Source organism: Carassius carassius, chromosome 18, assembly GCF_963082965.1.
Source record: "Carassius carassius chromosome 18, fCarCar2.1, whole genome shotgun sequence".
NCBI lineage: Eukaryota > Metazoa > Chordata > Actinopteri > Cypriniformes > Cyprinidae > Carassius > Carassius carassius.
The window spans coordinates 27,977,776-28,094,253 of NC_081772.1; the positions used below are offsets into that span (position 1 = coordinate 27,977,776).

Consider the following 116,478-nt stretch of genomic DNA (forward strand, 5'->3'; position numbering starts at 1 on the left):
CAGAAGACGTCAAAAAAAGACGTCATAAAAACTTTTATTCTGGCTCCTCAGTGGATGTCTTTTCAACGTCAGCAAAGACATAAAAAAGACGTCCACTGGACGTAACTTTGCCCAGTGGGACGGAACCAGATGAGCCCTCGACACAATCTAACTTTGCTGCAGCATGGATCAACCTCAACCTTCGTCTGGTCAGAGAAGGAATGGCCCCCCGACTGAGCCTTGTTTCTCTCAAGGTTTTTTTCTCTATTCTGTCACCAATGGTGTTTTGGATCCTTGCCACTGCCACCTCTCACTCGCTTAGTTGGGGACACTTCATTTAAAGTGCTATCGTTGACTTGGTCTTTAATCTAGATTTAAACTGACAGAGTGTGTCTGCCTCCTGAGCAGTGTTAGGTAGATTATTCCAGAGTTTGGGCGCTAAACAGGAAAAGGATCTGCCACCTGCAGTTGATTTTGTATCTGGCGCTCTAGCTGTCCTGGTCTCTGCTGTCTTTCAGGGCTGTAGAGGTCGTCTCTAGGTGCTGATCCATCATCTGAGCTGGATACGGACTGGATCTGGTTGCTATGGTAAATCTGGGAATAAGAAAGAAACAGACTAATATTAGAGTAGATGCCATTCTTCTTATGATGTAACAAGTACATTGTGTGTTATTGGAAGTGTTCCCAGTTCCGGTTTACCTATTGACTGCAGCCTAACAATCATTTAACGGATTTGAGTGACAGAAATGTGTAAGTATGTTATGTGTAAGCCATCTTTAAAAGATTGTTCTTCGATCTAGATTTAAAATGAAAGAGTGTGTCTGCCTCCTGAACAGTGTTAGATTATTCCAGAGTTTGGGCGCTAAATAGGAAAAGGATCTGCCTCCCGCAGTTGATTTTGATATTCTAGGTATTATCAAATTGCCAGAGTTTTGAGAGTGCAGCGGACATGGAGGACTATAATACGATAAGAGTTTGCTCATGTAGTGCTAAACCATTCAGAGCATTATAAGTAATCAGTAGGATTTTAAAATTTATAGTGTTTAATACAGAGCCAGTACTGTGTTGACAAAACCAGGCTGATATGATCATAAATCCTGGTTCTAGTGAAAACTCTTGTTGCTCTATTTTGGACCAACTGGACTTTGTTTATTACTCCAAAACCAAATCACATCAACACCACTCAGATCATACTTCTTACATACTTCTAAGCAAAATAAACACTCATCAATGACAGAACTTGTGATCAAAATCACAGTTCCAGTCTCATTAGGCTCTCAAAAAGGAGCATTAGAGCTTTTCATCATGAGTTGAAAGACAATCACTTTCAAAACACAGTTCCAAGTAAATAACTATAGAAATGATCTCTGAATCTATAGTCTTAATGTTATAACTCAATTCAAAGAGAATTCGATTCTGAAGCACCGCCTCCTCTCCGATGGTTTGCGCAGTTGATTTCTATGGGTTTTAACATTATTGTGATGCTTTTTTTGCACACACTTCAGAGCTAAAAGCATGTTTAAGTTGCCACATCTTCTCTGGCCAGACGACCCAGCAGGTTGATCCATGCTGCAGAAAAGTTAGATTGTGCCAAGGGCTCACCCACCTAGAAATTATTAATGTTCTAGGAACGTTTTCAGCGGCTAGATTTATTTTAGTTCCCAGAATGTTCTGCTAAAAGTTAGGATAACATTCTCTAAAAACATTCTAAAAATGTCTATTAATAAAATTGTTACAACATTATCCTCTAACATTCTGAGTTAGCTTTCCATCACACTAGATGTGGACTGACAGTGCTCAAAAGTCAAATGTTGGTTGAAAGTGAAAGCCCAACCTCTGTTTGGTGTCAAACTCTAGCATAAATAACTCAGAAAACAGTATTTATTTCTGTCATAAGTGTAAAAAAGTTCTTATTGAGATTAACAGTGGTGTTGATGGTTTATTGAAAATAATAGTTTAGTTTGACATTACCATTATGGTAATCAGTACTTAGGCAGTATGACTCTTTTCAGCCTTACTGTTCATTTAACTGTTGTTACTATATTTGTTACAGCGAAAACAGTGAGAGAAAAATATAATGGTTACTTGCTGATATTAAAACTTTTGTCATGTAATAATCTGATCAACTGGTTTTATCTAGAGTTGAATCTATGCTATTAATTTAATATAAGTGATTACAGCAGATGCAATGCGTAAGATCCTACAGGTTTATCATATCTTACCATATTTTGTCTGTTCTTTTTAAATAACATTGTTAATGAACCAGAGTATGTTTAGATACACAGAGACCTCAAGAATTACTTTATGAATCACAACAATGGTGAGACGCTTCATGCCGCAATGCATTCTGGGTGCCATGGATGAGTTTTGTATGATGTACCTAGAATACATTGCAGCTGAAGCTTGTCACCATTGTTGAGATTTATACACTGAATCTTGATGTTTGTGTGACAAAGAAAATCCTTGAAATAATCTGCTTTAAGTTCAGAGTCTCAGGCTGTTGAGCCATTAAATTGCTTTAATAATTAATATGTAACTAACTCCATACATTCGATTGGGAGAAAATAGGTAACCAGACCACATATGTGATGATGTATTAATCATTAGCAAGCAACCAGTGTCGTTTAACCACATGTTTTTTTTTGCCGTTTTTGCTATGATAAAGATTACAGCAGCTAAAAAAACAGCACTGACAAGTCAAGTGTCAAATTGCACAAGTAAAACAACACTTACCACCATATGGTGACATCAAACCAAACTATGACTTTTAAACAGACATCAACATCCACATCTAAACATCTGCTTAAATCTTAATTAGAATGTTAGAGGATAATGTTCTAATAATGTTATTAATAAACATTTTTAGAATGTTTTTAGAGAAAGTGATCCTATCTTTTGAGAGAACGTTCTGGGAACAAAAATAAAACTACCCGCTAAAAACATTGTTAGAACAATCCATGGTAATGTTATTAGAACATTTTTAAAACAAAAAAAATTCTAGCTGGGTCATCTAGTTCCGTGGTCTTGTCCCAATGGCCATCTAGGAGACAAGGTCTTCACTGTGGATCTGTCTCTGGGGCTCATCTTGTTGTCCTGGTCCCCCCTGAAATTCAGGGCTGTAGAGGTCGTCTCTAGGTTCTGATCCACCATCTGAGCTGGATACAGACTGGATCTGGTGGCTACGCTAACCTGGGAATAAGAAAAAAAACAGACTAAAATTAGCATAGATGCCATTCTTCTTATTATGTAACAAGTACATTGTGTGTTATTGGAAGTGTTCCCAGTTTTGGTCTACCTATTTACTGCAGCCTAACAATCCGGGGTTTCTGAAGGCACTGCAGGAAGTTTGTCAGTTTAATGAAAAGCTAGCAATTAATTAAATCATAAAAATTTAAAATTAAAATAAATTATTTTAAAATAACACAAATAAAATACTCCCTTAAAAATACATTATGTTTACTCCTGTCTCATGTGACCAAGAGAACCGTTAACATGCAAATGTGATACTAAATTATTATTTTTTATTTATTTTTAAATCTCAAGGGAACTTAAAGTAAATATATAAGGTGAAAGAAAGTTTATTTTGCCGAATTACATGTAACTTCCATTACATAAAAATAAAGTGAATTTGTGCAGTTTAATGTGTTTAATTACAAAAGCCTTTCAAAGACTTAATGCATGGTTAAATAACCCACTGAGCGATAATTCAAGTTAATATTAAAGTAGCTGATGCTGATTAGGAGTATTTTAAAATTTAATTTAATCTAATTGCAAGTACTTTTGTAATCTGATTATGTAGTATCAGTTACTACCCAGCTCTGCATATATATGTATATATTTATACACACACGAACGAACACACACACACACACACACACACACACACACACACACACACACACACACACATTATAACAAGCACACGTCGCTTTTTTATAATACAATCTGTATCTGGATGTACGTTGGTATTTTCAATGGGAAAACACCAGAGTGCGCTGTTTTCTATTTATTCTAACAAAAAAAGGCATTAAAGATCAAAAGTATTACACATAATTTCAGATAATCAGAAAATCCATTGTGTTTCATGAAGCAATAGCATTTTGTTCCGCGTAATTACCGGATGAAGCCAACACCGCGACCCTACCAAGCGTGACGTCACAATGGAGCGTGGACTTCATCCCGGGAGCCGAGGCTGATCAACATCCGGGCCACCGGGACTGAGTTCCTATGAATGCCTACACACTTTACTGACTGCACGGGCGGAGAGCTACGGAGGTGAGTCTCATTTGTGCCGTTACTTGGGCTTCGCTCTCTGTTTTAAGTTGAACGCGAGGGTTTTTGTCTCATTTGAACCAAGCGGGAATCGGATACTTGTTAGTTTTGACAAAGAAAAAGTGTCCAGTTAGTATTGCGAAGCAAAACACAGGAAATCATCCCAGCAGGAGTGCGTCCTGGCTCTGTGCTGTGTGCTTATGATGTGCATGTATGCGCGTGCTGTTCTGATTCTATGACTGATGCACGTAACGTTACTGTCAATCTCTGTGGTCAGCTGATGGTCAAGGCTGCTTTATATCACCGCAAGGTGTCTATGCATCTATCTTTAGTCTGTTTAGATGTGTACGACCATCCATTAGGCCTTTACTTTAGAAATACATCAGATTTCCTGGTCACTCAGAGCTCATTTACCTTGAAAATGTTGGTGCTGTGCCTCTGTAAGGAATTCAAGCTAACTTTAATTTCTAGAAATTGTATTGTATTGTGTAGTATTTATTCTCCTGAATGATCATAAAAGCCCGAATGCATCCATGGATGTTGTTAAGTAGGTTTTTTTAACTAAATTTCTTTACATGTTACTCGTCCTGTAGGTTTTACAGTCACACAACTCTCAGTGTGTATGGAATAGGACATTTGGGAACAGTTGAAAACAAGCACACGTTGTTATGCTCTGGCTGTCCAGTATAATAAAAGAAATGTGAGAGGAACACAAACATTGTATGTGTGTGTGTGTGTGAGAAACGGTCTGACCACAAAGACACACCTTCAGGTGCAGCTGTCTGGGAGTCACTTGCACTTTAAAGATATTTCTGTCATTTGTACCATACTTGAATCTGCAGGCCTTTAATTATTAATATGAACTGTTATGTTGGTTCTATATATTTGATTGGCTAATAGTTTTTTGGTACAATGAAATCTTGCATTCTGGTCCACATTTATCCAATCAATCACAGGTTGACTGAACCAAGTCCTGCTGTACTTCTTTGTACTTTTCACTTGGAAGTACGTCACATTTTTGGTGTTGATTTGGTGTTGTTATTTCTCACACAGAGCTATCATAATTATATATGTTTTTTTGTAATTTATGAAAAAAAAAACATTTCTTATTCCTTCACTGTCATTAATACTTTAATACTTTTTGTTATGACAAGGCAAGGTTAGTTCAGGTTAAAGAATGTATATGTATACCATAATTCATGATATTTTGTAAAATTGTAAAATTTTGTATATTGTAAAATACCTTTTACCTTTTTAGATCTGGACACTTACATGTAGTCAAGGTGTAAGGGAAATATGATATTACTTTAAAATTAAATTAGTAAATTAAATTCAGGCTTTTCTTGAAAATTCACTTTTTTTTTCAAAAGTATTAATACAAAGAGTATGATTCTATGAAATTGGCACAAGAGTTTCCCTTCCTTTTTATTTATTTATTTTCATCATGGACACTCATAACACATCTTTGACCTACAAGTATACAACTAGCACAAGGACGCTGGGACCTATGCTACTGTGGTATTACTTTCTTTTCTGTACTATTGACATTCATTACTTATCATTGACAGCATTCAAATATATCTTCCCTAAATAGAAGATAACCATAGCAACTCCACATTGGTGGCTGCTGTCCTACAGAGTGTTGGCAAATTTTTCTACACCATTGTTTACACCTTAACTGACGCTTCAGGGTTAGTACAAAATTAGATTTTTTTTATTTTTGTGGATGTGTTCCAAAACTTGTTGGCTGCCTACATACAGTAGGCAGTATTATCATAGACATGTTTTGTGCCTTGGAAATGCACTGAACTTTATTTGGGGTACAGATGTAAATTTACTTTCCCTAACAAGATTCACATACATTGTATGGACAAAAGTATTGGGACAGCTGATCATTTCACCAACAGGGACTTTAATGACATTGCATTCAAAATACATTGACATTGATATGGAGTTGGTCCCCATTTTGCAGCTATAACTGCTTCCTCTCTTCTGGGGAGGCTTTCTTCAAGATTTTGGAGTGTTTCTGTGGGAATTTTTGCCCATTCGTCCTGTAGATTTGTGAGGTCAGTCTCTGATGTTGGATGAGAAAGCCTGACTCAAAATGTTTTTTCCAATATCAAAGTGTTGAAGTCAGGGCTCTGTGTGTCAAGTTCTTCCACACCAAACTCATCCAACCATATCTTGATGGACCTTGCTTTGTGCACTGGGGCTTAGTCATGCTGGAATAGAAAAGGGCCTTCCACTTTCCAATAATACAATAATCTCTTGCCTGACTCATACTGGAACAATGCTTTACATTTCCTGTCTCTGGTGTTTCATATCGATCATAAGTCCAGTATGGAGTACCTCAAGGCTCAGTACTAGGGCCGTTACTTTTCATGCTTTACATGTTACCCTTGGGAGATATCATCAGGAAACATGGTGTTAGCTTTCACCGTTATGCTGATGATACTCAGCTCTATTTTTCTTTGTGGCCCGGCAAAATATACCAATTTGTAAATCTAATGAAATACTTGATATAAAAACCTTGGTGAGGAGTAATTTCTTGCTGCTAAATTCTAAAAAAACTGAGTTGTTAATTATAGGACCTAAAAACTTTGCATGTAATAAAGTCAAATTAACGTATTTTCCAAGCCGATAATATAACATTAAACCATTTTTTATATTATTTTAAGTGAGTGGAAAGATGACATGAAGCGGCCCATGGTTAACTGCTCTGAGAACACATGAGCACACATGTCCTACATGCAGCTTCCGATCGGGCCGAAATTTGCAGGATTTTTTCATGATGATGATGAGTTACATTCATTTAACACATTTTTATTATTTTACACACTTTGTTTTAACTTAAGCGCTGCAAGCCATGCTCATTTTCTTTTGTCGTTATTTATACGAGGAGTGCACTGCCGGACACGGACAGATTTCCTGGTGGCAAAGCAACTACTTTAGAAGAATTTCTTAAGTTTATTGCTGTTACTGTGGCAGCCAACAACAGTGAAGTGAGGTATCGAGTGGCCAAGTATGGTCTCCCATACTTGGAATTTGTGCTTTGCATTTAACCCATCCACGTGCACACACACAGTATTGAACACACACCGGCGCCCGGGGAGCTGTTGGAGGTTTAGTTCTTGTTCAAGGGTCTCACCTCAGTCATGGGTGTTGAAGGTGGAAGAGAGCATAGGTCATTCACTCCACCCCACCTTCAATCTGAGACTTGAACCTGCAACCTTTGGGTTTCAAGTCTGACTCTCTAACAATTAGGCCACAACTGCCCCAGTAACAGCACAGCTGTGCACATTTTAATATTCAGTTATATTGAAAAAGTTTCAGTTGAATTGATTCAAAAGTGACAGCAGTGTTTGTTTAGGTCTTGTCAGGCTTTTGTGTGTGGATGAACAGACCGGTTACATTGTGTGACCTTTCTGCATGAAAACAGGTTGAGGCACAAACTCTTGATGATTAGAAGAACTTCATGTAAAGAAATAAAATCATTAACCGTTCTTTGTCAAAAAGATAGCACAATATATATTTTTTTGCGAATTGCTTGTCTTTCATGCGTGTATTTTATGATGTAGAAACTGATTAACTTTTTCCCAGTGCTGTCATACCATGGTCAGGTCTTTTACATTAATCTGAGAGTTTGACCTGTGATCGCAGGAAATAGTCAATCTTTAAGCCAGCTTGAAAATCAGTGAATACTTCAGCTCTGAGATTAAACTAATAAAGAAGCTGCTAGAAAGGTTTGTGTTGATCTCCACCTGTTCTGGACCAGCCTTCATAATGTGACACCCTACAGGCCTTTGTGTTGAGTCTGGCTCATCACTGCATGTCTGATAATCAAGTACTGCAGCTGTTCAGATGTTAATAGAGTTACTGAAAAATATAATGTAATCAAAGAACTCTACTTCTAAGATTTATAGTTTGTTTGGTGAAATATATTTTAGGCACAATAATGTGTAGCACTATTATGCAGATATTGGACAAATGCTGGCAGCTGGAATTCCATTCAGCCAATAAAGCACCAACTAATTGTACTGTAGTAAATTTAGTCAGAAGTAGTTCTTTGTATTCACTTGATGGGATGAGAATAAACATTAGCTGGACTTCTTTATTGCTGGTGTTGTTGTGCAGTCGACACAGAGTCCTCTGACTATCTCGTGCACTTGTCTCAGGAGAGAGTGATGGCATTATTTTAAAAGCAAGCTTCGATTGAATAACCATGGTTGAATTTGTTGGTGACACTTTTTCTGATTAATTAACTATTTTCACTTAAGTTGTATTCATAATTCCTTTAATATAAATGAGCTTGCATTCAATTGTTTCATCAGATGTTTAATCAGCATTAGTACACAGTAAATCTGGGTTAGTGCACTGGAATGACCTTTACAGGAACCACACACTAGTATGCTGGGGCAATAAATGATCGAATCAGTTATGATTTACTGTACAAACACGAAGCAATATCACAACATATACGTAACTGGGTGAGTTGTGATTTAAGTGTTACACAGTACAAGTGTTTACAAACAATCACGACACAGTATCGTTTTAGTAGTAATAATAAAAGAATAAAGGGGATACATGTAACGTAATTCAATCCTGATAGTGTTAGCCCATTTTAGAGACATAAATGTTGGCAAAAACAAATTGTTTCCGTTTTTGATGCGTTGATACACAATATTGCTGATGCGCACATCTTAAAATATGATCATATGTAAACCAACTCATTGTCATGCATTATTTTCTAACAGATGAATTACTGATGTGCTTGATGTTGCTTTTTTGCATATGTGACCCTGAGGCGATGTAAAGTAATATAAACCAGCAAGATAACATCATTTTCAGCTTGTGATATTTGGATTATTTGGATTAGGTTAGTGAGCACTTTTTTTTATTAGTTAATTTTTATTTATTTTTTTACAGTTATTTCATTGAGTTTTTGATAATGGGTTTAATGACATGTAATGCAATCAGAGAACATGGTGCCTTGTGGTTTGAGTTCTGTAACAGACACAAACAGCCAAATGCTGATCCCTAGTTCCCTTCCGAGGGATCCTGCATCCTCTTGGACCTCAAGTCCAAGATTTTTGTCAGATTCTTCACGTTTAAATAAACTTTTATTTTAACAGTTTGCCGTGAGGACCTTGAAACTGCTGTGAATGTGATATGTTGGTTGTTTTGTCAAATTAAACAATTCGTGAAAATCATGTATTCATAGTGAGACGACAGAAAACACTGTGAGCGTCGTCCATGCTTGTGTAGACAAAACCATTCATTCATTCATTGCGTAAAAATGATGGCGCCTTTACGTAGGGTTGGGTTTCGAGAATCGAGTATCGAGTGGAACCGGGACTAGCTTTGCGATTTTCCCGGTATCGTTCAAAAGTTTTAATTTTGATTCCTAGTTTCGATTCCTAAAGCTTAAAAGAAAGAGAAAAAAAAGTTTCGATTCACAGTCCGCCCGGCGCTGACCGGAAGAAGAAACCGCTGAACACCAACGAAGAAGCGTCCACTGGAAGTTTTGGTATAACGAGCGATCGAACATGGAGAGCGTGCGTCGGCGGTCCAAAGTGTGGCTTCACTTTTTGAAACAAAACGAAATCTCGGCAAAATGCAACATTTGCAGCAAGATTGTTTCGTGCATAGGAGGGTGCACGTCAAACATGATAAAGCACCTCCGATGTCATGGAGTGCAAGTAAATGTGTGTCCTGTATTTGACGCGCTGCGCCGACCGTCCTCCGCTGCCTCTTCCTCTGGCTCCGACCCCAAGCCTGGCACCGCAGTGACTACACTGCAGTCCGAATCCGGTAAGTAAAACAATACATACAAAAAATAATATGTCTTGCGCCAACATTGAGGCAGCTAATAAATTAGCCCACGTATTTTTTCATAGACAATTTACAACCTGAGATTGCTACAGTTAGCCAGGCTGATGACTGTACCTGCTGCTAATCTGGACTGAGTTTTAAAAGTTGTCTCTAATAGTTTATTTTCTATTCTGCACCAGGTTAGCCCATCAGTGGGAGCAAGGTAATGTTTAAGTACCTGCAGTATCATACACTGTCATGTGTAAATGTTTGTGAGGTTTTCAAAAATAAAGCTCTCTTGAGGAAAGTGTACCCCTGTGAAAATATATTCATAATGAATAATATTTATATAATATTCAAGTTCATAGATTTGATATTTATATTGTAGTTGAAAACAGCCCTGTGAGAAATTCATAGTAAAGTTAATAAAAAGATTATAGAATTCAAATTGATGGAGAAGGTCAGACTATTTTCTTCAGAAAGACAGTTGGTTAGCTAAGCTCATTTAAAATATCTTAAACTTTTTTGACCCTGCCTCTTAAAAGAATCGGAATCGAGAATCGTTGGGAACCGGAATCGAAACAAGGAATCGGAATCGGACTCGGAATCATTCAAATTTAAACGATACCCAACCCTACCTTTACGCGTGATGTCAAATGCTTCAACGGATTTGTAGCAATGGAAATCATGCTTTGTTCTTGGTTCTTGTCAACAGTATATCCGTCATGATGAGCACTGAATGAGTGACAGGCTTTCTGTTGTGACATTGCGCAAGGTATTTAAGAGGGTGACATCTAGTGGAGAAGACACATTAATCAGATCTTCTTTTAAATGTTTGCTGAAATAAATATCGGAAAAGATCGATTCACGACTTTTGAGAATTGATATCAAATGGACGTAATTTGAAAAGAACGATTAATCGAAAAATCTTTTTTTTTTTTTTTTGCCCAGCCCTACGTCCACCCAACTCACAAGACGTTATACAAAAACACAAGACAATTACTAAAGTGAAATTTTTTAATCAAACTATTAACAAAAACTATAATAGTATGTCAGAGATAATAAAATAAAACTAGTATATGATCATATATATACAGTACAGACCAAAAGTTTGGACACACCTTCTCATTCAAAGAGTTTTCTTTATTTTCATGACTATGAAAATTGTAGAGTCACACTGAAGGCATCAAAACTATGAATAAACACATGTGGAATTACATATGGAATTATATACATAACAAAAAAGTGTGAAACAACTGAAAATATGTCATATTCTAGGTTCTTCAAAGTAGCCACCTTTTGCTTTGATTACTTCTTTGCACACTCTTGGCATTCTCTTGATGAGCTTCAAGAGGTAGTCACCTGAAATGGTCTTCCAACAGTCTTGAAGGAGTTCCCCGAGAGATGCTTAGCACTTGTTGGCCCTTTTGCCTTCTGTCTGCGGTCCAGCTCACCCCTAAACCATCTCGATTGGGTTCAGGTCCGGTGACTGTGGAGGCCAGGTCATCTGGCGCAGCACCCCATCACTCTCCTTCTTGGTCAAATAGCCCTTGATGCCTTCAGTATGACTCTACAATTTTCATAGTCATGAAAATAAAGAAAACTCTTTGAATGAGAAGGTGTGTCCAAACTTTTGGTCTGTACTATATATTTATATATAATTTGTTTTTATTTATAAAAAAATGTTGTAATTGTTTTCTTGATGGTTACACCACAAGATAACTTTTATTGAAAATGGTAGAAAGGTTTTGCCAGACCATATGAAATGAACACGAGCACAGAGTACATTCTGAAGAGACTGGCACACATGGTTAAACTAGATTTTTCCACTATCTTTATCATGGCCGTTTTATAAGTCATTGACCCATAAATGGAAATGACTATACAGCAACACGAGAACAGGAAGAAATGATGGGTTCAGTTTGCACAGATCCAGTTGTACTCAATACATTTTACAACATTGACAATAAGTTACTTTGTGAACTTTGGCCTTCATTTTTGGGCTTTTTTCTGGCCTTGACCTTGAAGAAAAGAGTTGTTGTGGCAACATTTCAAAGAGCGTGTTTGATAGTATATATACATATTATTATTGAAATGACCCAGAGAGTGGATGCTATTAAAGTGTACTGTGGGACAGGCAGAAGTGGTAAGTAACGAATTACATTTACTCGCGTTACTGTAATTGAGTAGCTTTTTTGTGTACTAATACTTTTTACTTTTTTTGTTTGAAGTATTGTACTTCGCTACATTTTAAAACACATTAATTACTGAGTAAAAAAAATAAAAATAAAAAAAATAAATCGCTCCCTGGAAGCTATGTCAGTAAATAATGGGGAGGGCAAACTGGCGCTAAAATCACAAGAAAGATGCAGACGGACAAAACAGGCGTTAGTGGTGCAGACACCGCTGAAAACGAAACCCCCGTCATATTCTGTAGTTGAACTCGAAGGAAATGAAGTGAACCCTGGCCATATGTATGCTCTATTATGCAGTGTAAGCTGTACTTGCCTAGGAAGACCAAACTAGCAGCTTATAAAATCTCGACAAGACATCAACCCTTCGCAAGAATGTAGAGGTAAGCTAAATAATTGCATCGTTGCATTGGTGGTTAAAATGAAGCTTTGACATTTTAGCAAGAGGCTTTGCACAAATTAGCTAAAAAGACCGTGGTGAGGAGTGTGCTATTTTTGTTTTAATGATGTGTGCGCGCATCTATAGTGCGTTCTTTCACTGTGTGATTCAGTCTCCTAAAATGCATTTAGAATGATCACAAAATTGAAGATATAGGGGCAGAAAATTCACATATTTATATAATTTCATATATTAAATCAAAATCACACAAAGAATGCCATAGTTTCCTCCAAAAATCATCATGAATATATACATACATATATATATATAACAGTTCAGTAAACAAGTTATATAAGAGACTTGCATTTTAGACACCATATTGCCTTTTTAGCTCTATTTCTACAACAGAAAATAATTCCAAACACAGCCACCAAAGCACAGTTTTGCGTCTCTGAGCAACGTGACAGTGTTTCGTTCCTGAATGAATCAACCGTTTAAATGATTCGGTTCAATCGCAATGACTCACTTATTAACAGTGACTTGCTGACACATACTGGCCATTTTAATTTCACATTTAAAGTATCTTTTGATTTTTTTAAATAATTAATTTCTTATCATTTCAAATGAGTATTCAACATTTTATGTCTTGTATATCAAAACATTATTCATGCATTTGTAACTGCAGGTTAAATGCATTCTTGTCCTGCACTAAACAGTGTAATACATCTAAATGCCACTTCCAATGAATCTTCTGCATTTCCTCTGCATTAAAAGATGAGTTTGTTGATACTGATTTGCCTGGTAACAGCCCAAATGTTTTATTATTCTAAATAACTGATTCCTTTAATTAAAAACAACTAGTTTGAGATTAATAGACCTATCCCAGCGGTGTCAAACTCAGTTCCTGGAGGGCCATAGCCCTGCAGAGTTTAGTTCTAACCCTGCTCCAGCACACATATCATGTAGTTTTCAAATAAACCTAAATGATTAGATTAGCTGGATCAGGTGTGTTTAATTAGGGTTAAATCTAAACTGTGCAGGACTGTGGCCCGCCAGGAACTGAGTTTGACACCCTTGGCCTGTCCCATTTTTGACTCCCTCCCACTGTTAAAATGTAACTAAGTAATTTTTACTCTGAGTAAATTTTAAATGAGCTACTTTTTTACTTTTACTTGAGTTGATTTTTAGACTGGTACTTTTACTTGTACTTAAGTAAAATTTCATTAATGTAATGGTACTTTTACTTGAGTAGAATATTTTTGTACTCTTTCCACCTCTGGGGACAGGTGAGTCCACAGGTCCAGTTGGCGGGTAGTTTTGTAGTGATCTTGCTCTGATTCCTCTTTGCGCTACCAAAATACGGTTTTCGGGAGAATGGATGGAGGGCTTGCACAGAAGGCACAATAAACATCAGGTGTCTGCTCAGTTTGGCATCAATGATGCATTTTCAGGTCCTTTGTTTTTAACCTGAATGTGGGCCAATACTCTGGAAATGTGACCTAGCTGTCCAGGATGACCTTCTAGTATCTGTAGTAGTTAAACTTGGCTGAAGAATTTTCTCCTTTACTGTTAACTGTGAGAACACAGGATGTTTATTGACCTTGTCAGGAAGGACACACCTAACACACATAAATCTGAGCCAGCTCTGCCACACTGCCATTGCTCAGATGCAATAACTGCAGTGATGTCTTTTACTTGTCGAGATGTAGTAAGCTTTATGAGACCTTATGACTTCAGGCCAGAAAACAGATCCAGAGTAATAGATCACTTTGCTTGAACTGACAGAAGGTGGAAAATCAGACATAAAATTGAAATCTGTGTTTTGTGGCTTTTATTCCATGTCTGTTAGTTTGCGTGTTTCTTGTTACATGTCCAAACCAGTTGCAGTATGATGATTCATAAGCTATTTGTCTAAAGAGAAAAGTCTATAGACTAATAACTGCCAATCAGAAGGTGTCTTACTCTGCTAATGCTATTGCATATCATAGAAATAAAATCCCACGCCACGGCACTTGTTGCATATTACTGTTAGAGCTGATTAGAAAAAAAAGAAAGGCAAATACACCTTTTTATTTATCAAGAGTCGCATCATGTTGTGCCTGGTTAGGATGTAGTGTTGTTTAGCAAACTTTTTTGTTGACAAAATTAAACTTTAGCATAAATATGTATAAGTCTGTCATCATTTACATGGATCACATGTTTGTTCGTTTGTTTAGTTTTTTTTAAAGGATCTTTTCTTAAAGGAAATCAAAGTTAAATTTTAATAAATGGACTACTTGCACTGAGCCTCATAAGTCGTGACACACTTTGCTTTACTTTACTTTGCTTTATACTTTGTCCCATTTGTAAGGTCTGTGCACTCTGTCTAAGGAATATCTCCAGTGCTGGCTGACGGTTTCTCGCGTGATCGCTCTCAATAACCAGCGGTTATGACCAGTACTATGACTAGCCCCCCGTAGTTAATGCAACTGATTACAACTTAACTAAAGTCAAATAGTTAGTCAGAAATCTAGAATCTCACCTGAGATATAGTATGCACCTAACCCTGGACACAGATTTATCTACTTGAGAAAATTATTTCAGAGTAATTCAGAATAAACCAAATGTAACAATTTGTTATAAGTCAGGTAAATATGTATTATGCCAATTACATAGCCAATTCAGAAATATCAAATCAATACAAGACATCAAATTCTCAAAGATGAATCTAAGAGTAAAAGATGCATACCTGACTTTTAGTGAAATATACTGTAGTGTAAACACACTTCATACCACAGGCTCATTCCAGCTACAGAAGGCCCTGATCCTCTTGCAACATTTCCTTAAGTATCTCAGACCAAGACAAACATCCCCCGAGATGGAGACAGGAACTAACAATAGGGCTTGGGCGTCGTGTTTGTGACGTCATTACTTGGCGTGGCCGCCATGTTGATGGCCTCCTTTACTGCTACTCGGACTACTGCGCAGTGTTTAGCCGTACTCCCTCTCAGGCCGGTGACACACTGGCTGCGTGGCGTGAGCGTCGCGTGTCTGAAGCGTCCCAGAAGCATGGCGGATTCTGTGTCTTTACACACCAGAAGCGTGCCTGGCACGGTGCTGGCGCGCTGCTGTTGTAGAGGGAGACAGTTGACAGACCAGGCTCTTGTCTTCATGACAACAAAATCAACTTTTTTTTACACACCTACACCTACTGATAAAGGACACCGTCAAAAGTATTGACGGCTAAATAGATTATGTTTGACAGGTGCAATATTTGAAAATCGATAATTATTTATTTATTTTTTAAATTACATTTATATCTGAATTTATTTCAACCTATAGACTTTCAAATATCAAAATATCATGAATTCATATGTATTTGTGTACAAAATGACATAAAAACACATTTTCCTATTATATTTTGCCTGGAAACGCTTCCAACACGCGCGCATGTCGTGGTAAAAATAGGCGTCGGTTCTATTTCTAGCATGCAGGTGTTTTCCGCGCGGCTCGAGCTGCGCCTGAGACGCGCGACTCACGCAGGCAGTCTGCAAGCTCTAACCTGTTAACATGGGAGCCGAATTAAAAACCGACACACCACGCGGCTGAGACGCTTGCGCCACGCATCCAGTGTGTTGCCGGCCTCAGCCGTGTGTCTTAATTTGATTGAATAAAAATCTATTTCAACCATGGTAAACCAATGCTCTATTGTGGGGTGTAATAGCGCAACACATAATTGCCATGGGGAATGCAACGCGGCGCCCAAGCCCTATTGGAATTTGCATTGATCATGTTATCACCTCTTGAGACAAAAGGCATTTTTCATAAAAGACACTGGGGAATGGCACACCCTCTGCAGTGAGCAAAATATCTCTTAACTCTTAGGATCTTTATAACCTTTTAGTCTACTTGTTAAATTGAGACCATTGTACCAGTCGCCCTGAAACAATTCATATGACACCAAACATGACTGTAAAAATTACTTGCATTAATGTAGAACATTATACTATTGGCCATTCTGAGTGAACCAAGTGGAGGGAGGATGGGTAAGGAAGGGGATGAGAAGGAACTGATAACACGTGAGAGAGGTGTTTCCTGCACTTCCACTCTGTGGGGTGTCTCGAAGATGCTTGTGTATGTTTGTATTGTCTGTTTCTCAGGAGATCAAAGTATCTTAGGCTCTTTCATCCTTACACTTTGTTTGTCCCTTTAGGAGAAATTTATTTTGGGCAATACAGGTGAAGCTGAATAATGAGATCCACACATCAATGACAACAGTCACACAGTCATGTCCTTTAAGTTGAACAGCCTTAAAGCCAAAGGAACAAGATCATTTTTATAATGATTATATCTAGACCTTGGAGTACATAAATGTCGTCCAGATGGAATTGTTCGAATTCTGGATAAAGGTCATGCGAATTTCCTTTTCATCTTCCTTGCCTGTTTAAAAATTATTTTGCTAAATATAGAAGATTGGAGTAAATCCCCAGACAAACCACTTTCATTGCCCTACACACCAGACAGTTCAGCTGAGAGCTAAGAGTAGCTGTCAAATTATCGAACCAGGCCGCTATATCATACAAAACAGCAACATGGACCTCTGAGCAACTCCAAAAAGTCTAAGCCTTTTTTTGTTGCACCTTTCAACACAGATTATCCACGTCATGCACCTCCCATGAAATTTTATTATTGATAAGCAAGCCTAAGTATTTGTATGAAGTAACCTGTCTAATGGGCTCATTGTTAATCATGATAGGTGAGTGGTTGCCTACTAATTTGGGATCAAAATTAATTTCCTCTGTTTTTCTAACATTAATTACAAGACTTTGTTCTTTAATCCATGTAACAAAGTTGGCAATCTCTTTAGTGTAATATTGTAAAGAATTTTACAATATTCCCTGGATGGTGAACCCTATATTCATTGGTGTACAGTGTAAATAAGAGTGGTGAGCATACAGACCCCTGGTGGACACCAATACTAATGGACCTATACTCAGAAAGAGTCTGATTGATTTCGACTTGTTGAGTCCTACCAGTAAGTAAAATATGGAACCATCTGGTGTTATATGGATAAACAGCAATACTATTTGGTTTGGAGAGCATCTTAAAAGCATTTGAGGTTTAGATACAGAATGATCAATTCTAAAAAACCCTGGTACATCACTACAGTCATAAGAATTAACATAAAAAATTCACAGTAAAAATCATAAAGCTTATCACTATCATATTAGTTATACACCTTACCAGTTACCCAAAACAACTTTTTTTGATTTTTATTCTGATCAATATCAGTTAAATCTCTGTAATTCTTTTTATAATAATAATAATATAATATAATATAATATAATTTTTCTGTGCCAGTTTTAAAAGTTCAGGGTCCTGTTGTTTAAAACCCAAAAGTTTAAGCCATAAGATATACACACTTTAACCTCCTTGGCGATGTAAGACCCATTTGAAAAATGTTTAAAGTACCCCTATTATAGGTAATGAAAGGTTCATATTTTGGTTTTGGGTGTCCCCAACAACAGGTTGAAATGCATGCAAGGTCAAAAAACACTTTCATTGTCTTAAAATATGCATTTATTTTTTCCTTTTTTGCTCCATGACTCCCAAACGATTAATTTAACAATTAATTCTTCCAAACCCCTCCTTTGCGTGAAGTTTGTGTGCATTGGGAATCACATTTTTCAAATAAAGCCAGGGTAACACTCATTTTACATACAGCACACAGAGAAAATGACATGAATATGACAGTGGGCAAATGCATAAAGCACAGCATAATTTGAAATCACAAGTTTAAAGTTTAAAGCATTTAATTCACACGGACAGAGCGTCACACCGAAAACACATGATCATGCTGGATAAAAACACACACTTCACAAGATCTTACAGCTAAGACTACAGTATAATGCACATATGCACATTTAAGACTACAGTTTACTTTCATGCACATTATTTTGCGTTTGTGGCGGGGGAGGCGTGGTTTAGCGAAATCTGCAACGGGAGAGCGAGTGAAGAGACGAGCGGCGGTAAGTGGTTCAGGTGAGAAACAAGTAACAGCTGGATCTCGTTGCAGTGATTGGCTTGGGGAACCAGCATTTAAGGAGCGCGACAGCTGGCGAAGGAGAGAGAGACGGGGACTCGTGAGAGCTAGAAGCTGGAGAGTGGCTCACCAAGGACTGCAGTAGTGACTCCAGAGCGAGTGTGTGAAGTGCGCGCACCTGCCATGTTTGTTTTGTGTTTTTGGAAATTCTGTTAAATAAAATATCTCACGAGCCCCGTACGCCGACCCTGGTCTCCTTCCTCTACCTCAGCCGAACCTTCATTACACTGGTGCCGAAACCCGGGAGGAAGGAGAGCATTTGCCATGCAGACTCCGTCAGCTACATCATCCTCGCCGTTTGCGGACATCATTTCATTGCTCTCGGGCCTGCATCAAGAACACCACCAGGCCCTGCTGGTACTGCGGACCGACCAGGACCACCGGTTCCAGACTATGATGCGGGTCCAGCAGGAGGACCGCGAGCTGTTCCAGAGCTTGCTGGACCGGGAGGGACGGATTGGGGATGGCCTCCCCCAGCGCCCCGCCCGCCCACATGCCGCTCACCAAGATGGGACCTGCCGACGATCCGGAGGCTTTCCTTGACCTGTTTGAGCGGACGCCGGAGGCATGTGGGTGGCCGATGGACAGCTGGCCCGCCCGGGTGATCCCTCTGCTGTCGGGGGAGGCCCAGAAGGCGGCCCAACAACTACACGTCCCGAACCTCCTGGTCTACGCCGACCTCAGACGAGCCATCCTCCAGAGGGTCGCCTCAGCCCAGAACAACATTGCCAGCGCTTCCGGTTGCTAAAGCTGGCCGAGGCGGGCCGACCCTTTGTTTTGGCGCAGCAGCTCCGGGACTCGTGCCGCAAATGGCTGCTGGCCGGGGACGGCGACGCCGAGTCCATCATCAACGCTGTGGTGCTGGAGCAGTTCATCTCCCGCCTCCCAAAGAGGACCGCCCAGTGGGTCCAGTGCCACCGCCCGGCGTCGCTGGATCTGACCATCCAGCTGGCGGAGGATCAGCTGGTGGCGTGCTCCGGGGTCGGCGAGCCCCTCCCTGCTGTCTCTCTCTTCCCGTGTCTCCCCTTTCCCCCCCGCTCCGAAATCTCTCCCTCTCCCTAGGTCCCATTGGGTGGGGCCACCGAGGGCTGCACCCCGCTGGAGGGTGGCGATGGAGCCTGCGGCCGGGGCACGAGGTCCCGCACGAGGGATGGCCGCACCCCCGCGACAGGGGAGTGAAGACCCTCCGGCTGCTTCCCCACGTCAATTCCCTGAGCCACTTCCCGCCACTGGGGCCACGAGGAGACCGGGCCAGCCTGCTGGCTTTGCCACTTTGTGGACAGGTGCCCGATGATGGAGGTGGGGACTCTGGTCCGGATCCCGGACGACCCGCAGGCTGCCCCCGATCAAGCCGGGCTGTATCAAATACCTGTGAGTATTAAGGGGGGTACCTATCAGGCTCTGGTGGATTCAGGTTGTAACCAGACCTCCATCCATCAAAGCCTGATACAATCCGGGGCATTGGATATGGGCCACATGGTTAAGGTGAGGTGCGCCCTTACGGAAAATAACCATAGTTTTATTATAGTAAAACTGTAGTAACCCATGGTTTTTTGGCGTGTTGATTACCATTTGTATAACCACAGATTTACTACAAATACCATGGTTAAACAATGGTTAATTTAGGAAAACCATGGTTAATTTGTGGTTACCATGGATTACCTATAGTAACCATGGTTTTTTGGTTTTATTTGTAGTAAAACCATGGTTAATTTTCGTAAGGGAGTGCTAGGGGATATAAGGGAATACCCATTAAAAGCCATAGGCATTAAATTTCGGGGCCAAAAGCATAGTGTGGAGGTGGCCGTTAGTCCGCGACGACGAATTGGGGACGAATTGGCCTGCGTTTCAACATTTACTGGGGTGTTTGACAGCGGGTGCCGTCGGGGAAAGAACCGTCCGGGGGGCGGGGCGAGCGCTCAGGTGGGAGAATCTATCCCAGGACCTAGCGGGGCGGTCCCAGGGGAACCGAGCGGCGTGGCGAGGCTAAACCTTGCCGGCCGCGATGATTTTCCCCTGGAACAATCCCGGGACGAGACGCTTAAGCATGCCTTCGAGCAGGTTCGCTCGATTGATGGGCGGGTCCTTCACCCTGAGCGTCCGCTATCCCACCCGTATTTTGCCGTTATTAAAGACAGGTTGTATCGAGTGACCCACGACGCTCAGACAAAGGAAGATACAACCCAGCTGTTAGTACCGCGGAGCCGTCGGGAAATGCTTTTCCAGACGGCGCATTGTAATCCTATGGCAGGGCACTTAGGAGTAGCAGCAACACTAAATAGTCTAACGACCCGATTCTTTTGGCCAGGCATTCACGAGAACGTGCGCAGGTGGTGCGCATCTTGTCGGGAATGTCAGTTGGTAAACCCACCGGCTGTTCCAAAAGCGCCTTTGCACCCTATTCCTCTAGTGCAGGTCCCCTTCGAGTGAATTGGTATGGACCTGATCGGGCCGTTAGAGCGATCCGCACGGGGACACCGTTTCGCGTTGGTCTTAGTGGATTATGCGACACGGAATCCTGAAGCAGTGGCGCTCCGCAACATCTCGGCAAAGAGTGTGGCGGATGCCTTGTTTCGTTTAATCTCCCGCGTGGGAATCCCAAAGGAGATTCTCACGGACCAGGGCACCGCGCTTATGTCACGCACGTTAAGCGAATTGTACGGATTGTTGGGCATTAAAGCGGTGCGTACCAGCGTCTTATCACCCACAAACGGACGGTCTGGTCGAACGGTTTAATCGCACATTAAAAACCATGATCCGGAATTTCGTACAAGAAGATGCGAAAAATTGGGACTGTTGGCTAGAACCACTCTTATTTGCTGTGCGCGAGGTCCCCCAAGCCTCCACTGGGTTTTCCCCCTTCGAGGTTTTCTATGGACGTCAGCCCCGGGAGGTGCTAGACGTCCTGAGAGAGACTTGGGAGGACGGACACTTGGATAGCAAAAATGAAATTCAATATGTCCTGGACCTGCGCGCAAAACTCCATACACTGGGGCGGCTCTCTATGGAGAATTTGCTCCAGGCCCAGGGCAGACAAAGCCAGCTATATAACCGGGGAGCTAAGCTGCGAGAATTTACACTGGGAGATAAAGTGCTCGTATTACTGCCAACCTCTAGCTCCAAATTGTTAGCCAAGTGGCAAGGACCCTTTGAGGTCACACGGCGGATAGATCTCAATTATGAGGTAGTACGGACAGATAGGGGCGACTCACGGCAAATCTACCACCTCAACCTCCTTAAAAATTGGAGCAGGGAGGAGTCAGTGTTGCTAGCGACGGTAGTGAGTGGGGAGGAGGATCTCGGGCCAGAAGCGATTATTAAAGGAAAACCCCTTGCACTGGCCCTAGGAGGGGACCACCTCTCGCCCTCGCAGCTCACTGACATCGCGCGGTTGCAGGTAGAATTTGCGGACGTGTTTTCTCCCCTACCCGGTCGTACGGACCTGATTCAGCACCACATTGAGACAGAGCCGGGTGTCGTAATTCGCAGCCGGCCGTACAGATTGCCTGAACACAAAAAAAAAGGCAGTTCAGACTGAATTAGAGGCCATGCTGGGGTTGGGGGTAATCGAGGAGTCACACTGCGATTGGGCGAGCCCGATAGTTTTGGTGCCCAAAACGGACGGCTCGGTACGGTTCTGTGTAGACTATCGCAGGGTGAATGCAGTTTCCAAATTTGATGCTTATCCAATGCCGCAAATTGACGAGTTGCTCGGGGGCGGGTCCCATCTTGGTTGGGGGCTGCAGGCCGGATGGCTTATAATGTTTGCCTTTCCATTACTAATAATATATGAGCAATCGTTATAATACTTTCTGTGTTCATTCCTTTGTTTAACCATTCTATAGGATTATTAGATGGACTTCTATCTGTATTAGACAGAACTGTTAACAATTACAGTAAACAAGGGGGAGAATGTGAGCACTGTGTGCTCAGGAGTTTCCATTCTCAGCGCCATCAAAATAAGACTCGAACACATTGGCCAAGCAGAAAAACTTTTTTTTAAAAAGCATTTTTTTAAATATCGGCATCGGCCGATACATTTTTCTGCTTGGCAGAGGCGATATATTGGTTGTCCACTAGTTATGATTGGTCTACTTCATGGCAGCACATGTCATTAACAAAACGGTCATCCCCATAACTTAGCCCACAGCTCGGTGGCCAAACAGCCATGTTATATGTGTTAGCCCAATGCAGAAAATTATTGATAAAGCACTGTACACTAACATATTGCTCTATTCTTTATCAGAACTACAAGTAATAACAACGACAAACATTCACTATTCATCCATACATTTCTAGACAATTCCAAGTGAACAGATAATGCTGTTAGACAGAGACCTACAAGCTGCTTGGAGTGAACACAAAACCCACAACTAAATACATATTTTGCATGCTACAGTAGGCTACAAAGTACATGACGGCAACAGTTTTTAAAAGAATTACTCCACTTTCAGAATTAAAATATCCTGATAATTTACTCACCCCCACGACATCCAAGATGTTCATGTCTCCCATTCTTCAGTCACAAAGAATTTATTGCAACTTATGTAATGAAACGATCTGTCATTTTCAAAAAAAAAAAAAAAAAAAAAAAAATTATACTCTTTTCGCTCGTCTTGTCTAGCTCTGCGAGACGCATGCATACTCTGTGTACAACGGCTCAAGACAGGGTATGTTTAAAAATTCCCAACAGATTTCTCCTCCAACTTCAAATCATTGTTTACTTTTTTTTTTTAAAGGGTGTTTGACCCTCCTTTCATGTTCCCATTTTAATTCAATTCAATTCAAGATTATTTGTATAGCGCTTTTTACGATACAAATCATTACAAAGCAACTTTACAGAAAATTACGTTTCTACAATATTTAGTAGTAGCTTATAAGTGGTGACTGTCAGTTTGTGCGCATATGACAGGATTTTTCAGAGAAATTAAAACAAAACGTAGTCAGCCAGACGATGAACATTATTAACAGCAATTATTATATGATGCAATCACACTTGTAGAAATATTTGTTAGTTCTGTTTGTTGATTCAGGGTCAGCATCATCTGGGGTACTCTGGGGTGTTCTGGATCCAGACTGGAGCTTGTGTATATCCTAGTTACATCCCGTGGCGAAACAAATAGAGACTTCATTAGCATAGCTGCTGTACCAACTAAGTAAAATTAATTAGTTTACACTGGGTTGATGCTTCTGCAGTAATGTTGGAGGAGAAAATGAGTTGCGAATTTTTCGACATACCCTAACAGATTTCCCCTCACAGTGCAGAGCACAGCATCTTCTCCACAGTGTTTTAGGGAGGGGAGGTGAAAGTTTTCCAGGTCTGTGCGCAGGGTATAAATATGCTAATGTTTAAATTTGACGTCACCTTGAAATAACTAAAGATTTGTTATAAAACAACCCGTTTTCATGACTCTGAGTCGACTCTTTCTTTTGAAAGACAATAACTTTATACATGGTGCACTTTTAGATTTAAAACTTTGCAGGATGTTTTCATTCACTTAGAGCTGTGTTATGCCACTTTCTAGGCAACCCGTAACCCGTGTTTTTCCAACCTTAATCCCGTGAAAGTGCACTGGAATGGCAGTCAAACCCGTGACTTCCCAACCGTGAACTCGTACTAGATCGATGTACTCCGAGTTCTGAGTTCTGACGTCACACAGCACGCGAAACGACGATGGCAGCCCCTACGAATAATACTGCCTACGGATGCAGTGTTTATGCAAGTGGTACACGTTGAAAAACAGATTTTAGGACAATGTAACGTTGCAATAAAATTAATAATCTAGCTACAATTCCTTGCGCTCAGGAAGTTTGGTGTTACTTGCCTGGAACGGTACAAAGTTGTTAGTCGTGGTTTGAAATCTTGATTTTCAAAAATCCATAAAAGGGGCACTTTAACCTGACTGGAATCACAGAATCTACACAGAATTTGTCATATGCAGACGTGATTTCATTATGCCTGTCAATATCTGGATCATTAAGCACCTCCAAGTCAGTACTGAGAAAACAGTTAAAACCTTCGCATTTTATTTGTGGATTTAACATTAATAGATGCTGTTGCTGTTGCTGCTGCACGTGGTAGTGATCGCACACTGGATGGGTCTGTGGCGAGTGGGGCGGGGCCGAGGGACGTGGGAACAAGGAGTGAGGCCAGCAATGATTGGGCAAATCAGTGACACCTGCGACCCACCGCCGGACTCGAGACCCAAAATTCCCAAAAATGTTCCCAAAATTCAAACCAAGAAACCAACTATTAACTACAACTTTTGCCTCAATAATCGCCTTATTTACTGTTTATTGATAGTTAGTAAGATAGTTAAGTTTAGGTTTGGTGATTAACAGACCTAAAATATAGTCATGCATGATAAGGCATTAACAGGCACTTTATAAGTACTAATATGCTAGTAATATGCATGCTAATAAGCAACTAGTTAATAGTGAGAACTGGTCCCTAAACTAAAGTGTTACTGCTTTGAGTATGCAGATGTACGTAGTAAAACACTATATGAATGCCTAATTTATTCAGTTAGAGCAGCAGCGGTGCAAACAACATAAAAGCATGCTTTGGTATAACATAACCAGCCTGAAGAATGTCTGAAAGTTTAACTGTCTCTTCATAAATGACGATCAAATTGGTGTTAACAGAGACGGAACCGCCCACACAAGCACCTGCCAAACACAGCGACAGACACGCGGCTACGTTTGTAACAACATTTTCACCGGAGGAAGAGATAAACACTTAGAAACGCCCATATAGCTAGCATGATGCCTTCTATTTCTAGATGACAAAGACACAGTTTACCAGTACTACGACACTATGACAAAGGTTACCGGTACTTATCTGAACTAAAGTCACAATCACTGCCACTAGATATAAAGAAAACGTTGATTTTTCATTCGGTGCTATTCAATGACAGTAAAAAATATATGTGTGGTTATTGTGCACTGCTGCTCGTAGACTAGCTCCAGTGCTCATTGCTGCGATGCTAAATGATAGCAACTCACCAGGACACTTCACCAACTCTCCACTCATTCTCCTCGGACCATGCATTTAATTGGCTTTGATGGCCATCAGTTCTTGGCAATTCCTCATTTGCCCTCTCACGTCTGGCAGGTTTGAAATTATACGGCTGCGGGCCATCATACATGTTGGCTCTTGCCATCTCTTCCTCATCCCAGTCAGTCGCCATAGTTCTACTAGGCTGAGGCTACATTTCCTCCACTTCTCCCCAACGTGACATCATCACCGCATCGTGTAAAAAAAAAAAGGTTAATACCAAAAACGTAAAAAACTGGTCTTTAAGACCATTTTTGAGACATTTTACAAATGATATACATATCTTGAGTGATTTATGTAACCATTAATCGACAGTGGTGATTAACCTGCAAGATGGGCTTTAAAATTATGAACTATTATGACTCCAAAAAAAAAAAGGTTGCATCGGTCCAATGCAGAACTGATGCAAAAATGCATAGGGTGACAAGATGTTTTTAAAATGTGTTCAGATGCATTCAGAGGTGGAGGCTTGGAGACTTGCACCACAGTCACTCCATTGTTGTATCGGCTGTACTTTGGCTTGTTGTCCTGCAGACAGATTTGTGTTCATTCTGGAGTCTGGGTTATGTGATCTGGATAAAGCACCTCTCTGTGTGTTGCTCCATTTATCTTTCCCTCAGTAGTCGTTAGTCTTTCTAATGAAACCTACCTCAATATGTCTAGCTCCTAAGTTATTGAATTTCATTAAAAAAAATGTACAATTACACAATACACAGTGGACTATATGTGATTGTTGTAAAGTTTGTGGCCATACTAATGATAATTTTCATTCTACAGGAAATGAAATAAATTTGCTGAGAAACACCCCTTTGAGATTTGAAATTAGTGGTGCTAGGTTTTGCCGTTGTATTCGCCATATGAATTTTAAAGTGAATGGTTATAAGCTTTGTTTGGAAAATTACCAGACATTCAGTTTTGCTGAGTTACTGTGAGACGTCAGCAGACAAACATGACCATAAACCAGGATAAATTGTAATTAATATTATTAATTAATATAAATGATAATTTTGTATTATATAATTTTACATCAGTTACCGAAAGCTCTGATTATTTTTTATTTTAATTAATTAATTAATTTTATTTTAATTAATTAATTATTATTATTTTTTTTTTAATGAGGCAGTCAATTGTATGACTACAAACACTACAAAATTGTTGAATGTAATTGTTATATTTGCAAAAAATAAAAATAAAATAATAATATATATATAAATATATATATTAGGGGTGCACGTTAAATATCGGCCAATAATTAATGCACATCTGGTCAGTAAAGTGAAAGTGACGTGACATTCAGCCAAGTATGGTGACCCATACTCAGAATTCGTGCTCTGCATTTAACCCATCCGACGTGCACACACACAGAGCAGTGAAAACACACACACACACCCGGAGCAGTGGGCAGCCATTTATGCTGCGGCGCCCGGGGAGCAGTTGGGGGGTTCGATATATATATATATTAGTGGTGGGACGTTATCAGCATTAACGTTAGACTCTTATCGGGCGATTAAAAAAAATATCGCCGTTAATCTATTCTCAAAGTTGGGTTGGGAGTTGGGTCTATACTAAGCAAGATGACTTTCACCTTGATATTTTATATAACCGACTGGCTGAGGCCAACCTAAAAAGATGCTCAGGATAGTTGACGGGCCACTGCTGCTCATCGTCACGAAAGCTTATCTTTTTCACGTCTTTTTAAGCCTTACCGCTTGTCGATTTAAACATTAAAGCATCCAAACACAAGACGCGGAAAAACTGAACAGAGCTGGTTACTCGGGCTTTGTGTTCGGTGTGCACGAGAGAGAGAGACACTGAACCGAGCTCTCTTCTGCGAAGTTTTCCTCGAAGTCCCTCCTGCACCTGAACGAACAAATACAAATCGCAATTTGAACAAACAAAAAGATGTTAAAGAGCCCATTTCAGTACTCGCGGTGTTCAGGTGTTCAGGGCTCACCCAGAGAGAGGCGTCTCAAAACACTTGAACATCGAATTTGCTTATTTTTGCTCTTGTGCCGACAAATACATACAAAATATGTACAAATATCCACCTTGGAAATTATGCTCGAAAAAACTGTCAGTTATTTCTTAAGTGAAAGTAAACAGTTGAGGAAAAAAATGGGATGTGTTTTATATTGGATGCGTTCATCGTCTCTTAAAGTGACCGCGCCTAATTTAGCTACTGTCTGCTGTAATGTTAATCCAAGAAAATGAAAGAAAATCACTCACTGCTCTTGACTGAATTACTTTGTAGTTTTAACAGTCAAACCAAAAATTATTCAGACACCAGATATAATTTTTGATATGCAAACAGAAAGATTTTGGAAACAGGAGATGAGCCCCTTTTCTAATGCACCACCTAGCTTGATAAACCCCTTTTCAAAGATTTACTGTTTGTCAATTTTATTTGGGTAACACACATATTCTGAATGCCTTCGGCAGAATTCGAATGAGCCATTTTAATCTAGATTAATCTAGATTAATTTCAAGATCACAGTGAGATTAATCTAGATTAAAAAAATTAATCTATGCTCACCGATAATATATATATGTGTGTGTGTGTGTGTGTGTTATAATTTCACCACAAAAATTTACGTTTCAATGTGTAAGTGTATATATACTATTTTTTCTGATATGTGACCCTGGAGCACAAAAACAGTCTTAAGTCTCTGGGGTATATTTGTAGCAATAGCCAAAAATACAATACCATATTTTTCCGATTATAAGTCGCACCTGAGTATAAGTCGCACCAGTCCAAAAATATGTAATGACGAGGAAAAAAACATATATAAGTCGCACTGGACCATAAGTTGCATTTATTTAGAACCAAGAGGAAACATTACAGCCGCGAGAGGGCGCTCTATGTGTTCAGTGTAGGCTACAGGAGCACTGAGCAACATAGAGCGCCCTCTGGCGGCTGTAATGTTTTCTCTTGGTTCACTTCTCTTGGTTCATGTCAAATTAATTTTGATAAATAAGTCGCACCTGACTATTAAGTCGCAGGACCAGCCAAACTATGAAAAAAAGTGTGACTTATAGTCCGGAAAATACGGTATATGGTTCAAACTGATAGATTTTTCTTTTATGCCAGAAATCATTAGGATATTATTTAAAGATCATGTTCCATGAAGATATTTTGTAAATTTCCTACTGTAAATATATCAAAACTTAGTTTTTGATTAGTAATATGCATTAATAAGAACTTCATTTGGACTACTTTAAAGGCGATTTTCTAAGTATTTAGATTTTTTCGCACCCTCAGATTACAGATTTTCAAATAGTTGTATCTCGGCCAAATATTGTCTGATCCTAATAAACCATACATCAATGGAAAGCTTATTTATTCAGATTTCAGATGATAAATCTCAAAATTTACACTTAAGACTGGTTTTGTGTGGTCCAGGGTGAGATATATTCTCATTAAACATTGATATTTCTAACTATTTCTAGCAATAAAAAAATACATCAAGCATATGAGCACATCTCCATATCCATCAATGTTTCAAGCTGACATTTCAGTGATTGACAGTACTGTAGAGCCCAGTCATCCTTTGTTCTTCATCTATTGGCATTTCAATCATTCTCCTATATGTTTCTTCCTCAGCGGTGAAATGGATGATGGAAAGCCGGTGTGGGCGCACCACCCTACGGATGGGTTCCAGCTGGGCAGAATCATTGACATCAGTGCCGATAGTCTGACCATCGAGCCTCTCAAACAGAGAGGGAAGGTGAGGAGGAGCTTCTGCAAATATAGACACATATAAGGCTGGAAGATTATAAGTTACACAAGTTACACAATCTGTTTTTATAAATTTTTTGCAGTTAATATGTGTCAGAATGCCATTCATAATGCAATGGACAAGGGTCTCTACATGAATGTCCTTCTATGCTCAGTTTTCTTTTATAGGACAGGTACTGTTACGGCAGATCAACAATTTGATCTTGTTGAGCAAGTTTAAGTTGGTTAAACTGTCATCATGTTTATAGCCAGTGTAATAACGCATCTGGTTTAAGTTATTGTTCACCCAAATATGGGGTTAAAAAAATGTAATCGTTTACTCACCCTAGTTTCATCCCAAAAAATGTAAGGTTTTTCTTCTGCTGATCACAAAAGAAGATAATTTCTGTATTTTTGAATGCTGGTATCTGTTTGTAACTCCCATCGAATGTACAAAAAACAAAAAAAACAAACACTGAGACATTTCTTGAAATGTCTTCTGATATGTTCCACAGAAGAAAGTAAGTCAGAGTTTTTGAACAACATGAGTAAATAAAGACCGGATTACATTTTTTTTTTTCTTTTTTTGGTGAACAATCCCTTTTAAACTACTAAAAGTAATTCTGTTGCACTGTTATTACTGCATTAATGCAAAAAAAAAATGTTTTAGCTGATCATTTTGACCCTCATTGTTTTTTTTTTTTTGATGGCCTTACAAGCTGTAAAATCATTATTCTGACATCAGAGGGTTTAAAACTGTAGGAGAGGGTTTGTTGAAAGATATTCATGAAACAGTGAATGGTAGTCATATAAAAATGTTTATTCCTTAGTTTTAATCTAGTGCAGTTTATCTCCACTGGTTTTGTTTCATATTTCAGTGGGAAAAAAATCACAGTGAGTTATGAAGATATGACAATTGGTTTCACCTCCTTCAATGGATAATAAAGAATATACTGTGTTGATGTTTCTAAAATTAAAGGCACGATATGTATGATTTTCGTAACAAAATATCCAAAAACCACTTGCACAGAATTTCATGCAGTTGTGCACTTACGTTATCCCAAGAGTTCCCAAATATTTGTAAATCCAGAGAAATTTTTTAATAATGGCACACCCTGTTTAGACGTAATATCCGCACTATCGGTTTCCGCTTTTAAAAACTATGGCAACACACGAGGACAAAAATGCTGCTGTGTAGTACTAAATCCATTACGGCTGTTGCAAATAAAATGAAAATGAAATTAAAAGTAATGATTCTTCTTACGTGTTTTTACAGTGTTGCGATTATAATCACATACGAGTCTGTTGAGTTTATGAACACAGCGGCCAATCAGAGGTGTTCAGATGAGTCATTGCTGAAACGCCAGGCATTTGTTGTTCAGTGCGCATGCTCACTGACTGAATTCTGCTCTCTTGTGAATTCTCTCATCATAAACAACAAAGTGCAGATGTATATATGATGTAAGTAGGAAATTCATTCATCAAACAGAGTAAAGACTACTTTACTGATTATAAGGGTTGTTTTTTGAGAGTGCTTAAATTCGTGTTAGACTGAAGTCACAATGTTCCTTGACATTGTAAATGTTCTTTGCTCGCTTTATCTGTATAATTTATTCGCTGTTTGGATAACTTTGGAAGATACAGGTAATTTTTTTTTTTTACATTCTGTGAACATGATTCGGACGTTTCTTAATGGTGAAACGACATCTCCCATCATTCCACTCTCCTTCATAGCATCATCAAGCTTCACCTTTGTAATTTGTTTTGAAAATTCGACCTCTAGCGGTGAAAAGTTACATATTGTGCCTTTAAAAAAGCTTTTGACACAATTGATTATGGCTGATTAATGATTCAACTGGAGAGATATGGTATAAGAGGAAAAGATTTATCTTGGTTAAAAAGTTACCTTGATGACAGATATCAATTTGTACAAATAAATTATTTACTAATTACTAATTAAATCAGATCTAATGAAAATCACTTGTGGTGTTCCACAAGGCCTGGTGCTAGGCCCCAAATCGTTTGTACTGTATGTAAATTATATACATTATATTTTTTTATTTGTTGACTGTGAGGACCTAAAAAAATGTATTTGTTGAACTGAACAATTGAACAAACAACCAGTCAGATAGTAATGATTAAACGTTTGTTTGATTTATGTTTCATGAACCTTAAAGAGATACCCCAACCCAAAATAGAAATTTTGTCATTAATCACTTACGTCCATGTCGTTCCAAACCTGTAAATGCTTAGTTCATCTTCGGAACACAATATCAGATATTTTGGATGAAAACCTGGAGGCTTGTGACTGTCCCATAGACTTCAAAAAAGGTAAGATACAGTCAAAGTCGAGAATAAAACAAAAATAACAACTTTATTAAACAAGTCGTCTCCTCTGTCTCTCCCCACATCATCATAGTGCCGTTTTGAAAAACACCTGCGTACGCTCTTCTGTGTCAGCCACGCCACAAGGATGCACAGAAGAGCGTATGCAGTTTGCATTCAGCAGGTGTAAGGAGAGACAGAGGAGACGACTTGTTGAATAAATTTGTTGTTTTTGTTTTATTCTCGTACAAACAATATTCTCGTTGCTTCATAAAGTTACGGTTGAACCACTGATGGCCTATTCTGATGCTTGGCAGATTATGGGACAGTCACAAGCCTCCTGGTTTTCATCCAAAATATGTTAAATGGGTTTTTCGAAGACGAACAAAGCTTTAACAGGTTTGGAACGAAATGGGGGTGATTAATGACAAAATTTTCATTTTGGGTTGGAGTATCCCTTTAAGTACACAAAACTTAATTTCAAGATGGTCATTGTTAAAAGTAATGGGGAAGAGTGTAGACAAACATGACCTATACTTCAGACTGGAAATACTGATTGTCAAGGAACACCAATGGAAATCTTAATTAAAAACTGCATTCCCACGTTACAGTTCGGATGATTTAATAGCTTTTAGTGCTTTGCTTTAAGAACAAGGAACTGCTAATATGATCTAATAATGAAAGTAGTCACATTACATGTCCTGCTCTGTTTCTGTCAAAAACATGTTTTGCACTTCACAGATTCTTTGCAAAATGATTTAAACTCTTCGGATGAATGCTTCTGTTTTCAGAGCCACTGCAAACACATCCTGTTGCCCATATGGAGTCTGGCCTTCTCTGGAGCTTGACAAAGATTACAGTAGCAATAACTATGTGTGTGTGTGTGTGTGTGTCAACTACAAGAGAGAGTGTTGTGTGCAGCATTACATCTAGCTCATGTGATTTATGTGCATTGTGATGTCGCTGAGATGTAAAAGCACAATGAGCTGTCTGTTCACACGCTACAAATGTCTGTGTGTGTGTGTGTGTGTGTGTGTGTATGGAGTACACTACTGTCTGATATTAGAACAGAAGCATGGAATAAATAGTGCAGGAGTTGCATTTAATTTCACTCTTGCATTTGATGTGTTTGCTGTGGGAAGCATCAATACTGCTATTGAGCAATCCAATCTCTAATCCCACGTATCAATGGGTCAGTTCACCCCAAAAATTACAAATTTTACTCACCCTCATGTTGTTCCTAACCCCGTAAGGCTTTTTTGGTATTTTTAATGAAACCTGAGAGATTTCTGTCTCTATGTTGACAGGCCATGCAACCAAAACTTTGATTCATCAAAAAGTGCATAAAGAGGACATAAACGCTAACTAAATGAATCAAGCAGTTTAATCAAATTCTTCTGAAGAGACAAATTTGCTTTATATGATGAGCATATTTAATTCAGGCATTTATTTACATATAAACATTGATCAACACACATGCGTAAAGGGCATGAAATTAAGACGGTCATGTCTTTAACATTGGGGATCCTGTTTTTTTGTGGGGCCTATAATGATGTTAGCATGTGTCTTTAATCAAAAATGGAGAAATTTAACAACAACAAAAAATTAGTAGTTTGGAGTACTGCATATTTGTGTCATTTAACACTGCTGTCATAAAACAGTTGTCAAATATTACCACTCAGTTAAGCTACTTGCATCTTTCACTGTTAAAACTGAAGCAGTGCACTTTCAGTGGAGCGACAAGTCGCTCATGTTTTATTACAAATCTTCATTTGTGTTTTGAAGATGATCAAGAGTTTGAGAAGACATGAGGATGAATAAATGATGACAGAATTTGAATTTGTTGGTGAAGTCTCCCTTAAAGCTTAAGCACGTAACTAACACCAGTTATCATGCTTTTAGTGTTATGTGTGGTTAACATTAAAGTCATTGTGTTTCAGAACTTTCAAGCTTCTGTCAATCAAGTCTTCCCTGCTGAAGATGATGTCAACAAACATGTGGAGGACAACTGTAAGTGTTATTGTGTTTGAGTGTTCATGTCAGTTATGAGTTTTATATAATGAAATGACAGCACTGACTAATGATTTCATGTGTGTGTGTGTGTGTGTGTGTGTTGCAGGCTCATTGATGTACTTGAATGAAGCCACGCTACTAAATAATGTCCGTGTGCGCTACAGTAAAGATAAGATTTATGTGAGTATATTCTCTGTCGCTCTGTTGTGATGAAGGCACTCTTAAACCCAAAGCCATGTCTCAAACCCAAGGAGTATTTCGCTTCTTCACAGAGATGGTGCATGTGTGAGAAGTCTGCTGATGTCTGTGCTCTGCCTGATTTTTCAGTTTTTCATATGGATTTGTACATAAACAGCAGTGCATGTGCAAGTAATTGATCATTCACATGGGAGAGTTCACTTTGTAGTGCACATACTCCTTCTAGACTTGTGGTCAATAGAGTGTACTTTGAAAATGTGTTATAAGAAGCAGAATGCAGAAAACTAAAAACCCAGTCCAAAGCATGCCCAGGTCTTTGTTGTCACCAGAAGACCACTTCAGCTTTGCTTTATAGTGAAATAAATAATTGTATTAAAAATGGTACATTTACCTAAATGGGCAGATGTATGCAATGTTATTTATTTGTTTATTTATTTATTTTACATTGTTTATTAAAAAGTACACTACTGTTCATAAAAGTTTTGGTAACACTTTACAATAAGGTTCCATTTGTTAACTATATTTAATGCATTAACTAACAAAGAGCAATGCATTTTTTACAGTATTTATTAATCTTGCAATAATGCAACAGTTCATTGCTCGTCCTTGTTAGCTCAGGTCTATTAAATAACATATACTTATCAACATTCACTAAGATTAATAAATGCTAGAAGTATTTTTCATTGTTAGTTTGTTGTGAACAAATGGAACCTTATTGTAAAGTGTTAACAGTATTTATTTATTTTTTTCTTATGCTATTTGATATAGGGATAAATCAAATAGATCACAAGTCACAAATACACTGTAAAAAAATGATTCAATTAATTTACTCAATACAATTTTCAAATTTTACATCCAATACTAATAATTAAAGTTAACACATTAGAATTAATTAGAAATAATTAAATTAAATGCTTACAAGCAACCATTCAAAATGAGTAGAATAACATGAAAAAATTAACTCAAATTTACACAAAAATATTGATTTAATTGAAAACAAACAAACAAAATACTATGCTAAAGAATACTGTTATACATGCCAGGCCAGTGGTTGGCGATCATGACCTGCGAAAACATTAAATGCATGCACTGAATTATAACAGCTAGACATGCTAAAAGAAAAGATGTTCAGGTGGTGTTGGTTATGAAATTACATAATCATAGTTTGACCTGAATGTCTGAACTCATTTAGAGCCTGTTCTCTGAGTTAAAATAGCATTCATTATAGCAGCCCCTGTCATTCAATGATAGTAGAAGACCTGAAATTTTCAGTAAAATCCTGAGTTTAAAAATTCTGATTAAGAAAAAAATTGAAGCAGGGAAGGGAGCCTTCTTTTAGGCTCACAGTGACATCATGAACCAGTGTATGAATCTCAAGAATGGTGACAAACAGCATATTCAGATAAACAGATGAACTGTAAGCATCACAAAACAAGCTACTAAAAAATTAAAATAAAATAAAATAGTAAAAATAAATATAAGATAATTCAGCTCATAATTTAATCATGCCGCAAAGCATAATGGGAGCCATAAATGAGTTTTGATTGGTGGCACCCAGAATGCAGTGCAACATGCTTTTTGATGGTCACCATTGTTGAGGTTCTCAAGCTGATTCTTGATGTCTGTGTGCCTAAATGCAAGATTTTTCTTTCAAAATGTTTTGATTTAGATTATTCTCCTTCAGTAATTCTGTTTGTTAACATCAGGTGTCTTCAATAACTCTGTTTTGGGGGCTTGAAAACATAAGCTTTTGATCACGATGCCTGTATCATCTCCATGTAATCAACAAAAACATGAATTTGTGAATTACATTTTTGCGCTGTGTTTCTTAGTCGCCAACTACTGGCCTGGTATGCATAACATAGTTTTCATTAGCATAGTGTTTTGTTTTTCTTTCTCAAAGAAATGTTTTTGTTGTTGTTTTGTTTAAACTTTACTTATTTTTTGTGCTATTTGACTCATTTTGAATGGTTAATTTCTAAGCATCTCATTTGATTAATTCGAATGAATTCTTATGTGTTAAATTTAATTAATAATATGCTTGTAATCGGTTGCCACAATTTAATTAAGTAAATATAGTGTATTATTTTTAACAGTGTACACCAACTACACACACATTTCCTTTCATGTATGCCTATGAAAGACGATCGAACCAATCAGAGTAGGTATAGAGCGGGTTGACATGTGAAACCCCATCTCTATCTGCAGGCTGCAGCCGGGTGCTTCTCGTTTTGTCCAACAAAACCAATATTTTATATACATTTTACTTATTTTTTTCATGTTATTTTGCTCATTTTAAATGATTGCTTGTATGTATCTTATTTGATTAATTCTAATTAATTCTAATGTGTTAAATTGAATTAATAATATTGCTTGTAATCTGTTGACATAATTTTATTGAGTTAATATAGAGTATCACTTTTAAAAAAAACTTTTTTTTACATTGTAACAAAAAAAATTTTCTAATAAATGATGTACTTTTAAACAGTCTGTGCATCAAAGAATCCTAAAAAAAAAAAAAAAATTCCACCAAAAATACTAAGCAGTACAACTGTTTTCACAGCTTGATAATAATAATCAGAAATGTTTCTCGAGTAGCAAATTAGACGGATTTCTGAAGATCACGCGACACTGAAGACTGGAGTAATGATGCGGAAAATACAGCTGCACATCACAGAAATAAAATATATTCAAATACAAAATGGTAAAAATAATAATATTGTGAAATGTTATTGCAAGATTTTTGATCAAATTAATGCAGATTTTGTGAGCATAAGAGATTTCCTTCAAAAACATAAAAAAATTATTTTCATGCGCTCAGTGCCTTCTCTTATATGATGAAATATTTTTAGTTAAAATGGCAAGATGATGCAGCAGTCCTGGAATCAAAATGAAGACGAAAGCCTTATTAAATAAATGGAAGTAAAAAAAAAAATCATGTTACTTTGTGTTGCAGACATTTGTTGCCAACATCCTGATTGCTGTCAATCCATATTTTGAGATCCCCAAGCTGTATTCTCCTGAGACCATTAAACAGTACCAGGGCCGATCGCTGGGCACGCTGCCTCCTCACGTCTATGCAATTGGTAAGCAAGGCTGTGAGGACCGGCATGGGCCATGTTATCTGTGGCTGGGCCTACGTATATAAGCTAAATTGAATGCAGAGAGAGTGAAATGAAGGCTTCTCATTGATGTAATAAAAAAATATATACCATTAGCTTGTGTAAATGTTAATATTCTTTATTTGTTGTTTTCAGCGGATAAAGCTTATCGTGACATGAAGGTGCTGAAGATGAGTCAGTCCATCATTGTGTCGGGAGAGTCAGGAGCTGGGAAAACCGAAAACACCAAGTTTGTTCTCAGGTATAGAAAGGTCTCATTTCTAGAAACATATAGGCCTGGTTTCATAGACAGGATTAGGCCATAGTTCAATTAGGACATTTAAGTAATTTTTATAAACATGCCTTAGAAAAAAACATTACTGGTGTGCATCTTGAGACAAAACAAAGGCACTGATATATTTTAAGATCAATCAGTACAAGTTTCTTTCATTTGAAACAACTCAGACTTGCATTTTAGTCTAGGACTAGGCTTAAGCCTTGTCTGTGAAACCGGGGGATAGAGTATCATTCATAAAAAAGTGAATAATTGATTCTTTATTTGATATGTGATAGGATATGTTTTCCTCTCACAGGTACTTAACTACATCTTATGGTACAGGTCAAGACATTGATGAAAGAATAGTTGAAGGTACGTTTGAAGGCCTTAACTGTACTAATTTACATTTTTGCCCCACTATGCCGTAATCAATGCAAGTATTTTTTTGTCATTGGATTCCAGCAAACCCACTGCTCGAGGCGTTTGGCAATGCCAAAACTGTCCGAAACAACAACAGCAGCCGCTTTGGGAAGTTTGTGGAGATTCACTTTAATGAAAAGGTGTATGATACAAACAGAAAACTGCAGTGCTTTTTAAATGCAGTGATGCAGATGTGTGATTTTGTACATAAACACACATGTATTTTAATGCAATGCTGATTTGTTTTTTTCCAGAATGCAGTAGTAGGTGGTTTCGTGTCCCATTACCTGCTGGAGAAGTCCCGTATCTGCACGCAGGGCCAGGAGGAGAGGAACTATCACATCTTCTACAGGCTGTGTGCTGGAGCTCCTGAAGACATCAAAGAGAAGTTCCACCTCAGCTCTCCAGACTGCTTCAGGGTTTGTGAATCACATCAGTCTGACAAACACTCTGACACTACACTTTCACTTCTGTAGAATAACAGGGCTCCAGACTGCGACCAAATGGACTCATTATTTTGAGCGATCAAACTGGCGCAACCACCGCATTGTTCAGCTCATAAGCTCTGCCATTTCTGTGCATTTGAGAAACATCAAACAGCAAACGAAACGAAAGTGAAACTAAACCGTGCTACGTTTCAGCTGTGCAGCGCGGTCAGTTTATCAGCTCGGACCGCGACACAAGCAAACTTGTCTGAGCTCAGAACAGCTTTTCTGGGGAGCCAAAGGTGATTTTGTGACACTGTTACTGCACAGATGCAACAGTGCTGTGGGATCCAGTGAGAAGCATCTGAAGCCGCCGCACTATGATAAGGTTACTGTGAGATCTAATGAGAATCATTCAAACTCTGCACAGAAATCTCTGCAACCGCGCTGACATATGTTAGGAAACCAGAAGCGGTAATGCTAGCTGTAACCATGGTGTTGCGATAGAAATAGTCGAATGCATTATATCATTCATTTCGGGGTTCGTAAAACCTTTTGAGGGAGAAATTCAAGCACTTTTCAATGACTTTCAAGCAATTCACACAACCATTTCCAGCACTTTAAAGCTCTAAGATGGGATGAAGAAAATATACTTTGTGGTAAACAAACACTTATGTAAAAAAAATACATCAAATCACAGTTATAACAAGTAGACAGCTGCAGAGGAGCACTTATTGGCTTATTAGTCATTCATTTCTACTTTTTCTCTATATTTAGAAATTATAAAATCACTTTTATAAAATATCAAATCATCAAGAAATCAGATTTTGTCATAATTTTACACTTTTAGTGTATGAAGTAAGAAAGGTCAGTTCCATATGCTAGATGAATAATGGTACATTTAATAAGAGGGATTACACATTTTCTGTATTTAAAAAGTAGATTTTGCACTGGTTACTGGTGTTAATAAAAGTTAATTTTGTATGCATCTTAAAGGGTTAGTTCCGCCAAAAATGAAAATTATGTAATTAATGACTCACCCTCATGTTGTTCCAAACCAGTTAGACCTCCGTTTATCTTCAGAACACAGTTTAAGATATTTTAAATTTAGTCAGAGAACTCTTAGTCCCTCCATTGAAACTGTGTGTACGGTATACTGTCCATGTCCAGAAAGTTAAGAAAAACATCATCAAAGTAGTCCATGTGACATCAGAGGGTCAGTTAGAATTTGTTGAAGCATCAAAAATACATTTTGGTCCAAAAATAGCAAAAACTACGACTTTATTCAGCATTGTCTTCTCTTCCGTGTCTGTTGTGAGAGAGTTCAAAACAAAGCACTTTGTCATATCCGGTTCGCGAACGAATCTCTCGATGTAACCGGATCTTTTTGAACCAGTTCACCAAATCGAACTGAATCGTTTAAAACGGTTCACGTCTCCAATACGCATTAATCCACTAATGACTTAAGCTGTTAACTTTTTTAATGTGGCTGACACTCCCTCTGAGTTCAAACAAACCAATATCCCGGAGTAATTCATGTACTCAAACAGTACACTGACTAAACTGCTGTGAAGAGAGAACTGAAGATAAACACTGAGCCGAGCCAGATAACGAACGAAAGATTGACTCGTTCACGAGTCAAGAACCTTTTCTGTCAGACGTGTCCGATTCGAGAACCGAGGAGCTGATGATACTGCGCATGTGTGATTCAGCGTGAAGCAGACCGACAAACTGAACTTATTCTTTTGGTGATTGATTCTGAACTGATTCTGTGCTAATGTTATGACCGCGGGTAAACCGAAGGCTTGAATCAAGGGCAATCATCATCAATGACGTCATTACGTCGAGCGCAAAAGAACCGGTGAACCATTTTCTTCAACCGGTTTATTGAATTGAACTGTCCAACAGACCCGGTTTGCGAAGAACTGAACTTCCCATCACTACTAGTGATCTGAAAACCGATGCAAACGGTTCTTGACTCGAGAAGGCCTTCGGTTTACCCGCACTCATAACATTAGCACAGAATCAGTTCAGAATCAATCACCAAAAGAATCAGTTCAGTTCAGACGCTCTGTGTGTCGGTCTGCTTCACGCTGAATCACACATGCGCAGTATCATCAGCTCCTCGGTTCTCGAATCGGACACGTCTGACAGAAACGGTTCTTGACCACTGATCTATAATATAAGTTATATATATAGATCAGTGTTCTTGACTCGTGAACGAGTCAATCTTTCGTTTGTTATCTGGCTCGGCTCGGTGTTCATCTTCAGTTCTCTCTTCACAGCAGTTTAGTCAGTGTACTGTTTGAGTACATGAATTACTCCGGGATATTGGTTTGTTTGAACTCAGAGGGAGTGTCAGTCACATTAAAAAAGTTAACAGCTTAAGTCATTTGTGGATTAATGCGTATTGGAGACGTGAACCGTTTTAAACGATTCAGTTCGATTTGGTGAACTGGTTCAAGAAGATCCGGTTACATCGAGAGATTCGTTCGCGAACCGGATATCACTAAACTTCAGTGTTTTGAACTCTCTCACAACAGACACGGAAGAGAAGACAATGCTGAATTAATTCGTAGTTTTTGCTATTTTTGGACCAAAATGTTTTTTCGATGCTTCAAAATATTCTAACTGACCGTCTGATCTCACATGGACTACTTTGATGATGTTTTTCTTACCTTTCTGGACATGGACAGTATACCGTACACTGGGGGTCTAACAGTACTCAAAAATCATGGTTTGGTACGTACCTCAGTTTTAAAGTCACGGTCTGGTTCATTTTCGATACAGTAAGGGAAAGAAATGGAAACATTAAACTGCAGGTTGTTCATTACTATAAACTTTTTTTAACAATTTGTTTACACTTTTTTTTAAATACTTTTTAATAATATATATATATATATATATATATATAAAATAAAAAAAGAATAAGAAATAAAATACTGCTGCAAAGTTCTCCACTAAATAAAATACTCTCAGTCTCAAACCAATATCATATAATAAAATATAATGAAAAATATAAATAAATAACTATGATTACAGTGCAGCATTACCAATCCCAGCTTGTAGGCCTGCTCATATTAAAAAAAAATATATAACGTTTCCAAAGTGTAAAGTGCAGCATCAACAGTTTCAGTTTTTAGACCTGCTCAGATTTCGTTATTGCGTTGGACCGATCAGAATTAAGAGCAAAGGTCTGTTTAAATGCCGACGGGAACTGCGTTTGAATTACAATAGTTTTTTTCCTTGTTGTAATGATGTTCACACTCGGGTGATGCCTTTTCAAAACCTTAGGCCGGTGACACACTGGCATATTGCACCTGTCAAACATAGTCTATTCAATACTGTTGACGGTGTCCTTTATCAGTAGGCTTTATATTTATGCTCAACATGAAGTATAGATATTGTTGTCGTGAAGACAAGATCTTGGTCTTTCGGCGGTCTCCCTTTATGTCACCTACAAAAGGAGCAGCGCGCCAGCGCCGCGTCAGGCACGATTCTGGTGTGTAAATACACAGAAAATGCGAAGCAGCCGTCACGCAACTGACACGCAGCAGAAACATCACACTCACGCCACGCAGCCAGTGTGTCGCCGGCCTTAGAATCAGCTGCAGGGCCGGATTTGCGCTGAATGCGGAGACTTCCGACAATTAATATGTTCGTTTGGAAACACGAAAATGTACCTATGTTCCGCATAAAAAATATTGCATTCGGTCATTCGGTACACACGTGCACCGTACCGAAAGCCCTGTACCGAAACGGTCCAGTACGAATACACGTATCGTTACACCCCTACCATACACACAGTTTCAATGGAGGGACTGAGAGCTCTCGGACTAAATCTCAAATATCTTAAACTGTGTTCCGAAGATGAACGGAGGTCTCACGGGTTTGGAACAACATGAGGGCGAGTTATTAATTACATAATTTTCATTTTTAAGTGAACTAACCCTTTAATGCTTTACTGTCAAATCTGTATAAACAATAAACAAAAGAAAAATAAACAAGAAATTAACATGAAATAGTATTAGTAACTGCACTTATTAATGCAAAACAATAGTAATTTTATGATGAAATGATCTTTATTTTGAATACTCCCACACACCACCCCCAGCGCTACCAAATCTGCTCCTGGCGCGCCATCTGTAGGACTTAGTGGCGCTGGTGCCACTGCTTTCAGATCTTAGTCTGGAGCCCTGAATAGCCAGTGAGGGATTTCACAGTGTCTATAAAGACATTAACAAGCAGTTATTTTGACCCGTTACAATTCAGGTTGATCATGCAAATGATGAAAATGTGTAATTATGACTTGACTGTCCGCCAGGTGTTCTTGCAAAGAACATGTTTCTAATCATTTCTTGTATATGCTTTCTGTTCAATCCAGTATCTGAGTCGAGGATGCAAAAGGTACTTTTCTAACAAGGATTCAGACAAGCTGATACCTCAAAACCGCAAGAGTCCAGAGGTAATACATTTATTTTTAACAGTTTAAAACAGCTCCACAGGTTCTTTGCAGAGGACTCAGTTACCCTCCCTTTTACACACTCTAATAAAAAACTCAAATGTTTCTTTTCACGTTTGTTTGGACGGGGAAGAATTGATTATGAAGATCTGGAAAGCAAGACACTACATGCAAAAACAGTATTTTATCATGCACTGGTCAATTTAGCAATATTTCAGAGGGATTTGTTCATTTTATTTCTACAAATGTGGTGATTTTTAATTTATTTTTATTTTTTTTGATGGTATTTTCTGTTTAATGGAGAGGTAAAAAGAGAGAACAAAATCCCCTGTAAAAATCTCTCATACAGTATGTAGACTAAAAGAAACAAATTTGCACCTATTTAATAATATAATGCCTCATTTGCATTTAAACAACATTTCAGAAAACTGGTAATACAAAAATGTTTGCAATCCTTAATGCAATCAATCAGCTGGGAAAATATGGTTAAATATCTGTTCTGTAATTTTTTTACACTGTTCACCTGCCTTCAGTAAAACGTAAAAATGGAAAATAATTTTAGATTTATTGGTTCAGCATGATAAGCCTCGACGCTGATTCGTCCACACTTGTGTTTGGTTTCTCATTTATGGCTTGACATTAATTCCCAGATACAAGGCCTTTTGTTAATGATCGCTATGAATCAAATTGTGAATAACTGATGCATGATTATGTTCATACTAATCGAATCACTGCACTAATCATTTGTAACATCATTGTCTGTGGTTGTGTGTCTGTTTGTGTGTGTCTGATACATCCAAGGATGAGAAGGTGAATATGTGAGCAGTCAGAAGGGCTTTGCTTCTTTCTCTCCTTTTGTGATATAAATACATGACCTGGGTCCAATGTGTTTCTTACTGTACAATGATATGTCATGGTTTGGTATACTATTTCTATATATATATATATGTATTATATGGATTTGTGTATTGCATGGAAAGTTTAATTTAATTTATTTTTTTATTTTTTTTTTAATTTAATTTAATTGATCTCTTATTGCTTTTTTTGGCCTGTAGTTAACAAACCTAAAGGAATAATTTTAATTAAAAAAAATAATTATTATTTCTCTTAAAAACTTAATCCAATTTTGTAACATTTTTTGCCATTTCCATGTATCACTTAAAAGCTTTAAGAATATGTTTGACCCAGATCTTTAAAAAAAAAACTTTCAATTCTTGGGAGCGTAATTGCTGCTTTTTAGCTTGGTTTTTCTGAAGGTAATGGGATATTCTTCTCTTAATATTCCTTTTTATGGTTTGCCACAAAATAGTAGTAGTAATATTACAGCAGGGTGCAAGTCTAGTGCACTTTTAAAATCCCCCACATTGAGGTTAAAGATATTAATGGTGTACTGTGACACTCTTGCTATACTTGCAGTTTTTGTGTCCATTAGCATTATCCGCTCCTCTCAGAAGACACATTTCTCTTTAGCTGCTCCAAAATATGCCCATCAGGCTTCTCCAAATCCAAAATGCTAGCAACTTGGCTGAGGCTCATCAGACATCTGGGTGATGCACCATCTGTCATTTAAAAATATCCACACAGTTACATCAGACTCCTGATTGTCATGAGGGGTTGGGAAGTTTGTGAAAGTCATGAAAGTAGTAATAATCCCTGGCTGTCACTGAATGTATCAGACCTGAGCTCACAATTCACTCTGTAAGACAAAAGCCACAACCAGACTGCAGTTAACGTTGAGAAATGAACCGTGAGGAATCATTCCAGCACACCACTGCTGCACATGGATAATTCGAGAAATGATATCTGGTTTATACAGCATCTTGGTGTTCAGATATGTGGAAGACACCAGGGTCAAGAACAGCATCTACACTTCAGTCTGTGACTGGCTACATAAAGTTCACATGGGAAAATGTTGAGGACAACAAGTGCCTTTTTGCCCTTTACAATATAAGAGGGTGGAGTATCAGACATCAACGACTGTAGAAAACCTACATGCACCTGACAGTTTCCTTTATTCTCAGATGGATATCTATGACCTGAAATTTGACACTGAAAGTGCGGTCACGGGTCTAAAATTCCTGGTGGATTTTGTTTGTGCATTTTTGCAGAACAATAATGAATGTGACCGCATGCAACTATAAGGCCTCAAAGCATAAGAAAGCAGGAAACTAATGTACTTTAGGCGGTCTGCAGTTACATTAGAGAGACTGGACAGCTGCTTCTCAGTTGACAAGGGCAATGACAGTCATGGGTTTCATGATGTAGCGTTGTGGATGCATTTGAGTGATTGTGTGCACTGATGAAGCTGTTTGATACACTGCTTAGTCAAAGTGATGTGGCTGTTTCAGTTAAGTCTGAGATATAGCCATGCATTTTCCCCACACAAGCATTTTCAGTCATGCTCTGAAATCTGTTGTAACAGGAACGTGAGGAGCAATTCCCTATTAATGCCAGTGGTTCTGAAATATAATGTTCAAGAGATACGGTAGTGTTCTGCTGCGCATGTGCATATGAACTGTCCTGAGTCTAACTTGAGCGTTGCTCCTCAGCATCTGAAGGCAGGTCCTCTGAAAGACCCTCTGCTGGACGATCACGCCGACTTTAACAGAATGTGTGTGGCCATGAAGAAGATCGGTCTGGATGACACCGAGAAGTTCAACATGTTCAGGGTGGTGGCTGGGGTTCTGCACCTCGGAAACATTGATTTCGAAGAGGCTGGAAACACCTCAGGTAGAGTTATTAAAAACACAGTTTTCTGGTGCTATATACAGTACCACATCTTGATGAAAATAGTTTGTGTATTTCAGGTGGCTGTGTCTTGAAGAAGACATGCGGTCAGTCGTTAGAGTTCTGTGCGGAGCTGCTGGGTCTGGATGAGGAGGATCTGAGGGTCAGTCTGACCACCAGAGTCATGCAGACCGCTGCAGGGGGCGCTAAAGGAACAGCCATCCAGTAAGAGCTGCTCACACCTTCTCGTGAACACTTGAGCGGAGATGCTGGAGTCTGGTGGATAACCATGCACACCTTGTTGTCTTCTGTAGGGTTCCTCTGAAGGTGGAGCAGGCCAACAGTGCTCGTGATGCTCTGGCTAAAGCCATCTACAGCCGTCTCTTCGATCACGTGGTCACCAGGATCAACCAGTGCTTCCCCTTTGACTCGTCCGCTCACTTTATCGGTGTGCTGGACATCGCTGGCTTTGGTACAAGAACGTCATTGCTCATGAATACTTAGTTCAACACTGTTTTGAGTCACCTGAGCCATTAATGTCTCATTCAGATTCCTTGCAGCCTAGTTCTGTCATCTGTCAGCAGGGGCCTTTAGCTTACCAACCATCCCTTACTCCTGTCTTCCTCAGAGTATTTTGAGCACAACAGTTTTGAGCAGTTCTGCATCAACTACTGTAATGAGAAACTCCAGCAGTTCTTCAATGAGCGCATTCTCAAAGAGGTGAGTGATGCAGCTGACGGCTCACGCCAGCAGAGAGTTGCTTGATGCTGCATTGATAATAAAACATGTCATTATTAGGCTGATGTAAGACATGAACTGGACTGATGTTTTGTCTGTTGTCTTGTGTGTGGTCAACAGGAGCAGGAACTGTATCAGAGAGAAGGTCTTGGAGTGAACGAGGTCCATTACGTTGATAATCAGGACTGTATAGGTCTGTTACAAAAACGATATCTGCACTCTTCTGCCTTTTAATACACCAGAAACTTCTGGCAGCCTAAATGTGCTTGAAGATTGTATGGATCTGCCTTTGTATCATTTTTGTTCAGACTTGGTGGAGGCGAAGTTAGTTGGCGTCTTGGATATCTTGGATGAAGAGAACCGGCTACCTCAACCCAGCGACCAGCACTTCACTGACACCGTCCACAGCAAACACAAGGACCATTTCCGCCTGACTGTGAGTCGCGCTTTACTCTACATCTCCTTCCGGTGGGTCCCTCTGGTTTAGTGGCTGTATTTTTCAAATCTTTCGTCCCACAGGTTCCCAGGAAGTCCAAGCTGACAGTGCACAGGAACGTCAGAGACGATGAGGGCTTCATCATCAGACACTTTGCTGGAGCAGTATGCTATGAAACGGTACACACACACACACACACACACATTGGTCTATCCATATAGAGAGAAAGCAAAAAAAATTCAGATCTTCCATATTTGTTTTGCCAACTTCTTGATTAATTTAACATGGGCATCAGTACTTCTGCTTTATTCGAAAAATAACACCAATCTCCCTCACCATGCAAGGATTTATCACCTTTCCCTAAATATTTGCTAATTCCTCAGTTAAATTAGCTTGGTAAATTGATATAAATAACAATTAATATTCTGTTGATTCCTTCAATTTAGTCTTTATGTTTTAATACTTAACTGCTGTTAAAATGTATAAAAATCATAGACTGTATAAAAACATGGACGTAGTGTCCGTGACGTCACCCGTAGACTCCTGAAGTGTGTTTTTGAAGCCTAAAGTGTGCGAAGCGAGCCGTCGCCATCTTGGCAGCGCATCACCGCGTGACTCTCCCAGACAATCAAAAATGGGCAAAAAGGCGGGAGCTAGTTGCTGTAGCCACACCCACCTAGCACGACGGCAGTGTCAGCAGCGGCAGTCCACCTGTCACTCAAGTGGCTACGCCCTTAATTATGCAGAACTTTAAGTCTTAATATAATTTAAACGGATGAGTTATGAAAAAAATTCACCCCCTCACAGTTGTCATGAAGGGCAAAATTAGCTATTTAGACCAAAATAATTTTTTGAACCAGGCTGTAAACATGTTTTTTCCTGCTGTAAAGTTGGGCATTTTAACATGGGGAGTCTATGGGACTGACTCCCTTTTGCAGCCAACCTCAAGCGGCCAGTCGATGAATTGCAGTTTTAGTCACTTCCTTATTGGCCTCACGAGAGAGAGCGAGAGGTTGGCGCTCGATAAAAATCCAATAAAAATGGGTACATGAAACACAACAAATCCACTGCTGAAAATAATGAAACTAAATAAAACTAAACTGAGATGTAAGAAAAAGCTATAATAACCCTTTCCATAATGAAACAGGTGATTAAAAACAAGAATGAAAAACAAACTGTTTGTTAATATTTCAAGAAGACAATGTCAGCAAGATTGAGGTTTTTAAGTGCGCATAGGGACAAATGTTGGTAGATTTTGGATCCGACACAAGGGGTTTTTACAGTTCAGAGACAATAATCTCAACAAGGCAAACCATGTTTTACAAGAATTATATTTTATGCACTCTCCAGAAATCCAGAAATTTACTGTAATGAACAAATTCTTGTGTGTTAATTTATTCAAGGTTTTGTAATGGCTGTAAGTGCCGCATTTTAAACTAAAGCTTAAATTCAATTCCAGAAAAAGTGATTTAGACCATTTTCCCCTTTCTTTTTCAGACTCAGTTTGTGGAGAAGAATAACGATGCTCTTCACATGTCCTTGGCGAGTCTGGTGAGCGAGTCGAAGGATAAATTCATTGGAGAGCTCTTCGAGAACTCCAACCACTCCAAAGACACCAAGCAGAAGGCCGGCAAACTGAACTTCATCAGCGTAGGCAACAAATTCAAGGTCAGTCTCAAAATCACTTACTCTGACCGTTATTTGAGGGGAAAATGAGCAAGGTTCCTGCAGTTTCTTACAAAGTCTTTAAAGTATATGTTAAATGGTACAACAAAGGTCTTGATTCCCATTTAAGAAGAGGAAAAACAGGGATTGCTTAATGAGAATATTAAACTTTAGAAGAGTGTTATGTAAATAAATTCATGGGAGCACTGCTCATTCAAGTCTATTGTGCATTCACACAGTTTCAGAGCCGTTCACAATCAATGATTATCTACTGCTGTGAATAATTGGTTACTGTTGATGAATTATGACAATATTTACTTTATGGTGTTTGTATTGTAATATGTTGTTCATGGAAGTGTGCATATTTTATTTTGATTACAAATTAAACTAATTTAATTCACCAGAAACTCTTCTGTCTGGGCCGTCCCGTGAAGGAAAGACTAAGAACATTATTCCACACGTTCAGTACAGTGAATCTTTTAGGAACTTTCTTTAAAAACCTATAATAATGTATCATCAGAAATCCATTTTGATAGGCCTGTAAATCATATGTATTTATATATTAGTACTAGTGCTGTCATTTTGTCAATTTGTGCATTAATGCATGCAATTATTCATTTTTTCAGATTAACACGCTAATAATGCACGAAGGCAGCCGGTATCATTTCATATCAAAGCTCAGAAGAAACTATGAGCATGCAGTGTCATAGTTATGTCATCAGTTGAGTTATGAAGTTACCAAAAAAGCGATTAAAGCTGCCTTAAAACTTTGCATGTATGTAAGTATTTGTCAGATTCAACACACCTGATTAAACATCAAAGAACTAAAGACAAAACAGGAAATCAGTAGCTTTAATGATTAATGATCTATATTTCATTTAGAATTTAGTGTTTGATAACTTTATTCTATTTCCGTATATTTCCTACTGGCTGAAGGGCACAGGTAGCTAAATTAGAATGGGTTTTTGTGAAGTTTGGTTTAAGGTCACCTAAATTAGAAGGGTTTTTTTTTTTTTTTGTCTAATAAATGTTAAAATTGATAGCTCTCTCAGTTCTACTGTAATGTTGAATGGCTATAGTCAAAGGTTCAATATTACGAGAAAACAACTATTTCCTAGAGACATCATCAGTGAAACTAACCTTCAGTCATAAAAAAGATGCCATTAAACTTATTTAAATATAAACTATATTTTAAAATGTTAATGTTAGGTTGGATTAATTGCGATTAACCCATTTTTTGCCAAAATTCTTCTGAATGGTTTCATGCATATAATCATGTTAAGAGTGTCCTATGTGAACATGTTCTGCAGTTATTTTCCCCAGGTTTGAGTTTTTTTCTTGATAATGTGTGGCAGCTATGTTGTATTCACCCCTTCAATGTCAGATTTAATCCGGAGGAGAGCATCTAACTCAAAATAACTGCTTTCAACAGATCAATCTTTATTCATAAATTTATTATGCATTAAAGTCGAAGAACATTCAATGTTTGGTTACCAACATTCTGCAAAATATCTTCTTTTGTGTTCAACAGAAGAAAGAATCTCATAGGTGCGCTTGAGGGTAACTAAATGATGACACAATTTCTGTTTTTGGGTCGACTGTACCTTACATAAGCAGTTTTCGCATAAGTAGCCTACAAGCAGTCCTGCAGTGAAGGGACAAGTAGACGTATACATTTACATAAACATATTTGCATGCTATATTTGTGATGTAAATGTGTAAAATATCACATATTATGAATTTTTTTTTTAGGCCCATAGTATTCAGTGGCTGACTGTAGTAGGTGCTTTCATATAATAATGTAAATATAAACTCATTACTTGTCTGAATTTCAACATTATAATGCAATCAAGCTACTAGTCATAAAATGTATTTTGGTCCTTGACCAATTAGAATGAAACGTATCCAAACTGGATAAAGGGGCCTCAATAATTTGCCCCTTACAAGACATAATGTCATAAAATGGAGAAAAAGTTGTTCTACATCAATGAATCCCATGTGTTAGCTCTGTATCTTTCCATTCTTCCTTTTGTGAGACTGACTGAGGTTAGTTAACAGCTGCTGTCACCCCTCAAGGCTTTAGCAGACGCAGAAGAGGGACAGTGGAGCTGTGGACAGTAGATGTCAGTTAAAGTTATGTTTCAGGTGGGATATTATGAAAGCAGAAGTAAAAATGAGTAACATGAACACTACATTTCTTTGGGAAGATTTGCCTTCGCCATGCTTCCTGGAAGTAAGGGTCTTCAAGTCTTACATTTCATACCTCGAAGTTGTTGAATTTTTGGTATTTTTCTCTCTCAGACACAGCTGAATATTCTTCTGGAAAAGCTGCACAGTACTGTGAGTCGTCAAGCCCAAGTTTGATTTTGGTTCAGTTTTAGCTACATGTTTCCACATACATTCGCTGAAACGGGTGTTTTTGTGATTTTTGCTGCACGTGTGTTTCAGGGTTCAAGTTTTGTCCGCTGTGTGAAGCCCAATCTGAAGATGGTCAGTCATCAGTTTGAGGGCGCTCAGATTCTGTCTCAGCTACAGTGCTCAGGTTAACACACACACACACACACACACACAGTGCCTGCACACATATCACATCACACAGACATCACTGCATCGTTTCCTGCAGGATTTTAATTTGCACTTTCAAAGTGTCCTGAGACCTGACTTGTGTAAATCCACCTACAACTATTTCAGTAGCTGTTTATTATGAGTGCAGCTTTCATGACTTCATGATAGTTAATAGACAACAATTTTAATGTGATATTTATCATGTTATGGAGAGGGAGGGAAGCTCAAGCCCATTATTTATCCCTATGAAGCCTGCTGGATCATATTTGTTGTTGTACACAATCTTCTACGTGGCTTTTGTCATATGATCATAACTTGTTCTTTTAGTATAATTGTAAAAAGCCCTTCACATCGTGGCTTACATGAAATCTGTACTGGTTTTCATACTGAAGTAAACATAAGGGGGAAAATGAACACTTTAAACACAACTTAGGTTTACTTAATTACCCATGCATATTTTTTTTTTATTCTGTTCAAATTTTGAAGAATGTTTATTTAATAATCTGTCATCTTTTTGCATTGCATTGCATTATATGTTTTACCCCCCATAATAATAAAACTGCAGCACTTTGATCATAAAAATAAGCATTTAAATATCATCTTACTGAGAGATAATATTGAGAGACAACCTTTATTGATATGCATTGATATGTATGTTACTGTAGTCATCAGAGACTGTTATAAAGATTGCATTCATTCACATTACATGCTGTGTGAATTTGATCTTACTTTTTGTCCACATTAGCAATATCAGCATGTTTTTGCTTAGTTTGGGCCTTTGAATAATATTGAGGTATTTTGCATAAATTTCGATTTCAAAAAATGATATATTTAACAATCTAATTGACATCCCAGGACGACTGCTACATGTGGAAAGCTCTCTTGTCTTCAGGGTTAAGTGTATTCATGTTCTCATTGGCCGGTGTACTGTTGTATGTTCTGTGTGTGTGTGTGTGTTCAGGGATGGTGTCAGTGCTGGATCTGATGCAGGGCGGCTTCCCCTCTCGAGCGCCGTTCCACGAGCTCTACAACTTGTACAAGCAGTACATGCCTGCCAAACTGACACGGCTCGACCCCAGACTCTTCTGCAAGGTGTGTGTGTGTGTGTGTGTGTGTGTAAGTACATGTGCAGGACGATTCTGTGTGCTACTGCTGTCCCTCTATAATATTATTTAGGTATTAATAGTATTTTTCTTTGTTTTTTGCTCAACAGGCTTTGTTCAAAGCTCTCGGCCTGAATGAAAATGATTATAAATTTGGTTTGACAAAAGTTTTTTTCAGACCTGGAAAGGTGATGTATATACCTTATATGAATTGTTATTATTATTTATTTTTTGTCTCATGATGATAAATGTGCAAGTCATATTTTACCCCAAAATCAAATATTTGGATAAAGAAAGAAAAGTCTAATAACATGGTTTACAGTACAAGTCTTAATGATCTTTATATCATCACAACTTTTGTTCTGCCAAATGTGTTTTGTTTTTTGTTTTGGGATGAGATATGACTCATTAATTCAGATTGAATTCATCCTGGAAATCTTTATCTGTGTATGCTGTTTCTGATTGTAGAGTAGGAATGGTAGATGACTGTATTGTTGTTGACGTGTGATCATAAGTTCATTGACTAGTCTGATGTTGCTCAGTTTGCGGAGTTCGATCAGATCATGAAGTCAGATCCAGATCATCTGGCTGAACTGGTGAAGCGTGTCAATAAATGGCTGATCTGCAGCCGCTGGAAGAAGGTGCAGTGGTGTGCCCTGTCCGTCATTAAACGTACGTCACCAACTGATTGTTGCTCTTTAACTAGAGAACTTTATAAACACACACAAGTCCACAGTGTTTAATGTTGATTTGATGCTCTGTCAGTGAAAAACAAGATGCTGTACCGAGCCAAAGCGTGCATCCAGATGCAGAAGACTGTTCGCATGTGGCTGTGCAGGAGGAAGCACAAACCCCGGTGGGCGGCACTTCCTCTCCTCTCCAGTGTTTGTTAGTGATGGGAAATAGTGGCATTCGTGATGTGTTTACAGTAATACATGTACTATAAGTCTAGCAGATCAAACTGTTTTCAACACTGATCATCGACAAATCATCAGCAAATCAGAATGATTTCTGAAGGATCATGTGACACTGAAGACTGGAGTGAATTCAGCATTTCCGTCACATTTTAAAATATATATATTGTAATAATGTTTCACAATATTGCTGTTTTTACTGTAATTCAGTCGATTAAAAAACCATAGCCTTGGCGAATGAGACATTTGAACATGATTTTCTGTGGTCATCCTCAGTGTGTCACAGATGCTGCGTGTAACACTGATGAAACGTGTGTGTGTGTGTGTGTGTGTGTGTGTGTTAGGATCGATGGGCTGGTGAAGGCATGTAACTTACAGAAGAGGATGGAGAAGCTGAATGAAGTGGTGTCTGGACTAAAGGAGGGAAAACAGGAGATGAGCAAACACATGCAGGAACTGGATTCCTCCATCGGTGCTCACATATTCAAGATTAAGGTGTGCATCAGAGAGAGAGAGAGTCCTGTCCTGAACCTCACGGAGTCTGTCGATCTTTAGCCTGTACGTGTCTTCTCTCTCCAGAGCACTGTGATGAGCCGCATGGACATCGACCACGAGCACCAGGCCCTGGTCACTCGCTCGCAGCAGCTGCTCAGCGTCATGCAGAAGAAGAAGCAGGAGGAGGAGGAGATGGAGCGACTGAGACGAATCCAAGAGGAGATGGAGAGAGAGAGGAAGAGACGTGAGGAAGAGGAGCAGAAGCGCAAACAAGAGGAAGAGGAGAGACGCCTGTGAGTAGACGTCCACTAATGTTAGAAATCATTTCTTCATGTCGTTCCTAAACCAGATTACTTGGATTTGATTGATTTATTTGTTTATCATATACTAGCCAGTATCTTCTATATAATAAAAGTGGATGAGGACCATAAAGCACCATTAAACTATCACGAAAGTCTATTCACTGTAGCTCTCAGGTCAAATGTTGCTGACTTAATGAACTTCTGTACCTTTAAGACTTCTATATGTAAATGAGCTGTTACAACTGTGTTTACATGTGCATTGTGAGGGGAAAAAACCTGAATTTAATTGCATGAAAGTAATATTCTAAATGCGTATAATAGATCGTATTGCTCATATAGACACGTTTCTTTTATTTCTTTCTTTATTTTTTATCTGTAATCAAAATATCATCTCAGTCTCCCCGTGAAGTGTCGGGCTTCTCTCTGGTGACGTATGCCGGACTTCTTCAATCTTTTAGTTTGCGTAATCTCTAAGATGCACAGAACCAAGTCCTCCTGCCTGTCTTTTTTCCTTTCTTTCCTGATAACTCATTTCTCTTGGCTCCACAGCACTAATTCTGACCTTACTGTGTCCAGCTGAAGCTTCTCTCGCTCTGTCTGTCTGTTTTAGGAAGGCGGAGATGGAGTTGAAGAGGAAACAGGAAGAGGAAGAGCGCAAGAAAAGAGAGGAGGAGGAGAGGAGACTGCAGGTCACATTATTTCTTCTGCATTTTCCCTTCACGTTCACCCTTAAGCAGCGTCTGAGATGAACCTGCCAATAAATGAGATTTCCTGGCCAGGAATGTTTCTTAACAGCTGTATGTTTTTGATTTCTGTTATTACAAAATAAGATTTTGCACTTATGAGAATAATATTATTTAGCCTTGCATGTTTGCGATTTCTATCTCGTACTAACTCTTGAAAAAATACCAAGTTCTGTCATGAAACACTAGATGGGTCCTAAACGTAACTGATGATATTCACCGCATTAAACGATCTGTCACAAGCTGATTGGTTCATGTTGCATACGCAGCCAATGAGCTTGCTGCTTTACATTTAAATGGCTGATTAGCATTGACTTGCGCTTTAGAGCTCCTCTGAAACCCTCCACCTTCCCCAGCTCCACCTGTATAGATCCGCTGCGGGTTATTGTAGATGCTATTTGTGCAGCAGCAGTATGTCTTAAGTACTCACAGCACTATATCTGCTTCTGTTCTGGCAGTAGTGAGTTCCTGTACTTGCTTGCAGCAGCAGCAGCAATAACCAGCTGCATCTCTGTGTTGGTGTAACCAGGCCTTCAGTAATGAGACTCTGATAGAGCAGCAGATTTGATTAGTGCCGTGTGTTTCAGGAGGAGATGAAGCTGCAGCTGCAGGAGGAGCGGGAGCAGGAGGCGGCCCAGCAGGCCGTGCTGGAGCAGGAGCGGCGAGACCGAGAGCTGGCCCTGAGGATCGCCCAGAGCGAAGCCGAGCTCATCCCAGAGGAGACGCCCGTGGAAGCAGGACTGCACAGGTATGGCAGACCTTCAGATATTTACCCAGCACATCCTACAGCTAAACACACGCCCCATAGAGCAAACTCACATCAATACTGAATACCATGCATTCATATATCAGAGTGTCTCTCGTCACACAGACGAGGAATGTTCTGGGTTCAGTGCATCTGTGAGTAAAACCAAGACAAATCACTTCTACTGTAATCCAGTTCTAATGGAACCAGATCTTAATTAGATAACATCGTATAATAATTCAAATCTTTGCTGAAGAATCAATGGAAATTGATCTAAAGTTAGTGTAAAGACATTTGTAATGTTACAAAAGAATTCTATTTCAAATAAATGCTGTCTTTCATCAAAGAAAAAGTATCATAATATATTATTGAGAACGTTTTTTTATATATATAAATAGCACATTATATATTTTTATAGCACTGTAAAGTCAATAATGTCAAAAAGTCCTGTATATTTAATTCCTCATGATTTGACCCTGTCTTGAACCTGGAACAGTCTTATAAAGCAATGCTGGTGGCGGGATTTTGAGTCTTTTTTAGATACTGGTGGAGTCTTTGATTAGTCTCTCCATCTCTCTATTTAATGCTCTTCCTGTCTGTTTTTACAGTATTGCACCACCACAAAAACTCAAGAGCTTGTCCATGTAGGTTACACTTTCACTATTCTCCTATTTAAATCTTTCTTCTTTACTGATCTTTTTAGATTAGTTTAAAAGCAGCTCTTTGTAAACTTTCCATGAAGCTTGAACTCTGTGTGAAAAAGTCCCATCTATAAGCACCATGAATTTCAAATGGATCTAGCTTGCAGTCTTCGTAGAGAGTGTAAAATCATTCCCAGTGTCTTTGGGTCGCTGGCGTTTGGATCAGTCATGGCAGTCTCAGCAGACAGTCACCATAAAGCTTGACATTCACACATATGTCCTTCCAAACAGTTTAATGGATCCTAGTCAGTCAAATGTACAGATGGAATATCCTGTGAGCGGTCAGTGGACGGGATCATTTATTAACATGTGCAACGGTCCAATAATTCTGTACTTTAGGGAGGAAATGGCAAAGGAAATGTCTGATCTTCTGGCTCAGTGGGTAAAAAGGTTTGTTGTTAGCACTGCAGATCTACACAACCAAAAATCGAAACATTAAAATGACCTTGTGTGCTTCAAACCTAAATCATGAGTCCAATCACAAAACTCATTTCACTCAATATTTTGTTAATCAATATGAACCCAGAGTCACCCTGAATGATCCTTTCTTGTACTTTAATTAAATGCTGATTTGAGTTTTTCTGAAATTGGTTTCCTGTTATTGCTGTTGTGTCTTTCTCGATTCAATTGAGACCTTTTTGCATTTAGCGGTAATTCACTCATGTGTATAAACGGAGGAGTTTGGTCAGTTGTATTAATTGTATGTAGTGTAAAGTATCTTTTGACACTTTCATTGGTAAGTTGAGATCCTTGTTGTGAAAAAAGAGTGGGATCCGCAGGAAATGTGATCTGTTTATGTGTTTTCTGTGGATTCAGAGCTCCGCAGGTGACTGCCACAAACGCTCAAGCGGATGTGAAGAAATATGAACTCAGCAAGTGGAAATACGCTGAATTACGGGACGTCATCAATACTTCCTGTGGTAAGAAAACTTTTGTTCGTTTTCACCAATGCTTATGAATATGAAATATATTTGTGTGTTTTTTTCTCTTCTTATATTTCTGACAACATACAGCAGGTCAAAAGTCCTATTTCTATCTGCATTTTTATCCAATTTCATACAGATTTTCTTTTTACAAAATATATTTTCAGCGTAAAAAGTCAAGTAAATCCAGTATTTGGTACGTCTCACATTTGCGTTCAAGCTTGCACAAATTTGCTTACATTGATTAATAACCTTCAAATCTGAAATGATCATTTTAGAGTTTACCTTTTGTTTTAAACAATGTTAAGAATATTTATTTCCAGGTTCCTTTTTTATGCTTATGGAACATAGCACATAATCGTAGCACATAATCTGCTGAGGAAAAAAAAGATTTTGTCTTGTGACTTGCACATTATTATAAACAAATTTAATTCTGTATTGATTGTTTTATTTCTCTCTTTTCACAATCTGTCTTTAGATATCGAGTTGTTAGCTGCGTGTCGTGAGGAGTTTCACCGCAGACTGAAGGTCTATCACACGTGGAAGTCAAAGAACAAGAAACGCAACGCTCAGGATGAGCAGAGAGCACCAAAAGCCGTCACAGACTATGGTAAAATCCCTCTGGAGATCTTTCGTTAGGGTGAAATGCAAATGAGACACTGTAGACAGAAATAACTTTTTGTGTGGGTTTTTTTTAATAGTTGGAAGCCAAGGCTTCGTAGGTGAGTAAGGCCAACAAATAAACCAACAGCTGACTAACTCCCCAAAACACAACTAAAGAACCTAATGAAATACAACGAGAGAGAAAAACTCACTCACGTAACAAAGCCAATAGAAAACAACATTTACAAAACCTTTCCCTGCTGTCTTCCTAACCATCTGAAATATTTACAGTCAGGTCCATAAATATTGGGACATGGACACAATTGTAATATTTTTGGCTCTATACACCACCACAATGGATTTGAAATGAAACGAACAAGATGTGCTTTAACTGCAGACTTGCAGCTTTAATTTGAGGGTATTTACTTCCAAATCAGGTGAATGGTGTAGGAATTACAACAGTTTGTATATGTGCCTCCCACTTTTTAAGGGACCAAAAGGAATGGCCAATTAGCTGCTCAGCTGTTCCTTGGCCAGGTGTGTGTTATTCCCTTATGATCCCATTTACAAGGAGCAGATAAAAGGTCCAGAGTTCATATCAAATGTGATATTTGCATTTGGAATCTGTTGCTGTCAACTCTCAACATGAGATCCAAAGAGCTGTCACTATCAGTGAAGCAAGCCATCATTAGGCTGAAGAAACAAAACAAACCCATCAGAGAGATAGCAAAACCATTAGGTGTGGCCAAATCAACCGTTTGGAACATTCTTAAAAAGAAAGAACGCACCGGTGAGCTCCCGGAAGACCACGGAAAACAACTGTGGTGGATGACCGAAGAATTATTTTCCTGGTGAAGAAAACCCCCTTCACAACAGTTGGCCAGATCAAGAACACTCTCCAGGAGGTAGGTGTATGTGTGTCAAAGTCAACAGTCAAGAGAAGACTTCACCAGAGTGAATACAGAGGGTTCACCACAAGATGTAAACCATTGGTGAGCCTCTAAAACTGGAAGGCCAGATTAGAGTTTGTCAAACAACATCTAAAAAAGCCTTCACAGTTCTGGAACAACATCCTATAGACAGATGAGACCAAGATCAACTTGTACCAGAGTGATGGGAAGAGAAGAGTATGGAGGAGAAAAGGAACTGCTCATGATCCAAAGCATACCACCTCATCAGTGAAGCATGGTGGTGGTAGTGTCATGGCGTGGGCATGTATGGCTGCCAATGGAACTGGTTCTCTTGTATTTATTGATGATGTGTCTGCTGACAAAAGCAGCAGGATGAATTCTGAAGTGTTTCAGACAATATTATCTGCTCATATTCAGCCAAATGCTTCAGAACTCATTGGACGGCGCTTCACAGTGCAGATGGACAATGACCCGAAGCATACTGCGAAAGCAACCAAAGAGTTTTTAAAGGTAAAGAAGTGGAATGTTTTGCAATGGCCAAGTCAATCACCTGACCTGAATCCGATTGAGCATGCATTTCACTTGCAGAAGACAAAACTGAAGGGAAAATGCCCCAAGAACAAGCAGGAACTGAAGACCGTTGCAGTAGAGGCCTGGCAGAGCATCACCAGGGATGAAACCCAGCGTCTGATGATGTCTATGCGTTCCAGACTTCAGGCTGTAATTGATTGCAAAGGATTTGCAACCAAGTATTAAAAAGTGAAAGTTTGATTTATGATTGTTAATCTGTCCCATTACTTTTGGTCCCTTAAAAAGTGGGAGGCACGTATACAAACTTGTAATTCCTACACTGTTCACCTGATTTGGATGTAAATACCCTCAAATTAAAGCTGAAAGTCTGCAGTTAAAGCACATCTTGTTCGATTAATTTCAAGTCCATTGTGGTGTTGTATCGAGCCAAAAAGATTAGAATTGTGTCGATGTCCCAATATCTATGGACCTGACTGTATTTCATGTTTATGAAAGAAGAATCATATGCTTAGGAAAGCTGCATTTATTTGGCCATAAATAGTTATATTGTGAAATATTATTGCGATATAAAATAATGGTTTTCTGTTGTAATGCATTTTGAATTGTAATCCTTCTGATATGCTGATTTAAATAAAAAAACCATTTCTAATTATCATAGTTTATTTTTTATTTTTTTGTAAATAGAAAGTTTTGCTATAGCTGGTTGGGGCCCAAACATTAGACTATGGAGCAGTTTTTGGAGCGCTATTAACACTGTTGTGATCCCATGATCCTCCAGCCCAGCAGAACCCGGTCGTGTCTGTGGAGCCCCGGCAGCAGGAGACCCTCATCAACAGACAGCAGCGCTTCTTTCGCATCCCCTTCATCCGACCAGGAGACCAGTACAAAGACCCTCACAACAAGAAGAAAGGGTGGTGGTACGCACACTTTGATGGGCCGTGGATCGCCAGACAGATGGAGCTGCACCCGGACAAACAGCCCATTCTGCTGGTGGCAGGTCTGATCCACTTTCACTGGCATCCACACTTCTCACAGCATCACATTTGACTTCTGGGTCAAATCATTTTACACGCCCACCTTTACGGCCGAAAGCCTTTCAGATCATTCTCAACATTTTGTATTAACATATTGTATTAATGTGTAGTTAAACCTAGCTGTTCTTCAGTTTCAGTGTGCAGTGTATGTTTGCCCTTCATTTTTTATACTGTACTATATTTGATTAAATATGTTTTTATGAGTTTTTTTACTTGCAGACAGAATGGCTGAAATCGGTGCTATCGGTAACAAGTACTTAATAATTATCAGTACTCAAAATAGGAGTCATTACGTTTTTCTTTTTTATATTTTGCTTCGTATTTTGTTTGTATTGTGTGAATACTGGCAAGTGTAAATAGTTGATATTAGCCGATATATGCCTTGATTAGTTCCTGATGTGTGTCGTCTGTTTCTGTGTTCATAGGGAAGGATGATATGGAGATGTGTGAGCTGAGTCTGGAGGAGACCGGTTTGACTCGCAAGCGTGGCGCTGAGATCCTGCCGCGCCAGTTTGAGGAGATCTGGGAACACTGTGGAGGCATTCAGTACCTTAAAAACGCCATCGAGAGCAGGCAGGCCCGACCCACGTACGCCACGGCCATGCTGCAGAGCATGCTCAAATAAACACACACACACACACTCACACACATCACAGCTCTAGTTCCAGAAGGGAAGACTGCTAACTCCTACATAACCAGCACTGACTTTCATTTAGCTCTTTTTTTATCTTTTAGTATTCTTTTTGGATTTTAGTCTTTTGAAGTGCTTTTTAGTTCTGGATTTATTTGAATATCTGGTCGTCGAATCATCTCATTGATCTTTAATTGCTGTGTAACTGCCTTTGAATATAATTTACTTCATGTGATATTTTGCTATGATACATGATGAACATCAGTAATCCACTGGCAGTGTTTCTCCAGTCTCTTCCTAACAGTCAAAGATCCTCTTGATGGAAATACTGATATTGTTCAGCACTTTACTCTATTCTGAGTTTTGTTATTCACTGTGAGTTTAACTGCTTGCATAAAGTATTTACAAAAGCTACAATACAATAACTCTGGTAAGTAATGACAACTAAATTATGACTCTGAATGAAAAAAGTTTAATAAAAAAAATAATGATTTTAATATTGTGGTTCAGTCCTTCTTGTCATAGTTATTGTCCTGATGTTGTGACACCAAATCTGATGATGATTATGCAATAAGATACACAAGGCATGGTTTGTAACTGTGATAATAGACCAAATATGTGTCCCTGGAGCTCAAAAGCAGTCTTAAATCACTGGGGTATATTTATAGCAATAGCCAAAAATACATTGTATGGGTCAAAATTATAGATTTTTCTTTTATGCCTAAAATCATTAGGATATTAATTATGTTCCATGATGTACATTTCGTACTGTAAATATATCAAACCTTAATTTTCTAGTAGTTATATGCATTGCTAAGAACTTTATTTGAACAACTTTTTAAAGGCGATTTTCTCAATATTTTTCTTTTTTTTTGCCCCCTCAGATTCCAGATTTTCAAATGGCTGTATCTCGACCAAATAATGTCTGATCCTAACAAACCATACATCAATATTCAGCTTTCAGATGATGCATAAATCTCAGTTTCTCAGTTCCTTATGACTGTTTTGTGCTCCAGGGTCACATATGTATAACAGCACTATGCAAATGAGATTAAGATTTGAATGAAACGAAGCAAGGTACTGATGTAGGCATGAGATCTCCAGCTAAATACAGTTGTCTGTTTTCTAACAACAAACACAGTTGAGATTTTATATAGATATAAACCAATGTGACCAATAACAATGAGAAAAATATATGTATTTAATATAATACAAACAACATGTTGTTTAACTTGATGAAATGTTGATGTTGATGAACTAAAGATTAAGAATACATGCAACTAAATGATGATGCTATTTGCCATTAATCAGGGACTGCCCAGGGACATCGATAACAAACACAGCTCTAGATTTAACATACTTTCATGTTTCAATATATATATTAAACTATACTCAGTTTGTGCTCTTGATAAGTCTTACAAAATTGGTTAATATTTTTGATTATCTCTTTTTTATGTTTGTTGCACTATAAAATAATATTAATATTTCAACAACAAAGAAATGATTCACTATGCATGTGAGACAATTTATAATTATTATACACTAAAACAAAATGATGTTCCATACTATGAGAACATTATTACTATGTGAAACTTGTGTATTGATTTTGATCAAACAGAAGAATAATTTCCTCATTGTGAGGAAACCCATTGTGAAAACATTCAACTTGAAGTGCAGCTAATTTCTTAATGTTCTCCTGAGAACGACAGGAAACACAACCAATCCCAGATAGCAACATTGTGTCGGCCCAGATCTGGCCCACATCTGGCACCCATGGAAAGATGATCTGGCCCACATGTAGCGTGGAATGATGGCACTTGGGCGGACCGCTCCTGTTTGCCAGAACTGAGCCACAAGCAGGCCATAGCAATGCCATATGTCAGCCAAGAGTAAAGAAATTAACCAGAACTGGACCTTATCTGAGCCACAAAATTTGTGTGTATTAAATATGAAGTAATTTCAGCCTTAATAAGCCTGTTTACAAGCAGAATCACTGAAGGAAAGAAGAGAACAGAAAAACAGAAGAGCAGAAACACAAGAACTACAACTGACTTCAGCCACAACCTTAGATGAAATCAACTGAAGATAAAAGAAGACATTAAATCTCTGGAGATCTCAGCAGAGGAGGAATAAACAACTCCACAAACAGCTCTACCAGCTTCTCTTATTACTAACCAGATTGACTTTATTTATGTTAGACATCTACAAAAGTTTTTTATTGAGAATTAACAGAGGTTTAACTCTAATGTGTTTCACCATAACAGTGATTAGTGTTTCCATTAGTTGGGCTCTTAACTCTTATTATATAGTTTGTCTTTTTTGGCTGCTGTGACAGTGTGTTTGTTAAACACATTTGCAGCTTCAAAGAAAGCTAGAGTGACATGATATCAAGTGTCGGCTGTTATCTGTTGATGGTTTTTTAATCGTCATGAAGTACACTGGTTCATTGATGTTTTTTTTTAATCGAACAATTATGTTGTTCCAGTAATACATTCATATTACAAACCTTGTGTTTCTGCCGCATGAGATCCAGCAGTATTAAAACAATCAGTTAAAATCTTTTAACAAACATGAGTTTAAAACACTTAACCTATGCTGACACACACAGATATAAACAATCAACACATGAATCTCAATAATGGTTACAGTCAAAAATATTTAGATAAACTGATCAATTCAGAACTTCACTGAAAAGCTACTGTCACAACAAAAACAACAGCAAAATATAAGCAAATATTTAGAATTAAACAAAATAATAGGACAATTCAGCTGCATAATTTATTCATGTTGCAATGCATGCTGGGAGTTTTTTACTATGCTAATACCCAGCATGCATTGCAGCAAGGTACATTTGATTGTCACCATTGTTGAGATTCGTGTGCTGATTGTTGATGTCTGTGTGTGGCATCATGGATTGAATTCTTTATAATCGTTAAAAACTTCTGATTGTTGTAATATTGCTTGACCTCATGCTGGAGAAACACATGGTTTGTGATGTGAATATATAATGAAACAATTGTTAGATTTTAAAAAAAATTAGCAAATCAGCCTGTTTCATGAGGATTATAAAATCATCAACAGATAACCGCCATCACCTGACCTCAATTCTCTTTAGCTTTCTTTGATGCCGCAAATGCGTTTAACAAACACACTGTCACAGCAGCCAAAAAAGACTAAAGATAAAATAAGAGTTAAGAGTGCAACTAATGGAAACGCTAATCACTGTTATGGTGACACACATTAGAGTTAAACCTTTCTTAATTCTCAATAAAACTTCTGTAGATGTCCAGTAATAAGTGAAGCTGTTAATGCAGTTTGTGGAGTTGTTTAATCCTCCTCTGGTGAGATCTCCAGAGATTTAATGTCTTCTTTTATCTTCAATTGATTTCATCTAAGGTTGTGGCTGAAGTCAGTTGTAGTTCTTGTGTTTCTGCTTATCTCTTTCTCTGTTATTTTCTTTATTTCAGTGATTCTGCTTGTTAACAGGCTTTTTTAAGGCTGAAATTCATATTTAATATATAAACAGATTTTGTGGCTCATTTAAGGTCCAGTTCTGGTTAATTTCTTTACTCTTGGCTGACATGTGGCATTGCTATGGCCTGCTTGTGGCTCAAATCTGGCAAACAGAAGTGGTCCGCCCAAGTGCCATCATTCCACGCTACATGTGGGCCAGATCATCTTTCCACGGGTGCCAGATGTGGGCCGGATCTGGGCCGACACAATGTTGCTATGTGGGATAGCAGTTCAGCTTGGCTCTCCATCTGTTCAGGATGTTTGGCCACTCATTCTACAGAGTTGTGGGATCATGGGAAGTCTTTTTCAACATCTGTAAATGGCTGGAAGATGGCATGGTGTGACTTCTCACCTCTGTTAAAAGAGAAACAAGTTGTTTAGTGTTGATACTGTGCAACAGATAAAGGATGTTTAGCTAATTGTTACATAAACGATTTTGCACATTTATTTATATATTCTGAAACCACAGACCGTGTGAACAGTTTTGCTTAAAAAAAAAGGCATTGAACACAAGAACATGACATTAAATGAGACTGATTCTAGTAGTTATTCAAAGGGTGATCAAACATACTGTTTGAATTCAACAAGACCAGTCTACATAGTTATGTATCTGACTTACATAAAAAGTTATGTCCAGTCTTTAAAAAATAAAACACATCTGATGACTTTTAAGACTTGTCTAAGTATTTTATCATATGAGATCTAATCTTACCTAAGTGACAGTGATTATAATGTGTAAATCTTCTGTGATTATCTCGTCAGGCCTGGTATGGTGGTCTGAGCTCTGCCTCTAGAAAACAGGACAGCACATACAACAATATGAAGCCTAGATTTTAAAAGACATCAATATCACCTGAAACAAAAAACGTCATATCCCAAGGCTAAATTCACAGGTGTGTGATGCATCACAATTTCTGTAAAAAAAGACAATAGGTTTTTTTTTTAAGTACAAAACAGACTTTGTTTTAGAACATGCCCCTTCAGGGCCCTCAGCACAGTGGGGAGATCCCATGAAGGGACGGTAGGAGGACAAGTTGGATTCAGCCTTCTGGCAACCCTTATATAACTGGATAACTGCACTGTTTCTGCCCACCGATTGGCCCACAATAGGGGCATGAGAGGCTGCTATAGCCACCAGATAGAGGTTGAGAGTCGATAGGGAGTGTCCCTTAGCCAGCAGCTCTTGTAGCACTGTCAACACCTCTGACAGATCGGATGTAGGGGGTTCTCTGCCGAAGTTTAGACACCAAGCAGAGAAAATAGACCATTTAAGGGCATAGACGGGGCTCTAGATGACTGTAAACTCAAAAATAAAAAAATAAAGATTAAGGCAGAGAATGAAAATGAAGAATGAGATATCTCTAAAGAGAGTTAAAAAGTATTCATAAGTGTGCGTAGAACAGAATGACGTGAAGAATAGACAGGGAAGCAAGTAAAGATTTGAGGCCTTTTATGCAAAACCAATTTGGTAAATAATGTCATGATGGTGCCATATTTCTAATTCACTGTGAATAGTTATGCTAAGAAAGATTATTTCTTTTACATAGCAGTTAAAATATTTATTGTAAATCTTAACATATAACAATGTAATTAAATTAAATGTAAAACAAGCTATTTGTCACTGCCAGGACATGAACTTTTTTATAGAAACTATTTTATAGTTATAGTAAAACAAGTTATGCTCAGAGAGCAGAGCCTCGATCTTAACATTATAACAGGCATCTTCCTATTAAAGTCCCATCACAGCAGAGTGTGGCGTGGGACAACACTTGGTGGGTGGGTAGAGACGCATGTGTGTGGGAGAATAATTAGGCTCTGCTCACACTAGGCAATCTTAACCCCCAAAGCCTGGTTCGTTTGACTAGCGTAATCACTCTGTTCAGCAGTCTCTGGCTCGGATGGAAGAGGTGGGCCAGAGCACGGGTCAGTTATATAGAGATCTGTGTGTGTGTGTGTGTGTGTGTGTGTTATATAGATCAGTGAGTGTGTGTGTGTGTGTTATATATAGATCAGTGAGTGGGAGTGTGTGTGAGAGTGTGTGTGTTATATATAGATCAGTGTGTGTGTGTGTGTGTGTGTGTGTGTGTGTGCTCTTGTTTTTGTGTCATATCAGGACACAACTCTGTATAATGACATGGGTATGACACAGGTATTACAAGGAGAGGGTGACTTATGAAGACATAACCCATGTCCCCATTTTTCAAAACGCTTATAAATCATTCAGAATGAGTTTTTTTGAGAAAGTAAAAATGCACAAAGTTTCCTGTGAGGGTTAGGGTTAGGTGTAGGGTTGGTGTAGGGCCATAGAATATACAGTTGTCACGTACGGTGATACAGAAAACGAGAAGAGATCCAAATGCAGGTATGAGATTTTATTAAAGGGCAAATCCAAGGGGTAAACAGTCCAGGCAGGGTCAAAACCAGAGTATCCAAACAACGAGAAACAGACAGAACACAAGGGAAGATCGATACTACGGATAACATTAGACAAGGACTCCGTGACACATACTCAGACAGACCGGGTATAAATACAAAGAAGGTAATGAGGGAACTGGAGACAGGTGGGCAACAATCAATAAACTCAAACGAGGAAGGTGACCAAATAAGGGAACAGACAGTAATTAAAGTGCCAGACACCGTGGGAAAGGAGGACACCTAGTGGAAACCCAGGTAACACAACCCAGACACTGTGACAGTACCCCCCCCCCCTCTATGGAGCGGCTCCCAGACGCTCCAAGACAGACACAAAACAGAGACCAGGAGGGAGGCGGACAGGTGGAGGCTCAGGGGGAGGGATGGAGGGCCAGAAAAGAAAAACATGGGGAACAGGCACCAGAATGTAAACACAAAACAGGAAGACCAGGAGGGAGGAGGACCGGAGGAGGTTCAGGGGGAGGGACGGAGGGCCAGACCAACAGAGGGAAACAGGGACAGGAGTAAACACAAAAACAACCAGCAACAACAACATGAAGCCCCCAGGGCGGAGCCGAAGACCACCACGTCCTTGTGGTCGAGGCCAGAGTCCTCCAGGGCGGGGCAGAAGACCACCACGTCCTTGTGGTCGAAGCCAGATTCCTCCAGGGCGGAGCGGAAGACCACCCCACCCCCTGTGGTCAAGGCAGAAACCCTCCAGGGGGGAGCAGAAGACCACCTCAACCGTGTGGTCAGGGCGAACGCTCCCCAGGGCGGAGCAGAAGACCACAACAGCCGTGTGGTCGATGCAGGAGTCCCCCAGGGCGGAGCAGAAGGCCACCACAGCCGTGTGGCCAAGGCAGAAGCCCTCCAGGGCGGATCAGGCCTCCGCGCGGCCGGACCAGCGGAACGACGAAGCTCTGGTAATCCTCTGGTGTTTTTACTGGACTCCAGAAGATCTGTGCTGGCCTGAACCTGCTCGTGGAGATCATTGGTGACTTGACTCAGTCCTTGAAAATCACCAGTGACTTGATTCTGTTCTTGAAGATCACCAGTGACTTGACACAGTCCTTGAAAATCACCAATGACTTGACTTGACTCTGAAAGGTCAACGGTGACCAGCCTTGTCTCTGGAAAGTCCATGGTACCTAGCCCTGACTCTGGAGGGTCAGCGGGGACTAGCCCTGACTCTGGAGGGTCATCGGTGACTAGCTCTGACTCTGGCGAGTTCACTGGAACCTGACTCGACTCTGGCGAGTTCACTGGGACCTGACTCGACTCTGGCGAGTTCAGTGGGACCTGACTCGACTCTGGCGAGTTCAGTGGGACCTGACTCGGCTCTGGAGAGTCCACTGGGACCTGACTCGACTCTGGAGAGTTCACTGGAACCTGACTCGACTCTGGAGAGTTCACTGGAACCTGACTCGACTCTGGAGAGTTCACTGGAACCTGACTCGACTCTGGAGAGTTCACTGGAACCTGACTCGACTCTGGAGAGTTCACTGGAACCTGACTCGACTCTGGAGAGTTCACTGGAACCTGACTCGACTATGGAGAGTTCGCTGTGACTGTCATCCTGTGCAGCGGCGCTGGGTTGTGAGAAATGTGTCAGCGGCCATCTTGGGCGTTGACGCTGAGCTGGCAGCCATCTTGCACCGTGGCGCTGGACTGGTGACCACTTTGTGCTGTGGCGTTGTGCTGGCGTCCATATTGCCTCGTGGCGCTGGGTTGGCGGCCATCTTGTGCTGTGGCGCTGGGCTGGTGGCCATATTGCCTCGGGGCACTGAGGCTGGCTTCCATCTTGCCTCGTGATGTGGGGTTGGTGGCCATGCACCGCAGCGGCGCTGGGTTGGCGCCCATCTTGTGCTGTGGCACTGGGCTGGTGGCCATATTGCCTCGGGGCACTGAGGCTGGCTTCCATCTTGCCTCGTGATGTGGGGTTGGTGGCCATGCACCGCAGCGGCGCTGGGTTGGCGCCCATCTTGTGCTGTGGCGCTGGACCTGCGGCCATCATGGGCAGTGGCGCTGGCTTTCTCCATCCGCCATGGTGAGACGGCAGCTCTGGTCCCTCCCACATGAGCCCCGAGCCGAAGGGGGGCCATGGTGGAGAGCGATGTTGAGCGTCCTCTCGCCCGCCTCCTCCTCGGCGACCTCCCCTGGTCCCGCGAAACACGACCAGGCGGGATCCCTCAAACCGATTGCTTCTCTCTCGCTCGGTGGCTGGGGAGGAAACATTCATCGACATACCGCTGGATCTCGTATTGACGGAGTCCTTCTGTCACGTACGGTGATACAGGAAACGAGGAGAGATCCAAATGCAGGTATGAGATTAAACAGTCCAGGCAGGGTCAAAACCAGAGTATCCAAAAACGAGAAACAGACAGAACACAAGGGAAGATCGAGACTACGGATAACATTAGACAAGGACTCCATGACACATACTCAGACAGACCGGGTATAAATACAAAGAAGGTAATGAGGGAACTGGAGACAGGTGGGGAACAATCAATAAACTCAAACAAGGAGGAAGGTGACCAAATAAGGGAACAGACAGTAATTAAAGTGCCAGACACCGTGGGAAAGGAGGACACCTAGTGGAAACCCAGGGAACACAACCCAGACACTGTGACAACAGTTTGTACAGTATAAAAACCATTACGCCTATGGGATGAACCCATTTTTTACAAAAACAAACGTGTGTGTGTGTTATATATAGATCAGTCAGTAACCACGCCGGAGCGCAGATCTGATACGTGCTGCATGATTGCGTGAATATATCTGAGCTTTAAAAGCGATAGATGTATAAAGCAATATATTGTGAGAGGGCCGTGTGTTACCGCGTCCCATACGACTCAAAATAATAAACCACAGTGTTTACGAAATGATTCACTCTACTGTGTTGAGCGAGAATGCTTCTCTGCTGTCTTCACGTGCTTTCGGGAACTTCCAATTTCCCATTTATGAAGTCATGATTACGAGCACGTTGCATTCTTTTCTGTTAAAAATAACAGTGGACAGTAGTTTGTGAATGCTGATGCTTAGCCTTAATAATTTGATCGGGAGCGTCCCCTCCTGTGACACATGATTTGTCTAAATATATATTCAAAGCCAGTGAATAATAAGTTGTAGGAATGAATAGTCTATCTGTCCTGCAGCCCTGCAAAGAGCAGTTATCTGATGAAATGACTTAGTTACTACATTTCTATTGCTTTTCATGTTGAATAACTTTTGTGTTGTTTTTATTTTAATTTACTTTTAAAGTTTAAATCACATTAAAAGCTTAATTTGTACATTGTAAATTAATGATATACGGTCTCCGTCACTCACAGCCGCACGAGCCGCACGCAGCCCAACATTAAATCAGTTAACTGACCATCGACAGCCTTAATCGATCAATCTCTTATCGACAATTAACCGATAAACGATTAATCTTATATATATATATATAAATAGTCCCTGGATCGGTTGGAAGAGGTGGGCCAGAGCACGGTTCAGTTATATATAGATCAGTGAGTGTGTGTGTGTGTGTGTGTGTACTAGGGATGGGACGGTATGAAAATTTAATATCAAGATTATAGTGACTAAAATTATCACGATTATCAATATTATCACGGTTTTGTTGAAACGAGATGAAAGTGTTCAAAAATAGTTGATGCTCACACTGAAAACATTTCAGCAAGTTTTATATTTAATAATCAACAAACAACTAATAAAACAAGCAACTCTATGCACTTAATTTAAAGAAAGATTAAATTCTGTGGCATTGCCTTCCTTACAATGAAAAGTGTAGAAGCATAGAAAAGCATAGAAAAGTCACTGACTTTCGCCATTCCTTCTCGAAAAAAAACAAAAAAAACATTGTGCGCTGCGCTTGCGTCAGACTGTTGCTGGCTGGACATGATTTAATAGTGAGTTATTAAAACCGCGATAATCAAACACGGTTTTAATGATAATTCATTTTTAAACGATATTACTAACCTTCAGCACATTTTATCACGGTTATCGATAAAACCGGTTATCGTCCCATCCCTAGTGTGTACATATCATAGCATATAATTATGGTAGGCTTACAGTGGATGTCTGATATACAATAAAATAAACATTTCTTATTTCAAGCCCAAACATGATGATGTCCAGCATACGTATTTATTTAGAAGTGGGTTTGGGGGGGGGGGGGGGGGGGGGGGGGGGGGCGCCAAATGTTTTTGCTGCACACACCTCTAACACTGGATAGTTGTGCCCATGTGAGCAACGGACTTTCATAATAATAAAAAAAACTGCGTTAATGAAGACCATAAGATAGCAAAGACAAGACAAGACATATACAGTTAAATGTCTCTAATATATATATATATATATATATATATATAATCTTTGACTAGGCAGCATTTCAGAGACATATAACTGTATATGTCTTGTCTTTGTTCTCTTACGAGAGCTCTCTCGTACTGCGTCTTAGCTTAAGACGCTACGGGAAAAGTCTCTTTTCACGAAATACTGAAGCAAAAAATTATCCTTAATTTTGTATTTTTGTAAAGCGCATTTGCAGCAGTACACAGCCATAGGCGAGACGGCTCGTTCGCTCATTGGCTTGTTCTGCGGCAACTGCACAGCCTATCGAGCGCAGGTTGATGCAACATCAGACCAATAAGGGTGCTTCGTGCCCTTCTTGCCACTTCCCACCGAAACGGGTGTGGCCCAACCTATAAAAGGAGCTCGAAAAGGCTGACTCACCTGATTTTTCATCTCTTCAGCGAAGCTCACGCATCGCTGGATCACGGAGGAAGCAAGCGCCGTCTGAGAAAGCATATCAGCAGGACGAGCCATTCTGAAGCTGCTGGCATCGCCGCCTTCCACTACCGTTTCTGCTGCGCTATCCGGCGCCTATATTCTTTCAATTCTGTTATATCCAGCTGTTCTTTATGTGTGTGTGTGTGTTCGCCCTGCGACACACACTCGTAAAAGAGCTCGCGTCTTTTTTAAGATGCCTTCCTGCGGCTCGTCAGAGCCCCACTCAGCGAGGGAGACCGGTACGTCATCTGTGTCTCCTGCCTGGGTGAAGATCATTCAGCGCTCGCTGACGGCGGATGCCCCCACTGCGAGCTGTTGCCATGGTGACTCTGAGGACTCGTCTGGCCTTTTTCTCTGAGCCTGCATTCTCTGCTGCGCTGAAGCGCCGTAAAAGCATCGCTTCCAGCGGATTCCGGAACCGTCTTCAGCTCAACCGAGCTCGCCGGTTCGCCCTGCTTCACCGCCCCCCCCCCTGCATCGCTTTCGTCTGTCTCACTAGCATTCTCCACACTGATGATGCTAAAAAACAGGAACTACCAGTCACTTCCGCCGGTGGAACAGGCGATAGCGACGCACCTTTGTCTGCCCTCTGCTGGACGGTGGCAAAAGCGGTGTTGCCATCTAAAGCCTGCTGTGTGACGCTGCGGCTGCACTACTCGCGATGGCTGCTTCATCGAAGCGCAGGTGTACGAGTTCCGATGTGGCCGAGCTCTCACCCAAGCGCGCCGCTGTTTCAGTTCCAGGAATTGTGACTGTCTCAGCGTTTTCTGCAACGCGCAAGCCTGCACAGTTGCCCGCTTGCCTGCACACAAAAGCCGTTATCACAACAGCTTCAGCAACGCAGCTCGAGACCCCCGTTCTCGCTCTACCGGCCGTCGCCCCGCGCCGCGGGGACCGCGGCAGAGGATTACGGTGAGGCCGGGAGCCCCGAAGCCATCCTAGGAAAGCCATCTATGCATGCTGCATGACGCTGCGTCTGCACTACACACGATGGCTGCTTCATCGAAGCGCCGGTGTACGAGTTCCGCTGTGGCCGTGCTCTCACCTAAGCGCGCCGCTGTTTCAGTTCCAGAGATTGTGACTGTTTCAGCGTCTTTTGCAATGCGCAAGCCTGTACGGTTGCCCGCTTGCCTGCACACAAAGACCGTTATCACGGCTACCTAGATATTTCCCGAAAAAGGTGTCATTTCTGGTGTCCCGGCCACGGCCGATGGTGCTATAAATGTAGTGACGATGCCCACTGCTCAGTGCCCATCTCCACATATAAGCACAGCCCTGCACACAGGGCCTGCGCCCATAAAAGCGACTCAAGTCGATCGCGCACACTGCATAGTAAGCGTGCTTACTAAGCGCGCCCATAAAAGCATAGTAGACGTGCCCGCTCCTCAGTGCCCACAATCACTATGTCACACGCGTCATGTGGTTTCTGTAAAAACAAAACCCGTGCACGCTCGTCCGGCCACGGCCGATGGTGCTATAAATGCAGTGACGATGCCCACTCCTCAGTGCCCATCTCCACATGTAAGCACAGCCCTGCACACAGGGCTTCCGCACATAAGATCGACACAGATCGGTCGAGCGCGCCGCATAGTAAACGTGCCCACTCCCCAGTGCCCACATACACTATGTCACATACGGCGCGTGGCTTCTGTAAAAACGAGGCCCGTGCACGTACGCTCTGCACAGGCAGACAGCGAGTTGAAAGTGGTAAATGTGCACATATGCAGCCCACAGTTACTCGCAGACATATCGAGTCCCACGGGGCCTGCTCAGCCTTCTCCAGTCGGTTAAGCGCCGGGACAGGTTCGAGGAGGAGCGATCTGCCCGCTGTGATCAGCGCGCTCCCCGCCTCAAATGCGCAGCACACCCGAGCGCCGCCGTTGCCCAGTCAACAGAGTGCGCTTCGCATCCAGCCCTTAGCCATTCATGCAGATGCATGGTCAGCGCTTCCAGGGGTTTCGGATTGGGTGCTAGGCATTATAAAGAGAGGCTACTCGCTACAGTTTTTTTCGACGCCCTCTGCACTTTTCAGCGCGCGTCGAAATTACGGTCAAAACAGAAGTAGCACACATACTTCGGGCCGAAATATCAAAACTGTTGAGCAAAGGGGCTGTAGAGCCTGTGTCTCAAGCTCAAAGCGAGGGGGGGCTGTACAGCAGATACTTTCTGGTGCCCAAGAGAGACGGGGGTCTCAGGCCCATACTGGATCTAAGACAGCTGAACAAGGCATTGATGAAACGCAGTTTCAAAATGCTTACGACCAGGAAACTCCTCGCGCAGATTCGCAGAGGGGACTGGTTCATGTCAATAGATCTGAGGGACGCGTATTTTCAAATACAGATAGCGTCAAACCACAGGCGATATTTGAGATTCGCCTTCGAGGGCCAGGCATACCAGTTTACAGTCCTCCGTGGCTCCTTATACGTTTACGAGGTGCATGGATGCAGCGCTCGCTCCTCTCAGACTCAGAGGCATGCGAGTGCTGGATTATTTGGACGACTGGCTGGTTCTGGCCCGATCACGAGCGGAGCTCGTGGACCACAGGGCCGTTTTACTCGATCACATCGAGAAGCTCGGCCTCAGTGTCAATTGGGCGAAGAGTTCGCTCAATCCCAGTCAGACGATTCTGTTTCTGGGTATAGTTCTGAACTCGTGTTCCATGACGGCGCGGCTGTCACCACAGCACGTGATGGGCATTCAGCGCGCAGCGAGTTCTTTCCGCTGCGGCGCGACCGTGTCGCTCAAACACTGTCAGAAGATGCTGGGCTGGGCCTCATGGCCTCAGCATCTCCGGCTCTGCAGCTGGGCCTGCTCCGCATGCGCCCCCTGCAGTTCTGGCTGAAGACGCGGGTGCCGCGCAGAGCGTGGGCGTCTGGCCGGCTGCATCTCAAGGTCAATCAGAGCTGTGTCACAGCTCTGGCACCTTGGACAGCGAACGGCTGGTACCGATCAGGTGTAAGCCTGGGGACTTCCCCGAATGTGAAGATGGTGTCGACGGACACCTCCACTTCGGGATGGGGAGCGCTTCTCGAGGGCAGACCGTCCTTTGGCCTATGGTCAGAACGGGAAAAGCTCCATCATATCAACTGTCTAGAAATGCTGGCAGTGGAGAACGCGCTGATGCGCTTTTGTCCCCAAATCAAGGATCACCACGTCTTAGTCTGTTCGGACAACATGTCTGTGGTGTCCTACATAAATCGCCAGGGCGGTCTCGGGTCCTGAAACCTGTACAGGCTAGCGGAACGCCTCCTGGTTTGGGCTCAGCGCAACGTGCGTTCGCTGAGGGCAGTGCATGTGCCTGAGCTACAGAATCTGGGTCCAGACAGGCTGTCCAGAGGCAATGTTCCTACGGGCGAATGGTCTCTACACCCGCAAACAGTCCGGCTGTTGTGGGAGAGATTTGGCAGGGCGGAGGTGGACCTCTGCCCGCCCCATGAAAACGCTCACTGCCCTGCGTTCTTTTCCAAGAACGAAAGCGCGCTGTCACGGGAATGGCCGTGCTGCCCGCTTTATGCTTTCCCTCCCGTCTCCCTCCTTCCGCAGGTGATGGAACGGGTGAGAGAAACGAGATGTTCAATACTGCTTGTAGCACCTCTTTGGATGAACCAACCATGGTTCCCAGATTTGATGCAGTTAGCAGATATCGCCCCGTGGCCGGTACCGTTGAGGAGGGACCTCCTCTCGCAGGCCAGGGGCTCGATTTGGCACCCTCAACCGGAGTTGTGGTCCCTCAATGTGTGGGCGCTCAATGGTTACCCGCTGATCTCGCAGAGTGGGAGTGCTAAATACCATCACTCAGGCTAGAGCTCCGTCGACACGACGTCTGTATGCCTCGAAGTGGTCGGTGTTCTCCAGCTGGTGCACAGCTCGAGGTTATTCACCCCTTAGTTGTGAGGTGACGGAGGTCCTCTCCTTCCTACAGGAGCTGTTGGATAAGGGCAGAGCCCCATCCACGCTCAAAGTTTATGTGGCGGCCATCGCGGTGTTTTCTGAAACGGCGCTCGGTCAGTTAATAGGAAGGAATGATTTAGTCATCCGGTTCCTCAGAGGAGCTAGGAGGCTGAATCCTCCCAGACCTCCGTCAGTCCCTATGTGGGACCTCGCGGCGGTTTTGGAGGCCTTGAAGGGTCCCCCTTTTGAGCCTATCCAATCGGTTAGCCTTCAGCATCTGTCGTTCAAGACAGTATTCTTGTTGGCTCTCGCTTCGGTGAAGCGTGTGGGTGATTTGCACGCACTCTCGGTGAGCCAGTCGTGCTCGGAGTTTGGGCCCAATGACTCAAGGGTCATACTCAAACCTAGGCACAGTTATGTGCCGAAATCCCTCAACACACCGTTTCGGGCTCAGGTTATTGCCCTGTCTGCCCTGCCGGTGTCAGGAGAGGATAGAGACTCGAGTCTTCTTTGCCCTGTCAGGGTTTTAAGAGCTTATGTGTCTCGCTCTGCTGCCTTTCGGCCGACGGAGCAGCTGTTTGTCTCGTTCGGTGGACGTTCCAAGGGAATGGCTGTTTCAAGACAGACTCTATCCAGATGGATAGTTGACGCCATAGCGTTAGCTTACGCTTCCAGGGGCCTTCAGTGCCCGTTGGGCGTCAGAGCACACTCCACAAGAGGCGTCGCCTCGTCGTGGGCGTGGTCTACTGGGATCTCCTTGCAGGATATATGTATGGCGGCAGGTTGGGCCTCGCCGTCTACATTTATCAGGTTCTATAACCTGGAGGTTCCCGCCTTGCAAGCAAGGCTGCTGTCGGTATAGTCGAATCAGGGCCCTGAGGGGAATTCTGAGTTCACGAGCGCTATGCGCTGCCGACTGTTATATGGGCAGTATTGCGTAAGACCCGCATTGCCACATTGGTCAGGCCTTGCCTCGGCTGTGTGATATCATATTGCTGCATCTACGGATGCTGCTAGATATGGGACGGAGGGCTTTCCCCCTTTCTGTCCTGGACTCTCTGTGAGTCCCTCAGGTGAGTGTGCACTGTAAATCCTGGGCGTTGCTTCAGGTTTATTGGTGTGATCCCTGCGCGCACAGCGTTTTACATTGGGTTCCCGTAGCGTCTTAAGCTAAGACGCAGTACGAGAGAGCTCTCGTAAGAGAACGTACTCGGTTACTAAACGTAACCTCGGTTCTCTCTAGAAGAGCGAACGAGTACTGCGTTCTCTGCCGTGCGTACGATTCACTCTGGTTCGCTTCGGCGATGAAATAAATCAGGTGAGTCAGCCTTTTCGAGCTCCTTTTATAGGTTGGGCCACACCCGTTTCGGCGGGAAGTGGCAAGAAGGGCGCGAAGTGCCCTTATTGGTCTGATGTTGCATCAACCTGCGCTCGATAGGCTGTGCAGTTGCCGCAGAACAAGCCAATGAGCGAACGAGCCGTCTCGCCTATGGCTGTGTACTGCTACAAATGCGCTTTACAAAAATACAAAATTAAGGATAATTTTTTGCTTCAGTATTTCGTGAAAAGAGACTTTTCCCTTAGCGTCTTAAGCTAAGACGCAGTACTCGTTCGCTCTTCTAGAGAGAACCAAGGTTACGTTTAGTAACCGAGTATGTTATCTTTGATGATACAACAAATTATCTGACCGCAAAAATTTCAGAAAAACTGACAAAAAAAGACCGCTTACACTAGAGTTAGTGTCTTTCTGCTCCGTACACATTTCCTGCACATAGATAACATGAGAGAAATGATGGCATAAAGAGAGCTGAGCACCCCCACGAGGCACACTAGGGAAAGAAAGGGGTCTAGTGTCACGGAGACCAGCTCTGCACATCTCTCCCCGATAAAATGCCAGAATTTACCTACAGGGCATCTAAAAGGGTCGAGAGAGACAATTAGAACATGTACAGTGGAGGATTATTCTTAAAGAGATCCATCAGAACTACACAAAAACATCCATATGTTTACATATTTCTAAAGAGCAAAGTCATTTCTTAAAATCTTTTAAATAAATTATCAAAAAAAAAAATGCTACCAAAAATACTGGAGTACTGGCAGAAGTTTGCCAACATACAGTCCCGAAAAAATAAAATCCTAGATCTCACATTAGAGACAAGCATTTTATTCAATTCCATTTAATTGAATTGAATTTAGATTGTGGAATCATGTGTGATTGTTCTCTGGGGTACCTGCAAGCGGCACCATGCCCTGGTACAATCTCACACTCTCCTCCATGGAGACAGAAGTCCGGCTGGACCACACAGAGGCTCTGACATGGGAGTCCATCCACCGTCACGTAGCCTGGCTCACATAAACATTGTGCTTCCTTTGTCCAGAGGTTCACCACACACTTGGAAAACTCGTTGCAGGCAAGAAACTTGCAAGGGTCACCTTGATCAGCTAACATGAAAGAAGAAATTAGACTCATCTCTCTTGTAGCAGCAATTCATGAGCTTATGTGAGAAATTCTGCCCATGTTTCTGCTTCCAAGACAAAAATGGCCAGCATACTGATGTATGATGCTTGCAAAGCTCTTAACAGGAAAGACTCTTACCTGGTTCTATGTCTAGGGAATGGCTGTCAATCTTTATGTCCAAATGCTGGGCTGCAGCATCACAAAACTCTTCTAAGACATCCTGGACAGCCTGAGTAATGTTGTACGGCACAGACTTGGCAAACTTTGCCTTGCTATTGACCACCACACTTCCGTTTCTGAAGTTTAGGATCTCTAACTTCTTAAAGCCTGTTAGGTTAGACTGTAGATATGGCAGTAGCTGTGCACAGAAGAGACAAAAACACCATTTCAAATCCACTGGACAATAGTAGAAAGAATCTAAGCACTGAATACTATCACTCTGCATAGAATAAACTGTCTGATACAGTTGTGTAAAGTATGCAATATGCATTACGATGAAGCTGCAATATGCTACTGTAGATTATTGTGAAGTGACTCAACCAAGTTCTCTTACACTGTAATATGCCACTGTTAATGAAGAATCCTCAGATTAAGATAATAATAAGACAATCAGCAGTTGAAATAGCTGCACTCACCAGTTCAACAAATGTGTTTTCCAGTGATCTGTATTCTGCGGAGCTCTTATTGAAAAGATCTTCAGAGAACATCACGTTTGTGACACGCAAACTGAAAAACACAACTAATTCTTTGCCTTTGCTAGCTGTGGTCATTGAAGGAGTTGTGAAATACTTCAGTGCTGGCGCTCTTGTTGTTTCTAAGGGATATCCTTCATTTGGAAAAGAGTATCCATTATCATAACTCAAGAGATCAATGGTCTCAGTACTTACTACATCTATATGGTCTAAGTCTTTTAAATTAATAAATGGGTCTTCAGTTTCCACATTCGGCACTTTGTCATTTTCTGACTCAAATACAATGTCCTGGACGACAGTCGATTGTACTTTTTGAGTTGTTGAATCATAATCCTTTTCCAAAGATGTTGGAGTAATGACTGATACATCTGTTAGGACTACTTCCTCAGTTCCCAGATTCAGCACTTTGTCCATTTCTGTCTTTGTAAAATTTACATCCTTGCCAACAGTCCATTGTATGGTTTCAGTTGGCGAATCATAATCCTTTTCCAAAAATGTTGGCGTAATGACTGATACATCTGTTAGGACTAATTCAAACAGTTCAAGATCTGCAGGTGTAGTTGTCTTAGGTGCAGGTGTCTTCATGGGTAGTGATGTAGTCGCTTCTTCTTGTTTTAAAAGGGCACCTTCTGTCAGAGTGTCTTCTTCTGGAAAATCATTAATGAAAGCTTATGAATTACATTTGAAGATGTAAAATAGTTGCAAACTGAAATAGTTTAATTTTCTGGATCAATATGACTGTTCTGCAATAATCTTAATTCTGTTATCCCCAATAGATGAGGAAGACTTTTACACTCTCTACATTTGGGTGTCTTATTTTCTTTTTGCCTGTTTTTCTGCCTCAACTCCAGTACCAGTTTTAAATCAGATAGCATGTAGGGTTCTGTATTCAGATCTGTGATTGGGACTATACATTCGTTGTGGTCAGAATTGTTGGCACCCTTTGTAAATTTGATTTAAAAAAAATTTAAAAAGCTGTGCAAATACATCTGATTTGTTAATCCTTTTGATCTTTTATTTAAAAAAATATTACCAAAATTTAACCTTTTATTGAAGAATAAGATTTTAAAATGGGGGGAAATCTCATTATTAATTTTTATTTTTTCTGTAAAACACATTGGCCACAATTAACGGTACTCTAAGGTTAATCTTCAGATTCTACTCTGAAGTAAATTCACATTCATATTTACACTTTTGCACACACCAGGGTGATTACGAACACGCAATTATCCAGCCATTGCTTCCTGTTTCACAGAAATATAAATAGGAGGGAAAACAAAGGCCAAATTCCTTTAATCATCCTTCACAATAAGAAAAAAACAAAGAATGTAGTTCAGATGTGCAGCAAAAGATAATTGAGCTTAACAAATTAAAAAGTGACTTTAAGAAAAGAGATATGGAAAAGAGAGAAAATCCTAATTTCCATATCAGGGCAATAATTAAGAATTTCCAATCAACTAAAGATGTTACAAATCTTCCTGGAAGAGGACATGTGTCTGCATCGTCCTAATGCACGGCGAGGAGGAGAGTTTGAGTGGCTAAAGGCTCTCCAAGGAATGCAGCTGCAGAATAGCAGCAAACACTTAAGAAAGATTTGGTGAACACAGGATTGAAAAAGAACCCCATGTGTACAATTAAATATGCTGCTGTATCTTAAATGTTGTCTCAGTATTTTTCTGCCAGAGGTCCTGGACATCTTTTTTTAGATATGTGGCATCATGGATTTTTTTTTAAATAACAACAGATAATTTTTTTTAAACTGACTGTCCATGCTAGAAATCTTAGGTTGGATCTTACAACAGGGCAATGATCCCAAAACAAACATCAAAATTAAAACGTAAATGGGTCACTGGGCACAAAACCAAGCTTCTGCTATGGCCATTCCAGTTCCCTGACCTGACCCGATCCCTATAGGAAAAGAGTGGAGTGAACTGAAGAGGAGAAGCACCAACATGTAGCTGGAAATCTGAAGAACCTGAAGTGATTCTGGATGAAGGAATGCTCTCTGATCTCGTTTTAGCTCTTCTCCAAACTCATTATAGAAGAATAAAAGGGTACCATGTATTAGAGAAAAACATTTATTTAATAATAAGACCCCCCCCCCCCCCTTTTAAATTTGTTTTCTCCAATGAAATCTTAGATTTTTGTACATTTTTAAAATAAAATATTAATAGGATTAACAATGCAGATTTATTTTCATAGCCTTTGATCATTTGATCATATTTACCAAGGGTACCAACAATTCTGACCATGACTGTATGTCCATGTTTTAGAAGATAGCTAAAAAAACATGGATATATTGTTAACAGTTTCAAAGATAGTCCTACATTTGTATTGAGAAACACATCTTACCCATCTGTGTGAGCTGTGGCTCCTTAGTATCTCCAATAGTAGATGGTAAGTCCTGGACAACAGTTGATTGTACTTTTTCAGTTGGTGAATCATAATCCTTTTCCAAAGATGTTGGTGTAACGACTGATACATCTTTTAGGACTACTTCAAATAGGTCAAGGTCTGCAGGTGTAGTTGTCAAAGGTAGATCAGTTGCAAGTGTCTCCATGGATTGTGAAGCAGTCTCTTCTTGTTCCTTAAGGAGATCTTCTGTCAGAGTGTCTTCCTCTGGGAAATCATTAAAGATAGCTTATAAAAGTCCAAAATAGTTCAGTGTTTCAGATGATAGCTAAATCTTATTTTGTGAACATTGTCAATGTTAATTCTAAGAATCTCTTTGACCAAACACATTATTGAGAAACACACATAGCAGAGCTCTCTTACCCATCTGTGTGAGCTGTGGCTCCTCAGTATCTCCCACAACAGATGGTAGGTCCTTATCTCTCTCCAAAGCTGATTCTGTGATCTTTTCAGGTAGAGATTCTGAGGCCGTTGATATAGTAGGGAAAACAATATCCACATCTGGTTCTGTGGTGGTTTCCTCTGTAACCAGATCTGGTATCTCGAGAACTCCCTCAATAACCTCAGGTTTGGAGACTTGGTCCTCAACCCAAAAGTCTTCCACATGTTCAGGGTTACCAGTGTCTATGCCTAGTTGAACACTGTCAACTGGCACAAAAGGCAAATTATGACCTTCTTCTGGCTGGTAATAGTCAATATTCCCCACAAGGTAAGTTTCTGTTACAGAAATCTCTGGTGGTTTAATCTTAATCATCTCTGCAGGAGGTTTGGCTGAACCTTCAGTAGTTTTGGGAACTTGACTTGTGATATCCACAGCAGCCTGTTCAGTTTTGATGCTGCCTTCATATTCTACAACATCAGCAGGTTCTGATTCATCAGCTTCTCTTTCAGGTTCCATCACCTCACCCTCTTCATCCTTAGGTTGTACGGTCTCCGTTCCCGGCTTCTTGGTTGCCTGAACATCATCCTCATGTTTCACTTTAATCTCCTCATCAGATTTATGTTCCTGAACATCTTTTGATTCTATAATGACCTCTGGTTCTGGCTCTATAACCTTTTCCTCAGGTTCTGCTACTTCATCCTGTTGAGTTAATTTTCCAGTCTTATCCTCTGGTTCTGGTAGCACAACCGTTCCTACAGGCTCTAATGTGCCATACTCAGCAGTTTCTGTTACTATTGTCACTTCTTCAGGTCGTAATACCTGATCTTCTAATGCAACAGGATCTTCAGTCACATCTGTATCATTCTCAGGTCCAGCTACTTCTACAGTCTCTGTTGTCACAAACTTTACATTGGATAAATTAACTTCAGTCTTAGTCTCTTCGTCTGGTTCAGCCATCACCACTTCATCTTCTTCCTTTACTACTATTCCAGGATCCACTGGTTGAGGCACCTCTGGAATCTCATTAGAATCTGTCACTTCAGTTATTGGATCAATTGGTTCAGTTGAAGGTTGCAGGGTGATGCTAAAGTCGGTTGTGACAGCCAACTTCGGTTGTTCAGACCTAGGACTAACGGTTGTTGCAGTGGTGAACAAAATGTTGACAGTGGTTACTGGTTTAAATAGGATGTCATCTTCTGGTATAGTGTTTAATTTTAAGTCACTATCTGCTGTAGGATTCTCTGTAGGTTTCTGTAGGTTTCTCTGCTGTTCTTCACTTGGTAATACTGAAGTTTCAGATGAAGATGTTGAAGACAAACTGTTTTCTTTATCAGCAATAACAACTGGTTTACCGTCTCCCTCTACTGGTGGAACTTGAAGATTTTCTGTTATGAGTTCACCAGTTTCCCCTTTAATAGTTTCAATCTGGTGTATAATGACTGCATCACTCTCAGGTTCAATTGTTTTTGATTCTGATTTTGTTGTTGTGGTGCTGTCTGTGTCCAAAGTTGGGTCTATAAAGGTCTCCAAAACATCCTCATCGCTACCAGATGAAATATGAACTTCAATCTTTGGTCCTTTTGTTGGAAAACTGAGGTCACCATATACATCTTCATCAAAGGACTGCAAATTAACAGGTGTATAATTATGTTATTGCATTTAAAGATGTTATGTTAACCCTAACTCTTTTAACCCTAACTTTTAATATTTTCATTAAAGGTTGTGTCCTTATTTTTTTTTTTCATTTGGTAACCATTTTTAAAGCAATAAAGCTGTGCTACATGTCAATTTGGAAAGCATCACAGGCATTTCTCTGTGAGCTGCGTTCCTTCAGTCATGACTATATTGGCAACATAGAATGGTCTCTTGTTCCTACTTGCTTAATTATATAGCATTAGTCACCTCAGTTATAATGTCTTCAGAAACCTCAGGGACAGGCATTCTGGTTGAAGACTGGTCTTTGCCTGAAGCAAGAAAAAGTGTACACAAATATTAAATACTATGTGAAGACCTTGTACATGGTAATCAGACAAGATTTTATTTTGAATAGACTGTAAACATAAATACATGTTTTATGCATTACTATACTACTTATTATATTAATTTATATTATACATTTTTATACATTTACCTGTCTCAAATGTCAGTGAATTAAGATCAAGAAGTGATGCCTTTTTGCTCAGTGCTTTAACTATCATATCCTTTAGACTTTGTCCTGTAGATGAAACAACCGTGTCGATGTCCAGATTTACATCAGCAATGGTAGGTACAGTAGTCTCAAAAACAGCTGCGTAGACTGCAGAGAGTCCTCCAGCTCTGGATAAATAATTGCAATGTGCATTTTTATTTATTCATGTATCAGTCGCTCCAAACAATAGAAACTAAAGGTGATGAACACAAAGACTCCACACATATATAAATACATTACACACAAATGTAACTTTTACCCTTTAGGTGCTTCTGCCTCACTTGCATGTAGAAAAGGAAACAGAAAAAAATAAAAATCATATGCAACAAGAAATCAGTCATGCACAGACTGAATAGTAGCATAATGGTAGAGAAGCAGAATACAAACACAAATGGGTTTGTATGTCAGTGTGAATGTAAATTATTATTTTCACAGCAGTAATTCACTGCTCAGGTAAACAGCTGATAACTGCTGTTATAATGAAAGTCATGATAAATGAGTACACCTACCTAATTCTTAACACTCGGACATCCATGAATCCAGGTAGATCAGCAAAAGCATGTTGCATCTGTAACAAACAAACAAGCATGCAGTTTAACCTCTAATGTTGCCCATTATATATGTATGGGCAAATGTATTAATAAGTACTGCTAGATGGCACAATTACTGTCAACATCAAGACAGAACAGAATCTCCAACAGATTCACAGAACATGTGAAGTTTCCTACAACAGTGTTGAATAATCTGAGCCTCCTGCACTTTAAAAAGAAATTCAAGGGACATGTAACTTAAATACATGCATGGTAGGAAGTTGAAATTCTATAAAAAAAATTATATTTATTGATTTAAATAAAACATTTAAGTTGCAAACATTACCTTCATGTTGATTATCACATCAACTTAATACTATGTCTAATTTAAGCTTACATGTGTTTATTAAAGCACCCAGTGATGGAATAGTCATCACTTCTTTGAGTAAATAATATACAGTAATTGTCATATTGCTTAATATAATATAATTGTGCATTTCTTCTGTGTTTATTTATAATTTACTGGTCTAAATACTGTATATTTATCAAAGTAAATCAGCAGAAAATGATATTATGTGCACAGTTTCTTCAAAAACACTGAAATCTGGATCATCGTTTATTATTTTCACAAACCTGATCTTGAAGATGGTGTGACAGGTCATGATACAGAGGTGAATCAGTGTCTCTCAGTATCTCCTGATATCCATAGTCCATCAGTGTAATGCTGAACTCGATGACCTGATGTACTGGCTGCTCAGGAACCACATTGTGAAGATCCAACTCCTGCAAATGTTTTACAAGAGCTATTAAATAATCACTGCAAAAATGTTTAACTTGCATAATTCCCCAAAACGTTTAAACAACTTTATGGGTTAAATATTTTAGTAACACTTTAGTAGAGCAACCAATTTACACTATTAACTAGTTGCTTATTAGCATGCCTATTATTGACATATTGGCTGTTTATTATTACTTATGAAGCACATAGCCAAAATCATCACAATTAAAAGAACCAAAGACTTAAACTACATTAGTTTGTGTGCACTGAATTTATTAAATACATGAGTTTCACAATTTGAGTGTAATTACTGAAATAAATGAACTTTTCCACGACATTCTAATTTATTGAGATGCATCCCAGATAGCAACATTGTGTCGGCCCAGATCCGGCCCACATCTGGCACCCATGGAAAGATGATCTGGCCCACATGTAGCGTGGAATGATGGCACTTGGGCGGACTGCTACTGTTTGCCAGAACTGAGCCACAAGCAGGCCATAGCAATGCCACATGTCAGCCTAGAGTAAAGAAATTAACCAGAACTGGACCTTATCTGAGCCACAAAATTGTGTGTATTAAATATGAAGTAATTTCAGCCTTAATAAGCCTGTTTACAAGCAGAATCACTGAAGGAAAGAAGAGAACAGAAGAGCAGAAACACAAGAACTACAACTGACTTCAGCCACAACCTTAGATGAAATCAACTGAAGATAAAAGAAGACATGAAATCTCTCAAGATCTCAGCATAGGAGGATTAAACTACTCCACAAACAGCTTTACCAGCTTCTCTTATTACTAACCAGATTGACTTTATTTATGTTAGACATCTACAAAAGTTTTTTATTGAGAATTAACAGAGGTTTAACTCTAATGTGTTTCACCATAACAGTGATTAGTGTTTCCATTAGTTGGGCTCTTAACTCTTATTATATAGTTTTTCTTTTTTGGCCACTGTGACAGTGTGTTTGTTAAACACATTTGCAGCTTCAAAGAAAGCTAGAGTGACATGATATCAAGTGTCGGCTGTTATCTGTTGATGGTTTTTTAATCGTCATGAAGTACACTGGTTCATTGATGTTTTTTTTAATTGAACAATTATGTTGTTCCAGTAATACATTCATATTACAAACCCTGTGTTTCTGTGTGCTGATTGTTGATGTCTGTGTGTGGCATCATAGATTGAATTCTTTATAATCGTTAAAAACTTCTAACTGATTGTTGTAATATTGCTTGACCTCATGTTGGAGAAACACATGGTTTGTGATGTGAATATATAATGAAACAATTGTTAGATTTTAAAAAAAATTAGCAAATCAGCCTGTTTCATGAGGATTATAAAATCATCAACAGATAACCGCCATCACCTGACCTCAATTCTCTTTAGCTTTCTTTGATGCCGCAAATGCGTTTAACAAACACACTGTCACAGCAGCCAAAAAAGACTAAAGATAAAATAAGAGTTAGGAGTCCAACTAATGGAAACGCTAATCACTGTTATGGTGACACACATTAGAGTTAAACCTTTCTTAATTCTCAATAAAACTTCTGTAGATGTCCAGTAATAATTGAAGCTGTTAATGCAGTTTGTGGAGTTGTTTAATCCTCCTCTGGTGAGATCTCCAGAGATTTAATGTCTTCTTTTATCTTCAATTGATTTCATCTAAGGTTGTGGCTGAAGTCAGTTGTAGTTCTTGTGTTTCTGCTTATCTCTTTCTCTGTTATTTTCTTTATTTCAGTGATTCTGTTTGTTAACAGGCTTTTTTAAGGCTGAAATTCATATTTAATATATAAACAGATTTTGTGGCTCATTTAAGGTCCAGTTCTGGTTAATTTCTTTACTCTTGGCTGACATGTGGCATTGCTATGGCCTGCTTGTGGCTCAAATCTGGCAAACAGAAGTGGTCCGCCCAAGTGCCATCATTCCACGCTACATGTGGGCCAGATCATCTTTCCACGGGTGCCAGATGTGGGCCGGATCTGGGCCGACACAATGTTGCTATGTGGGATCTGTATATATGGTTCTGTTTCGAGCCACAGGGTTTAATTTGGTTTTGTTTGTGTGTGTTTTTTTTTACTCTCAAAGCTGTGATTCCCATTCACTTCCATTATATGACTGACAGACTGCAACGCTTTGAGTTAAAAATCTCAGTTTGTGTCCGACTGAAGAAACAAAGTCTTCTTGGATGCCCTGGGGGTAAGCAGATAAACATCACCTTTACATTTTTGGGTAAACTATCCTTTAAATTCCTTGTCAGCAGTTAGGAACCAAGGCGTGCTATTTGATAGCAATCTTTTCTTTGAAAACCATGTTTGCAGCATTTATAAAACTGCATTTTTCCATCTCAAAAATATATTTAAATTACACGACCAATGGTGTCAATGTCAAATGTAGAAACGTAAATTCATGCGTTCATGACCTCAAGGTTAGATTATTGTAATGCTTTATTGGGTTGTTGTTCTGTGTGCTTAATAAGCAATCTACAGCTAGTCCAAAATGCAGAAGCTGGAGTTCTTACTAGAACCAGGAAGTATGACCATATCAGCCCGTTCTGTCAATTCTGCACTGGCTCTATTGAACAACGAATACATTTTTAAATCTTGCTAATTACTTATAAAGCCCTGAATGGTTTAGCTCCTCAGTACTTGAGTGAGCTCATATCACATTATAGTCCTTCACGTCCGCTGCACTCTCAAAACTCTGGCCATTTGATAATACCTAGAATATCAAAATCAACTGCAGGAGGCAGATCCTTTTCCTATTTAGTGTCCAAACTCTGGAATAATCTAACACTGTTCAGGTGGCAGACACACTCAAATCTAGATCAAATAACCATCTCTTTAACCTGGCTTATACATAACAAACTATCACATTTGTATAATTTGGATTGTTTGGCTGCATTAATTAGGTCAACCGGAACCAGGAACACTTCCTATAACATCTGATGTGCTCGTACATCATAAGAAGAATGGCATCTACGCTAATATTAGTCTGTTTCTTTCTTAATCCAAGGTCACCAAAGCCACCTAGACCCAGTCCATATCCAGCTCAGATTGTGGATCAGCACCTAGAGATGACCTCTACAGACCTGAATGCCAGCGGAGACCAGGACAACAAGATGAGCCCCAGAGACAGATCCCCAGTGAAGACCTCATCACCTCGACGACCATTGGTACAAGACCACAAAACCAGACAAGACCTCTGTACCCGTGTTGCAGCCTGTAATTAAACCATGCTGGTGCTGGTTTTGTCTGGCCAGAGAAGAACTGGCCCCTCGACTGAGCGTGATTTCTCCTAAGGTTTTTTCTCCATTTCTCTCACCAATGGAGTTGTGGTTCCTTTGGCTTGCTTAACTGGGGATGCTTGACTGATTGCACAGACACTATTGGTGGAGTGCTGGATGATGACATCACTGAATCATCAATAAACTGACTTACTGTTATATTCTTCTTGCATCATTGAAAAACAACTTTCATGTTTGACTCTGTAAAGCTGCTTTGACACAATCAGAATTGTATATTGTGCTATATAAATAACTTGACTTAAATAAAGGTGACTTGACTTATTAATAAGCAGCAAATTAGGACTTTATTGGTGCAAAAGTCATAGTTGATGGTTTGTTAATAGCGAGAATTGACCCTTAAAATAAAGTGTGACCAATATTTTATTTCAAACATTTTAACTGAAGAATTCATGAAAACACTAAAATAAGAAACAAAAAACAAATGGTGTGGATGTTGCAGTTGCTGTACCTGCACATAGCTCTGATGGACTATGAAACTGTACACCTAATAGCTGTAGACGAGGTGAATAATGCACAATATATTTTGCAGATCTGAACTATCTTACTTCTATGTTAAGCTAAAGCCAAGACTTATTGATGACCTAAATTGACAGCAGAGCAAAGGCTGCTTGTACTGTAAGCAAGTTGTCACTATATTTTAAAAATACATTTCTATCAACAACTGCTGCCAGTTTTTACAGTAAATTTATATAAAGTGTATATAAAGTATGTTATGTACATTGTGCTCCAGACCTGTGAGGCAGTAGAGACATCTGGCGTAGTGCTGACAGTAGTAGATTGATCTGGGGGAACAAATACTTCTACTGTTGCTTCAATCTGGACTTCCTCTGAACCTGAACAACAGAGACTGAGGTTAGTTAAACTTGATGAGAACTTCTCACTGAGTACCAAAAACAATTTAACTATACCTTTCATTCCTTGTGCTCCATCATCTGTTGGCTCTTCAGTTATGTTTCTATAAATTTAAAATGAATATGTATCATGATATTAAAGTAATCATGGTTCATTATTTTTGCTATAGACGATTTGAAGAAGTTTACAGAATATGAAATAATAGTCATGATTCCAAGTGCAGTCTCACCGTTTTAATTTGTCACTATTCATATTCACCCTCTATAAAGGAAAAGCAAACACATTACAAATCAAATTTGACTTAAACATTTAAAGGAATAGTTGAATGAACCAAAAAAATTAAAATGCACTCACCTTCAGGCCATCCAAAATGTAAATGAGATTCTTTCTTCATCAGAACAGTCACCTTTATTTCTATAGCGCTTTATACAACAGCAACAGATCTGGAGAAACCACTTGCTGAGCAATGGATCATCTACAGTGAATGGGTGCCGTCAGAATGAGAGTCCACACAGCTGATAAAAACACCACAATAATCCACAAGAAATCCAATTAAAGTCTGGTGAAGCAAAAAGCTGTGTGTTGCAATTAACAAATCCATCATTAAGACATTTTTCCTGCTAAAATATGAGCATTCTATCTATAATATTTATTTTTCCTCTGAAGAAGTGGCCATCTGAATCAGGAGATAAATCTGCACGGACGATACCATTTACAAGTGAAATCCTTCCAAAACTGATCTAAATAAATTGGTGGATTTTGATGTGAGAGAACAACAAGGAGATGGACTTTTCCTCTGGTGGAGTTATAGACCAATATTTTGTCCAGTTTGCATTAATGTTGGATTTGTTGCATTCAAACATGTAGAGTTTCACTTCACAAGATGTTAACTGATGGACTGGAGTTCTGTGGATTACAAAAATGACTTGATGGATTTGATAATTGCAAAAACAAAGAGCTTTTGTTAATAACAAACATACAGATGTTAATTGATGGACTGGAGAGGTGTGGATTACTTGTGGATCATTGTGGTGTTTTTATCAGCTGTTTGGACTCTCATTCTGACGGCACCCATTCACTGCAGAGAAACCTGCTGGTGAGCAAGAGATGCAATGCTACATTTCTCAAAATTAGTTCTGATGATGAAACAAACTCCTCTACATCTTGGAGGAGCTGAGGGTGACTACATTTACATCAAATTTTCATTTTGGAGTGAACAATTCCTTTCATTTTTGGCCATCTGACTAAAAAATTCAGAATTTGAATTTTGCTGAGCTCCTATTTAACAATCACCCATAGACATAGACACACTTAAAAAAAAGAAAAAGAAACCTAAAAAGGTAACCTAAAAATAGCAACATTTACATTAACTGATTTTATTAAGTCAAACAGATAATTAACATATATTAATCAACCTATTTTGAATGTACAGTATTGTGTGAATTGTTGATTAGTTTACCCTGTAGACCATGTCTATGTGTTCCTGTGAATTGCTGAAATTCATGGCGAGATCTGAGATGCACATAGAGTCATGCTGGCATTTGTGGACCCATTGCTGGTACTCTGAGCTGCTGGGAATTCTGTCCAGAAAGATCCGGAAAGCCTCCCAAACAGCTTCCTGGCAAACTGACAAGGTCAATAAATAAGTGTTCAGATGAGAAGTTTTACAGCATACATTAAAATCTTTCTGCATCCATTATGTTGTAAACATATATTTTTTTCTGTATTGCTAAATTGCAATGAAATAAAACAGAGGTTTTTCATGAATTAATTCATATTTCATAAATAAAGTTTGACTAATTATACCTGTTTATTCTCTGATATGTAGATTACAGATTAAATGCACAGACACTATTTAACTGAACAGAGATGACATAACTGAATCCAATGATGAACTGCCTTTAACTATCATTTTTGCATTATTGACACTGTTTTCCTAATGAATGTTGTTCAGTTGCTTTGACGCAATGTATTTTGTTTAAAGCGCTATATAAATAAAGGTGACTTTGACTTTGACTTTCTTTCAACTGCCTGGGCATATTTCTCTAAATCTGAACACACGTCTCACGGATCTATTTTATAACTGCTTATTTATTTATACACAATAAAGCATTTGACGGGGTTCAACACACTTGAAAAAAAATTTGAATCAGGTATGATTGATTACGAAGACATATAAAATTTTCGAGGACAGCTTTCAGAGTCACTGCACTAAACAGAACCATTGATGCATTTAAATGAATATAACAGAGAAGATATTTCTTTGACATGTTTTATGAGTTACCTCTCAGTGTGTAGTATGTTTGGTGGCTTGCTATGACTTCCCTCACTGTCTCCTGTGGACATACTTTCACCTCTGAGTGGAAGAAGTCTGACCTCTTGATGCGATGCTTTTCCATTTCAAATCTAGTCCTCATCCCTGAATTCTGCTTTGGGGGGTTTGGCAGGCTGATAGTTTGAAGGGTCTCCGATGGATTTAGACTGCTTCGGTCTGTGAAAACAGCAACAAAAAATGAATTAGTCAAAAATAAAAGGTTAGTAACTTTTATGGTAATTTGTCATGTTTCTGCTAAAATGAGGTTGATATTTCTCAGCTCTCAAACCCCCCATGGCCTTGCGATTGGTCACACAGTCTTTTGCCACCACTGGGATATTACGTAACGATAACAGATTTGTTTCTTCACTCATGAAGGTCTTTAAACGTGTTTTGGTGAAAAGAGCAAGCAAATTTACATTCTATATAAATTTATAATCTATACATCTATACCTTTTTTCATTTTGGAGAAATTATAGTAATTTGGCGCCATTTTTGCCAACAATTTGTTAAAAAAAAAAACGTTTTTGGAATTTGTTGGAAAAAGCCAATGGTGCCCTCATGATCTATTCTTTCACATTTATGGTAATTTTCTCCACTTATATTGGCTATATTTGAAACTCGTTTATTAACATAAAAAACACAATTATATGTTAATATAAAAGCAAAATTTTGTTTCCTTTCTACACAACATATTGGTGTGTACACTCATTTCATATCTCTTCAATAGGTTACACTACTCATCACAATATATGTCCAAAAGAGCTGCCTCATTTAAGGCTGTAAGATTGCACTGTAGAAATCCGCCATTTACAATTTTAGACCAAAATTTCTGTTCTCATCAACATCTTGTGATAAAAGCTGACTTTGTTACCTTGAATTCCTGCGACGGACACAATAAGGAAGAAGAGTGTGAAGAGATGCCCACATTTCAAAGACATTCTGACTTCAAGTCTTACATCTAACCCCTTGCTGTATGAAGACAGCACAAGTCTTCAGTTTCTCAATCCCTTTTCCTGGAAATATCCATCAGAAGCAGGGAAAGCCATTATGATCCCTGAGACCTTGGAACCAAGTACTGAGACCTGAAAATGGAAATTAAGGAAACTGGAAATTAAAACTGACTTTTGGTGTCTCACAGAAGACAAAACCGCGAATGCAAAAATAAGAAACGCAGAGCAGAGTGCAAGACAAGCAATACTAAAACTGCTAAGGTAAGTCTTGGTGTAAAGGCATGACATTGTGTGACAGATTACGGCGAAGTAGTTAAAAAAGCAAGAACTGTTTCTGGAATAATCTGATTATCTGATGCTCAGACATAATCCCGCTTGACCTGTGGCCCACCCACCTCATCCAATTAGGGGCTTTTCCATTCAGGCATCTGTCAGCTGTCACCTGCAGTGCGGTTCACTCACCCCATTCATCTTGGGCTGCCGAGCCAACTCTGACCTCAGGAATAAGCAGGACTCACCCCTGTTGTGAGTGCATGTGTGGACAGAGCTGCCAAAGACTTCTGACCTTACTGAAGGGTTTAAAGTGGGTGTCCATTTTCAAAAATGGATGCTATTTAAAGCCTGCTGAGTCTTGAGCTATGACTGCCGTGACAGGGATGAGTGGAGAGACGTCATTTACCACTGCCATTGACGGTCCAAAGGCTTAGTCTATAAATACGAAAGCCTTGGCATCGGATGAATTGCATGTTAATTCACTGCTGTTTTTTTTTTTTTTTTTTTTCAGTCCACAAATCAATGGTTTTTAATAATCTGATTTCATGGCCAAGGAATACTTAATTTAGTCCTTTCAGTCTTTAAATAGCAATTATGTAATGTCATATTTTTTGTGTAATTTAAAGTGTGTAATATCTGTAAAAAAAAATGTGCACATATTTGATCATGGTAAGGTCAGTAAAATGAAGTCCTTTGCATCCCAGTTTGAGTAAATGTTATTTTCATCATCTTTAGATCTGATCAGAGGTGTATTTACAGGAACACTTCAAATGACGTCAGAGAGCTTACGTCACGAGACGCTGAGGATGTCAACGTGACTGATACTTGTGTGTCCATTTCTGTCAACATATTGTTGTTTTTAAATTGCTTGAACTAGTTCAAAATGTATTGAAAGCTAGTGTGTAACAGCCGTCACTTAATAATGTGTGCTTCATCAGTATTGTCCTCAGAATAAATCTTACAATTGTCTTTGCATCAGCAAAAAAAAAAAAAAGGAAAGAATTCTGTTGATGTAATCCTACTACTATGTAAACAGAATTCCTAAAGGCTTAATGAGAAAGTCTAATCCGATTGAACTGTCTTGTTTTGATGACTGGAGAACTACTCACCGTCTGGTCAGTGCTTTATTACTCAATTTACTTCAGAGATCTTCAAATAGGCCAAAGCTTTATGAATTATTTGTGGTACATCCACTAAAATTTGGAATCACTAAGACATTTTTATGGTTTTAAAAAACAAACAAGCAAAACAAAAATATATATATCACTATTGCAACCAGCACCAGCATTTTCTGTTTTCAGTTGTGATTTTGTGTTGCATTGTTTCATCATGTATTCAATCTTTATGATGCAGCCTTTACTCAAATCTATTAAGAAAACCTGGTGTTAATTAAAAACATCAATCCTATGATTTTTTCCTGTACATCTTGATAAATATAACCCCCACCCCCCCATCGTTAAATGAAATTACCATTATCTTTCAAAAACATAAACATTGCCTTGCCTTGCCTAAACAATAATGGTGGAAATATCACAAATTTATTAGTGCACGTACATTAAAATATATAAATCATAGTTAGTTGTTACGTTACTTCTATATGAATGCACATTAACTAATGATATGTTAAGCATCTTAAGTTATAAGGTTTTAAAAGGAAGTTACACACATGCATATATAGGCCTACACCATAGACTGTAAAAAAAAAAAACATGGACGTAGTGTACGTGACATCACACATAGGTTTTTTTTTTTTTATTGCAAAAAAAAACAGATATACAATAAGGCAATACAAGATAGTAATGAGATTCATAAGAACAGAGCACCAAACCAAAAGATGAAGAAATAAGAAAACAGAATAATAATAATAACATGATTTATACAATAGTTTCTTCTAATAGTTAAAATTTCTGCAATAAACCAAACAGTCTTCTTCCTGGTTTAGATTTTAACTGTTTTAAAGATTTACAGTACATCCAAAATTCTTTGTTTTAAGGCACTTACATTTATGAATATAAAATTTGCTCAAAATGAGAATATTATTCAGAACAACACGAGTATGTACATCTTCAATTATTAAACCAAAAATTATGTCATTTTTAGAAAATTGAGAAGACAGTTTGATTGAAACTTTAAGCCACTCGAATGTATCAGATCAAAAGGCTCTACGGAAAGAACAGTCAAAGAATAAATGTACAGTTGTTTCAATATCAACATCACAAAAGGTACAATTATTGTGATCAATATTGAATCTATATCTAAGAAACTCTAAAGATGGGTAGACATCATTAAAATTTTTAAAGTGTACTTCCTTGGCTTTGGGGGGTATGGGAAAGGAGATATACATGGTTCTTAATTTAAAAATAGAGCACTGGAGAAAAAGATTATTTCGACTAGCTTGATTTGGAAATTTATCTTGGGTCAATAAAGTCCTTATTAATGTATTTGGCAGGCGGTTACTAATAAAATGTTTCCCATTTATTATCAAAAAAGGTAAATGAAGAGCTTCGGTTACATTAGGCACTGTGTTACTAACCAACAATACAAAGGCCTTTGGAATACAGTTCAATACTCTGCTTGTAATAACAATGTACACTATATATTTTCACAGAAAGTACTGTGATCCAAAAAATAACCATCTTTCCATAGCAGGTGAACAACAGACCAGACACCTCTCTTCCACCAATCTCTTATAAAAAGTGACTTATTCCTTAATAAAATAGGTGAATTATGTGGGGAAAAATTATGTTTATAAATCATCTTCCAATATAAAAGAACCTGTTTGTGATATTCTGATAATTTGAGAGGAAGTTTTGGTATTGAAAAATCACATCGTAATAAGAATTCTATTCCACCAACACTTTCAAAGATATTTCTAGGTGCGCAGAACCAGAAACTGTCATTATTTGTTAGAAAATTTTTGAGCCAATTTATCTTGAAAGTTCCATTCATACAGTCAAAGTCTATGGCCTGCAAACCCTCTTCTTTGTAATCCTTCACTAGTGTCCCTTTTTTAACATAATGAGCTTTCCTCTTCCAAATGTAATTAAAATTAATTTGATTAATTAACTTAATTTTCTTATTAGAAATGAGAAGGGATCCTGCAGGGTAAATAAACCTAGATATAGATTCCACTTTTGTCAATAAAATTCTTCCAAATATAGAAATATCTCTCTGCATCCATCTATCCAATCTGGCCTTACATTCATCAATTCTATTAGATATATTAAGTGAGTCACTTATTTATTCTTTATCTTTGTTAATTAGAATACCAAGATATTTGATCCTAGATTTAACTGGTACATTTGTGTGAGCTGAGATTCTTTCAATGTCAATATTTCACATTTACTTAGATTAAGACATAAGCCTGAGGCATTAGAAAAATGATTCATAATTTTGAGAGTTTTTGGAACCTGATCAGAATACTTTAGAAATAAGACAGTGTCATCAGCCAATTGACTGATCACTATGGAATCATCAAAAACCTTCAAATGCTCAATGTCAGAATTTTTAATTGCAAGAGCAAGCATTTCAGCAGCCCAAATAAAAAGTAAAGGCGAAATTGGACAGCCTTGTTTAATACCTCGGCTTATATTAAAGCGAGGAGTGGTCCCTTCAGCAATGAAACAGAACAATTTGTATCCCGATATAAACTACCAATTATATTTCTAAACTGTTTCCCAAACCCATACAATTCTAAAGCCACAAAGATAAAAGGGTATTCGACCGTGTCGAACGCTTTGTAGAAATCAAGAAAAAACATGATACCGTCGTCGTTAATCTTGTCCCCACTGTGCAAAGTTACGTCCAGTGGACGTCTTTTTATGTCTTTGCAGATGTTGAAAAGACGTCCACTGAGGAGCCAGAATGAAAGTTTTTATGACGTCTTTTTTTGACGTCTTCTGTACGTCCGATTTAGACGTTCACAGAACCTCCTTACAAGGTTAAAAACTAGTTCAAAAGTGGTCAGCGGAAATATTTCAAACATCATTTAAGGTTCATTTAGGCATAATTTATACTGTTTCGGGACCAAATCAACACTCTCAGGATGCGTTAGATTTAGATGTTATTTCAATGTAATTTCCAGACACTGTGTTTGTCCTAAAATCAAGAAAATAAAATAATCTTCATGAAATAATGAAATAACTGATGATTGAGACATTAAATCTCTGAAGATCTCAGCAGAGGAGGATCAATTTACATCATTTACATCAACATCATTTGAAGTCACCATTGTGGTGGACAGTGTTTGGTTTAGTTGGGATCTTGGTCCTCATACTTCTTGTGTTAGCTTGTCTTTGGCTGTTGTAACTGTGTGTTATAAAACACTCTTATTGTGGCAGATAGCAGTGAGCTCAAATGCTAACATCTTGCTTTTAATGGTAATTAAACTATAGCACAATAAGTTATTAATGTTTTGTTGCAACTATGTATTTATTTTCATGGACAGACACCTTGTAGAAATAAAGAATGTACTTATTTAAAAAAAACACATCATGTAGTCACACAAAGACATCAAGATTGTGGATCTGCATCACATCAATGGTGACAATTAATACAAAAAAGTCTGGAAAATAAGGATGAGTTTGTGCTATGAAGCCGTTTTGATTGTCACCGTTGTTGTGATGCATATGCTAAATCTAGAAGTCTGTGTGTGTGAGTACATGATGCTTTTGCTCAAAATATTTCAAACGCATGCATTTGGTCTAACTTCAAAATAAGCATTTTGCTCTTGGTGACTGTACTGTAGAGTCAAAAGGTTTAGGAGATATATACAAACAAAACAACACTTATTTCATAACCTCAGATACTTGAAATGTGATGACTTTATCATTACCAGCAAAGAGCTGATAATACCTGAGCTCTCTTAAATTTGTCTTTCTTTGCTACAACAACAGTGTTTCACAAACACACAGTTATAACAGCCAGAAACAAGCTAACACAAGAAGTATGAGGACCAAGATCCCAACTAAACCAAACACTGATCACCACAATGGTGACATCAAATGAATCAAATATCAACATTTAAACCTCTGTTAATTCTCAATAAGAGCTTCTCTAGATGTCTGACAGAAATAAAGTCAATCTAATGATTCCATGTTTGTGGAGATGTTTGATCCTCCTCTGCTGAGATCTTCAGAGATGTAATATCTTTGATTTGCAGTTGATTTTACCACATGCTCAATCATCAGTTATTCCATTATTTCATGAAGATTATTTTATTTTCTTGATTTTAGGACAAACACAGTGTCTGGAAATTACATTGAAATAACACGAGTCTAAATCTAATGCATCTTGAGAGTGTTGATTTGGTCCAGAAACAGTATAAATGATGTCTAAATGAACCTTAAATGATGTTGAAATATTTCCACTGACCACTTTTGAACTAGTTTTTAACCTTGTAAGGAGGTTCTGTGAACGTCTAAATCAGACGTACAGAAGACGTCAAAAAAAGACGTCATAAAAACTTTCATTCTGGCTCCTCAGTGGATGTCTTTTTAACGTCTGCAAAGACATAAAAAGACGTCCACAAGACGTCAACTGGACATAACTTTGCCCAGTGGGTCTTTGTAATCAGTCAGATCAAGGACCAAACGATCTACCCCTCATAAACCCTGACTGCGTATTACTTATAATTTGAGATAATCCGGTTTTCAAACAATTAGAATAAATATGTGCTAACAATTTATAATCATTATTTAATAATGTAATGGGCCGCAAATTATCTAAAAATTTAGGATCTTTGCCTGGTGTAGGAATGAGAATTATAACCCCTTGCTTTATAGTATGGGAAAGTGAAAGACATTCAGTAACATCTGTTAAAGCCTTGAATAAAATACATTGTATAGAATCCCCAAAAAAATTTGTAAAAGTTGGCCGTTAAACCATCGGAGCCAGGAGATTTGTCAGAGGGTAAAGATTGCAAAGCATTCTCCAACTCCTGTAACAAGATCTTTGCATCACAAATGTCTTTAAACTCCAAACTGATTTGTGGAATAAATGGCCTAATACTCTCCAAAAAAGCATCTGCATTCATTTTAGAAAATTTCGATTTATATAAGTTACTATAAAAGGAATTTTTTTTTTTTGCAATATCATGAGTGTTCGAAGATTCATTGCCATCGATAATTAAGAATCGTATATTATTTTTCTCCTGCCTGCTCTTTTCCAATCTACAGAAGTACGCTGAATTTCTCTCCCCCTCTTCGATCCATTTGGCCCTTGAATGAATATAAGCACCTTTCGCCTTTTCAACATATATAGTATCAAGTTTGGATTGTAAGAATAAAAGCTTTGTTCTATCTGAATCAGAACACTTATCTCTCTAAAAAGATTAACTTCTTCTAAATGGATCGATTTATTTTTTAGCTTTTTACCAAAGGAAATAGAACAACTACGAACTCTAAATTTCAAATATTCCCATTTACTAATATTCGAGGAGAGTGAACAATCTTCACTCACTTCTGCAACAATATTTTTAACTCCTTGACAAAAGGCCTCCGAATTAAGAAGATTGGCGTTAAATTTCCAATATCCCTTATTACGACGCCGTGCAGTCAGAGACTTTAAATTTAAACCAATCATGCAATGATCAGAAATTGGTGCGGGGGATATGAAACAATCTAAAATATGTTCCTCAATATGGAATGAGATAATCCAGAAGTCCAATCTTGATTTGCTTGATCCATCTGGTTTTAACCAAGAATACTGACATAAACTGGGATTCAAATCTCTCCATGGATCAAACAGGTCAAAAGAACTACAAAAATTACATAAAATAGGATTGTAGTGATGGCTATTAAATTTAGATGGAAAACAGTCCAACCAATCATCCTGCACCATGTTAAAATCTCCTCCTAATATAATATTGTCTGTGGAATATGCAAGGTTCAGGCCCATTATAACTTCAGAAACTTCTGAAAGCAGTTCCCTGTTTTGATTAGTATTATTGTAACCATATATGTTCCCTATTATAATAAACATGTCATCAATGGAAACCACACAAATGAGCCAGTTGTCATGAGTCTGGACCCGGTGTTCCTCCCTCTCACCACCAGAGGGCGCCACTTCCCCATCTCCCGGTCTCATTCACCGTAACACTATACACCTGGTTCACTCGGTACACCTGTTGCATCTACTCAATCACTTACACACACACACAGCTGTTCCCCATTTGTTCACGAACATATATTCTGGTCTCACCCACCACTCTGCCTGGCTATATTGTAATGTCAATGTTGATTACATGTGTTACTCCTGCTTGTGTTTCGCTTGTCCCTGTGATTCCTTTTGTTTTTGCCGTGTTGGCCTTTTTGTTTTCAATTTATAATAAAGTGTCTCTTCCTTGCATTTGGACCCAGACCTTGTTCTTTCCACGGCGCCGTCTCTATCGCGCCGTGACACCAGTGACCATTGTCCCTCAATTTATATACAATTACTTTTCCCGGGCAATTATTAAAAAAAAATGGCAACTCCCGCTGATTGATTAGTTCCATGACCAAATAAAATTTTGTCCCCCCACTGATTAGTCCAAAATTTCTCATCTAAAACACTCGAGTGAGTTTCTTGCAACATATAGCAGTGTGCCTTTTTACCTTTACAGAATAAGAAAAGAGCGAAGACCTCGAAGACCCCTAACATTGAAAGAAGAAAAACAAAAATCCGATTTTAAAGAGAACATTTGAACAAGAACATAGTAAATAACTTTGCTGTGACAGAATATAGCCAGCAATCATGGGTCCAGCAGGGAGGATCCTCGATGTCCGCCAGGGAGCTCGGAGTATCGAGGATTATGCTTGGGACTTCGTGGGGCCTGTCTAATGGTCTTCTTCTGGGGAGGACTAGCCGAGCCCCTCAAGTCTCTCATGCCATTCTGGCACCCCGACGAGACGCTGGAGAGTTATATCGACCTGGCTCTCCAGGTGAGTGGCTCAGCCGTCAGGGTGGGGGTGCCTTCCCAGGAGTTTTCCGGCAGAAACCTCAGGCTGACCATCGCCTTTTACTTTTTTTTGAGGTACTGGAATTTTAGTAGGTGTAGATTGCAACAATCTCCTTATACTCACTGATTGAGTTACCATCATCTCTTCATTTTTTGCACCAGACTGTAAACATGTTTTTTTTTTTCTGCTGTAAAGTTGAGCAATTTAACATGGGGATTCTATGGGACTGACTCCTTTTTGCAGCCAGCCTCAAGCGCCCAGTCGATGAATTACAATTAAGGGGGTAGTATGAGTAAAAACATAGAGATGCAGGTGTAACCAAATGAACGAGATGAGTGGTGGTGATTGACATTTTAGTGAGCACCTATCAGAGAGGAATCCCTCCTATTTAAGAGCTGGTTGGCTATATCCTGGGATGCGTCATTTCTAGCTCCTCCCCTTCTTCTGTTGTTGACGGTAGCTGTAGCCGGTCTTTTTCCCTCCGTTTCCTTCGGCTTGTTTGAATGGATTTGAGGACTGCTTACCTCTCAGGTATGTGCAAATTTTGTGGAAAGCAGATTGTTCGGTGTTGTGGTCAGGGTTCAGGATTGGCTGATGTTTCGCGTTATGTGCAGTATCCTTGTATTCCAGCTAAACGGCGGCTTCTATGAGCTTAGAATGTCTGTGCCTGTGACGGGATAAGCACCTTGTGTAAACACATTTTTCTCTTCCCGGTAAGTGTCGTCGTGCATGTAACTGTTAGTTATGAGCCGAAAATTTTAACCAGTGGTGCATATATTTTATAAGTCTTTTTTCTTTGGATTTGACTTAGGATTCTCCTTTTCTTTCGTGACGATTGTTTTTCCTGCTGGCGCTACCACTATAGCCCTGTCGCTTTTCTGCTGAGAAACTGAGAGAACACCGTATCTCCCCACTCATAGAGGGGATTGTTGCTGTCAGGTTTTACTGATTATAGTTTTCTTTTTCTCTTTTCATTTCGGGTGCCGCCCACGAGTCCCCCGAGGCGGTGGCTGCGGGTGCCGCCCACGAGTCCCCCCAGGAGGCTGCGGGTGCCGCCCACGAGTTCCCCGAGCAGGCTGCGGGCGCCGCAGACGAGTTCCCTGAGGAGGCTGTGGGCACCGCGGATGAGCCCCCCGCGGATGAGCCCCCTGCGGACGAGCCCCCCGCGGACGAGTCCCCCGTGGTGGTGGTGGTGGCGGGTGCCGCCCACAAGTCCCCCGAGGAGGCTGCAGGTGCCAGCCACGAGTCCCACCTCATTCACCATAACACTATACACCTGGTTCACTCGGTACACCTGTTGCATCCACTCACTCACTTACACACACACACACACAGCTGTTCCCCATTTGTTCACGAACGTATATTCTGGTCTCACCCACCACTCTGTCTGGCTATATTGTAATGTCAATGTTGATTACATGTGTTACTCGTGCTTGTGTTTCGGCTTGTCCCTGTGATTCGTTTTGGTTTTGTTTTTGCCGGGTTGGCCTTTTTGTTCTCGTTTTATAATAAAGTGTCTCTTCCCTGCATTTGGACCCAGACCTTGTTCTTTCCACGGCACCGTCTCTATTACCTCTGACACCAGTGACCATTGTCCCTCGATTTATATACAATTACTTTTCCCGGGCAATTATTAAAAAGAAAAGGCAACTCCCGCTGATTGATTAGTTTCATGACCAAATAAAATTTTGTCCCCCCACTGATTAGTCCAAAATTTCTCATCTAAAACACTCGAGTGAGTTTCTTGCAACATATAGCAGTGTGCCTTTTTACCTTTACAGAATAAGAAAAGAGCGAAGACCTCGAAGACCCCTAACATTGAAAGAAGAAAAACAAAAATCCGATTTTAAAGAGAACATTTGAACAAGAACATAGTAAATAACTTTGCTGTGACAGAATATAGCCAGCAATCATGGGTCCAGCAGGGAGGATCCTCGATGTCCGCCAGGGAGCTCGGAGTATCGAGGATTATGCTTGGGACTTCGTGGGGCCTGTCTAATGGTCTTCTTCTGGGGAGGACTAGCCGAGCCCCTCAAGTCTCTCATGCCATTCTGGCACCCCGACGAGACGCTGGAGAGTTATATCGACCTGGCTCTCCAGGTGAGTGGCTCAGCCGTCAGGGTGGGGGTGCCTTCCCAGGAGTTTTCCGGCAGAAACCTCAGGCTGACCATCGCCTTTTACTTTTTTTTGAGGTACTGGAATTTTAGTAGGTGTAGATTGCAACAATCTCCTTATACTCACTGATTGAGTTACCATCATCTCTTCATTTTTTGCACCAGACTGTAAACATGTTTTTTTTTCTGCTGTAAAGTTGAGCAATTTAACATGGGGATTCTATGGGACTGACTCCTTTTTGCAGCCAGCCTCAAGCGCCCAGTCGATGAATTACAATTAAGGGGGTAGTATGAGTAAAAACATAGAGATGCAGGTGTAACCAAATGAACGAGATGAGTGGTGGTGATTGACATTTTAGTGAGCACCTATCAGCGAGGAATCCCTCCTATTTAAGAGCTGGTTGGCTATAGCCTGGGATGCGTCATTTCTAGCTCCTCCCCTTCTTCTGTTGTTGACGGTAGCTGTAGCCGGTCTTTTTCCCTCCGTTTCCTTCGGCTTGTTTGAATGGATTTGAGGACTGCTTACCTCTCAGGTATGTGCAAATTTTGTGGAAAGCAGATTGTTCGGTGTTGTGGTCAGGGTTCAGGATTGGCTGATGTTTCGCGTTATGTGCAGTATCCTTGTATTCCAGCTAAACGGCGGCTTCTATGAGCTTAGAATGTCTGTGCCTGTGACGGGATAAGCACCTTGTGTAAACACATTTGTCTCTTCCCGGTAAGTGTCGTCGTGCATGTAACTGTTAGTTATGAGCCGAAAATTTTAACCAGTGGTGCATATATTTTATAAGTCTTTTTTCTTTGGATTTGACTTAGGATTCTCCTTTTCTTTCGTGACGATTGTTTTTCCTGCTGGCGCTACCACTATAGCCCTGTCGCTTTTCTGCTGAGAAACTGAGAGAACACCGTATCTCCCCACTCATAGAGGGGATTGTTGCTGTCTGGTTTTACTGATTATAGTTTTCTTTTTCTCTTTTCATTTCGGGTGCCGCCCACGAGTCCCCCGAGGCGGTGGCTGCGGGTGCCGCCCACGAGTCCCCCGAGGAGGCTGCGGGTGCCGCCCACGAGTTCCCCGAGCAGGCTGCGGGCGCCGCAGACGAGTTCCCTGAGGAGGCTGTGGGCACCGCGGATGAGCCCCCCGCGGATGAGCCCCCCGCGGACGAGCCCCCCGCGGACGAGTCCCCCGTGGTGGTGGTGGTGGCGGGTGCCGCCCACAAGTCCCCCGAGGAGGCTGCAGGTGCCAGCCACGAGTCCCACCTCATTCACCATAACACTATACACCTGGTTCACTCGGTACACCTGTTGCATCCACTCACTCACTTACACACACACACACACACACAGCTGTTCCCCATTTGTTCACGAACGTATATTCTGGTCTCACCCACCACTCTGTCTGGCTATATTGTAATGTCAATGTTGATTACATGTGTTACTCGTGCTTGTGTTTCGGCTTGTCCCTGTGATTCGTTTTGGTTTTGTTTTTGCCGGGTTGGCCTTTTTGTTCTCGTTTTATAATAAAGTGTCTCTTCCCTGCATTTGGACCCAGACCTTGTTCTTTCCACGGCACCGTCTCTATTACCTCTGACACCAGTGACCATTGTCCCTCGATTTATATACAATTACTTTTCCCGGGCAATTATTAAAAAGAAAAGGCAACTCCCGCTGATTGATTAGTTTCATGACCAAATAAAATTTTGTCCCCCCACTGATTAGTCCAAAATTTCTCATCTAAAACACTCGAGTGAGTTTCTTGCAACATATAGCAGTGTGCCTTTTTACCTTTACAGAATAAGAAAAGAGCGAAGACCTCGAAGACCCCTAACATTGAAAGAAGAAAAACAAAAATCCGATTTTAAAGAGAACATTTGAACAAGAACATAGTAAATAACTTTGCTGTGACAGAATATAGCCAGCAATCATGGGTCCAGCAGGGAGGATCCTCGATGTCCGCCAGGGAGCTCGGAGTATCGAGGATTATGCTTGGGACTTCGTGGGGCCTGTCTAATGGTCTTCTTCTGGGGAGGACTAGCCGAGCCCCTCAAGTCTCTCATGCCATTCTGGCACCCCGACGAGACGCTGGAGAGTTATATCGACCTGGCTCTCCAGGTGAGTGGCTCAGCCGTCAGGGTGGGGGTGCCTTCCCAGGAGTTTTCCGGCAGAAACCTCAGGCTGACCATCGCCTTTTACTTTTTTTTGAGGTACTGGAATTTTAGTAGGTGTAGATTGCAACAATCTCCTTATACTCACTGACTGAGTTACCATCATCTCTTCATTTTTTGCACCAGACTGTAAACATGTTTTTTTTTCTGCTGTAAAGTTGAGCAATTTAACATGGGGATTCTATGGGACTGACTCCTTTTTGCAGCCAGCCTCAAGCGCCCAGTCGATGAATTACAATTAAGGGGGTAGTATGAGTAAAAACATAGAGATTCAGGTGTAACCAAATGAACGAGATGAGTGGTGGTGATTGACATTTTAGTGAGCACCTATCAGCGAGGAATCCCTCCTATTTAAGAGCTGGTTGGCTATAGCCTGGGATGCATCATTTCTAGCTCCTCCCCTTCTTCTGTTGTTGACGGTAGCTGTAGCCGGTCTTTTTCCCTCCGTTTCCTTCGGCTTGTTTGAATGGATTTGAGGACTGCTTACCTCTCAGGTATGTGCAAATTTTGTGGAAAGCAGATTGTTCGGTGTTGTGGTCAGGGTTCAGGATTGGCTGATGTTTCGCGTTATGTGCAGTATCCTTGTATTCCAGCTAAACGGCGGCTTCTATGAGCTTAGAATGTCTGTGCCTGTGACGGGATAAGCACCTTGTGTAAACACATTTGTCTCTTCCCGGTAAGTGTCGTCGTGCATGTAACTGTTAGTTATGAGCCGAAAATTTTAACCAGTGGTGCATATATTTTATAAGTCTTTTTTCTTTGGATTTGACTTAGGATTCTCCTTTTCTTTCGTGACGATTGTTTTTCCTGCTGGCGCTACCACTATAGCCCTGTCGCTTTTCTGCTGAGAAACTGAGAGAACACCGTATCTCCCCACTCATAGAGGGGATTGTTGCTGTCTGGTTTTACTGATTATAGTTTTCTTTTTCTCTTTTCATTTCGGGTGCCGCCCACGAGTCCCCCGAGGCGGTGGCTGCGGGTGCCGCCCACGAGTCCCCCGAGGAGGCTGCGGGTGCCACCCACGAGTTCCCCGAGCAGGCTGCGGGCGCCGCAGACGAGTTCCCTGAGGAGGCTGTGGGCACCGCGGATGAGCCCCCCGCGGACGAGCCCCCCGCGGACGAGTCCCCCGTGGTGGTGGTGGCGGCGGGTGCCACCTCATTCACCATAACACTATACACCTGGTTCACTCGGTACACCTGTTGCATCCACTCACTCACTTACACACACACACACACAGCTGTTCCCCATTTGTTCACGAACGTATATTCTGGTCTCACCCACCACTCTGTCTGGCTATATTGTAATGTCAATGTTGATTACATGTGTTACTCGTGCTTGTGTTTCGGCTTGTCCCTGTGATTCGTTTTGGTTTTGTTTTTGCCGGGTTGGCCTTTTTGTTCTCGTTTTATAATAAAGTGTCTCTTCCCTGCATTTGGACCCAGACCTTGTTCTTTCCACGGCACCGTCTCTATTACCTCTGACACCAGTGACCATTGTCCCTCGATTTATATACAATTACTTTTCCCGGGCAATTATTAAAAAGAAAAGGCAACTCCCGCTGATTGATTAGTTTCATGACCAAATAAAATTTTGTCCCCCCACTGATTAGTCCAAAATTTCTCATCTAAAACACTCGAGTGAGTTTCTTGCAACATATAGCAGTGTGCTTTTTTACCTTTACAGAATAAGAAAAGAGCTTTGCATTTCACGCTATCTCGAAGACCCCTAACATTGAAAGAAGAAAAACAAAAATCCGATTTTAAAGAGAACATTTGAACAAGAACATAGTAAATAACTTTGCTGTGAAAGAAATGCTTAACGTCCCTTAAACAGACATTATAGAGTCCTTGTTAAGTTCCTTAGTAAAGACATAGGCCTGCCGCAAAAACCTTAAGTAGCAGAGATTCTTTTGCCGTTGATGTAGCCATATGGACCTCTAAAATAAGCTTGGTGACCTGCTTCTCTTGCCTGCTTTATCTGCAGCCACAGTAGTGCTCTTGCCTCCCTGTCCACTGGAAGGATGTGCTCGGCGAAACTGATGCTCAGATCTTTACATACTGAGGAATTCTTCGTAAGACGCCAGAATTCATTTCTGTAGTGCCTCATGGTGAATTGGATAACCATCTGTCGGTTTCGTACCATCTCCAACTTTCCCATGCGATGTATCGAATCCACCATACTTTCCAATTTTGTGGACCACTGTGGATTGATCTTTGCCATGATACCAAGTACCTCATCCCGTGTTCTTTCTTCTGTTTTCTCTTTTAAACCACGAAGCTTGAGATTCCAGTGTCGCTTATAACTTTCCAGTTCCTGAACCCGCTCCTTAAACTCCGCATTATTCTTTGCCATCTTAGACACGTCTTTTCCAAGGTTACTCAACGCAGATTTGCAGTCCTTGAGTTCAGCTATCATTACCGTATTCTGAAAATAGATTCTAGACTCCCAGTTGACTTCCTGCTGGGTAGGGGTTGAAGAACCACTTGCTGGTAGTGTACATAAGTGGGTCCTGGAGCATCAGGATCGGTTGCAGGTTGTGGCAGATCGTCGGAAGGCCAGACATGATCTGCAGGTACGAGAAGCACCACTGAAGGAGGGTCAGTTGGTATACCTCCGCGACCATAGCGTGAGAAATAGACACAAAATCCAAGACCTGTGGAGTTCAGTGGTGTACCAAATCTTGAAGTCACCCAAGGAAGGGGGTGTGGTGTATACCATTGCCCCCGCCACCGATTTGGGTAAAGTAAAGCACGTACACAGATCCTTGCTGAAAACTCAGATTGGTAGAAACCTGTCCCCCATCTTGCCGGACAGTCCGGTAGCTGAACCTGTGCAGTCTCATAGAGAGGAGGAGTTAGATGAGGGAGACTTGTTTGTTTTGGTGCCGGAAACACAAGTTGGTTTTGGGCAGGTGCCTGGGGGTATTGCCCCGTCTGTTCCTCAGAGGTCAGAGGAGGTACCATCTGGTGAAGCTCAGAGGTTCTAGAGGCAGAGGTGAACTTGCAGCCTGTAGTAAGTCTTCCTTCAGGTTCTGCTGTGGTCAGGAGGACAGGAAGGAGTACTGCTGGGCAGCATCCTAATGTACATCACCTCCCACGATTGGTGGGGACCAGTACAGTGTCTAGTATAGTGGGTGGTACAGCTGTTACAGCTGTTAATTTCAGCCTTGGAACTGACAACTCGGGGTAGGTTCGGTTTAGTTCACCGCCGGGGCGTCGGTGCAGAAACTGGGGGTGAATTGTAACCGAATGAACGAGATGAGTGGTGGTGATTGACATTTTAGTGAGCATCTATCAGCGAAGAATCCCTCCTATTTAAGAGCTGGTTGGCTATAGCCTGGGATGCGTCATTTCTGGCTCCTCCCCTTCTTCTGTTGTTGACGGTAGCTGTCGCTGGTCTTTTCCCCTCCGTTTCCTTCGGCTTGTTTGAATGGATTTGAAGACTGCTTACCTCTCAGGTATGTGCGAATTTTGTGGAAAGCGGATTGTTCGGTGTTGTGGTCAGGGTTCAGGATTGGCTGATGTTTCGCGTTATGTGCAGTATCCCTGTATTCCAGCTAAACGGCGGCTTCTATGAGCTTAAAATGTCTGTGCCTCTGACGGGATAAGCACCTTGTGTAAACACATTTGTCTCTTCCCGGTAAGTGTTGTCGTGCATGTAACTGTTAGTTATGAGCCGAAAATTTTAACCAGTGGTGCATACATTTTATAGGTCTTTTTCTTTGCTTGTATTTGACTTAGGATTCTCCTTTTCTTTAATGACGATTGTTTTTCCTGCTGGCGCTACCACTATAGCCCTGTCACTTTTCTGCTGAGAAAACTGAGAGAACACCGTATCTCCCCACTCATAGAGGGGATTGTTGCTTTCTGGTTTTACTGATTATAGTTTTCTTTTTCTCTTTTCATTTTGGGATTGACGCTCACTGGTGTTTTGAACAGGAGCGCAAAACTGTTGCTCTGTGTGAGCCCGTCTCCCCTGTTGTTGAATTGAGTTTCTTTTATTAAGTTCTTGTATAACATTTTTTTTTGCTTATTCATTGCAGAGGTGGGTAGTAACGAGTTACATTTACTTCGTTACATTTACTTGAGTAATTTTTTGGGGTAACTAATACTTTTCGGAGTACATTTAAATATGGGTACTTTATACTCTTACTTGAGTAAATATTGGGGGAAATATCTGTACTTTTACTTCGTTACTGTGGGCGAGGCTCCTCTCGTTACTTTATCTTAATGCAATAAATGTTATAAATGCTTCAGTTTATTCCAAACGCGCCGTCTACTTTTCTCTGGGCAATGAACGATGCCCATTCGCGAATGATTCATTCTTTTGAGTCAATTCTGTTCAAAGGCTTGATCAAACCAATTGGCAAACGAGTGAATTGGTTCATGAATCAGTTTGAATGAGTCGTTCAGTTCCCTACCGCGCGCGCTGAGTGTCTGAAGTGGTTCACTCGGAGTTGTAACGTTTAAGAACATCAGCAGCGTTGAAAACGTGGCTGGAACTGCACTGAATTGAAAGCAAATCTGCAAAGGCTAATATTTGCTAGCGATGGAGATCCTTATTAGATGAACACCGCGTGTGCTGTCTACTGTTCAACAGGTAATAACTTGGGCTACATTCGATTACATTACACGATACCACTGTGACATTAGTTTGTTGTATGTGTGTGGCTTATAACAGAGGGGAGTCAAGTTGAATGCAGCTTCCAAAAGACAAAAAATAGCCGATTAAGATTTTATTAATTTTAATACAGTCACACCGCAGCGAGTACGATCAGCAAGTCCAGCTGCTAAATTCAGATCTGTGATTGCTTGCTGGCGCTGAGCCAGAGATAGATGCGTTTTTACAGCACTGCGCATTATAACCAATCACACATGATTCTTTTGAGCTTATTAAAGCATTGGCCAATCAGAGGTGTTCCGATGAGTCATCGCTAAAATGCCGGTGCTTCCTTCACTCGCTCCTGACTGAATACCTCTTTCTGGCGAAATGGCGAATTCTCTCGTCAGAAACAATAAAGTGCAGATGTGTGTACGAATCTTTAATTAAGATATTGATTTCACAGTGTTAACAGTTTCAGTGATTTTAATGGGAGTTTCTGAGAGTGATTGAAATCTAGACTGTCAGTGAAAATGATCTTTAATAATGTAAATGTTATTTGCTCTCTTTCTGAACAATGAAAGATTAGTAGCAATATTTATATCACCTTAACTTTCAATGTTAAATTCACATTTAATATAAAGTCAGTTGTATTAAAAATATGTTATGGCATGACACCTAAATCTGTTACTTAAGTAAACAGACAGGGTTTTATAATAAATTACATAAATTGGAGTAAAGGCTGATGAAATATATACATTTATACACGCACACATACATTACATACATTTTATCTATATATCTAAATAAAAATAGGCTCAGTATATATGACCCAAAGTAACTAGTAACTAACTACTTGAGTAGATTTTTTATCCGATACTCTTTTACTCTTACTCAAGTAACTATTAAAGACTAGTACTTTTACTTTTACTTGAGTAAATATTTCTAGAAGTACTTTTACTTGAGTACAGTTTTTGGGTACTCTACCCACCTCTGATTCATTGTTACTGTTTGTTGCTTTAAAGGAGTCATAACGTCGTATTACCTTGGATACCTACTGCTGTATTATAGTCTTTCAGGCCCTTCTAAAAAAGAAAAGTGGAAAAAAAATAAGCACAGAGCTCCTCAGACCCTTATTTCAGAAGGCATTATTGTCTCGAGAGATCTGATGCGATATTTTGGCTGTCGTGGACGGTCATTATAATAATGCAAATGAGGGGCGCGTTGATTGGTTGCAGGAAGGGTGGGGTTGACAACGCAGGTAACGCTTTAGCATATGATTACAAACTGACATCATGGCGCAAGTTGTGAATGAACGCGACCGGCTTCCCGGCCAGTGTATAAGTATGAGGCGCCGTTTAGGGCTTAAATCAAACTTCATTCACGCACACATATGAAACACGCTTGCATATATACTAAGTACTAGTCACACATACATGTATATGAACTATCCACGCACATAAAGTTACTCATATGAGACGTGAGCACAGCACACACACACAAATATAAGACGTGAGCACACACACAAACTAGACGGCGCCTCATAAGCGTTAGGCAATAAATAAACAATAACCGAATTCATGATGATCTCAGTCATTTGTTTTGTGCAAAGTACGTTAGCAGCCATTCCCCATACCTCGAAGCTAATACTCCCGCCAGAGTTGTGCTTGGACGCGTTCATTGAACGATAGTGTGTCTGACTCTCTTGTTCGATCTTTTTTCCGAGTCATTTCGTTCATTTAAGGGGCTTTAAATGTTACTATTAACTGGCAAATTCCCCGAACACATCAACCTACACAATCTTGATCATATTCTGAATTAAGAAATCATTATAATGCAGTCAAAAGTCCGTTTTTGCAGTCCGTTTACAGGGAACATAAACAATTACTTCACCTCAAGTCTTTCGTTTATTTGTCTAGTGACAGACGCAATAGCATACAATAGCCGCATTAGCAGTTAGATGCTGTTCGTTACACACAGTAGAGCAATAAAAACACAGTCTTACCGTTTCAATTGCCGGCAATTTTGTTGGAATGGCGCTTTTCCAGAGATGCCAACTTCGCCTGATATTGCCCCAAATTTGTGAAGGATTTCGGCGTACAATGTTTAGCACAAACACGTAACGATAAACCAGAGGAAGGGTTGAAGGAACCGCGTCATTAAAAATGAATTTTAATCCACTGGTCTCTGATAGCTAGGTCCGTTCTTGGTAGAGAAAACACATTTACATGTTGATTCTGGCAGTCAACCACAGAGCAACTCTTTCTCGACTGAATATGAGGGGGAGAGGGGAAGGGCGAGCTTCCTGCTGCGGTGTCCATATATGGTATATCCTGCCTCGTCTTGACGTCAAGACGAGGAAAAAATCAAAATCTCGTATTTGAGTGCGCGTGCACGTGGGCTATTTTACAAACCCTGAGGTAAACAAACGCTTCACTTTTAAATATCGGCTTCCCGGTCAGTGTATAATCGTTAGGCAATCATAACATACATTGATTCTCGTGGAAAAGTGAAAATTGTGGGTCATGACTCCTTTAACACTATACTGTGATATCATTTGATTGTTTGGTTATATGTGTGTAATTTATTATTTTTCTTTCAGGTGCTGGGGTCCCCTGCGTGAAGGATTTCTTGTGGTGGTGGTGGTGGTGTTGTTGCTCCAAACGTTTGCCGTGTGACACTTTTGAAGCATTTTGGTGGTGTGATCTGAGTGCACGGTGGTGTGTGTGTGTGTGTGTGTGTGTGTGTGTGAGTGCTTTTTGCCAACTTGCTCGGTGATCACTCCCCCTGTGGTGTACCTCAGCCCTGTAAGTCTGTAGTTTTTTGTGTCTTTGTGTAAGTATTCTCTTTTTTTTTTGTTTATTTGAAATTATTAGCCATACTGTACATTTTTTTCCAAGTCTTCAGATACAGCCTTGTACAATGGCCGCGTTTTAACGTGATGTGTCTTTTCGCTTAAAATTCTGTATTAATAAAGATTTTGTACTTTTGATAACCACGTTTCTGCCTACCATCCTTTTTTTAGAGAATCGAACCTGGGTGACCTAATCACAATCTTGTAGGTGTCATTTATATTTCCCTAGGTGAAATTCCCATGGGTGGCGTAGTCGAAATTTCTTGTCTTTGAAGTCTGTCCCACTCCTCGCCACACAGGGATACTGAACGTTACTGACGTCATCTAACGTCCATTTTTCCGCAAAGCAGTGTATCTGTATTTCCATTATACCTTTAAAACGAAGACTTCTCGGGAAAACTTGAGAAATAGAGGCGTACGTTATGAGTTAACACTAATAAAATGAATGCTTTTGCGAACGATATTCTACATCTGCTTTAGATGATTGGGAGGCTATGGTTGCAGTAACTGTAGCAATAGACTTGCTTTCAGATTTGATAACGATTATGTATCCACACAAAAATATACTTAAAACCGTGTCACTTGTTATTCTATTTATGTAATTCCCTGGATAATTTATTAGATTTATTTCAGTTGTCGCCATGATGATTGTAATAGCTAGTGAGTACACGTGTAAATTCTCTGTGTATATTTACATGCAAGTGTGTTGTGTCCTGTTAATAATGTTAATGAACACTGAGGGCGCTAGTGAGGAAAGAAGGACTGCTGTGAGGAGAAAAAGAAGAATAAAGTGAATAATAGTGTATTACATGTCTCTCGGCTCGTGATTAAATACTTTGATAAAACACCACATCTTTGGCGACGAGGATGGCTATTAAGGTGCCTTTACCTACACCGTTCATGCTTTGCCCCGGCGAACCTGCTATTCCCTTCCCTACATGGCTGAAAATGTTCGAGAATTACTTGTTAGTAATCGATGCGGAGGGGGAAAAATGGCCAGAGGCAAGAAAGCGTGCTGTTCTTCTCCATGCACTTGGCACCGAGGGACAAAGACTATTTTACACACTACCAGATACAGGTACTACATATGCTACTGCGGTGGATGGACTTAGAAATCATTTCGTCCCTAAAGTAAATGTGATTGCGGAACGTCACAAATTTCGTCAGAGGGCACAGCAACCAGATGAGTCAATAAGTCAATATCTAGCAGCTTTGCGAGAACTGGTTGCACGGTGTGAGTTTGGCGATATGGAAGAGCAAATGCTTCGGGATCAACTGATAGAGCGTGTTGCCAATACACGCGTACGAGACAGACTTTTGTTAGAAGCGGATCTGACTCTGGCTAAAGCTACTTCGCTGGCTCTGCAGATTGAAGCGGGGTTACGGAATGCGGGCGTTCTTGACGACAATACTACTAATACCGCGACACCAATGGCGGTTACTGCCGTGTCAGTGAGGGCCGTACATAAACAGCAGAGGAAGGTCCGCCAAAAAGAACAAAAGACACCTCCTTCATCGATGGCGTCCGCGCCTACCATTAGTCGTTGCTCATGCTACCGTTGCGGATCTACCAGCCACCTAGCAAATAAACCTTCATGCCCGGCTGCTAAAGTGACGTGCAATTCATGCAGAAAAGTGGGACATTTTTCCAAAATGTGTCGATCCGGACGAAAAGAGGTGCGTGAAATAGTGATAAACGAATTGACTGTGCTTTATATGACTGATACTGTGCAAGATAAAATTCTCTGTACTGTGCAAGTGAATGCAAATGGTCACTGGCATGACGTTGAGCTAATAGTAGACACAGGTTCATCAGTTTCTATTATTCCAGAGAGCATTTATCAGACCTTGTTTCCTACATGTGAACTTTCGGAGTCGACAGTGAACCTGTTTACATATTCTAGAGAGAAAATACCCGTTAGAGGGTGTATGCATGCCACAGTTAATCATGATGGACATTCTACTACAGGCTCATTCCTAGTGGTAAAGTCAGGCACTGCTCTATTAGGGCTAAATTTAGTGGTGGCATTGCACATGCGTATTGAGGGCACAAAAGTCATTACAGCTGACAGCTCGGAGGGTCCTATTGCACAAAAGACATCTACAGTACCAAGCGCAATACCACAACTAGCACCTGAGATCCAGGTACAGCAGATTGGCTGTGCAAAGGGATTTGTGCACAAAATCCAGCTCAAACCAGTGGCTGTGACCGTAAAAACAAAAACTCAGAAGGCTTCCCTTCGTGGTGAGACAGGCCGTGAGTGATGAGCTCAAAGATCTACAGGAAGAAGGCATCATAGAATGCATTGATGCATCTCCATGGGTCTCTCCGATAGTGGTGACGCGGAGAAAAGATGGAGGAAAACTGCGAATGTGTGTTGACCTCAGGGAACCTAACAAATCCATTGTCAGCGACTGTCACCCATTACCACACATGGATGAGTTATTTTCGAAACTGAGAGGAGCCACAGTCTTTTCTATCATTGACCTGGCCTTCGCTTACCACCAAATGTTACTGCATCCAGACAGCCGTGATATTACTGCATTTATCACACATGATGGTCTTTTCCGTTTCTGTCGGGTCCCCTTTGGCCTTGCTTCAGCTCCATCAGCTTTTCAGAAGGTGATGACGACCATACTAGCAGGCATACCAGGAGTACAGGCATATCTGGATGATGTGATTTGCTACGGAACCACTCAAAAGCAGCACCATGCGAACCTACAGAGGGTGCTGCATGCCTTGAACGAGGCAGGACTTCAGCTAAACATGCAGAAGTGCAAACTCAACCAGACTACTTTGCGCTTCCTAGGCCACACCATATCTAAAGACGGGCTTCAACCAGATCAAGATCAGATCGAAGCTGTGGCCAATGCACCTGCTCCACATGATGCATCCTCCCTGCGATCCTTCTTGGGTCTGGCATAATGGTACAGCAAATTTATTCCGGATTTTTCAACTGTTGTCGAACCGCTACGTCAAACACTCAGGGAGTCTACAGAACGACAATTTAACTGGACTGCTGAGGCTGAGCATAGTTTTACGGACATTAAGAGATTGATAGTTAGTAGTCCGGCCCTAGCACTATACGATTCTGCACTACCTACATATGTAACTACAGATGCTTCTGATTATGGGCTAGGGGGTGCACTTAGCCAACTACAGTCAGATAACACAGAGAGGGTCGTAGCGTTTGCATCCAGAACACTTTCGCTGGCTAAAAGAAAATATTTCACTGTGAAACGAGAAGCATTGGCATGCGTTTGGGCAGTAGAAAGGTGGAGGACATACCTTTGGGGACATCACTTTGTGTTACGCACAGATCATCAAGCACTTACCACCCTGCTCACATCCAAGGGTACCGGTCGTGCTGGATTGCGAATTGCGAGGTGGTCTGCAAGATTACTTTGCTTTACATATGATGTTGCTTACCGCCCTGTGAAACTGAATGTGACTGCCGACTGCCTGTCCAGGCTTCCACTAGCTACCACAGGGGAAGATGAAATTGAACCGGACATAGTAGCAACTGTTTTCCTGGAATCGTTGCATGCCATATCTTTGTCAGAATTCACCACAGCATGTGACACTTGCCCTGAATTGATTCAATTGCGACAGCAAATACAAAACGGCTGGCCAAAATTCAAAAAGAATGTAACAAACGAGATGGGTTCATACTTCAATGTACGAGATGAACTGGCTGTAGATAAAGCATTCGTCATGAGAGGTACTGACCGTTTGATCGTGCCTTTATCACTGAGATCCAAAGTGGTGGACTTGGCACATGAGGGGCATCAGGGAGTGGTGCGCACTAAACAGAGACTGCGAGAACTGTATTGGTGGCCACAAATGGACAAATATGTACAGAGTAGGATAGCTTCATGTGTGTCATGCCAATACAATGATAAAACAGTGAAAACTGCACCTGCACCACTTACACCCGTCAATTTGCCAGATGGACCATGGGAAAAGGTGGCCATTGACATAACCGGTCCTTTTGAACGTGCTACATGGGACTGTCGTTATGCCATCACACTCACAGATTACTACAGCAAATGGCCAGAAGTGGCATTCGCCTCTACAGTCACTACAGAGGTGATTACCCGTTTTTTAGCTACAGTGTTCAGTCGGGAAGGAAACCCAACCCACCTAGTTTCTGACAATGGATGTCAATTTACCTCCCATGCATTTGCAAACTTTCTGAGAGAGAGAGATTAAACATCTGCGCTCCAGCGTCTACTACCCAAGAGTTAATGGAGCGATTGAGCGATTCAATAGGGTATTGAAAGAGTGTATCCAGACAGCAGAAAGAGCACACAAGCCATGGAAACAAGCAGTGACACAATTCTTACAGATTTACAGAGCTACTCCGCATGCTACTACAGGTGCTACTCCATTTGAGTTGCTGAGAAATAGGAAGATGCGCACTAAATTGAACATCTTGCCTGTTGCACACAAAATTACATCACACACGCAAGTCAAAGAAACGGTGAAACAAAAACAACAAAACAGTAAGGAGTATACAGACAGAAAGCGAGGAGCAAAAGTACCCACCTTTCAAGTGAATGATGATGTACGAGTCAGGAGACCGGAACACGTTCGC

The 116,478-nt window shown here is 40.2% G+C and overlaps 2 protein-coding genes and 1 pseudogene across 6 annotated transcripts; 1 reads left to right on the forward strand and 2 right to left on the reverse strand.

The window, feature by feature from the left end:
• Positions 1-1,157: 1,157 nt before the first annotated feature.
• On the reverse strand, positions 1,158-1,362 carry LOC132092948 (small nucleolar RNA U3; annotated as a pseudogene).
• Positions 1,363-4,112: 2,750 nt separating this feature from the next.
• LOC132092770 (unconventional myosin-VI-like) lies at positions 4,113-60,778 on the forward strand. Of its 3 annotated transcripts, XM_059499155.1 has the most exons (34): positions 4,113-4,254; positions 29,374-29,497; positions 33,753-33,822; positions 33,932-34,005; positions 36,980-37,109; positions 37,281-37,386; positions 37,718-37,773; positions 37,864-37,961; positions 38,076-38,240; positions 42,631-42,711; positions 45,258-45,438; positions 45,516-45,660; positions 45,750-45,907; positions 46,064-46,155; positions 46,294-46,366; positions 46,482-46,609; positions 46,693-46,788; positions 48,107-48,277; positions 50,576-50,614; positions 50,723-50,816; positions 51,801-51,931; positions 52,053-52,130; positions 52,485-52,614; positions 52,708-52,798; positions 53,201-53,351; positions 53,436-53,644; positions 54,264-54,342; positions 54,984-55,144; positions 55,750-55,785; positions 56,182-56,232; positions 56,659-56,762; positions 57,244-57,375; positions 59,589-59,807; positions 60,270-60,778. In XM_059499155.1, exons 1-34 carry the CDS (start codon positions 4,211-4,213, stop codon positions 60,467-60,469), a joined length of 3,897 nt encoding a protein of 1,298 aa, XP_059355138.1. In that variant the 5' UTR covers positions 4,113-4,210; the 3' UTR covers positions 60,470-60,778. The 3 variants fall into 3 exon arrangements, with proteins under 3 accessions (XP_059355138.1, XP_059355139.1, XP_059355140.1); XM_059499156.1 differs by lacking the exon at positions 56,182-56,232; XM_059499157.1 differs by lacking the exons at positions 55,750-55,785; positions 56,182-56,232.
• A 3,922-nt stretch (positions 60,779-64,700) lies between these two features.
• On the reverse strand, positions 64,701-92,230 carry LOC132092772 (interphotoreceptor matrix proteoglycan 1). Of its 3 annotated transcripts, none has more exons than XM_059499159.1 (18): positions 91,866-92,230; positions 90,962-91,168; positions 90,137-90,303; positions 88,907-88,938; positions 88,734-88,780; positions 88,558-88,658; positions 84,378-84,527; positions 83,724-83,782; positions 83,474-83,494; positions 83,158-83,342; positions 82,929-82,990; positions 81,008-82,649; positions 80,585-80,851; positions 78,176-78,876; positions 77,679-77,898; positions 77,314-77,524; positions 76,812-76,997; positions 64,701-64,778 (listed from the first exon to the last, which is right to left on the reverse strand). In XM_059499159.1, exons 1-18 carry the CDS (start codon positions 91,930-91,932, stop codon positions 64,739-64,741), a joined length of 4,365 nt encoding a protein of 1,454 aa, XP_059355142.1. In that variant the 5' UTR covers positions 91,933-92,230; the 3' UTR covers positions 64,701-64,738. The 3 variants fall into 3 exon arrangements, with proteins under 3 accessions (XP_059355142.1, XP_059355141.1, XP_059355143.1); XM_059499158.1 differs by having other exon boundaries at positions 78,176-78,879; XM_059499160.1 differs by lacking the exon at positions 76,812-76,997 and having other exon boundaries at positions 78,176-78,879.
• Positions 92,231-116,478: the final 24,248 nt, after the last annotated feature.

What these genes read in the sequence shown, in the direction of transcription:
- LOC132092772 (XM_059499158.1), bottom strand. Translation starts at nt 91,932, where the DNA reads ATGTCTTTGAAATGTGGGCATCTCTTCACACTCTTCTTCCTTATTGTG. An exon ending in CTGAAGACATTATAACTGAG is followed by an intron (nt 82,650 to 82,928) that starts GTGACTAATGCT and finishes GTTAATTTGCAG; the next exon opens with TCCTTTGATGAAGATGTATA. An exon ending in GCCACAGCTCACACAGATGG is followed by an intron (nt 78,880 to 80,584) that starts GTAAGATGTGTT and finishes ATGATTTTCCAG; the next exon opens with AAGAAGACACTCTGACAGAA.
- LOC132092770 (XM_059499155.1), top strand. Translation starts at nt 4,211, where the DNA reads ATGCCTACACACTTTACTGACTGCACGGGCGGAGAGCTACGGAG. An exon ending in GCTGGACATCGCTGGCTTTG is followed by an intron (nt 45,908 to 46,063) that starts GTACAAGAACGT and finishes TGTCTTCCTCAG; the next exon opens with AGTATTTTGAGCACAACAGT. An exon ending in GAGCAGTATGCTATGAAACG is followed by an intron (nt 46,789 to 48,106) that starts GTACACACACAC and finishes TTTCTTTTTCAG; the next exon opens with ACTCAGTTTGTGGAGAAGAA.